We start from the raw sequence: 103,641 nt of genomic DNA, 5'->3' as shown, positions 1-103,641 counted from the left end.
CTTCTCACATCAACATTCTGCTTCTGATATCAACATTCGGCTTCTCACATCAACATTCGGCATCTCACAGCAACATTCTGCTTCTCACATCAACATTCTCCTTCTCACATCAACATTCTGCTTCTCACATCAACATTCTGCTTCTCACATCAACATTCTCCTTCTCACGTCAACATTCTGCTTCTCACATCAACATTCTGCTTCTCACATCAACATTCTGCTTCTCACATCGACATTCTGCTTCTGATATCAACATTCTGCTTCTCACATCAACATTCTCCTTCTCACATCAACATTCTGCTTCTCACATCAACATTCTCCTTCTCACATCAACATTCTGCTTCTCACATCAACATTCTGCTTCTCACATCAACATTCTGCTTCTCACAGCAACATTCTGCTTCTCACAGCAGCATTCTGCTTCTGATATCAACATTCTGCTTCTCACATCAACATTCTGCTTCTCACATCAACATTCTGCTTCTCACATCAACATTCTGCTTCTGATATCAACATTCTGCTTCTCACAGTAACATTCTGCTTCTCACAGCAACATTCTGCTTCTCAAAGCAACATTCTGCTTCTGATATCAACATTCTGCTTCTCACATCAACATTCTGGTTCTCACAGCAACATTCTGCTTCTCACATCAACATTCTGCTTCTGATATCAACATTCTGCTTCTCACATCAACATTCTGCTTCCCACAGCAACATTCTGCTTCTCACAGCAAAATTCTGCTTCTCACAGCAACATTCTGCTTCTGATATCAACATTCTGCTTCTCACATCAACATTCTGCTTCTCACAGCAACATTCTGCTTCTCACAGCAACATTCTGCTTCTGATATCAACATTCTACTTCTGATATCAACATTCTGCTTCTCACATCAACATTCTGCTTCTGATATCAACATTCGGCTTCTCACATCAACATTCGGCATCTCACAGCAACATTCTGCTTCTCACAGCAAAATTATGCTTCTGATATCAACATTCGGCTTCTCACATCAACATTCTGCTTCTCACATCAACAATCTGCTTCTCACATCAAGATTCTGCTTCTCACATCAACATTCTGCTTCTGATATCAACATTCTGCTTCTCACAGTAACATTCTGCTTCTCACAGCAACATTCTGCTTCTCACAGCAACATTCTGCTTCTGATATCAACATTCTGCTTCTCACATCAACATTCTGGTTCTCACAGCAACATTCTGCTTCTCACAGCAACATTCTGCTTCTGATATCAACATTCTACTTCTGATATCAACATTCTGCTTCTCACATCAACATTCTGCTTCTGATATCAACATTCAGCTTCTCACATCAACATTTGGCTTCTCACAGCAACATTCTGCTTCTCACAGCAAAATTCTGCTTCTGATATCAACATTCGGCTTCTCGCATCAACATTCTGCTTCTCACATCAACATTCTGCTTCTGATATCAACATTCTGCTTCTCACAGCAACATTCTGCTTCTGATATCCACATTTTGCTTCTCACATCAACATTCTGCTTCTCACAGCAACATTCTGCTTCTCACAGCAGCATTCTGCTTCTCACATCAACATTCTACTTCTGATTTCAACATTGTGCTTCTCACATGAACATTCTGCTTCTCACATCAAGATTATGCTTCTCACATCAACATTCTGCTTCTCACTGCAAAATTCTGCTTCTCACAGCAACATTCTGCTTCTCACAGCAGCATTCTGCTTCTGATATCAACATTCTGCTTCTCACATCAACATTCTGCTTCTGATATCAACATTCTGCTTCTCACGGTAACATTCTGCTTCTCACAGCAACATTCTGCTTCTCACAGCAACATTCTGCTTCTGATATCAACATTCTGCTTCTCACATCAACATTCTGGTTCTCACGGCAACATTCTGCTTCTGATATCAACATTCTACTTCTGATATCAACATGCTGCTTCTCACATCAACATTCTGCTTCTGATATCAAAATTCGGCTTCTCACACCAACATTCGGCTTCTCACAGCAACATTCTGCTTCTCACAGCAAAATTCTGCTTCTGATATCAACATTCGGCTTCTCACATCAACATTCTGCTTCTCACAGCAACATTCTGCTTCTCACAGCTACATTCAGCTTTTAACAGCAACATTCTGCTTCTCATAACAACATTCTGCTTCTCACATCAACATTCTGCTTCTGATTTCAACATTCTGCTTCTCACAGCAACATTCTGCTTCTGATATCCACATTTTGCTTCTCACATCAACATTCTACTTCTGATTTCAACATTCTGCTTCTCACATCAACATTCTGCTTCTCACAGCAACATTCTGCTTCTCACAGCAAAATTCTGCTTCTGATATCAACATTCGGCTTCTCACATCAACATTCTGCTTCTCACAGCAACATTCTGCTTCTCACAGCTACTTTCAGCTTTTAACAGCAACATTCTGCTTCTGATATCCACATTTTGCTTCTCACATCAACATTCTACTTCTGATTTCAACATTCTGCTTCTCACATCAACATTCTGCTTCTCACAGCAACATTCTGCTTCTCACAGCAACATTCTGCTTCTCATAACAACATTCTGCTTCTCACATCAACATTCTACTTCTGATTTCAACATTCTGCTTCTCACATGTACATTCTGCTTCTCACATCAACATTCTGCTTCTCACTGCAAAATTCTGCTTCTGATATCAACATTCGGCTTCTCACAGCAACATTTTGCTTCTGATTTCAACATTCTGCTTCTCACATCAACATTCTGCTTCTCACATTGACATTCTGCTTCTGATATCAACATTCTGCTTCTCACAGCAAAATTCTGCTTCTCACAAGAACATTCTGCTTCTCACAGCAACATTCTGCTTCTGATTTCAACATTCTGCTTCTCACAACAACATTCTGCTTCTCATATCAACATTCTGCTTCTCACATCAAAATTCTGTGTCTGATATCAACATTCTGCTTCTCGCAGCAACATTCTGCTTCTGATATCAACATTCTGCTTCTCACAACAACATTCTGCTTCTCACATCAACATTCTGCTTCTCACGTCAAAATTCTGCATCTGATATCAACATTCTGCTTCTCGCAGCAACATTCTGCTTCTGATATCAACATTCGGCTTCTCACATCAACATTCTGCTTCTCATATCAACATTTTGCTTCTGATATCAACATTCTGCTTCTCACATCAACTTTCTGCTTCTCACATCAAAATTCTGCTTCTGATATCAACATTCTGCTTCTCACATCAACATTCTGCTTCTGATATCAACATTCTGCTTCTCACATCAACATTCTGCTTCTCACATCAACATTCTGCTTCCCACATCAACATTCTGCTTCTCACAGCACCCGTCCCTGCTAGCAGACCACACTATACAGCCACCCTCTGACCTCTTATAACTCACACTTTATAACAGCTGTATGATCACTACAATATGACTGCCTGCGCCACAACCCCTTTGTCTGTAACCAACTTCTGTGTCACTAACATGCTTGGCACTAACCCGCCTCCCATTCTCTACCCCTACCCCTCCTTCCCTTTTCCCTTCTCTCTCCCCTGTTGCTCCCCTTCTCTCTTCCCTCTCGCTCTGTTTCTCTCCATCTCTGTCTCCCCCCTTTCTCTCTCTCTCCCTCTCTCTCCTTCTCTCTCTCTCTCCCTCGCTCCCTCTCTGACTCTCAGGCTTGTTGGTCGTTTCAGAATCTGACCCAATAGTGGCCATTGCTCGCTTCGACTACTCTGGACGGACCAACCGGGAGCTGTCGTTTAATAAGGGCGCGTCTCTCCTCCTTTTCCAGCGAGTCAGTGATGACTGGTGGGAGGGCCAACACAACGGAGTGGACGGACTAGTGCCTCACCAGTACATAGTGGTTCAGGACATGTAAGAAACCAGAAGACCAGTGTTTAGACAAGTACAAAGCTCGTCAGACCAGTGCCGTGCAGACCACCATAGACAAGATGAGAGAATGGTGTTCTAGTTGGCTTGGTTGTAGTGTAATTATGTGTGTGTGTTCCAGGACGGACGGGGCTGTAGTGTGTGTGTGTGTGTGTGTGTGTGTGTGTGTGTGTGTGTGCGTGCGTGCGTGCGTGCGTGTGTGCGTTTGTGTGTGTGTGTGTTCCAGGACGGACGGGGCTGTAGTGTGATTATGTGTGTGTATGTTGCAGGCAGGACGGGGGCAGAGGCAGTCCTAAGACTGAGGCGGAGTTGCAGGAGGAGAGAGTGTCCACTAGGGGCATCGCTGCCTCTCCCACTGGTGCTCATGTAGCTGACGTCTACCTGGCCAACCTCAACAAGTAAGAGACACACACAAGAACCAATCACAACGCATCATCTCCTCATTTACACCTTCACTGACCCAATTAGATCTCAGTCTGAATGACTATCGCCCCGTAGCACTCATGTCTGTAGCCATGAAATGCTTTGAAAGGCTGGTCATGGCTCACATCAACACCATCATCCCAAACACCATGGATCCACTACAATTCATATACTGCACCAACAGATTTTTTTTTACATTCCCCCCCCCAAAAAAATGTATACATCCAAATGACAACTTACAGACACATACAAACAACAACTACTATCTCCTCTGCCCAGACCCGCCTGCTCACACCCTATCCCTAGTGCCTGGTCACACCTCCATCCCTAGTGCCTGGTCACACCTCCGTCCCTAGTGCCTGGTCACACCTCCATCCCTAGTGCCTGGTCACACCTCCATCCCTAGTGCCTGGTCACACCCTATCCCTAGTGCCTGGTCACACCTCCATCCCTAGTGCCTGGTCACACCTCCATCCCTATCGAATGAACATCTTTTTATGACTCAAAACAAGATTACCTCAGTGGCGCAGTGGTTAAGGGCGCTGTACTGCAGCGCCAGCTGTGCCACCAGAGACCCTGGGTTCGCGCCCAGGCTCTGTCGCAACCGGCCGGTCCGTGGGACAACGCACAATTGGCCTAGCGTCGTCCGGTTTAGGGAGGGCTTGGCCGGTAGGGATATCCTTGTCTCATCGACTCCTGTGGCAGGCCGGGTGCAGTGCACGCTGACCAGGTCGCTAGGTGCATGGTGTTTCCTCTGACACATTGGTGCGGCTGGCTTCCAGGTTACGTGCTGTGTTAAGAAGCAGTAGTGTGATGTTGTGTGACTTTCAACTTTCAACTCTCCCGAGCCCTTACGGGAGTTGTAGCGATGAGACAAGATAGTAGTAGCTACTAAAACAATTGGATACCACAAAATTGGGGAGAAAAAGGGGTAAAAAAATACAAATAAAAAACAAGATTTACCTCGAAATTTCATTATAAGTTAGATAGTATTGGTCAGTCCAAAATTACTTTTTAATTCTGTCATGGAAATAAATATATTTTCTGTTATTTTACGGTTTACGGTTTTTGTGCCATGTGGGCCAATTTATCGATTAATTCTGAAAAGCTTTCCAAAGTGTCACGTAAGATGCGTACCAAGGTGCAGCGTGGTCAGCGTACATTTTATTTTATTGACATAAAATGTCGCCAACAAAACAAAGGAACGACCGTGAAGCTTAACACGGCTATAGTGCCACTAACAAAGTTAACTACCCACACAGAAAGGAGGGAAAAGTATGATTCCCAATCAGAGACAACGATAGACAGCTGTCCCTGATTGAGAACCATACCTGCCAAAACATAGAAATAAAGAAACATAAAAAACAAAACATTGAATGCCCACCCCAACTCACACCCTGACCAAACCAAAATAGAGACATAAAAAGGCTCTCTCAGGTCAGGGCGTGACAGTACCCCCCCCCCCCCCCCACCCCCCCCCCCCAAAGGTGCGGACTCCGGCCGCAAAACCTGAACCTATTGGGGAGGGTCCGGGTGGGCATCTATGTGTGGGACGTAGACCCCACTCCACCTCTGGCTCACCCCACTTTGGTGGCGCCTCTGGTGTGGGGACCCTCTCTGCAGGCCCTGGACTGGGGACCCTCTCTGCGGGCCCCAGACTGGGGACCATCGTTGCGGGCCCCGGACTGGGGACCCTCGTTGCGGGCCCCGGACTGTGCACCCTCACTGCGGGCCCCGGACTGGGCACCCTCACTGCGGGCCCCGGACTGGGCACCCTCACTGCGGGCCCCGGACTGGGCACCCTCGCTGCGGGCCCCGGACTGGGCACCCTCGCTGGAGGCCCCGGACTGGCCCATGGTGCAGGCTTCGGACTCACCAGGCTGGGGAGACCGACTGGAGGCCTGGTCCGTGGAGGAGGTACGGGATGAACCAGGCTGGGGAGACCTACTGGAGGCCTGATCCGTGGAGGAGGCATGGGATGAACCAGGGTGGGGGGACCTACTGGAGCCCTGGTCCGTGGAGGAGGCACAGGATGAACCAGACTGGGGAGACCTACTGGAGCCCTGGTCCGTGGAGGAGGCACAGGATGAACCAGGCTGGGGAGACCTACTGGAGGCCTGGTCCTTGGAGGAGGCACAGGATGAACCAGGCTGGGGAGACCTACTGGAGACCTGGTCTGTGGAGGAGGCACGGGATGAACCAGACTGGGGAGACCTACTGGAGGCCTGGTCCGTGGAGGAGGCACGGGATGAACCAGACTGGGGAGACCTACTGGAGGCCTGGTCCGTGGAGGAGGCACGGGATGAACCAGACTGGGGAGACCTACTGGAGACCTGGTCCGTGGAGGAGGCACCACTCTTCCAGGCTGAATGCCCACTTTAGCCCGGCACATCCAGAGCGCAGGCACAGGTCGAACCGGGCTATGGGGGAGCACTGGAGATCTGGTGCTTGGCACTTGCACCGCTCCTCTTGGCTGCATGCCCACTTTAGCCCGGCACTTGCAGAGAACTGGCATATAGCGCACCGGGCTATGAGAGTGAACTGGAGACACCGTTCGCTTTACCGCATAACACGCCGCTCTGCTTTAGCTGCCTCCAGTTCCTCCTTAGTACGGCGATACACCCCAGCCTCTGTGCCCAGGGTCCCTTGCCTTCCAATATCTCCTCCCATGTCCATTCCTCCAGATAGCGCTGCTCCTCCCGGCCACGCTGCTTGGTCCTTTGGTGGTGGGTAGTTCTGTCACGGGCGTCTTAAGAAGCGGACCAAGGTGCAGCGTGGTGAGCGTACATTTTCTTTTATTGATATAAAATGTTGCCAACAAAACACAGGAACGACCGTGAAGCTTAACACGGCTATAGTGCCACTAACAAAGTTAACTACCCACACAGAAAGGAGGGAAAAGGGCTACCTAAGTATGATTCCCTATCAGATACAACGATAGACAGCTGTCCCTGATTGAGAACCATACCCGGCCAAAACATAGAAATTAAGAAACATAGAAACATTGAATGCCCACCCCAACTCACACCCTGACCAAACCAAAATAGAGACATAAAAAGGCTCTCTCAGGTCAGGGCGTGACACAAGGATTATTCCATAAGGTTGTGTTTCTAGGGAGTGATATTGGTTCTTGTAAAATACGTTTCATTTTTCTTCGATATATTTATATTTATTTATTTACCCCTTTTCCTCCCCAATTTCTTGGTATCCAATTAGTAGTTACAGTCTTGTCCCATCGCTGCAACTCCCGTACAGACTCGGGAGAGGTGAAGGTCGAGAGCCATGCGTCCTCCGAAACACAACCCAACCAAGCCGCACTGCTTCTTGACACACTGCTCGCTTTAACCGGAAGCCAGCCACACCAATGTGTCGAAGGAAACACCGTACAACTGGCGACCGTGTCAGCGTGCACTGTGCCCAGCCCGTAACAGGAGTTGCTAGTGCGCGATGGGACAAGGATATCCCAACCGGCCAAACCCTCCCCTAACCCAGGCGACGCTGAGCCAATTGTGCACCGCCGCATGGGTCTCCTGGTTCCCGGCCGGCTGCAACACAGCCCGAGATTAAACACGGGTCTGTTTTGACGCGATGCATTGCCTTAGTTCTAGTGTTCTAAACTATGAAGTTGCTAATGTTTTTAACTTTATCCTTTGAAAATCGACATAAAAATATTCTAGGGATGAGCATGAACATCTTCAATGTTTTTTTTTTCATTGTTTTTTTTTCACCTTTATTTAACCAGGTAGGCAAGTTGAGAACAAGTTCTCATTTACAATTGCGACCTGGCCAAGATAAAGCAAAGCCATATGTACCCATTGTTCCTCTTTAGTGCATTTAACTACAGTACCAGTCAAAAGTTTGGACAAACCTACTCATTCCAGGGTTTTTCTTTATTTTTTACTATTTTCTTTATTGTAGAATAATAGTGAAGATTTCCAAACTATGAAATAACACATATGGAATCATTTAGTAACCAAAAAAATGTTAAACGAATCAAAATATATTTTATATTTTAGACTCTTCAAAGTAGCCACCCTTTGCCTTGATGACAGCTTTGCACACTTTCTCAACCAGCTTCACCTGGAAGGCTTTTCCAACAGTCTTGAAGGAGTTCCCACATATGCTTAGCCTTGGGTAACGAGTTGATACAATTCCATGTCTGGAAGGTTAAAACCACTCCAGACTTAGGAAGATGTAAAACTGTCCTTTTAATTTTATGAGTTTTATTTACCCATATAAAGTTTGTAATGACCCAGTATACTTTTTTAAAGAATGTCTTTGGTGGGGTAATTGGTATAACCAAAAATAGATATAAAACTTTGGCAGACATACCATTCTGAAGAGGTTGATTCTTGAAAATAAAGGAGAGCCGCACAATCTAAGAGCTCAGATGCAAAAATGTAATGTCCAACGTTTCGACAGGCAAGCTGTCTTCATCAGGGTATAATCACAAACACTGCAGGGTGACTTGTTTATATAGTGTCAAAAGACACACAGGTGTCTGTAATCATGGCCAAGTATGGCCTAATATCATTGGTTAATTCTCAAATATTAAAATGACATACAAAGAACATACAAAAAACGAATGTATAGCATACGATCATAGAATCAATTTAGACTACATGAGGTTTATTCTACCTGGAACATTTATCAGAATATTATTCCAATGAATGAAATCTGCTTTTATATCGTTGAGTAATGGAATAAAGTTATCTTTATATATTTGTTGTTCGTTGTCACTTATTAAGCATCCCAAGTATGTAATATTTGTGTGGTCCACTTAAAGGCTTGCTGTAGATCATGAGTTATTATTCATACTTTTCCACGTTCATTTTAAAGTTTGAGATTTCTGAGTATTCTGAAAATATTTTTTGCAAAGGGGCATTGAGTTTTGACAGAGATGACTCAGTCTCTATTACACTCCACACTGCCCTCTACCACTTGAATAAGCGGAACACCTATGTGAGAATGCTGTTCATTGACTATAGCTCAGCGTTCAACAATGTAGTACCCTCCAAGCTCATCACTACGCTCAGGACCCTGGGACTAAACACCTCCCTCTGCAACTGGATCCTGGACTTCCTGACGGACCAACCCCAGGTGGTGAGGGTAGGCAACAGCACATCCGCCACGCTGACCCCTCAGGGGTGTGTGCTTAGTCCCCTCCTGTTCTCCAATACCTTAATTAAGTTTGCTGATGACACGACAGTGGTAGGCCTGATCCCCAGTGATCAGACAGCCTACAGGGAGGAGGTCAGTGACCTGGCCGTGTGGTGCCTGGAACACAACCTTTCCCTCAATGTCAGTAAGAAAAATGATCTGATCGTGGACAACGGGAAACGGAGGGCGGAGCACACACCCATCCAGATCAACAGGGCTGTAGTGGAACAGGTCGAGAGCTTCAAGTTCCTCTGTGTCCACATCACTAAAAAATTAACATGGTCCACACACACCAACACAGTCATGAAGAAGGCACGACAACGCTTCTTCTCCCTCAGGAGGATGAAAAGATTTGTCATGGGCCTTCACATTCTCAAAAGTTGTACAGCTGCACCATTGAGAGCATCTTGACTGACTGCATCACTGATCGGTATGGCAACTGCTTGGCATCTGACTGCAAGGCACTACAGAGGGTAGTGCGTATGGCCCAGTATATCACTGGGGCCAAGCTTCCTGCCATCCAGGACCTCTATACCAGGCGGTGTCAGAGGAAGGCCCTAAAAATTGTAAAGACTTGAGCCACCCAGGTCATAGACTATTCTCTCAGCTACCACATTGTAAGTGGAACTGATGCACCAAGTCTGGAACCAACAGGACCCTGAACAGCTTCGACCCCCAAGTCATAAGATGCTACATAGTGAGTTAAATAGTTAACAACATAGGTATTGTCCCCCTTTGCACCAACTCTTTTGACTCATCACGTACGCTGCTGCTACTGTTTATTATCTGTCCTGTTGTCTCGTCACTTCATGCCTACCCATATGTACATATCTTCCTCAATTACCTCGTCGACGGTACTGGTACCCCATGTATGATTGTGGATTTATTCCTCGAGTTATTATCTTTGTATTATTTCACTGTTAGTCTACACTTGTTGTTTATGAAAAATTTTACGAATAAAATGTTTTTCATCTTCTCACTAACCAATCCCCCCTTCTCTCTCTCTCTCTCTAACCAATCTAATCCCCCTTCTCTCTCTCTCTCTCTCTCTCTCTCTCTCTCTAACCAATCCAATCCCCCCTTCTCTCTGTCTCTAACCAATCCAATACCCCCCTTCTCTCTCTCTTCCGCTCTCTGTCAGGATGAGGAAGAAGCCGGAGTTGGGGAGTATCCGTAGAACCTTCCGGGTGTCTGAGGGAGGACAGGGGGGTGACGTACCCCCAACGGGGGCGACTGGTGGGGGTGTGAGGACGGCCAGTCTGCCTGTGGGAGGGGCTCTGGTGAAAGAGGGCGGGGACAAACGACCAGTCAGCGCCCATAGTGTCCTCAACTCCTCCATTACACGCCACTCCTCTCTCAAGACCAAGGTAACTTTTTATGACTGCTGGGTAATATTATCTATCATTATTGTTTTGCTGATTGTAAGGAGTGTTATTTGTTGTGCAGGTGGAAAGCCCTCAGTTCCGCAAAGCGACCACAGCGGGGCGCTCTAAGAGCTTCAGCAACCACAGACCTCTGGACCCTGAGGTCATCACTCAGCTGGAGCCCACCTCACAGGTTCGCCCACCTCTGACCCCTGACAGCTCACATTTGACCCCTCACATCTCAGCCCTACCAAATGTGTGTGTGTGTGTGTTCTGATTTGTATCTCTGTCTGATATCTCCTTATCTGTTTCAGGATATCGAGGTGGCTATGAGCTCTGCTCTGAGAGAGCTGGAGAGGCAGAGCAGTGTCCAGCACACACACACCCCCGACGTGGTGCTGGACACTCTGGAGCAGCTGAAGGGTGTGTGTGGTGGGGGAGGAGGGGGCGCATCAGAGCCCTCCAGTCCCCTACACTCCCGTCTGCTGAGGGACAGCGACGGCGCAGGATCTCCACACTCACACCCCCTCCAACGCAGCGCTTCGTCCGCTAGCGACGTCCCCTCCTCCTTCCGCCCTTCCTATCCCAGGAGCCCCCTGCCCTCCTCTCTCGCCTCCTCAGCCCTCTCTTTCTCCACTCCCTCCTTCCGAGAGCCTCGTCCTCCAGCCACGCGACCCAAGCCGGTGGTCTTCCCCAAGGGAGGAGGAAGCAGCAGTCCGGCTATGGGGTCCCCAACCTCCACTGTCCCCCCTCCTCCCCCACCCCCACCCCAGCCCAACGACAAGTCCTGCCCCGCCTGAGGAGTGACATCACACACGCTCCCCTTCCATACACAAACCACTGCCCCATCTCCCCTCACCCAATGACAAGTGGGATAGCTCTCACCTAGGATCAGCTTACCCTCCCAAACGAAGCATTATGGGAGTTAGACTGACTCAAACAAGGGATCAAAACGAACATACAGCATGACAATAAAGAGACATGGAACCTGTGCTGTATATACTGGTGTGAGGTGTGTGTGTGTGAGAGCGTGTGTGAGCGTGCCTGTGTGAGGTGTGTGTGTGTGTGTGTGTGTGTGTGTGTGTGTGTGTGTATGTGTGTGTGTGTGTGAGGTGTGTGTGTGAGAGCGTGTGTGTGTGCCTGTGTGAGGTGTGTGTGAGCGTGCCTGTGTGAGGTGTGTGTGTGTGTGTGTGTGTGTGTGTGTGTGTGTGTGTGAGCGTGTGTGTGAGCGTGTTTGTGTGTGAGCGTGTTTGTGTGTGTGTGTGTGTGTGTGTGTGTGTGAGCGTGCCTGTGTGAGCGTGACTGTGTGAGGTGTGTGTGAGCGTGCCTGTGTGAGGTGTGTGTGTGTGTGTGTGTGTGTGTGTGTGAGCGTGTGTGTGAGCGTGTTTGTGTGTGAGCGTGTTTGTGTGTGTGTGTGTGTGTGTGTGTGAGCGTGCCTGTGTGAGCGTGACTGTGTGAGGTGTGTGAGAGCATGCCTGTGTGTGTGCCTGTGTGAGGTGAGTGTGCCTGTGTGTGTGTGTGAGGTGTGTGTGTGAGCGTGCCCGTGTGAGGCGTGTGTTTGTGAGCGTGCCTGTGTGAGGTGTGTGTGTGTGAGTGTGCCTGTGTGAGGCGTGTGTGTGTGAGCGTGCCTGTGTGAGGTGTGTGTGAGCGTGCCTGTGTGAGGTGTGTGTGTGTGTGAGCGTGCCTGTGTGAGGTGTGTGTGTGTGAGTGTGCCTGTGTGAGGTGAGTGTGTGTGTGTGAGGTGTGTGTGTGTGTGAGTGTGCCTGTGTGAGGTGCGTGTGAGCCATCCTGGACAGAAAGAGGCAGAGATGGACAGACAGATGGATGGATGGAGAGAGCAGTGGAATGCCTCTTTCTACGTGAAGAGAAGAGGACCAGGCTATGTCTCTGATCCTCCTGTGTGTAGGCAAGCTGAGTGTTGTGGTGACTCGTTCTAACAACAACGCTCACCAGTATAGCTGCTATACACCACACTCTTTTTTACTGTATTCTACTAGACTCCTATACTATTCATCAGGGCTATTCAATTAGCACCCCTCAGGGGCCAAAGGAATGCTGCTTTACTTTTCTAAGTGGAAGTTGTAATGTAATTGATTGGCCAGAGAGCCCAATCACCAATGTCCCAGGTGTGTATTGATGGGGCCCTGCAGGACAATAGTTAAAAGTCCTTCTCTACATTCTGTATTTACCCACATAATGCAACGCTTGTCTAGCTTTCCAACAGCACCTCCTGCTGGTGTTTATGTGCACGACATGGCTGTTCTCAATAACCAACCTTTCCTTAGCAATAAGAGTCTGACAGACTCATCAGCTTAGCAGCATGCCAGGCCTGCTGCTTCTCTCTCCCTTAGATTCCCAGCATTAATATACGCTATGTTACAGAAGTGGAATAGACACACACATACACATGTGTGTGACGTGTGTGTGTGTGTGTTCTGTGGCAGCTAAATGCCTTTCAGGTTCTCCTCGCATGCTGGGGCCACAGCAGTCGCAGTGCTGACTGACTGCATCTATTTTCAATACTACCAAACGCGCCTCTTACACCAGCTTCACACAAATTATTACTCCAGACAAAATCAGCAAAAAGGGTATTTTTATAGTTTATTAACCATGGTGATAACTGGACATGTGCAGATGAGGAATCTCAGTGAGGTGGAAGAGTTTGTTTAGATACAAGCACAAACAAACCTCGTCAAGCGCATTCATAAACATGACTTTATGCTTATTTTCTTCCACTTGTCAGTTTATCCTCAGAATATGTAATACTAAACTGTGTAGCCGTCTACGTGTGTGTGTGTGGGGTGTGTGTGTGTGTGTGCGTCAGTGACCCTTCACTTCACTTCAGAAGTCAGCGTTAACCACTCATCATTAAGGGAACCAACTAATGCCTGCTCTTTGGAGACATGGGGACCAACAGGATGGGACACAAAGACAGCAGAACCTGTGTCGCCAGTGCCACTCTGCTACCAGTATCACTGATCACTAGGCTTAATGTTTGTGTGACTGACTAGTTCTCAGTCCCAGCCGCTAAAGTCAGAGGACAACAGGAAGTGTCACACTGTCTCCTCTGTCGCTCCTCTTCCAATAGCATTGATGTGTGTCATGGCAGACCGGCATCCAATAACTGATTGGATTGATATAATCCAATGAAATGATATACAGGAACAGCCCTGAGGTCTGTTCTGTTGTGCTCGTCTTTAAGAGAACTTCTGCTGTGACTCCCTAACTGTCTGTTACATCATGTGGTCAATCTCCAACCGGTCCTGTCCTGTCTGTCACTGTGGTAGCATTTTCTGAAGTCTGAACTGTGATTCGTCAAGGGGAGGAGACAGAATGTTTTGATTGGTCAAGGTTAGTGGGAGGCGGCAGGATGCTTTAGTTATTGACAGCTTTAACACTGTCTGAGACCAGGATATTTAATGTCAGGATTTCGAGATCCCTGAGGCTAGAAAAGCAGCAGACACCTCTTCCTATCACCCTGCTCTCTCTGTACGTTTCTCCTCCTAGCATTCTGCCTCTCTTCCCACAGACACACTAATATCCCTCTGTGTGGTTCCTTCCTTATTCCTTCCTCCCCGCGATGCAGGTATATACTTGTATTATTGCATTCCCAAATGATCTGTAACAAGGGATTCATTCTAATTGTAATGTTTTATCTCTGTGTGTGTATTTTAAGATGTATTTTACATTGTGTTGCTCCCCTTACCTCATCTTAGCAACTGGAGCGATTGTGCGTGTGCGTGTGTGGGGTAGGGCGAATAGGCATTAACACACACGTCATATGAACATACACTCATGGGTAATGCTTTGCGGTTGGTGTCTGTGTTATCCTGGCTTTGTTGTATCGGAGCTAGGAGCCTCAGTCTCCACACCGTATTATCAGTTGAGCTCAAATCAATCATCATGCACTTAAAATGACATGGTGTGCTCCAGGACTGATTGAGTGAGGATGATTTTATTACGATTAACTATTGTTAAATATGCATTTCTTGTCCATTTGGAAACACAAGATCTAAAAAAGGACTGTAATGTCAAATATATGTATAGTTGCCTCTGTATTATGGAGAATCCTGTGTTAAGATGTACTTTGTATATACAATGTTGTACATTACAGAGGTACACTCTTTTTCTGGTACAATATTGTACAGTAATAGCAATAGTAGTTTAATCAAATAGTCCTTATATAATTCTATGTGTAGTTCTTGTAGTAGACTTTTTTTAAATAAACATTGCTTGCTATAAAGTTGTCTGCGTTGTTGTGGAGATTATGATGACAGTGATAATGGTGATGATGATGATGATGATGATGATGATGGTGGATTGCACGCATCTGGTTCTCTGACTCTCACTCACTCACACACACACACACACACACACACACACACATGGATGAGACTCTTGTCCCATTGACCACACTTGTGACTTCAGAGATCTGCTTCCACAGGGCTTTACTGACAGGGTTCTTTCTTGTCTCCTCCTCGATTCTTCTACAACAACAATCAGGATGTGGTTTGAGACATCCTACTAGAGACAAGGTTTGTTCTATTTGCCTATAATTGAAAAGGAAACCTTGAGGAACACCCCTTACAGTTATTTTTAATAGTCCAGGCCTGGAATTCATCAACAATGTGAATATTATTATCTGTGCTTCTCCAACCAAGATGATAAAACTGGAAGTATCCAATAAATGAAATTACATTGAGCGCTATGGGTGTAGTACATAATATAAGCCACTAGATATCGCCAGAGCTTAACTGTAAAGTAAACTGGTGCACAACTCGGAAGTTACAGCACTGAATCGAAACTTGCATAGAATGCACAGACTGTAGTTGCATTTCCGCCGAAATCTTCCAAGATTCAGTGACGGAGAATAGGTGAGGTTGCCATCTGTTTTTTCGGGAAACATCAGCGAAATGTAGCAGATTGTGGATGCAAAGAGTTCAAATTTGTCCCTGTGACGAAAAACGAGACAGGTAGGCTACCTTTTATTCAAGACATCGAACCTTGAACTTCAGTTTTGGCAAGTTTGTTCCCCTATCCGTTTTTAAACACACACATTGTCTTTAGTAATGTGTAGTAAATCTTCTTCTTTTTTATGACTAAACCCTGTCACAAAGCCCAGGGAGTGTACCTCACAACACCTAACTGGTCTCAGCTGTCCAGGACATTACAGTGTTAATCTTCGTTTTCAACAGATGTGTATCAACATCGACAGGCCCTACCATAGACCGTATGATTAGGGACAGTGGAATGTATCTACAGGTAGCCTGTTATCTATTCACTTCACATTTTGGGAACTTGAACTTCTTGGATCAGCTTTAGTATTGCAGATAGATTATTGCTTCCTTCAATGTAATTGTCTGTATTTCCAATCCCCCATATATTTTGGGGTTAAATATATCTATCGATATACATACATAAACATACCGATATATATATATACATATATCGGTATGAGGAATGGGCCAAAATTCACCCAACTTATTGTGGGACGCTTGTGGAAGGCTACCCGAAATGTTTGACCCAAGTTCTTCCACAAGCGTCACACACACATATCTACATAGGCATACAGAGGTGTTTTATAAGTAACCATCACTCCTGTGTTAAAATGGCACATTGTGTTAGCTAATCCAAGTTTATAATTTTCAAAGGCTAATTGACCATTAGTCAACCATTAGTACACTACCCTCCAAACTTTTGAACGGTAGTGTACATACATCCATATACAGTTGAAGTCGGAAGATTACATACCCCTTAGCCAAATACATTTAAACTCAGTTTTTCACAATTCCTGACATTTAATCCTAGTAATAATTTCTTGTCTTAGGTCAGTTAGGATCACCACTTTATTTTAAGAATGTGAAATGTCAGTATAATAGTAGAGAGAATTATTTATTTCAGCTTTTATTTTTTTTATCACATTCCCAGTTGGTCAGAAGTTTACATACACTCAATTAGTATTTGGTAGCATTGCCTTTTAATTGTTGAACTTGGGTCAAACATTTCAGGTAGCCTTCCGCAAGCTTCTCACAATAAATTGGGTGAATTTTGTCCCATTCCTCCTGACAGAGCTGGTGTAACTGAGTCAGGTTTGTAGGCCTCCTTGCTCGCACACGCTTTTTCAGTTCTGCCCACACGTTTTCTATAGGATTGCAGTCAGGGCTTTGTGATGGCCACTCCAATACCTTGACTTTGTTGTCCTTAAGCCATTTTGCCTCAACTTTAGAAGTATGCTTGGGGTCATTGTCCATTTAGAAGAACCATTTGCGACCAAGTATCTTCCTGAGTGATGTCATGAGATGTTGCTTCAGTATATCCACATAATTTTCCTCCCTCATGATGCCATCTATTTTGTGAAGTGCATCAGTCCCTCCTGCAGCAAAACACCCCCACAACATGATGCTGCCACCCCCGTGCTTCACAGTTGGGATGGTGTTCTTCGGCTTGCAAGCATCCTCCAAACATGACAATGGTCATTATGGCCAAACAGTTCAGTTCTGATTTTTGTGTCATCAGACCAGAGGACATTTCTCAAAAAGTACAATCTTTGTCCCCATTAGCAGTTGGGAACCGTAGTCAGGCTTTTTTATGACGATTTTGGAGCAGTGGCTTCTTCCTTGCTGAGCGGCCTTTCAGGTTATGTCGATATGGATATAGATACATTTGTACCGGTTTCCTCCAGCATCTTCACAAGGTCCTTTGCTGTTGTTCTGGGATTGATATGCACTTTTTGCACTAAGGTACATTCCTGAGCGGTATGACGGCTGCGTGGTCCCATGGTGTTTATACTTGCAAACTATTGTTTGTACAGATGAACGTGGTACCTTCAGGCGTTTGGAAATTGCTCCCAAGGATGAACCCGTCTTGTGGAGGTCTACAATTTTTTTTCTGAGATCTTGGCTGATTTCTTTTGATTTTCCCATGATGTCAAGGAAAGAGGCACTGACTTTTTTATTTTACCTTTATTTAACTAGGCAAGGCAGTTAAGAACAAATTCTTATTTTCAATGACGGGTTAACTGCCTGTTCAGGGGCAGAACAACAGATTTGTACCTTGTCAGCTCGGGGGTTTGAACTTGCAACCTTCTGGTTACTAGTCCAACGCTCTAACCACTAGGCTACCCTGCCGCCCCGTTGAAGGTAGGCCTTGAAGTACATCCACAGGTACACCTCCAATTGACTCAAATGACGTCAATTAGCCTGTCAGAAGCTTCTAAAGCCAAGACATCATTTTCTGGAATTTTCCAAGCTGTTTAAAGGCACAGTCAACTTAGTGTATGTAAACTTCTGACCCACTGGAATTGTGATACAGTGAATTATAAGTGAAATAATCTGTCTGTAAACAATTGTTGGAAAATGTACTTGTGTCGTGCACAAAGTAGATGTCCTAACCAACTTGCCAAAACTATAGTTTGTTAATTAACTAGACATTTGTGGAGTGGTTGAACAATGAGTTTTAATGACTCCAACATAAGTGTGTGTAAACTTCCAACTTCAACTGTATACACATACACACTTTTTTAATATACCTTCCTTTATTGTTCCCCAAACCCTACCACCCCTCCCCCAATTGCAGTCAACTCATAAACAATAACACTTAGGCTTCTGCTTCCAGCTTATACTTACAATGCACATTTTACAGACAATCTATTTAACAATAGTTATATTTTGTTTGTTTTTAGTCCTGGCCTCTATTTCTGATGTCCATCCAGTTTGATTTCTATTTGCCATATATTTATATCTGTGCTATTTCACAAAAGTTCTGAATCTATATTTGAGCTATAACTTGAACTTCTCCCCCCTTGTTGTTTACCTTTCTGACCAGAGAGAAGTCCACATTACCTCTGACTTTATATGAACCCCACCCCTTGACTCTCCATTCCACACCAACATCCTGTGAATAGTTTTTATTCTGAATAGAAGGTATGTTTCAGTTCTTGACTCATGGCCTTCTGTATATTCCCTACTGCAGCCAATCAGACTTCTCCCGGCTGTAGATGACAGAGAAGATGACTGCGAGCACAGCCAACTACCTGTGGTCTTTGGGAGATGTGCTTGGTCAGGGGGCCACAGCCAGTGTCTACAAGGCCCGCAACAAGGTAGGACTCTAAACTCACCCTTACAACAAAAAGATTGTTGTGAGCTAGGTGCAGTGGCAACGCTTCATTCAGGGCAGTTGGGGCCGAGCTGTTTAGCAAAAATAATTCAATAATCATAATTGGGTTATTAAAGCCACATATAATACATTTTTTGCTTTCTTGAGTAAGGCAACTCCAACATGCAGGTGTTTCACCGTAGCTCAGTGCTTTCTGTGGTGGTGGGGCAGCCAGCGGAAAATACGACGCGTAGGGTTTGGTAATGTTCTCTAGTTGTGCCATGATTGGCTCAGTGTTCTGTCACTCATGGGAACACTAGGTCACTGAAAATTATATGGGTAGAGCTTGAAAATTCAAGCCCCTTGGGTGCTGCCATAGACTTACATTAAAAGTGCCCATCCAGGGCCCCCTGAGTGGCTCAGTAGTCTAAGGCACTGCATCACAGTGTCAAATCAAATGTTATTTGTCACATACACATGGTTAGCAGATGTTAATGCGAGTGTAGTGAAATGCTTGTGCTTCTAGTTCCGACCAGGCAGTAATATCTAACAAGTAATCTAACAATTTCACAACAACTACCTTATACACACAAGTGTTTTTTATTTTTTTATTTCACCTTTATTTAACCAGGTAGGCCAGTTGAGAACAAGTTCTCATTTACAACTGTGACCTGGCCAAGATAAAGCAAAGCAGTGTGACACAGACAACAACACAGAGTTACACATGGAGTAAACAATAACACAATAAACAAATCAATGACACAGTAGAAAAAAAGAAAGTCTATATACAGTGTGTGCATGAGGCATGAGGAGGTAGGCAATAAATAGGCCATAGTAGCGAATAGTTACAATTTAGCAGATTAACACTGGAGTGATAAATGAGCAGATGATGACGTGCTTCTACACCTGTATTGCTTGCTGTTTGGGGTTTTAGGCTGGGTTTCTGTATAGCACTTTGAGATATCAGCTGATGTACGAAGGGCTATGTAAATAAATTTGATTTGATTTGATGATGTGCAGGTAGAGATACTGGTGTGCAAAAGAGCAGAAAAGTAAATAAAATAAAAACAGTATGGGGATGAGGTAGGTAAATAGGGTGGGCTATTTACAGATGGACTATGTACAGCTGCAGCGATCGGTTAGCTGCTCAGAGAGTTGATGTTTAAAGTTGGTGAGGGAAATAAAAGTCTCAAACTTCAGCGATTTTTGCAATTCATTCCAGTCACTGGCAGCAGAGAACTGGAAGGTAAGGCGGCCAAATGGGGTGTTGGCTTTGGGGATGATCAGTGAGATATATCTGCTGGAACGTGTGCTACGGGTGGGTGTTGTTATCGTGACCAGTGAACTGAGATAAGGCGGAGCTTTACCTAGCATAGACTTATAGATGACCTGGAGCCAGTGGGTCTGGCGACGAACAAATAGTTATATTGACTAAATCTGTCCTAACTCGCTCATTAATGTCTTAATCTAAATTACAGATTGCCTCTAATCCGCTTGTCGTCCCCTTATGCCATAGTTTGTACATCTTAATTGTCAGTAGAAACCACATTTGTTTAAGCAAGTCAGTCATATCAGCTATGTTTTTTAAAGGCAGTAAATGAGCCTGAATGAACTGTTTCGCTGCCAGACAAGGCTCTGCTGATAGCCAGGTGTAACAGTGGTAAAGATTCACTCCATGTTGCTGAAAGGAAAGCTCAGCTGTCAGGCCAAGCTAGACAAGCATTTGTGTAAGTTTATCGATAGCCTAGCATAGCATTTTGTCCAGCTAGCAGCAGGTAACTTGGTCACGGAAATCAGAAAAGCAATCAAATTAAATTGTTTACCTTTGATGAGCTTCGGATGTTTTCATGTTCCCTTTTTCCCAAAATATTATTTTTGTAGGCGAAATAGCACTGTTTGTTCTTCACGTTTGGCTGAGAAATCGCCCGGAAATTGCAGTCACGAAAACGGCGAAAAATATTCCAAATTAGCTTCATAATATCGACAGAAACATGGCAAACGTTGTTTATAATCAATCCTCAAGGTGTTTTTCAAATATCTATTCGATAATATATCCATCGGGACAATTAGTTTTTCAGTAGGACCGATTGGAGTAATGGCTACCTTTGTATTTTACGTGGGAATCTCTCTGGGAGCATCAGGTGACCACTTGCGCAATGTAGCTGCTTATGGGTATTCTTCAACATAAATGCGTAAAACTACGTCACAATGCTGTAGACACCTTGGGGAATACGGAGAAAAAGTAATCTGGTTGATAGCCCATTCACTGCTCAATAGGGACGCATTGGAACGCAGAGCTTTCAAAACATGGGGCACTTCCGGATTTTCTCAGGCTTTCGCCTGCAACATCAGTTCTGTTATACTCACAGACAATATTTTTTACAGTTTTGGAAACTTTTTAGAGTGTTTTCTATCCTAAGCTGTCAATTATATGCATATTCTAGCATCTTGTCCTGACAAAATATCCCGTTTACTACGGGAATGTTTTTTTTCCAAAAATGAAAATACTGCCCCCTAGTCACAAAAGGTTAAGTAAATCAATCATTCATTTATTAATGCAATTGCATACAGAAGTTGACAACAGGAACATATCACGCATGTTTCTGAGTAAGTTCTGCAAAATATGAAAGGGTCCCAGTTGTTTTATTATGCTTGCAGTCAATCCATAGTGATGTCACTGCCAATGTCATTACCGTCTACTCATGAGACCAGGCCCATGCCTACACAGCTATACAAACAAGAGTCTCTTATCTCTTTCACTCCCCTGCAGAGTTCTGTGTCTCTGCATCTCTTTTACCTTTGACACATCTCTCAGACTGTTTTTATAAGAAGCAGAGACTAGAAAAGTACTGTGGAACAATATTAAACTTTATAATGTATATATATTATTAACCTGTAGTCTAGAACCCTATAAATGTAAGGGGGTCTTATAACCCTTCCCCTTCTATTAATACAACATAAGCATAATCAATTATTATAATACATCAAACATTCGGTACAGCCCCTATCATGACCCAAAGGTGAACCCAACAACGCTATATACCATTATACGCGTCAGCACCTCCCCACAGACTACATTGTTACGCACATCAGCATACGCCCACACACACCAATTCAGTACATCAAAGAAAAATCTAACTAGATCAAAAACTTCAGAGTGAATGAGATGTCATCCCATCTCAACTTTGAGGTGTAGGCCACTTCTTACACGGAACATATCTTCACTGTGATAACCTAGCATGTCTATCATGGAGCCCAATGGTAACACTGTAAACTTATGACAACTACATAACAATGTCATATGACAAAAAAAGATGATAACTATAACTTTTTATAACTGTGTGTGTGTGTGTGTCTGTGTGTGTCCGTGTGTGTGTGTGTCCGTGTGTGTGTGTGTCCGTGTGTGTGTGTGTGTCCGTGTGTGTGTGTCCGTGCGTGTCCGTGTGTCCGTGTGTGTGTGTGTGTCCGTGTGTAGAGGACAGGGGAGCAGGTTGCGGTGAAGGTGTTTAACCCTTTGAGCTACAGCCGTCCGTACGAGGTTCAGATGAGAGAGTTTGAAATGCTCAGGAGACTCAACCACAACAACATCGTCAAGCTCTTCTCTGTGGAGGAGGTGAGGAGGAGACGAGTTAAGGACGGGAGAGGGGAGAGTTGGGGTGGGAAGGGGGAGGAGATAATGAGTGAGGAGAAGACTTATATTAGTCTGTATGTAGTCTGCCGTTTCAACTCTCCCTTGTATTTATGTATTAACTCTCTCTGTCTCTCTTTCTCTCTAGCTGAGCAATAAACAAAAGGTGTTGGTGATGGAGTATTGTTCAGGAGGCAGTCTGCTCAGTCTGCTGGAAGAGCCAGAGAACACCTTCGGTCTGCCTGAGACAGAGTTCCTCATAGTACTACAGTGTGTGGGTGTGTGAGGAGGGGTAGAGAGGTTAGGGGCCTGGGGATGAGGGGAGAAGTTAGTCATCGTCCCCCCCCAATTAATGGAATGAACCATTCCTCCTATTTCTTCTAGTGCAAGGGATGAACCATCTGCGTGAGAACGGGGTGGTGCACCGGGACATTAAGCCTGGGAACATCATGCGTCAGGTGGGAGAGGACGGGAGGTCTGTCTATAAGCTAACAGACTTCGGAGCGGCCAGAAAACTAGAGAATGAAGAGACGTTTGTCTCCATCTACGGAACAGAGGAATACCTGGTGAGAGAGAGGGATAGGAGAGGAGAGGTAGTGGAGGAGAGAAGACAAGGAGGGTATGGAGAGGGAGGGGAGATTTAATGTCTTCTGGGATGTATGAGCCTGCAGTGTTTCATGTGCCTCAGCAGATAACATAAGTTAGGGCAGGCTATGGTGTGTGTTATTGAGCTTCTCTCTCTCTCTGTGTGTGTGTGTGTGTGTGTGTAGCACCCAGACATGTATGAGCGTGCAGTACTGCGTAGGCCCCATCACAAAGCCTATGGTGTGTGTTATTGAGCTTCTCTCTCTCTCTGTGTGTGTGTGTAGCACCCAGACATGTATGAGCGTGCAGTACTGCGTAGGCCCCAGCACAAGGCCTATGGTGTGAGTGTTGACCTGTGGAGTATTGGAGTGACGTTTTACCACGCTGCCGCTGGTTCTTTACCCTTCACACCCTACGGAGGACCCCGCAGGAACAAACCCACCATGTAAGTCTCTGTGTGGTGTGTTTCATAGATTCAACAGTAGGTGTGCATGTCATTACTTTGTTGAAATGGTCTAATAATTGCTCTTTTATTTCCTTGGGATTAGTCTAAACAAACACAGCAACAGCTGAAATAGGAGTGTAAAATAAAGAGCTAGCGTCTTCTCCTCTCTCTGCTCCCCCTCTTCCCCTGTCTGTGACGTGCAGGTTTAAGATCACCAAAGAGAAGCCAGTAGGGGCCATTGCTGGAGTTCAGAAGGTCAACGACGGACTTATAGAGTGGAGCTACCAGCTACCAAACAGCTGCCTGCTCTCAAAGTCAGTACCTTTGTGTTAGGATCCCCATTAGCCAACGCCAATGGAGACAGCTAGTCTTACTGGGGCCCGACATATTACAGACAAAAGACTTTACAATTTACAAACATTTAAAAACATTAACATGTAGTGTGTGTGTATTTGAGGGGTGGCAGGTAGCCTAGTGGTTAGAGCGTTGGGCCAGTAACCGAAAGGTTACTGAGATCAAATCCCCAAGCTGCCAAGATAAAAATCTGTCATTCTGCCCCTGAACAAGGCAGACATCAGACCCCTACTCTACTACCACATATCTACAACACAAAATCCATATGTATGTGTGTAAAGCAGGGGGTGTATAGCAACTTGTTCCATTTCCACATGATTCATTACAAGATTTAGTAGAGGAATTTTAGTGAATGATTTGTCCCAAATACAATGCTTTTAGTTTTTTAAATATTTAGGACATCCTTGCCACCCACTGTTGCAGTCATTTCAGTCGCTGCAGTAGCTGACATGTATAGTGTTGAGTCATTCGCATACATTTGAAGTTGGAAGTTTACATACACTTAGGTTGGAGTCATTAAAACTAGTTTTTCAACCACTCCACAATTTTCTTGTTAACACACTATAGTTTTGGCAAGTCGGTTAGGACATCTACTTTGTGCACGACACAAGTAATTTTTCCAATAATTGTTTACAGACAGATTATTTCACTTATAATTCACTGTATCACAATTCCAGTCGTCAGAAGTTTACATACAATAAGTTGACTGTGCCTTTAAACAGCTTGGAAAATTCCAGAAAATGATGTCATGGCTTTAGAAGCTTCTGATAGGCTAATTGACATCATTTCAGTCAATTGGAGGTGTACCTGTGGATGTATTTCAAGGCCTACCTTCAAACTCAGTGCCTCTTTGCTTGACATCATGGGAAAATCAAAAGAAATCAGCCAAGACCTCAGAAAAAACATTGTAGACCTCCACAAGTCTGGTTCATCCTTGGGAGCAATTTCCAAATGCCTGAAGGTACGTTTGGTACATCTGTACAAATAATAGTATTCAAGTATAAACACCATGGGACCACGCAGCCGTCATACTGCTCAGGAAGAAGACGCGTTATGTCTAGAGATTAACGTACTTTGGTGCGAAAAGTTCAAATCAATCCCAGAACAGCAGCAAAGGACCTTGTGAAGATGCTGGAGGAAACAGGTACAAAAGTATCTTTATCCACAGTAAAACGAGTCCTATATCGACATAACCTGAAAGGCCGCTCAGCAAGGAAGAAGCCACTGCTCCAAAACCGCCATAAAAAAGCCAGACTATGTTTTGCAACTGCACATGGGGACAAAGATCGTACTTTTTTGAGAAATATCCTCTGGTCTGATGAAACAAAAATATAACTTTTTGGCCATAATGACCATCGTCATGTTTGGAGGAAAAAGGGGGAGGCTTGCAATCCGAAGAACACCATCCCAACTGTGAAGCACGGGGGTGGCAGCATCATGTGGGGGTGCTTTGCTGCAGGAGGGACTGGTGCTCTTCACAAAATAGATGGTGTCATGAGGGAGGAAAATTATGTGGATATATTGAAGCAACATCTCAAGACATCAGTCAGGAAGTTAAAGCTTGGTCGCAAATGGGTCTTCCAAATGGACAATGACCCCAAGCATACTTCTAAGTTGTGGCCAAATGGCTTAAGGACAGCAAAGTCAAAGTATTGGAGGGGCCATCCCAAGTCTTGACCTCAATCCTATAGAAAATGTGTGGGCAGAACTGAAAAAGCATGTGCGAGCAAGGAGGCCTACAAACCTGATTCATTTACACCAGCTCTGTTAGGAGGAATGGGACAAAATTTTGGGTAGCCTTGTGGAAGGCTCCCCGAAACATTTGACCCAAATTAAACAATTTATAGGCAATATTACCACATACTAATTGAGTGTATGTAAACTTCTGACCCACTGGGAATGTGATTAATTTTTTTTCACCTTTATTTAGCCAGCCAGGTAGGCTAGTTGAGAACAAGTTCTCATTTGCAACTGCGACCTGGCCAAGATAAAGCGTAGCAATTCGACACATACAACAACACAGAGTTACACATGGAATAAACAAAACCTAGTCAATAATACAGTAGAACAAAATAAAACAAAAAGTACAGTGAGTGCAAATGAGGTAAGTTAAGGAAATAAATAGGCCATGTGTCACGTATTAACAAGGTAGGTGGAATCAAGCGCAGAGAGCAGGTGCAGTGAGTCGATAGTTTATTCTCCGGAACAAACACTGAAAACCCGAAAACAGGGTGAAATAATCCAACACAGGATTAAGATATATCGGAGCAAATAGCACAATACGTAATCACTAAAATACATGAAACCAAAACAATCCCGCACGAAACAAGGGCGGGACAACCTACTATAAATAAGGACGTCAATAAACTAAAATACACACAGGTGAAACTAATAAGACAAAACCAACAGACAAACGAAAAAGGGATCGATGGTGGCTAGTAGGACGGTGACGACGACCGCCGAGCACCGCCCGAACAGGCAGGGGAGCCAACTTCGGCGGAAGTCGTGACACCATGGTGGCGAAGTAATTACAATATAGCAATTAAACACTGGAATGGTAGATCGGCAGAAGATGAATGTACTGGGGTGCAAAGGAGCTAAATAAATAAATACCAGTATGGGGATGAGATAGGTAGATATATGGGCTGTTTACAGATGGGCTATGTACATGTGCAGTGATCTGTAAGCTGCTCTGACAGCTGGTGCTTAAAGCTAGTGAGGGAGATGTGAGTCTCCAGCTTCATATATTTTTGCAATTCATTCCAGTCATGGGCAGCAGAGAACTGGAAGGAAAGATGACCAAAGGAGGAATTTGCTTTGCGGGTGACCAGTGAGATATACCTGCTGGAGCGCGTGCTACGAGTGGGTGCTGCTATGATGACCAGTGAGCTGAGATAAGGCGGGGCTTTACCTAGCAGAGACTTGTAGATAACCTGTAGCCACTGGGTTTGGCGACGAGTATGAAGCGAGTGCCAACCAACGAGAGCGTACAGGTCGCAGTGGTGGGTAGTGTATGGGGCTTTGGTGACAAAACGGATGGCACTGTGATAGACTGCATCCAGTTTGCTGGGTAGAGTGTTGGAGGCTATTTTATAGATGACATCACCGAAGTCGAGAATCGGTAGGATGGTCAGTTTTACGAGGGTATGTTTGGCAGCATGAGTGAAGGATGCTTTGTTACGATATAGGAAGCCGATTCTAGATTTAATTTTGGATTGGAGATGCTTAATGTGAGTCTGGAAGGAGAGTTTACAGGCTTACCAGACACCCAGGTATTTGTAGTTGTCCACGTATTCTAAGTCAGAGCCGTCCAGAGTAGTGATGCTGGAAGGGCGAGCAGGTGTGGGCAGTGATCGATTGAATAGCATGCATTTAGTTTTACTTGCGTTTTAAGAGCAGTTGGAGGCCACGGAAGGAGAGTTGTATGGCATTGAAGCTCGTCTGGAGGTTAGTTAACACAGTGTCCAAGGAGGGGCCAGAAGTATACAGAATGGTGTCGTCTGCGTAGAGGTGGATCAGAGAATCACCAGCAGCAAGAGCAACATCATTGATGTATACAGAAAAGAGAGTCGATCTGAGAATTGAACCCTGTGGCACACCCATAGAGACTGTCAGAGGTCCGGACAACGGGCCCTCCGATTTGACACACTGAACTCTATCAGAGAAGTAGTTGGTAAACCAGGCGAGGCAATCATTTGAGAAACCAAGGCTGTCGAGTCTGCCAATCAGAATGTTGTGATTGACAGAGTCGAAAACCTTGGCCAGGTCGATGACTACGGCTGCACAGTAATGTCTCTTATCGATGACGGTTATGATGTCGTTTAGAACTTTGAGCGTGACTGAGGTGCACCCATGACCAGCTCTGAAACCAGATTGCATAGCGGAGAAGGTATGGTGGGATTCAAAATGGTCAGTAATCTGTTTGTTAAATTGGCTTTCGAAGACCTTAGAAAGACAGGGGAGAATAGATATAGGTCTGTGGCAGTTTGGGTCTAGAGTGTCACCCCCTTTGAAGAGTGGGATGACCGTGGCAGCTTTCCAATCTTTGGGAATCTCAGACGATACGAAAGAGAGGTTGAACAGGCTAGTAATAGCGGTTGCAACAATTTCTGCAGATAAGTTTAGAAAGAGAGGGTCCAGATTGTCTAGCCCGGCTGATTTGTAGGGGTCCAGATTTTGCAGCTCTTTCAGAAAATCAGCTATCTGGATTTGGGTAAAGGAGAAATGGTGGGGGCTTTGGCGGGTTGCTGTGGAGGGTGCCGGGCAGTTAACCGGGGTAGGGGTAGCCATGTGGAAAGCATGGCCAGCTGTAGAGAAATGCTTATTGAAATTCTCAATTATAGTGGATTTATCGGTGGTGACAGTGTTTCCTAGCCTCAGAGCAGTGGGCAGCTGGGAGGAGGTGCTCTTATTCTCCATGGACTTTACAGTGTCCCAGAACTTTTTTGAGTTAGCACTACAGGATGCAAATTTCTGTTTGAAAAAGCTTGCCTTAGCTTTTCTAACTGCCTGTGTATATTTGTTCCTAACTTCCCTGAAAAGTTGCATATCACGGGGGCTATTCGATGCTAATGCAGAACGCCACAGGATGTTTTTGTGCTGGTCAAGGGCAGACAGGTCTGGAGTGAACCAATGACTATATCTATTCCTAGTTCAACATTTTTTGAGAGGGGCATGCTTATTTAAGATGGTGAGGAAGGCACTTTTAAAGAATAGCCAGGCATCATCTACTGACGGGATGAGGTCAATGTCATTCCAGGATACCCCGGCCAGGTCGATTAGAAAGGCCTGCTCGCAGAAGTGTTTCAGGGAGCGTTTGACAGTGATGAGGGGTGGTCGTTTGGTCGCAGACCCATTACGGATGCAGGCAATGAGGCAGTGATCGCTGAGATCTTGATTGAAAACAGCAGAGGTGTATTTGGAGGGCGAATTAGTTAGGATGACTATGACTATGAGGGTGCCCGTGTTTACTGATTTGGGGTTGTACCTGGTAGGTTCATTGATAATTTGTGTGAGATTGAGGGCATCAAGCTTTGTTTGTAGGATGGCCGGGGTGTTAAGCATGTCCCAGTTTAGGTCACCTAGTAGCACAAGCTCAGAAGATAGATGGGGTGCAATCAATTCATATATGGTATCGAGGGCACAGCTGGGGGCAGAGGGAGGTCTATAGCAAGCGGCAGCAGTGAAAGACTTGTTTCTGGAAAGGTGAATTTTTATAAGTAGAAGCTCAAATTGTTTGGGTACAGACTTAGCCTACAGAGTTCTGTATTACTATCTATCTTTGCAGTTGATTGCAACAACGCTCCCTTTGGCAGTTATATCTTGGCGGAAAAAGTTATAGTTAGCAATAGAGATTTCAGGGTTTTTGGTGGTTTTCCTAAGCCAGGATTCAGACGCGACTAAGACATCCGGGTTGGCAGAGTGTGCTAAAGCAGTGAGTAAAACAAACTTAGGGAGTAGGCTTCTAATGTTAACAGGAAATAAATAAAAGCTGAAATAAATCATTCTCTATACTATTATTCTGACATTTCACATTCCTAAAATAAAGTGGTGATCCTAACTGACCTAAGACAGGGATTTTCTACTAGGATTAAATGTCAGGAATTGTGAAAAACTGAGTTGAAATGTATTTGGCTAAGATGTATGTAAACTTCCGACTTCAACTGTACATAGACACACAGACTTTTCTCAAAGCCAGTGGCATGTCATTAGTAAAGATTGAAAAAAGTTAGGGCCCTAGACAGCTGCCCTGGGGAATTCCTGATTCTACCTGAATTATGTTGGAGAAGCTCCATTTAAGAACACCCTCTGTGTTCTGTTAGACAGGTAACTCTTTATCCACAATATAGCAGGGAGTGTAAAGCCATAAGACATACGTTTTTCCAGCAGCAGACTATAATTGATAATGTCCAAAGTCGCACTAAAGTCTAACAAAACAGCCCCCATCAATTTCTCGCAACCAATCCTCAGTCATTTGTGTAAGTGCTGTGCTTGTTAAATGTCCTTCCCTTTAAGCGTGCTGAAAGTCTGTTGTCAGTTTGTTTACTGTAAAATAGCATGTGCATCTATCAGTTACACATACATGTCAGTACCTACACACAACAAGTAGGTCACATGGGGAAGAGGCATGGTGCCGTGAGGTGCTGCTTGATTTGTTTTTTGAAACCAGGTTTGCTGTTCACTTGCGCTATATAAGATGGAAGGGAGTTCCATGCACTCATGGCTCTGTATCACAGTTTTATAGTGTGGCTCTGTATCACAGTTTTATAGTGTTACCTTGAATTTGTTCTGGACCTGCGGACTGTGAAAAGGCTCCTGGTGGCATGTCTGGTGGGGTAAGTGTGTGTGTCAATACTGTGTGTAAGTTGACTATGCAAACCATTTGGAATTTCCAACACATTGTTTCTTATTAAAACAAGGTGTCAGTCTTTCCTCAACTCTCAGCCAAGAGAGACTTGTCATAGCGCCTTTAATGAGTGTATCTGAAATTGCAGTTTAACTCTCTCTCTTTCACTCTCTTTTGTATAGGGGTCTGAGGTGTCAGCTAGTCCCAGTGTTAGCTGGGATACTGGAGGCAGACCAGGAGAAGTGTTGGACATTCGACCAGTTCTTTTCTGCCACCACAGAGATACTACAGAGAGTCTCGGTCTATCTGTTCTCCCTGCAACAGGCCACAGCTCACCGCTTATACATTCACCACTACAACACGTGAGTCAAACACGCACACACACATACACACACAAACTTGCCAGTCTATACTCACACACACACCTGTTTTGACCTACACCCACCCTGCCCCCTTCCCACCACCTCTCCCGTCTCGCTCACCAGGGCGGCCATCTTCTGTGAGGAAGTGGCGTCTCAGACAGGGGTGGGGCTGGAGCAACAGCACTTCCTGTTCCTGGGACATGACCTTTCCCTGAAGGGCTCTATGAAGGTGGTCAACTTCCCCTCCACCTCGCCCTCCCAGCCGCTACTTCTGCTTAGTCGCACTCCAGAGACACACGCTGGCCTCCCCTTCAGAGAACGTAAGACACACACACATAAACATTAAGAATACCTGCTCATTCCATGACACAGACTGACCAGGTGAATCCAGGTGAAATCTATGATCCCTTATTGATGTCACTTGTTAAATCCACTTCAATCAGTGTAGATGAAGGGGAGCAGACAGGAGGATTTTTAAGCCTTGAGACAATAGAGATATGGATTATGTGTGTGCCATTCAGAGAGGGAATGGTCAAGACAAAATATTTAAGTACCTTTGAAATCAAATTTTATTTGTCACATACACGTGTTTAGCAGATGTTATTGCGGGTGTAGTGAAATGCTTGTGCTTCTAGTTCCGACAGTGCAGCAAATCTAACAAGTAATATCTAACAATACACCACAAGTACCTAATACACACAAATCTAAGTAAAGGAATGGAATTAAGAATGTATAAATATATGGACGAGCAATGTCAGAGCGGCATAGACTGAGAAACAGTAGAATAGTATAGAATACAGTATATACATATAAGATGAGTAACGCAAGATATGTAAACATGATTAAAGTGGCATTATTAAAGTGACAAGTGATCAATTTATTAAAGTGGCCAATGATTTCAAGTCTGTATGTAGACAGTAGCCTCTGAGTTAGTGATGGCTGTTTAACAGTCTGAGGGCCTTGAGATAGAAGCTGTTTTTCAGTCTCTCGGTTCCAGCTTTCCTGATTCTACCTGAATTATGTTGGAGAAGCTCCATTTAAGAGCTCCATTTAAGAACCTGTACTGACCTCGCCTTCTGGATGATAGCAGGGTGAACAGGCAGTGGCTCAGGTGGTTGTTGTCCTTGATTATCTTTTTATCTACAGGAGGGGGCTGAGCACGCACCCTTGTGGGGCCCCAGTGTTGAGGATCAGCGAAGTGGAGGTGTTGTTTCCTACCTTCACGACCTGGGGGACAGCCCGTCAGGAAGTCCAGGACTCAATTGCACAGGGCAGGGTTCAGACCCAGGGTGTTGAATGCTCAGTTTTAGTCAATGAACAGCATTCGTACATAGGTATTCCTCTTGTCCAGATGGGATAGGGCAGTGTGCAGTGTGATGGTGGTTGCATCGTCTGTGGACCTATTGGGGCGGTAAACAAACTGAAGTGGGTCTAGGGTATCAGGTAGGGTGGAGGTGATATGATCCTTGACTAATCTCTTAAAGCACTTCATGATGACAGAAGTGGTGGCTACGGGGTGATAGTCATTTAGTTCAGTTACCTTAGCTTTCTTGAGAACAGGAACAATGGTGGCCATCTTTAAGCATGTGGGGACAGCAGACTGGGATAGGGAGAGATGGAATATGTCCGTAAACACACCTTGCGAGGGTTAACCCGTTTAAATGTCTTACTCACATCGGCCACGGAGAAGGAGAGCCCTCAGTCCTTGGTAGCGGGCCACGTCGGTGGCACTGTGTTATCCTCAAAGTGGACAAAGAACATGTTAAGCTTGTCTGGGAGCAAGATGTCGGCGTTGCTGGTTTTCTTTCTGTAGTCCATGATTGTCTGTAGACCCTGTCACATGTGTCTGAGCCATTGAATTGCGACTCCACTTTGTCTCTATACTGACGTTTTGCCTGTTTGATTGCCTTACGGAGGGAATGACCGCTCTGTTTGTATTCTGCCATATTCCCAGTCACCTTGCCATGGTTAAATGCGGTGGTTCGCACTTTCAGTTTAGCACGAATGCTGCTATCTAGCCACGGTTTCTGGTTAGGCTAGGTTTTAATAGACACAGTGGGTACAACATCTCCTATACACTTCCTGAAAAACTCAGTCACCATCTCGTTGTACACATCAGTATTATTCTCCGAAGCTACCCGGAACATATCCCAGTCCGCGTGATCAAAACAATCTTGAAGCATGGATTCCTTGAATAGTCCTTAGCACGGGTACTTCCTGTTTGAGTTTCTGCCTATAGGAAGGGGGGGAAATTGGAGTCATGGTCAGATTTGCCGAAAGGAGAGCGGGGGAGGGCCTTGTATGCATCCCGGAAGTTGGAGTAGTAATGGTTGAGGGTTTTTCTGGCGCGAGTGCTACAGTCTGATAGGATTTGGGAAGCCTTTTCCTCAAATTTGTTTTGTTGAAATTCCCAGCTACAATAAATGTGGCCTCAGGATATGTGGTTTCCAGTTTGCATAAAGTCCAGTGAAGTTCCTTGAGGGCCGTCGTGGTATTGGCTTGAGGGGGATATACATGGCTGTGACAATAACCAAAGATAATTATCTTGGGAGATAATACAGTCGACATTTGATTGTGAGGTATTCTAGTTCGGATGAACAAAAGAACTTGAGTTCCTGTTATTACAATTACATGGGGTATGGTAGCATCCCTGTGGAACGCTATTGGCACCTTGTAGACTATTCCCCAACGAATTGAGGCTGTTCTGAAGCTGTCCTTAATGTTATGTACACTCGGTGTCAATGGATATTGTTATTGATTTAATAAACTATAAATTATGTGTGTTTTGTCCTCTGTAGCTGAGATGCCCAACATCCCATCCCGGTTTGACATTATGGCAGACTATTCTTTCTCCAAGGTAAGTTAGTCATGACATGGGATCCAGCACTGTGTAACCCACTGGAAGAGACAGTTAAAACTCTCAGCTGAATGGTCTGTTGATGGTTGTGTTTTTCTATGTAGTGAATCAGTCTCTTTACTCACCCTCCTCTTTTCTTCCCTCTCTCCCATTCTCCTCTGTCTAGTTGATAGTAGGAGTGGTCTATCAGTACCTGAGGATAGTGCGTTCCTTACACACACACAGAGAACTGTTCCTACATGGATACTACAGCTACATGTGAGACCCACACACACACCGTGAGAACAAACCAGCAACATCCCTTCGATCTGCCATGACCCATGCTCTCCCCTCTCTGTCTACCCAGGGAGAAGGTGGGTAGGGAGTGTGGTGACTCGCTGCTGACTATCAGCATGGTCAACATGAGACTGCACTCCTGCCTCAGTTCTGAGCACAGACTACACACCCTGTGAGTGACCGACAAGACCACATACACACGCTAACATACAAAACACTTACAATCTCAGTCACTGTTACATTGTGAGCAGTGAATACCTAAACCAGTTGTATCTTTACTTTAATTCACCTCTCACCCTCCCTCCTGTCTTCCTCACCTCTCACCCTCCCTCCCTCATGTCCTTCTCTCACCCTCCCTCCCTCATGTCCTCCTCTCACCCTCCCTCCCTCATGTCCTCCTCTCACCCTCCCTCCCTCATGTCCTCCTCTCACCCTCCCTGCCTCCTGTCCACCTCTCACTCTCCCTCCTGTCCACCTCTCACCCTCCCTCCTGTCCACCTCTCACCCTCCCTCCCTCCTGTCCACCTCTCACCCTCCCTCCCTCTTGTCCACCTCTCACCCTCACTCATGTCCTCCTCTCACCCTCCCTCATGTCCACCTCTCACCCTCCCTCATGTCCTCCTCTCACCCTCCCTCCCTCCTGTTCACCTCTCACCCTCCCTCCCTCCTGTCCTCCTCTCACCCTCCCTCCTGTCCTCCTCTCACCCTCACTCATGTCCTCCTCTCACCCTCACTCATGTCCTCCTCTCACCCTCCCTCATGTCCTCCTCTCACCCGCCCTCATGTCCTCCTCTCACCCTCCCTCCCTCCTGTGCTCCTCTCACCCTCCCTCCTGTCCTCCTCTCACCCTCCCTCCTGTCCACCTCTCACCATCCCTCCTGTCTACCTCTCACCCTCCCTCCTCTCACCCTCCCTCCTGTCCACCTCTCACCCTCCCTCCTGTCCTCCTCTCACCCTCCCTCCCTCCTATCCTCCTCTCATCCTCTCACCCTCTCACCCTCATGTCCTTCTCCCTCCCTCATGTCCTCCTCTCACCCTCCCTCCCTCCTGTTCACCTCTCACCCTCCCTCCCTCATGTCCTCCTCTCACCCTCCCTCCCTCATGTCCTCCTCTCACCCTCCCTCCCTCATGTCCTCCTCTCACCCTCCCTCCCTCATGTCCTCCTCTCACCCTTCCTCCCTCATGTCCTCCTCTCACCCTCCCTCCCTCGTCCTCCTCTCACCCTCCCTCCCTTGTCCTCCTCTCACCCTTCCTCCCTCATGTCCTCCTCTCACCCTCCCTCCCTCATGTCCTGGTCTCGTCCTCTCCTCACACCCTCCCTCCCTCCCTCATGTCCTCCTCTCACCCTCCCTCCCTCATGTCCTCCTCTCACCCTCCCTCCCTCCCTCATGTCCTCCTCTCACCTTCCCTCCCTCCCTCGTCCTCCTCTCACCCTTCCTCCCTCGTCCTCCTCTCACCCTTCCTCCCTCGTCCTCCTCTCACCCATCCTCCCTCATGTCCTCCTCTCACCCTCCCTCCCTCCTGTCATCCTCATCCTCACCTCTCACCCTCCCTCCTGTCATCTTCACCTCTCACCCTCCCTCCCTCCTGTCATCCTCATCCTCATGTCCTCCTCTCATCCTCTCCTCACACCCTCCCTCCCTTATGTCCTCCTCTCACCCTCCCTCCCTTGTCCTCCTCTCACCCTTCCTTCCTCGTCCTCCTCTCACCCTCCCTCCCACTGTCCTCCTCATCCTCACCTCTCACCCTTCCTCCCTCGTCCTCCTCTCACCCTCCCTCCCACTGTCCTCCTCATCCTCACCTCTCACCCTCCCTCCTGTCATCCTCACCACCCTCCCTCCCCCTGTCCTCCTCATCCTCACCTCTCACCCTCCCCCTGTCCTCCTCATCCTCACCACTCACCCTCCCTCCTGTCATCCTCACCACCCTCCCTCCCCCTGTCCTCCTCATCCTCACCTCTCATCCTCCCCCCTGTCCTCCTCATCCTCACCTCTCACCCTCCCTCCTGTCCTCCTCTCATCCTCTCGTCTTGCAGAAGACAGTTCCCCCTGCAAGCCCCAGACTCCACTGACGACAGCAAGAAGCTGCGACTGGTGAGAGACATGCCGTTGAAACTGACTGGGGAAGGGTGTTGGGTGGGAGGGAGGATCCTTGACACTGGCTGTGGCTGTCTCTCTTGAGGTTTGGGCTGGTGTTGTTTGTCCTTGTTCACTCCATGTAGATCAGGGAGAACCTGCCAGTGTACGCCGGAGCGATCCGGGAATTCCAGACCCGTCTAGAACACATGCATGTAGAACTGGCCAAACACTCTGAGAATCTGGCTGAGGACAACAGGTGAGACTTTCTTCATCATGTTTACGCCTGTTCCATCTTTATTCACATCTCTACAAGGGCTCGGGCCCAAGGGGTTGCAGTGTGCAGAGTTGGGGTTAAAATGGCATCTGGTGTGAACTCTGACCCCTCACCTCTACAGCATCCAGAAGATGGAGTTCCTCCTGGAGAAGATCATGGCCATCCACCAACAGTACCGCAAGGACCGACTGACTGGAAGTGTGTGTGTGTGTGTGTGTGTGTGTGTGTGTGTGTGTGTGTGTGTGTGTGTGTGTGTGTGTGTGTGTGTGTGTGTGTGTGTGTGTGTGTGTGTGTGTGTGACGTGTGTAACGTGTGTAACGTGTGTAACGTGTGCCTCCTGTGTTTTGAGTGTTTAATAAATGTCTCCCTTGTGATTGTTCTAGAGCTTGCCTACAATGATGAGCAGATACACAAGTTTGAGAAGTGAGTATGTCAGCATTGTTTCTGAGATAAATGTGGTGTGTGTGTGTATCATATTCCTCTCTGTCTCGGCTAGGATCCACCTGTCGTCCCATATAAAGTGTGTGAAGGTTCTGTTTAGAGAGGAATGTCTACAGAAATATCGAGACCTGCTGGACTCCGCATCGACCTGGAGCAGGTTAGACACACACACATACACACACCTTTTAGTGATATCAACTCGCTCCTCACGCTGTTGTGTTGTCAGTGTTCTCTGTTTGTGTGTTGTCAGTGTTCTCTGTTTGTGTGTTGTCAGTGTTCTTTGTGTGTTGTCAGTGTTCTTTGTTTGTGTGTTGTTAGTGTTCTTTATGTGTGTGTTGTCAGTGTTCTTTATGTGTGTGTTGTCAGTGTTCTTTATGTGTGTGTTGTCAGTGTTCTTTATGTGTGTGTTGTCAGTGTTCTTTATGTGTGTGTTGTCAGTGTTCTTTATGTGTGTGTTGTCAGTGTTCTTTATGTGTGTGTTGTCAGTGTTCTTTATTTGTGTGTTGTCAGTGTTCTTTATGTGTGTGTTGTCAGTGTTCTTTATTTGTGTGTTTTCAGTGTTCTTTATGTGTGTGTTGTCAGTGTTCTTTATGTGTGTGTTGTCAGTGTTCTTTATGTGTGTGTTGTCAGTGTTCTTTATGTGTGTGTTGTCAGTGTTCTTTATGTGTGTGTTGTTAGTGTTCTTTATGTGTGTGTTGTCAGTGTTCTTTATGTGTGTGTTGTCAGTGTTCTTTATGTGTGTGTTGTCAGTGTTCTTTATTTGTGTGTTGTCAGTGTTCTTTATGTGTGTGTTGTCAGTGTTCTTTATTTGTGTGTTGTCAGTGTTCTTCATTTGTGTGTTGTCAGTGTTCTTCATTTGTGTGTTGTCAGTGTTCTTTATTTGTGTGTCAGTGTTATTCATTTGTGTGTTGTCAGTGTTCTTTATGTGTGTGTTGTCAGTGTTCTTTATGTGTGTGTTGTCAGTGTTCTTTATGTGTGTGTTGTCAGTGTTCTTTATGTGTGTGTTGTCAGTGTTCTTTATGTGTGTGTTGTCAGTGTTCTTTATGTGTGTGTTGTCAGTGTTCTTTATTTGTGTGTTGTCAGTGTTCCTTATTTGTGTGTTGTCAGTGTTCCTTATTTGTGTGTTGTCAGTGTTCTTTATTTGTGTGTTGTCAGTGTTCTTTATTTGTGTGTTAGTGTTCTTTATTTGTGTGTTGTCAGTGTTCTTTATTTGTGTGTTGTCAGTGTTCTTTATGTGTGTGTTGTCAGTGTTCTTTATTTGTGTGTTGTCAGTGTTCTTTATGTGTGTGTTGTCAGTGTTCTTCATTTGTGTGTTGTCAGTGTTCTTTATTTGTGTGTCAGTGTTATTCATTTGTGTGTTGTCAGTGTTCTTTATGTGTGTGTTGTCAGTGTTCTTTATTTGTGTGTTAGTGTTCTTTATGTGTGTGTTGTCAGTGTTCTTTATTTGTGTGTTGTCAGTGTTCTTTATTTGTGTGTTGTCAGTGTTCTTTATTTGTGTGTTGTCAGTGTTCTTTATGTGTGTGTTGTCAGTGTTCTTTATTTGTGTGTTAGTGTTCTTTATTTGTGTGTTGTCAGTGTTCTTTATGTGTGTGTTGTCAGTGTTCTTTATTTGTGTGTTGTCAGTGTTCTTTATGTGTGTGTTGTCAGTGTTCTTTATTTGTGTGTTGTCAGTGTTCTTTATGTGTGTGTTGTCAGTGTTCTTTATTTGTGTGTTAGTGTTCTTTATTTGTGTGTCAGTGTTATTCATTTGTGTGTTGTCAGTGTTCTTTATGTGTGTGTTGTCAGTGTTCTTTATGTGTGTGTTGTTAGTGTTCTTTATGTGTGTGTTGTCAGTGTTCTTTATGTGTGTGTTGTCAGTGTTCTTTATGTGTGTGTTGTCAGTGTTCTTTATGTGTGTGTTGTCAGTGTTCTTTATGTGTGTGTTGTCAGTGTTCTTTATGTGTGTGTTGTCAGTGTTCTTTATTTGTGTGTTAGTGTTCTTTATTTGTGTGTTGTCAGTGTTCTTTATTTGTGTGTTGTCAGTGTTCTTTATTTGTGTGTTGTCAGTGTTCTTTATTTGTGTGTTAGTGTTCTTTATGTGTGTGTTGTCAGTGTTCTTTATTTGTGTGTTAGTGTTCTTTATTTGTGTGTTAGTGTTATTCATTTGTGTGTTGTCAGTGTTCTTTATTTGTGTGTTGTCAGTGTTCTTTATGTGTGTGTTGTTAGTGTTCTTTATTTGTGTGTTGTCAGTGTTCTTTATGTGTGTGTTGTCAGTGTTCTTTATTTGTGTGTTGTCAGTGTTCTTTATGTGTGTGTTGTCAGTGTTCTTTATTTGTGTGTTGTCAGTGTTCTTTATTTGTGTGTTGTTAGTGTTCTTTATGTGTGTGTTGTCAGTGTTCTTTATGTGTGTGTTGTCAGTGTTCTTTATGTGTGTGTTGTCAGTGTTCTTTATTTGTGTGTTTTCAGTGTTCTTTATTTGTGTGTTTTCAGTGTTCTCCGTGAGATGCAGTGCAGGCTGTCAGACTTTGGCAATTTCTCCCGAGGGCTGATGGGGGACCTGGAGATGTGTGAGGAGCGCCAGAACAAGGTTTTCCCTGAACTATAACAATTGTTTAATAATAAATAAATACAAATATTAAAACAATATATTGATATAGAGAACTATAATAACTATATAATAATTAATAACTGACTATAATAATTGTTTAACAATATTTTTATATTTTATTAAAACAAGATATTGATTGAGGAGGAAAAAATGGTTAATCTTTGACCTCTAATCTCTAGCATCAACCCCACACCAAAAAGCAGCTTTAAAGATAACACTGACCATTGTCCTGCTGTGCTCTCCTCAGTTCCTGGACAGAGTCCTGCTCAGAGTCCAGCCAGGACAGACAGGCCCAGGGTGTCAGGAGGCCACACCCAGGGACAAGGACCACATGGTCCTCAGGTGTGTGTGTGTGTGTGTGTGTGTGTGTGTGTGTGTGTGTGTGTGTGTGTGTGTGTGTGTGTGTGTGTGTGTGTGTGTGTGTGTGTGTGAGATGTGCTTGGCTGCATGTGTGTGTAAACCCCTGTGTTTAATCGGTGTGTGTCCAGGATGCAACAGCTAAAGGAGGAGATGGAGATAGTGGTGAGAGAGTTGCAATCCAACAACAACATCATTGAGAGGTCAGTGGCATTAACCCCCTAACCTTATCCCATAACCCTAACCTTAGCCCCTAACCTCTAACCTCCTAACCTTAGTCCCTAACCTCTAACCTCCTAATCGTAGCCCCTAACCTTAACCTCAGCCCCTAACCCTAATTTCCTAACTTTAGCCCCTAACCTCCTAACTTTAGCCCCTAATCCTAACCTCTAATGTTAACCTCTAACCCCCTAACCTTAGCCCCTAACCTTAGCCCTTAACCTTAACCTCCTAACCTCTAGTCTCCTAACCCTAACCTCTAACCTTACTTTCCTAATCTCCAACCTCCTAAACTAATCTTAACCTCTGACCTTCTAGCCCTAACCTCCTAACCTCTAATCACCTAACCTTAAACTCTAACCCTTAATTCTAACTATAACGCTAACCTCCTATCCGTGCCAAATCTCACACAGTTGGCCCCTCAAGTGTTTCATCTGAAGGACAAACTGTAGCATTGATTATGTCCCAAAATATGTCTCAAATGGCAACCTATTCCCTATATAGTGCACTACTTTTGAAAGGGCCCAACCTTGTGAACTATAAAGGGAATAGGGTGCCCTTATGGGACACGCTTTATTAAGACCTGAATCTTTCTCTTCTGCAGTCTGGGAGCTGTAACCTCTGCAACTATGCTGGAGCCTGATCTACCCAGACCCATCGGACTGTGACCAGACAACCACACACACACACTCAGACAGACAGACAGATTAACAGACAGATTAACAGACAGACAGACAGACAGATGAACAGACAGACAGACGGACGGATGAACAGACAGACGGACGGATGAACAGACAGACAGACAGATGAACAGACAGACAGACAGACAGACAGATGAACAGACAGACAGACAGACAGACGGACGGATGAACAGACAGACAGACGGACGGACGAACGGATGAACAGACAGACAGACGGACGGATGAACAGACAGACGAACAGACAGACAGACAGATGAACAGACAGACGAACAGACAGACAGACAGATGAACAGACAGACAGATGAACAGACAGACGGACGGACAGACAGAAGAGAGAGGGGTAGATAGATTCCCTCATCTACCCAGTGCTCCTGCTGAAATGGGTCAAACGGAAGCTCAGGACCAAGCCAATATGGTCTCATTAGTATGTGTGTACCATGATTAAACCCATAAATGAACCACTGGACGTGTGAAATCATAATGCGATTTAAACATTGAAATGATTTCCCGGCTACAAAGTCACAAGGGAGAACATACAGTGGGTGACATCAGCTGCCTTCAGACATGAAACATGAGGAAATGACATGCAGAGAAACACTGGCAGAGCATACACACATACAGACAGACAGTAACCTGCCAATTGATTAGCTATTTAGCAGTCTTGTTTAGAAGTCTTATGGCTTGGGGGTAGAAGTTGCCGCTTGCCATGCGGTAGAGAGAGGCTGGAGTCTTTGACCATTTTTGGGGCCTTCCTCTGACACGGCCTGGTATAGAGGACCTGGGTGGCAGGGAGCTCGGCCCCAGTGATGTATGGCCATACGTACATATACCCTACCAAGCGGTGATGCAGCCAGTCAAGATGCTCTCGGTAACGTTTTGAGGATTTGAAGGCCCATGACAAATCTTTTCAGCCTCCGGACTTCACTGTGGAATTACTGACTATCTACAACCTCTCAATTTGACTCAGTGCCAACTGGTTTGAGAATGACCGATGAAGAGTAGACTGACAAACAGGAGGTTTTCCTGAGTAAACAAGAAACAACTAAACTCATCACAATGTAAACTAAAGACACTTTAATAATGTGAAAGTGAAAGGTATTTGTGTTTGAGCCTTATGTGTGCGTGGTTGGGTGTTTGTGAGAGGGGTGTTCTGCAAACCATTGGGGGAATTTCTGTCTCGTGGGGAACAAGCTCACTGCGTCATGTGGTTTCTTATAAAACAGATGATGTATTGTGACATGGACATTTTTCTACTTTTCCTAATCCTAACACAGCAGGCTAAATGGTTAGCATTTGTACTTCTTCATAAGCTATGTACGTGGATAGGTTCACTGATGTCTATCCCCATGTTTATAGGTTCAATGTACTGTATGCTAATGGAAACAGAACAAGTTCAGAAGTTCATGGATTTTTGTCTTTGGGCTCAGTCACCAAAAAATTATTCCATAATAATGATTGGAAAGAATGGTGAAAAACAACATATGTCTCATCATCTGTAGCAGTAGTAATATAGTGCAGTAGTAATATAGTACAGTAGTAATATAGTGCAGTAGTAATATAGTGCAGTAGTAATATAGTGCAGTAGTAATATAGTACAGTAGTAATATAGTGCAGTAGTAATAGCCTACAGTAGGCCCATATCGAATTGTATTTAGTGTAAACCTTACTGTTAACTGCTTACTTACAAGCCCTTAACCAACAATACAGTTCAAGAAATAGAGTTAAGAAAATATTTACTATATAAACTAAAGTAAAAAGCAACACAGGAAAATGACATAACAACAACAAGGCTATATCCAGGGAGTAACCTACCAAATTTTCAGGGGGTACAAGTGTTAGTCAAGGTCATTTATAAAGTGACTATGCATAGATAATAAACAGCGAGTAGCAGCAGAGTAAAAAAACAAAGGGGGGGGGGGGGGAGGAATGTAATAGTCCGGTGGCCATTTGATTAATTGTTCAGCAGTCTTATGGCTTTGGGGTAGAAGCTGTTAAGCAACCTTTTGGTCCTAGACTTGGTGCTGGATCTGGTGACCCATGCCAAATCTTTTCAGTCTCCTGAAGGGGAAAAGGTGTTGTCGTGCCCTCTTCACAACTGTCTTGGTATGTTTGGACCATGATAGTTTATTGGTGATGTGGACACCAAGGAACTTGAAACTCTTGACCTGCTCCACTACAGCCCCTGTAGTCCACGATCATCTCCTTTGTCTTGCTCACATCGAGGAAGAGGTTGTTGTCCTGGCACCACACTACCAGGTCTCTGCCCTCCCTATAGGTTCTCATCGTTGTCAGTGATCAGGCCTACCACTGTTGTATCATCAGCAAACTTAATGATGTTGTTGGAGTCGTAGTTGGCCATGCAGTCGTGGGTGAAAAGAGAGTACGGGGGGGGGACTAAGCCCGCACCCCTGAGGGGCCCCAGTGTTGAGGATCAGCGTGGCCAGGGGGCGGCCCGTCAGGAAGTCCAAGATCCAGTTGCAGAGGGAGGTGTTTAATCCCAGGGTCCTTAGTTTATTGATGTGCTTTGAGGGCACTATGGTGTTGAACACTGAGCTGTAGTCAAAGCATTCTCACATAGGTTTTCCTTTTGTCCAGGTGGGAAAGGGCAGTGTGGAATGCGGTTGAGATTGTGTCATCTGTGGATCTGTTGGGGCAGAGTGGGTCATGCTGGGTTTCCAGCATGATGATGTTGATGTGAGCCATGACCAGCCTTTCAGAGCTCTTCATGGCTATAAGTAATGTAGTAGTAGGCTACTGTAATAGTAGTACAAATAATAATAGTACTGTAGTATTAGTAGAAGTAACCTAGTAGTAGTTTAATCCCTGGTTAGTCTACACTGTCATGTAAAATCACTGAAAAATCCCTGGATTAAGCACACTGCCGCTTTAAGAGTGCTCGTCCCCCTGTGGCATTTAAACGCTTTCAGAATCGTCGTTGCAGATGTGTCACACTTCATGCCTGGCTCGCGCTTCAATTTAGTTTACATTCACCGCACACGCACCGATACACACACGTTATTAGGGCATTGAATTGGGAGCAGGGCAATGGCTTCAATGAGTGTGGTAGGACCAAGACAGCATCGTCCTAGCCCAGACCAGGAGTTTTTCTTTAAGGAAATAACGGCCACCGGGAAGAAGAAAATAACGTTACCGAGGAAATACTCCCTGGAGAATATGGTGACCAGGAAGATATCGGTGAAGCGGGAGTGCGGTTCGGTGTCGGTCTTATCAGCAGTCACAGCAACCCCGCTGACCCCGGCACACCAAAGAGCAGCAGCCGAGGTAGGAGGGGGGAATCCCGGGGTGAGAAGTGGGGCTCAGCCGGGGCTGGTGCCACGTAGCTTCGACAGAGAACGCGACAGCAGCAGGCCTGATTGTGGGCACACGGAGAGAGACACGACGGCGGCGAGGGAGGACACTGGTCAAAGCGGACGGAGGGCAAGCGGCAATGACTATGCCGATGACGGAGGGAGTTCACTGAAGACCGTCACAAATGTTCGGTCAAGCACATCGGCCAACGAACAGATAGCAGATGCCAAGTGTGACAGATCAAGCGCGCCCACAAACGGACACACTGGCGAACACTCACATCGGGACTGGCCAGTCAGGATGCGCGCATCCCACAGCTTCCCTGGTGAGACCACCGAGCCGGGTACCAAAGGGGACACCGGGGGGCCACCGATGGAGCGGTTGACTCAGGGAAGGACAGGGGTCGTTAAACTCGCGCGCACAGAACCACACCGGAAGGAGGCCTGGTCAATATTTGCCTCCCAGGAGCAGGAGGACCCGCGCGTGCGTGCGGAGACAGGGGAGGGCCACCTGTTCTGGACCAGAACAGTTACTCAGGACTGGTGCGACGTTTGTAACCAGCCAATCAACGCCCAGCAGGCGCTCAAGTGTAAAAGTAAGTAGTAGGCTAAACTATGACAGTAGAGAACACATTCATTTCCAGTTCTTCAGGAGGAAGGTGTAACTGTTGCTTTACTACAATATAATAGAGATGGTTTGTGCTTGATTGCTTTTCTTTCACTTGGTGTGATATGGGATGATAGTGCAGCATTGCTTTGAGGGATGTGCTGTGACATCATAGTTTGAAGATGAGGCTTGGATATTGACCTCATACCAAGGTGGATACTGCTGGCTGTTGTTGCGTCTGGCTTAAATGTGAAGCACACTATCAGGCCAGGACTAGACTAGCAATATACTCTTCAGAGAGTGAGAGAGCGTGACTTTGCCAAGCATTCAGAGCTGCAGCCAGCAACCTCCTATGGAAACCTCATTATCTTGTCCTCCCAGACTCGTCTCTCTGTCCCTCTATCCTCCTCCAGCCTCCCCTCCCTCTCAGTGTCACAGCATGATTTGCAAGCACAGCTTCAGGCATTAGCCTATGCAGAGAGACAGGAACGAGGGAGTGAGAGAGAGAGAGAGAGAGAGAGAGAGAGAAGGACAAAGTTAGTTTAGGAAGTCTAGAGTTATGCTTGTGTTCATGGAATATTAAGCTAGTGCATGTGTCAGTACCACTGTAGGTCATCTGCTATTGTCATATCTGTATGGGGGTATTTTGGTCCCAGTTATCTTCCCATGTGTGACTGCTCTGGAGGGTAAGGGAGTGGCATGTTTGTGTCTGTATGTGTTTAAACATGGCTCAGGTGTCATCTAGCCCACATTCAATCCTACTGGTTCTCTATCACCACAGTTCTCTGTCACCACAGTTCTCTGTCACTACTGTGCTCTCACACACAACATCACACTACTTTCTACAGTACACATAGTATCTTTCTGCTCTACTTCCAGTGTTAACAATGCAACAACAGTGAATCAGGCTTTCATGGACTCCTCCACTCTTTCTGTCCTATGTAGACTCTGTCAGGGTGCTCAGAGAGAACTAAAGTGGGGAGGGGAAGAGAAAATGGAAGAGAATGGTAGTGTAAGAGAGAGTGGAAAGAGAGAGTGTAAGAGAGAGTGGAAGAGAGAGTGGAAAGAGAGAGTGGAAAGAGCGGTATAAAGGAGAAGAAGAGTTGGCGATGAGGAGAAAGGAAACAAAGGGGAGAGAGAGGGCAGAGAGAGAGGGCAGAGGGAGAGGGCACAGGGAGAAGGGAGAGGGGAGAGGGAGAGGGGAGAGGGTAGAGGGAGAGAGCACAGGGAGAGGGTAGAGAGAGAGGGCACAGGTAGAGGGTAGAGGGAGAGGGTAGAGGGAGATGGTAGAGGGAGATAACAGGCCATCAGACTGTTATGGTCACCACTAGCCAGCCTCCGCTTAGTGCCCTGCCCTGAACTTACTCACTCTTACTATCTGGCTACCACCCGCTACTCCACCCTGTACCTTATAATGGAGCCAGAGGGGATGGCTGATGTTTTACGTGCTCCCAACCAACTGTGCTATTTTGTTAGGTTTTTCGAGTTGTTTGTAACTTATTTTTTCAACTTATTTAGTACATAAGAGACGGTAGCAGCAACATTACTCACCTCAAACTGGAAGAATATTTTTTCTTTAACGAGTCCGATGTGAAGGATATACTGCTTTCTCAGGAACAGGCCCAGATCCCCGTCATTTGTGTGAAGAAAAGACGGGAAAAAAGGGGGCGGAGGTCAGGCTGCCTTACGAGAATTCGTAGGCGATTGAGTAAACTTCCACTGCCATCTCTTCTATTGGCCAACGTGCAATCATTGTAAAATAAAATAGATGACCTACGATCAAGATTATACTACCAACGGGACATTAAAAATTGTAATATCTTATGTTTCACCAAGTCGTGGCTGAACGACGACACGGATAATATAGAGCTGGTGGGATTTTCCATGCACCGGCAGGACAGAGAAGCTACAGGGGCGGGGTGTGTGTGTCTATTTGTCAATAACACCTGGTGCGCGATGTCAAATATTAAAGAAGTCTCAAGGTATTGCTCGCCTGAGGTAGAGTACCTTATGATAAGCTGTAGACCACACTATTTACCAGGAGAGTTCTCATCTATATTATTCATAGCCGTCTATTTACCACCACAAACCGATGCTGGCACTAAGATCGCACTCAACCAGCTGTATAAGGCCATCAGCAAACAAGAAAATGCTCATCCAGAAGCGACACTCCTAGTAGCCAGGGACTTCACTGCAGGCAAACTTACATCCGTTTTACCTCATTTTTACCACCATGTCACATGTGCAACCAGAGGGAAAAAAACTCTAGACCACCTTTACTCCACACACAGAGATGCATACAAAGCTCTCCCCCGCCCTCCATTTGGCAAATCTGACCATAATTATATCCTCCTGATTCCTGCTTACAAGCAAAAACTAAGAAGAAAATACAAGTGACTCGCTCAATACGGAAGTGGTCAGATACAGGACTGTTTTGCTAGCACATATTGAAATGTGTTCCCGGATTCATCAAATGGCAGTATACCACCTCAGGCACCGGCTTCATCAATAAGTGCAGCGACAACGTCGTCCCCACAGTGACCGTACATACAGTGCCTTGCGAAAGTATTCGGCCCCCTTGAACTTTGCGACCTTTTGCCACATTTCAGGCTTCAAACATAAAGATATAAAACTGTATTTTTTTGTGAAGAATCAACAACAAGTGGGACACAATCATGAAGTGGAACAACATTTATTGGATATTTCAAACTTTTTTAACAAATCAAAAACTGAAAAATTGGGCGTGCAAAATTATTCAGCCCCTTTACTTTCAGTGCAGCAAACTCTCTCCAGAAGTTCAGTGAGGATCTCTGAATGATCCAATGTTGACCTAAATGACTAATGATGATAAATACAATCCACCTGTGTGTAATCAAGTCTCCGTATAAATGCACCTGCACTGTGATAGTCTCAGAGGTCCGTTAAAAGCGCAGAGAGCATCATGAAGAACAAGGAACACACCAGGCAGGTCCGAGATACTGTTGTGAAGAAGTTTAAAGCCGGATTTGGATACAAAAAGATTTCCCAAGCTTTAAACATCCCAAGGAGCACTGTGCAAGCGATAATATTGAAATGGAAGGAGTATCAGACCACTGCAAATCTACCAAAACATGGCCGTCCCTCTAAACTTTCAGCTCATACAAGGAGAAGACTGATCAGAGATGCAGCCAAGAGGCCCATGATCACTCTGGATGAACTGCAGAGATCTACAGCTGAGGTGGGAGACTCTGTCCATAGGACAACAATCAGTCGTATATTGCACAAATCTGACCTTTATGGAAGAGTGGCAAGAAGAAAGCCATTTCTTAAAGATATCCATAAAAAGTGTTGTTTAAAGTTTGCCACAAGCCACCTGGGAGACACACCAAACATGTGGAAGAAGGTGCTCTGGTCAGATGAAACCAAAATTGAACTTTTTGGCAACAATGCAAAACGTTATGTTTGGCGTAAAAGCAACACCCTGAACACACCATCCCCACTGTCAAACATGGTGGTGGCAGCATCATGGTTTGGGCCTGCTTTTCTTCAGCAGGGACAGGGAAGATGGTTAAAATTGATGGGAAGATGGATGGAGTCTGCAAAAGACCTGAGACTGGGACGGAGATTTGTCTTCCAACAAGACAATGATCCAAAACATAAAGCAAAATCTACAATGGAATGGTTCATATCCAGGTGTTAGAATGGCCAAGTCAAAGTCCAGACCTGAATCCAATCGAGAATCTGTGGAAAGAACTGAAAACTGCTGTTCACAAATGCTCTCCATCCAACCTCACTGAGCTCGAGCTGTTTTGCAAGGAGGAATTGGAAAAAATGTCAGTCTCTCGATGTGCAAAACTGATAGAGACATACCCCAAGCGACTTACAGCTGTAATTGCAGCAAAAGGTGGCGCTACAAAGTATTAACTTAAGGGAGCTGAATAATTTTGCACGCCCAATTTTTTCGTTTTTGATTTGTTAAAAAAGTTTGAAATATCCAATAAATGTCGTTCCACTTCATGATTGTGTCCCACTTGTTGTTGATTCTTCACAAAAAAATACAGTTTTATATCTTTATGTTTGAGGCCTGAAATGTGGCAAAAGGTCGCAAAGTTCAAGGGGGCCGAATACTTTCGCAAGGCACTGTACATATCTCAACCAGAAGCCATGGATTACAGGCAACATCCGCGTTGAGCTAAAGGCTAGAGCTGCCGCTTTCAAGGAGCGGGACACTAATCTGGACGCCTATAAGAAATCCCGCTATGCCCTCAGATGAACTATCAAACAAGCAAAGCGTCAATACAGGATTAAGATTGAATCCTACTACACCGGCTCTGACGCTTGTCAGATGTGGCAGGGCTTGAAAACTATTACGGACTACAAAGGGAAACCCAGCCGCGAGCTGCCCAGTGACGCGAGCCTACCAGACGAGCTAAATTCCTTCGCTTCGAGGCAAGCAACACTGAAACATGCATGAGAGCACCAGCTGTTCTTGACGACTGTGTAGCCGATGAGAGCAAGATCTTTAAACAGGTCAACATTCCCAAAGCCGCAGGGCAGACGGATTACCAGGACGTGTACTCAAAGAATGCGGGGACCAACTGGCAAGCGTCTTCACTGACATTTTCAACCTCTCCCTGACCGAGTCTGTAATACTTACATGTCCTGCCTAAATGATTACCGCCCCATAGCACTCGGTAGCAATGAAGTGCTTTGAAAGGCTGGCCATGGTTTACATCAACATCATTATACTGGAAACCCTAGACCCACTCCAATTCGCATACCGCCCAAACAGATCCGCAGATGACGCAATCTCAATCGCACTCCACACTGCCCTTTCCCACCTGGACAAAAGGAACACCTATGTGAGAATGCTTTGACTACAGCTCAGTGTTCAACACCATAGTGCCCTCAAAGCTCATCACTAAGCTAAGAACCCTGGGACTAAACACCTCCCTCTGCAACTGGATCCTGGACTTCCTGACGGGCCGCCCCCCCAGGTGGTAAGGGTAGGCAAAAACACGTCTACTACGCTGATCCTCAACACTGGGGCCCCTCAGGGGTGTGTGCTTAGTCCCCTCCTGTTCACCCACGACTGTGTGTCCAATCACGACTCCAAATCCATCATTAAGTTTACTGACGACACAACAGTGGTAGGCCTGATCACAATGATGAGATTTGGACCTATGAGATTTGGATTTGACCTATGGGGAGAAGGTCAAAGACCTGGCAGTGTGGTGCCAGGACAACCTCTCCCTCAATGTGAGCAAGACAAAGGAGCTGAACGTGGACTACAGGAAAAGGCGGGCCAAACAGGCCCCCGTTAACATCAACGGGGCTGTAGGGGAGAGTTTGTTCCTTGGTATCCACATCAGCAAGAAACTGTCATGGTCCAAACACACCAAGTAATTCGTGAAGAGGACATGACAACACCTTTTCCCCCTCAATAGAAAAATATTTGGCATGGTTCCCCAGATCCTCAATAAGTATGCTGCAGGGATAGAGGGAGGCTGCCTTAGAGGGAGGCTGCCTTACGAGAATTCGTAGGCGATTGAGTAAACTTCCACTGCCATCTCTTCTATTGGCCAACGTGCAATCATTGTAAAATAAAATAGATGACCTACGATCAAGATTATACTACCAACGGGACATTAAAAATTGTAATATCTTATGTTTCACCAAGTCGTGGCTGAACGACGACACGGATAATATAGAGCTGGTGGGATTTTCCATGCACCGGCAGGACAGAGAAGCTACAGGGGCGGGGTGTGTGTGTCTATTTGTCAATAACACCTGGTGCGCGATGTCAAATATTAAAGAAGTCTCAAGGTATTGCTCGCCTGAGGTAGAGTACCTTATGATAAGCTGTAGACCACACTATTTACCAGGAGAGTTCTCATCTATATTATTCATAGCCGTCTATTTACCACCACAAACCGATGCTGGCACTAAGATCGCACTCAACCAGCTGTATAAGGCCATCAGCAAACAAGAAAATGCTCATCCAGAAGCGACACTCCTAGTAGCCAGGGACTTCACTGCAGGCAAACTTACATCCGTTTTACCTCATTTTTACCACCATGTCACATGTGCAACCAGAGGGAAAAAAACTCTAGACCACCTTTACTCCACACACAGAGATGCATACAAAGCTCTCCCCCGCCCTCCATTTGGCAAATCTGACCATAATTATATCCTCCTGATTCCTGCTTACAAGCAAAAACTAAGAAGAAAATACAAGTGACTCGCTCAATACGGAAGTGGTCAGATACAGGACTGTTTTGCTAGCACATATTGAAATGTGTTCCCGGATTCATCAAATGGCAGTATACCACCTCAGGCACCGGCTTCATCAATAAGTGCAGCGACAACGTCGTCCCCACAGTGACCGTACATACAGTGCCTTGCGAAAGTATTCGGCCCCCTTGAACTTTGCGACCTTTTGCCACATTTCAGGCTTCAAACATAAAGATATAAAACTGTATTTTTTTGTGAAGAATCAACAACAAGTGGGACACAATCATGAAGTGGAACAACATTTATTGGATATTTCAAACTTTTTTAACAAATCAAAAACTGAAAAATTGGGCGTGCAAAATTATTCAGCCCCTTTACTTTCAGTGCAGCAAACTCTCTCCAGAAGTTCAGTGAGGATCTCTGAATGATCCAATGTTGACCTAAATGACTAATGATGATAAATACAATCCACCTGTGTGTAATCAAGTCTCCGTATAAATGCACCTGCACTGTGATAGTCTCAGAGGTCCGTTAAAAGCGCAGAGAGCATCATGAAGAACAAGGAACACACCAGGCAGGTCCGAGATACTGTTGTGAAGAAGTTTAAAGCCGGATTTGGATACAAAAAGATTTCCCAAGCTTTAAACATCCCAAGGAGCACTGTGCAAGCGATAATATTGAAATGGAAGGAGTATCAGACCACTGCAAATCTACCAAAACATGGCCGTCCCTCTAAACTTTCAGCTCATACAAGGAGAAGACTGATCAGAGATGCAGCCAAGAGGCCCATGATCACTCTGGATGAACTGCAGAGATCTACAGCTGAGGTGGGAGACTCTGTCCATAGGACAACAATCAGTCGTATATTGCACAAATCTGACCTTTATGGAAGAGTGGCAAGAAGAAAGCCATTTCTTAAAGATATCCATAAAAAGTGTTGTTTAAAGTTTGCCACAAGCCACCTGGGAGACACACCAAACATGTGGAAGAAGGTGCTCTGGTCAGATGAAACCAAAATTGAACTTTTTGGCAACAATGCAAAACGTTATGTTTGGCGTAAAAGCAACACCCTGAACACACCATCCCCACTGTCAAACATGGTGGTGGCAGCATCATGGTTTGGGCCTGCTTTTCTTCAGCAGGGACAGGGAAGATGGTTAAAATTGATGGGAAGATGGATGGAGTCTGCAAAAGACCTGAGACTGGGACGGAGATTTGTCTTCCAACAAGACAATGATCCAAAACATAAAGCAAAATCTACAATGGAATGGTTCATATCCAGGTGTTAGAATGGCCAAGTCAAAGTCCAGACCTGAATCCAATCGAGAATCTGTGGAAAGAACTGAAAACTGCTGTTCACAAATGCTCTCCATCCAACCTCACTGAGCTCGAGCTGTTTTGCAAGGAGGAATTGGAAAAAATGTCAGTCTCTCGATGTGCAAAACTGATAGAGACATACCCCAAGCGACTTACAGCTGTAATTGCAGCAAAAGGTGGCGCTACAAAGTATTAACTTAAGGGAGCTGAATAATTTTGCACGCCCAATTTTTTCGTTTTTGATTTGTTAAAAAAGTTTGAAATATCCAATAAATGTCGTTCCACTTCATGATTGTGTCCCACTTGTTGTTGATTCTTCACAAAAAAATACAGTTTTATATCTTTATGTTTGAGGCCTGAAATGTGGCAAAAGGTCGCAAAGTTCAAGGGGGCCGAATACTTTCGCAAGGCACTGTACATATCTCAACCAGAAGCCATGGATTACAGGCAACATCCGCGTTGAGCTAAAGGCTAGAGCTGCCGCTTTCAAGGAGCGGGACACTAATCTGGACGCCTATAAGAAATCCCGCTATGCCCTCAGATGAACTATCAAACAAGCAAAGCGTCAATACAGGATTAAGATTGAATCCTACTACACCGGCTCTGACGCTTGTCAGATGTGGCAGGGCTTGAAAACTATTACGGACTACAAAGGGAAACCCAGCCGCGAGCTGCCCAGTGACGCGAGCCTACCAGACGAGCTAAATTCCTTCGCTTCGAGGCAAGCAACACTGAAACATGCATGAGAGCACCAGCTGTTCTTGACGACTGTGTAGCCGATGAGAGCAAGATCTTTAAACAGGTCAACATTCCCAAAGCCGCAGGGCAGACGGATTACCAGGACGTGTACTCAAAGAATGCGGGGACCAACTGGCAAGCGTCTTCACTGACATTTTCAACCTCTCCCTGACCGAGTCTGTAATACTTACATGTCCTGCCTAAATGATTACCGCCCCATAGCACTCGGTAGCAATGAAGTGCTTTGAAAGGCTGGCCATGGTTTACATCAACATCATTATACTGGAAACCCTAGACCCACTCCAATTCGCATACCGCCCAAACAGATCCGCAGATGACGCAATCTCAATCGCACTCCACACTGCCCTTTCCCACCTGGACAAAAGGAACACCTATGTGAGAATGCTTTGACTACAGCTCAGTGTTCAACACCATAGTGCCCTCAAAGCTCATCACTAAGCTAAGAACCCTGGGACTAAACACCTCCCTCTGCAACTGGATCCTGGACTTCCTGACGGGCCGCCCCCCCAGGTGGTAAGGGTAGGCAAAAACACGTCTACTACGCTGATCCTCAACACTGGGGCCCCTCAGGGGTGTGTGCTTAGTCCCCTCCTGTTCACCCACGACTGTGTGTCCAATCACGACTCCAAATCCATCATTAAGTTTACTGACGACACAACAGTGGTAGGCCTGATCACAATGATGAGATTTGGACCTATGAGATTTGGATTTGACCTATGGGGAGAAGGTCAAAGACCTGGCAGTGTGGTGCCAGGACAACCTCTCCCTCAATGTGAGCAAGACAAAGGAGCTGAACGTGGACTACAGGAAAAGGCGGGCCAAACAGGCCCCCGTTAACATCAACGGGGCTGTAGGGGAGAGTTTGTTCCTTGGTATCCACATCAGCAAGAAACTGTCATGGTCCAAACACACCAAGTAATTCGTGAAGAGGACATGACAACACCTTTTCCCCCTCAATAGAAAAATATTTGGCATGGTTCCCCAGATCCTCAATAAGTATGCTGCAGGGATAGAGGGAGCTCAGTGCTGCAGGGAGAGAGGGAGCTCAGTGCTGCAGGGAGAGAGGGAGCTCAGTGCTGCAGGGAGAGAGGGAGCTCAGTGCTGCAGGGAGAGAGGGAGCTCAGTGCTGCAGGGAGAGAGGGAGCTCAGTGCTGCAGGGAGAGAGGGAGCTCAGTGCTGCAGGGAGAGAGGGAGCTCAGTGCTGCAGGGAGAGAGGGAGCTCAGTGCTGCAGGGAGAGCGGGAGCTCAGTGCTGCAGGGAGAGAGGGAGCTCAGTGCTGCAGGGAGAGAGGGAGCTCAGTGCTGCAGAGAGAGAGGGAGCTCAGTGCTGCAGGGCGAGAGGGAGCTCAGTGCTGCAGGGCGAGAGGGAGCTCAGTGCTGCAGGGCGAGAGGGAGCTCAGTGCTGCAGGGCGAGAGGGAGCTCAGTGCTGCAGGGAGAGAGGGAGCTCAGTGCTGCAGGGAGAGAGGGAGCTGAGTGCTGCAGAGAGAGGGGAGCTCAGTGCTGCAGGGAGAGAGGGAGCTCAGTGCTGCAGGGAGAGAGGGAGCTCAGTGCTGCAGGGAGAGAGGGAGCTCAGTGCTGCAGGGAGAGAGGGAGCTCAGTGCTGCAGGGAGAGAGGGAGCTCAGTGCTGCAGGGAGAGAGGGAGCTCAGTGCTGCAGGGAGAGCGGGGAGCTGAGTGCTGCAGGGAGAGAGGGAGCTCAGTGCTGCAGGGAGAGAGGGGAGCTGAGTGCTGCAGGGAGAGAGGGGAGCTGAGTGCTGCAGGGAGAGAGGGGAGCTGAGTGCTGCGGAGAGAGGGAGCTCAGTGCTGCAGGGAGAGAGGGAGCTCAGTGCTGCAGGGAGGGAGGGAGCTCAGTGCTGCAGGGAGAGAGGGAGCTCAGTGCTGCAGGGAGAGAGGGAGCTCAGTGCTGCAGGGAGAGAGGGAGCTCAGTGCTGCAGGGAGAGAGGGGAGCTGAGTGCTGCAGGGAGAGAGGGGAGCTGAGTGCTGCAGAGAGAGAGGGGAGCTAAGTGCTGCAGGGAGAGAGAGAGCTAAGTGCTGCAGGGAGAGAGGGAGCTCAGTGCTGCAGGGAGAGAGGGAGCTCAGTGCTGCAGGGAGAGAGGGGAGCTGAGTGCTGCAGGGAGAGAGGGGAGCTGAGTGCTGCAGAGAGAGAGGGGAGCTAAGTGCTGCAGGGAGAGAGAGAGCTAAGTGCTGCAGGGAGAGAGGGAGCTCAGTGCTGCAGGGAGAGAGGGAGCTCAGTGCTGCAGGGAGAGAGGGAGCTCAGTGCTGCAGGGAGAGAGGGAGCTCAGTGATAGTTACACTGTTTGTATTCGGTCATGTTTCCGGTCACCTTGCCCTGATTAAAAGCAGTGGTTCGGGCTTTCAGTTTCACGCGAATGCTGCCATCAATCCACGGTTTCTGGTTTGGGAATGTTTTAATCATTGCTATGGGAACGACATCCTCAACGCACGTTCTAATGAACTCGCTCACCGAATCAGCGTATTCGTCAATGTTGTTGTCTGACGCAATACGAAACATATCCCAGTCCACGTGATGGAAGCAGTCTTGGAGTGTGGAATCAGATTGGTCGGACCAGCGTTGAACAGACCTCAGCGCGGGAGCTTCTTGTTTTAGTTTCTGTCTGTAGGCAGGGATCAACAAAATGGAGTCGTGGTCAGCTTTTCCGAAAGGGGGGCGGGGCAGGGCCTTATATGCGTTGCGGAAGTTGGAATAGCAATGATCCAAGGTTTTTCCCGCCCTGGTTGCGCAATCGATATGCTGATAAAATTTAGGGAGTCTTGTTTTCAGATTAGCCTTGTTAAAATCCCCAGCTACAATGAATGCAGCCTCCGGATAAATGGATTCCAGTTTGCAAAGAGTCAAATAAAGTTCGTTCAGAGCCTTCGATGTGTCTGCTTGGGGGGGAATATATACGACTGTGATTATAATCGAAGAGAATTCCCTTGGTAGATAATGCGGTCGACATTTGATTGTGAGGAATTCTAAATCAGGTGAACAGAAGGACTTGAGTTCCTGTATGTTGTTATGGTCACACCACGTCACGTTAACCATGAAGCATACGCCCCCGCCCCTCTTCTTACCAGAAAGATGTTTGTTTCTGTCTGCGCGATGCGTGGAGAAACCAGCTGGCTGCACCGACTCCAATAGCATCTCTCCAGTGAGCCATGTTTCCGTGAAGCAAAGAACGTTACAGTCTCTGATGTCCCTCTGGAATGCTACCCTTGCTCGGATTTCATCAACCTTGTTGTCAAGAGACTGGACATTGGCGAGAAGAATGCTAGGGAGTGGTGCACGATGTGCCCATCTCCGGAGTCTGACCAGAAGACCGCTTCGTTTCCCTCTTTTACGAAGTTGTTTTTTTGGGTCGTCGGCTGGGATCCATTTCGTTGTCCTGGGTGAAAGGCAGAACACAGGATCCGCTTCGCGAAAGTCATATTCTTGGTCGTACTGATGGTGAGTTGACGCTGCTCTTATGTTTAGTAGTTCTTCTCGACTGTATGTAATGAAACCTAAGATGACCTGGGGTACCAATGTAAGAAATAACACGTAAAAAAAAAAAAAAAACTATGCCCTCCTGTTAGCTAATCCAAGTTTATCATTTTAAAAGGCTAATTGATCATTAGAAAAAGTGGATTTCTAAGTGACCACAAACTTTTGAACGGTAGTGTACATATATAGGATCCATTCTAGATCCATATAGTACATGTAATCTTAATAAAATGCAGGTTATAATCTCATAGAGCAGTTTGGACTAGAAGCACTAATACCTCTATATGTATTTATCGTGTGTGTGTGTTCCACATAGAGCTTCCACTCACTCCATCCACCACCACCACTTCCTAATGAACCTGATCGTGAGTGTTGCATTACAGCCATTTTGTGCCTGAGGGAAGCCCAATACTGTACAGTTTCTTACTTTACCCCTCCTTGGTCTAAAACTGCAACCTCACAAAATGATAGTGTTATCTTTTAATTAAAGGTCTCTAAAGTTGCTGTTGTAGAAACTCACACATAGATACACACCTACACACACTCTCTCCCACTCCTGTCCTCTCACTCCTGTCTTTTCTCTCTCCTGTTCTCTCTCTCTCCTGTTCTCTCTCTCTCTCTCCTGTTCTCTCTCCTGTTCTCTCTCCCTCTCTCCTGTTCTCTCTCTCTGCTGTTCTCTCTCGCTCTCCTGTTCTCTCGCTATCCTGTTCTCCTCCTCTCTCCTGTTCTCTCTCTCCTGTTCTCTCTCCTGTTCTCTCTCTCTCCTGTTCTCTCCTGTTCTCTCTCTCTCTCTCTCCTGTTCTCTCGCTCTCCAATTCAACAGGCTTTATTGGCATGGGAAACAGATGTTTACATAGCCAAAGCAAGTGAAATAGATAATAAACAAAAGTCTCTGTCTCTCTCTCCAGGCGTTGAGTCAGTCTTTGGTCACTGCTTCCACAGGAAAACATGGGGAGTGACACTGCCACTGATGACACACTAGGCAGGCAGACAGACTGGGGAAATTTTAGCAGAAACTGAAAGGATAAAGGGGGAGACCTTGTCAGTTGTCCAACTGAATCCATCCAACCGAAATGTGTCTTCTGCATTTAACACAACCTCTGAATCAGAGAGGTGCGTGGGGCTGCCTTAATCGACATCCATGTCTTTGGCGCCCGGGGAACAGTGGGTTAACTGCCTTGTTCAGGGGCAGAACGACAGATTTTTACCTTTTCAGCTCTGGGATTCAATCCAGCAACCTTTTGGTTACTGGCCCAACGCTTTAACCACTAGGCTACCTGCCTCTAACCACTAGGCTACCTGCCTCTAACCACTAGGCTACCTGCCTCTAACCACTAGGCTACCTGCCTCTAACCACTAGGCTACCTGCCTCTAACCACTAGGCTACCTGCCTCTAACCACTAGGCTACCTGCCTCTAACCACTAGGCTACCTGCCTCTAACCACTAGGCTACTTGCCTCTAACCACTAGGCTACCTGCCCCTAACCACTAGGCTACCTGCCTCTAACCACTAGGCTACCTGCCTCTAACCACTAGGCTACCTGCCTCTAACCACTAGGCTACTTGCCTCTAACCACTAGGCTACCTGCCCCTAACCACTAGGCTACCTGCCTCTAACCACTAGGCTACCTGCCTCTGACTTTTATCTCCCTCACCAACTTTAAACATCTGCTATCTGAGCAGCTGCAGCTGTACATAGTCCATCGGTAAATAGCCCACCCAATTTACCTACCTCATCCCCATACTGTTTATATTTATTTACTTTTCTGCTCTTTTGCACACCAGTATCTCTACCTGTACATGACCATCTGATAATTTATCACTCCAGTGTTAATCTGCTAAATTGTAATTATTCACCTAACTCCTCATGCCTTTTGCACACAATGTATATAGACTCTCTTTTTTTTCTTTTTTTTCTACTGTGTTATTGACTTGTTAATTGTTTACTCCATGTGTAACTCTGTGTTGTCTGTTCACACTGCTATGCTTTATCTTGGCCAGGTCGCAGTTGTAAATGAGAACTTGTTCTCAACAGACCTACCTGGTTAAATAAAGGTGAAATAAAAACCACTAGGCTACCATAGCAGAGAAAATAGGAGATCAACCCTCCTCCTCTTGCACTGAGCCTGTTTATTTTGTCTGGTTGTGATGTCACTGTTGCCTTAGGCCTAACGAAGCTCTCTTCATTGGTAGCTAGTATACTGGTAGTTTATGGAGATGCCCTCCCTAAAGTATAACCTGTCCCCTCCCTTAGCCCACATATACCCTGTGCCCTCCCTGTATCCTAAACCCTATGCCCTCCCTAAAGTATAACCTGTCCCCTCCCTTAGCCCACATATACCCTGTGCCCTCCCTGTATCCTAAACCCTATGCCCTCCCCCATCCCCTACACAGTGCTGGCCTTGTCTTCAGCAGCAACCATAGCAGTCTGACTGTGTGTTACTCTCAGAGCTCCTTTTGACTCCAGCAGAGGAAGCAGAGGGTGTTAATGGCTCTTAGCTTCCTGTACACACATACCACTGCTACACATGTTTAATAAACCACCAGCCTAGCATATCTACAAATGTCTAGCATGACCCCTTCTGACCATGCTAGTCTCGTCTGAGCACAGAGTTCAACATTGGGCCAGGCAGGCAGAAATGTTCAACGTTTGTGCAGGGATGTCAGTCATAGAGAGACATTAGAAACTTTACACCTCAATGCCTCCGAGCTTTCTATTCACCCCTTCATGAGGACTTTATGGCATGGTTAGGGTTATGGCTAGAGTTAGGGTAGAGCCAGGGTGTGCACATGGAGCTAGGGTTAGGGTAGAGCCAGGGTGTGCACATGGAGCTAGGGTTAGGGTAGAGCCAGGGTGTGGACATGGAGCTAGGGTTAGGTTTACATTTTTAAAAAAAATAAGAATAAGGAAATATGGTTTAAGATTTCAAATATTAGTTGAACTGTTATGGCTGCCATGGGATGAATACCAACGAGTGATGTTGTCTTCACATAAGAGACTATATCTCCTATATCTGTGTGTGTGTGTGAGAGAGAGAGAGAGAGCTGATGCAGTTCTCCTGTATGTGTGACAGATCTGTGGGGAGTTTTACTCAGGTTATATTTAGGGTGCACTTGGCAGGCCCTGGGACTGCTCTAAGGTGGCTTATGGAGACGGCAGTGTGTGTGTAACTGCCTCGTCTTAATGGGTGTTAGAGAAAGGAGGAGTGGGCACACAACAGGTGCTACACACACACAAAGAAGAAGACAGTAGTGTAAAACAGAATGTATTAAGTGGCATGGAGAGATGGTGCTATTGATGATATAACTGGTGTCATAATCATATCATCTATATTACTCATGCTGTTGCAGATGAGTAGGTAATATATGTATATATAGGTGTGTGTGTGTGATTTGATGAAGGCTGGTACATCCTGTGCGTCCAAACTCATCAGGCTCAGAAGTAGGGCAGGAAAAGTCCCAGCAGCCCTCTCGATGTCTTCTCCAGGGCATATTAATAGCCGATGGAGTGTGTATCATATATACCAAGATATGCACATACACACAGACACACACACATACAGACAGACACACACACACACATACACACACACACACACATACAGACACACACACACACATACACACACACACACACACACATACAGACACACATACACACAGACACACACACATACAGACAGACATACAGACACACACACATACAGACACACACACATACAGACACACACACACTCACACAGACTCACTCACACAGACTCACACATACAGACACACACACATACAGACACACACACACACATACAGACACACACACACACACATACAGAGAGCTGGTGAGATGTCACACAGTAAAAAGATTTACCACTGTTTCTGTGATGGTTTGTGGTGAATCATTTCACTTGCCAGGCTGTGATATTCACACAGGAGAGAGAGAGAGAATGGCGCAATTGGAGGAGAGAGGGCGCGATTGGAGGAGAACGAAGGAGAGAGGGCGCGATTGGAGGAGAACGAAGGAGAGAGGGCGCGATTGGAAGAGGGCAAGGAAGAGAGAGAGTGATGGAGAGAGAGAGAGAGAGAGATGGAGCAATTGGAGGAGAGAGAGAGAGAGAGAGAGAGAGATGGCGCAATTGGAGGAGAGCGAGGGAGAGGGAGAGATGGCGCAATTGGAGGAGAGCGAGGGAGAGACGGAAGGAAAGGAGGCAGTGGAAGTTGAGACAACATGTGGGAGACAGTATCCAACACTGCAGTGCTCTGCTCTAGCATGTTTACTGTGTTATTGGTGTGTGACCACGAAGATGTCCAGTGACCCTGGAGATGGACAAATATTTTGATAGACGAGGAGGACTAGAGAGGGGAAGCCAGTGATAGAGAGAGAGAGCGAGCAATGATGAGTTTGAGTGTTGGGGCTCTGTCTCTTTAAGCTGTCTGCTGCTGCAGAGTGTGTGGGTGCTGCAGCAGAGGCACAGAGAGCTGAGAGATAGAGAGAAAGAACAAGAGAACACAGAGTCCATCATCTACAAAACAAGTGAATGAGAGAGAGCGATACCAGCAGTGGGGTGAGGATAGGTTGAGGGTAGTGGTATGTGTGAGGAAACTTCACAGAGGATGAGGGAGAGAAGGAGGGAGGGGTGAGAGGCAAGCTGAGGTGTGAGGACTGTCAGGGCTAGAGGTGTGTGTGTGTGCACTGACTATCGGAAGGGTAAGGGAAGAAGAGGAGGCGGTGTGTCTGAGTGTGTGCGTGAGGTAAGAGCGAGGTGTGTGTGAGGTCTGTGTGTGTACGGGGTGGCAAAGCGAGAGGTGGACGGGGTGCTGGTTCGGAGCGTGGCACAGCTGGGTGAGTGGTGGCGCTGGGATGGCGGGCACTGGGGAGGCTGGCGAGCAGGCAGCCCTCGGACCGACAGGGAGTCCCTCAGCCGCAGGCAGGAAAGGGGCAGAGGGCATTCGCCGGAGGGAGCTGGCGGCCTGGGGTACAGGACGGTGCCAGCGAGGTGGTGCCACGCTCCCAGCCGGACACCGGTAGCAACGTTGATGGTGGGGTGGGGGGTAGAGGAGGGGGAGAGAGGTGAGGGTGTAAACCAGTTAAGAGTTTCTCAATCCTTGTCTCTGCATCTAAAGGCTGAGGTGGGGGGTGAGGGAGAGGGTGACTTGGGGGGTGAGGATGGCGATATGGGCAGTGCGTGTTTTGGTCAGGTGTCCAGGCGTTTGGGAAGGCTGTTACGGCGCCTGCCTAAGTCTCGTTCCTGGAGTGACGGACTACGGATGCTTCGCAGAACCAGTTCCCACGGATCACTCATCACCTCTTCCTCAGGTATGGAGAGGGGGAGAGAGAGGGATGGAGAGGGTGAGAGAGAGGGATGGAGAGAGGGATGGAGAGGGATGGAGAGGGAGAGAGAGGGATGGAGAGATGGAGCTCCTTCAACGGTTCTCGCAATGAATGCATCCATTTCTCAGGTCTAGAGGAGGAGGGAGATGGGAGGAAAGGATAGAGAGAGGAAGAAAGAAAGAGAAGGTGGAGGGTTGAGAGCAGTGTCAGAGAGTAAGATGGCAAGATATGGTAGATAGAGAACAGATAGCAGAAGATAAAAAGAAAGAGAGGAATGAGAGGAAGATAAAGATAGAGGTGCTGGGTAGGAGTATTGTTACATTATGTCAAGAAAAGAACATCTCTACAATGACCCTTTTAACTACTGTATACTGTAACTCAGAATCTCTCTCTCTGTCTTTTCCCCAGCTCCCCCATATTTCTCCTGATAGATGACCCTTTTAACTACTGTATACTGTAACTCAGAATCTATCTCTCTGTCTTTTCCCCAGCTCCCCCATATTTCTCCTGATAGATGACCCTTTTAACTACTGTATACTGTAACTCAGAATCTATCTCTCTGTCTTTTCCCCAGCTCCCCCATATTTCTCCCGATAGATGACCCTTTTAACTACTGTATACTGTAACTCAGAATCTATCTCTCTGTCTTTTCCCCAGCTCCCCCATATTTCTCCTGATAGATGACCCTTTTAACTACTGTATACTGTAACTCAGAATCTATCTCTCTGTCTTTTCCCCAGCTCCCCCATATTTCTCCTGATAGATGACCCTTTTAACTACTGTATACTGTAACTCAGAATCTATCTCTCTGTCTTTTCCCCAGCTCCCCCATATTTCTCCTGATAGATGACCCTTTTAACTACTGTATACTGTAACTCAGAATCTATCTCTCTGTCTTTTCCCCAGCTCCCCCATATTTCTCCCGATAGATGACCCTTTTAACTACTGTATACTGTAACTCAGAATCTATCTCTCTGTCTTTTCCCCAGCTCCCCCATATTTCTCCTGATAGATGACCCTTTTAACTACTGTATACTGTAACTCAGAATCTATCTCTCTGTCTTTTCCCCAGCTCCCCCATATTTCTCCTGATAGATGACCCTTTTAACTACTGTATACTGTAACTCAGAATCTATCTCTCTGTCTTTTCCCCAGCTCCCCCATATTTCTCCTGATAGATGACCCTTTTAACTACTGTATACTGTAACTCAGAATCTATCTCTCTGTCTTTTCCCCAGCTCCCCCATATTTCTCCTGATAGATGACCCTTTTAACTACTGTATACTGTAACTCAGAATCTATCTCTCTGTCTTTTCCCCAGCTCCCCCATATTTCTCCCGATAGATGACCCTTTTAACTACTGTATACTGTAACTCAGAATCTATCTCTCTGTCTTTTCCCCATCTCCCCCATATTTCTCCCGATAGATGACTCTGAACATCAAAATCATCCGATGATAAATGTGTTCTTATAAACCTTATTTGTATTCTGAGGGGACGATCCTATAAAACCAGATTCTAGATGTCTGCCTGTGGTCTGTACTGGGAATATGATATTAGAACTGACTGTTTAGGGGCCTGGAATGGAGTGTAGCATGGATCCTGGCGTTTCTGTACGCGGAGTGGGAAAGACTGACGCAGTTGTGTCCAGGGATAAGTACTGAGTGGCTATAGAGCGTAGTACAAGGAGAACATGCTGTCTGCACCTTGGTAGAACAAAGACGAGGCTCCAGAGACAGATTTATAGATTAACATAGTGAAATAAGAAATTGGACTGAAGTGTTAGCCTGTGTGCGTACATGCATCTGTGAGTGTGTGTACCATTTAAGTCAATGGTGTGTGCATTGTGTGTGTGTCTTATTCGAGAGCTGTCTGTGAAGGGCTGATAAGGTCCTGACCAAACATCAATCAGCTTATCAAAGGAACCAGAACATGTCACTACACCTGTATGATGTCACAGCCCTCCCTCCACCAATCAGCAGTGGACCAGCTAATCCCTCTAGAGCAGGGATGGCAACTTTGATGGGGGTGTGGGTCACAAAATATTCTTAACACATCGTGGAGGGGCTGCAGTGGCTCGCGGGTCTGTGTACACACATCCACACCCACACATCCACACCCACACATCCACACCCACACATCCACACCCACACATCCACACCCACACATGCAGTCAACTGTGCAGTTAATCTGTTTGTGCAGTTAAACTACTTAACTCTCTTAACTACAATAAAACACAGTATATATATATATATATATGTATATACATACAGTAGCAGTCAAAAGTTTGGACACACCTACTCAATGAAGGGTTTTTCTTTATTTTTACTATTTTCTACATTGTAGAATAATAGTGAAGACATCAAAACTATGAAATAACACATATGGAATCATGTAGTAACCAGAAAAGTGTTAAACAAATCAAAATATATTTTCTATTTGAGATTCTTCAAAGTAGCCTCCCTTTGCCTTGATGACAGCTCTGCACACTCTTGGCACCGTTTTGGTTCAGTTTATGGGTTAGGGCAGGGGTGTCAAAGTCAAATGGACGGAGGGCCAAATAAAAAAATCAGCTACAAGACGAGGGCCGGACTGTTCGAATGTTCATTGAAAAATTTTTAAATGACGCATATAGTCTAGTGAACCTAATTGAACCTACTGAAAACCTAACAAATATATTACAATATGATCAGATAAATAAAGCAATATTTTCTTATGGCTCTGTCAGTAATCTTTAATTTTCAACAGACACAAAAGACAAATTTCCTTTATATAAATATCCCCATAACATGAACATTAAATGAAAGAAACCGGTATTCAAGGCACCATCAGTAGACTATATTTTCTATTTTAGCAAAAGTGGGCTAAATTTACTTCAAAGAAAAAACAATAATAGCAATTTTCTATCATCCACTCAACTGAAATATTTTTAAAATATAATTGGATTGAAATACAAAAAAATAAAGTGCAAAAATCTATTAATCAAAAACAACACTTTGTTTAAGGAGAAGTAACATGCAGTGAAAACAAATATTAAATTTTAACTTTTAAACTTGAACTGAGTAAAAACTCTAAATATGTGATTGCACAGTAATGTTCACTTGTTTGAGGTTGAGGGTGATACTTGGTGGTGTCCCATCTTTTCCACAAGTTCATCAATGTTCGGGGTAAGGCTCTGAGCTGAAGAAATCCTCAGAATTGAGTGGAGGTGTTCAGCAGTAAGTCGACTTCTGTGTGATGTTTTGTTCAGGTTCATCAAAGAAAACAGTTCTTCACACAGGTATGTGCTGCCAAACATAGACAACGTTTGAGCAGCCTGGATGCGCAGCTGGGGCATTGTGCCGGGGAGGAAACGGGCGAACTCCGCAGCACCCACTGCCGCATATTTTGCCCTCAGTGCATCATTGCATTGGAGGTCAATCAACTCCATTTGGAGGTTTGGTGGTGAGCTTTCCACGTCAACAGCAAATGGGTTACCGAGCAGTTCCAACTTGCTTTTTTGTGCTTCAAAGTCAGCAAATCGGCGTCGAAAGTCAGCGGCAAGCATACCTATTTTATCAGCCAACTGTGTGCTCGGGAACGCACTGGTAGAGAGCTTCTCTTTCATGGTCTGGCAGCTGGGAAAGTGGCTCAAATTTTCTTTCCGCATCTGCGTCTCCCACAGAGTCAGTTTGGTTTTAAATGCCTTCACTGTACTGTACATATCAGAGATGACACGATCCCGACCCTGCAGCTGCAAGTTTATTGCATTCAGATGACTCGTAATGTCACACAGAAAAGCCATTTCACACAGAAACATTTCGTCTCGGAGTTGTGTTGTGTCTTTCCCTTTGCTGTCCAAGAACAGACAAATCTCCTCACGAAGCTCGAAACATCTTTGAAGCACCTTTCCCTGGCTTAGCCATCGCACCTCTGTGTGATAAGGCAAATCACCATGCTCCGTTTCTAACTCCGTCAGAAATGCCTTGAACTGGCGGTGATTCAAACCTTTGGCTCTGATAAAGTTAACTGTGCGCGTGATGATGCTCATTACATGCTCCATTTTCAAGGCTTTACCGCACAACGCTTCCTGGTGTATGATACAATGATAAGCTGTCAGCTCACCTGTCGCGTTTTCCTCTTGCATCTTTTCCCGTATCTTCGCCACCAGTCCGCTCCTGTGTCCACACATCGCAGGTGCTCCGTCGGTTGTCAAACCCACGAGTTTTTCCCAAGGCAGCTCCATCTCATTTACACATCTTGACACCTCTTCATACAAATCATGCCCCGTAGTTGTGCCATGCATAGGACGTAAAGCCAAAAACTCCTCTGTCACGCTTAGGTTGGAGTCCACTCCGCGGATGAAAATTGACAACTGGGCAATGTCAGAAATGTCGGTGCTCTCATCCACAGCCAAGGAATATGCAATAAAATCTTTTCCCTTTTTCACAAGCTGCTCTTTTAGATTGATGGACAACTGGTCTACTCTCTCGGCAATGGTGTTTCTGCTCAGACTCACATTTAAAAAGAGTTGCCTTTTTTCTGGGCAAACTTCGTCACAAACTTTAATCATGCAGTTTTTGATGAAATCCCCCTCCGTAAATGGCCGGGCTGATTTAGCGATCTCTTCTGCCAAAATAAAACTGGCCTTGACAGCAGCCTGGCCTTGTGATTTGGCTTTTTTGAACAGAGCCTGTCGAGATTTGAGGCCTCGTTTTAATTCCTCTGCCTTTTGTAGCCTTTGTTCCATGTCCATATTCTTGTTTTTGTCCGCGTGTTTCGTTTCATAATGTCGTCTCAGATTATACTCTTTCAGTACCGCCACACTTTCTCCACACAGAAGACACACAGGTTTTCCAGCTACCTTCGTGAACATATACTCCGACTCCCACCTTGTTTGAAACCCCCGGTTCTCAGTATCCACCTTCCGTTTTGCCATTTTTGATGGGTATCTGAAAGTTAATTTTACTGTGATGCTGACGACTGCTGTGCCAATAAATATTGAAATGAAGCAGCCTACTGCTCGGTGCGTCACCTTTGCATTGTGGGAAATGTAGTATTGGTGCGTGTAAAAGATCTGCGGGCTGCCGGCTTGCTGCGGGCCGGTTCTAATAATAAATCAAGATCATCCCAGGGGCCGTAAAAAACCTTCTTGCGGGCCGGATGTGGCCCGCGGGCCTTGACTCTGACATATGTGGGTTAGGGTTTGTTGGCTTTGGCTGGTGTAGGCTGGGTCAGTGGTCCATCCCTCCTCTAGAGAGTCATATCTATCAGGGCTAGTGGAGCAGTTGAAATATTTAGTATATGGCCATGTTCTGTTATAATCTCCACCCGGCACAGCCAGACGAGGACTGGCCACCCCACATAGCCTGGTTCCTCTCTAGGTTTCTTCCTAGGTTCCTGCCTTTCTAGGGAGTTTTTCCTAGTCACCGTGCTTCTACATCTGCATTGCTTGCTGTTTGGGGTTTTAGGCTGGGTTACCGTGTAACGCTTTGTGACATCAGCTGATGTAAAACGGGCTTTATAAATACATTTGATTGATATAACCTCACTTTAGGCCTTGAGCATAAAGAGCTTATTTAGATGAAACCGGTTCCTTTTCTTCATCATGTTAGATCATTGTATCAAAACATTTAATTAGCCTACCTAAAATGACTCTTTCCTACTGGCTGACTTCTCCTCTAGCCGTAATTGTCATGATTGTGTATACTACGGCTTCTGTGATGAACTAACTGACCAAGATGGCGGATGGAATCCCATCCTCTTCCAGCCCCAAAGTCCCCGCTGTCCACCACTCTGCCTTACCAATATAAATATGTTGATGTTCTGTTTCTGTTGTCTCTAGTGTCCTCCTGTCGAGGACCAGGAGTTTTATTATTTCAGGAAAACCTTATGACCTCCTATCTTTGAGTGTGTTAGCGTGTTTCTCTCCTTGGATTGCTACTTCCTCTACCCGGCCACGCTGGTTATATTTGGTGTGTGTGGGTGGCACAGGCCTGACAGAGCGACTGTGTGCGCGCGCCGTGTCATACCATGAATCCCGTCTGAAATAGGTTGTAGAGAGGCGTGTGATTATCACCTTCAGAAATGTGCCCTAGCAAAATCACCTCTCATCCATTATTTCAGACCTCTCACAGCATCTCTCTTTCATTGGCTAGCTCTAGTTCACTCAGAATCTCCCCACTCTGTGTGATTGACTAGCTTAGTGTTCAGGGTGTCACTCTGCTGTGTGTGGTGTCAGCTGTAGATATACACACAGATGTGTGTGACTATGTGATATGTGTGTGTGTTCTGTTAGATAATGTCCAGGCCTTCTCTCATCTGTTTCCTGGGAGACAGGGACAGTTCTGTGTTTTGATTTGGCCTTGTCTCTTCTGTTGCCTAGGAGACAGGGTAAGTTCTCTGTTTTGTTTTGGCCTAGTCCCTTCTGTTTCCTGGGAAACAGGGACAGTTCTGTATTTTTGTTTGGCCATGGAGACAGGGAAAGCTCTCAGTTTTGGTTCAGCCTTGTCTCTTCTCTTGCTTGAGAGACAGGTACAGTTCTGTGTTTTGGTTCGGCCTTGTCTCTTCTGTTGCCTGAGAGACAGGTACAGTTCTGTGTTTTGGTTCGGCCTTGTCTCTTCTGTTGCCTGAGAGACAGGTACAGTTCTGTGTTTTGGTTCGGCCTTGTCTCTTCTGTTGCCTGAGAGACAGGTACAGTTCTGTGTTTTGGTTCAGCCTTGTCTCTTCTGTTGCCTGAGAGACAGAGACAGTTCTGTGTTTTGGTTCAGCCTTGTCTCTTCTGTTGCCTGAGAGACAGGTACAGTTCTGTGTTTTGGTTCAGCCTTGTCTCTTCTGTTGCTTGAGAGACAGGGACAGTTCTGTGTTTTGGTTCAGCCTTGTCTCTTCTGTTGCCTGAGAGACAGGGACAGTTCTGTGTTTTGGTTCAGCCTTGTCTCTTCTGTTGCCTAAGAGTCAGGGACAGTTCTGTGTTTTGGTTCAGCCTTGTCTCTTCTGTTGCCTGAGAGACAGGTACAGTTCTGTGTTTTGGTTCAGCCTTGTGTCTTCTGTTGCCTAGGAGACAGGGAAAGTTCTCAGTTTTGGTTCAGCCTTGTCTCTTCTGTTGCCTGAGAGACAGGTACAGTTCTGTGTTTTGGTTCAGCCTTGTCTCTTCTGTTGCCTGAGAGACAGGTACAGTTCTGTGTTTTGGTTCAGCCTTGTCTCTTCTGTTGCCTGAGAGACAGGTACAGTTCTGTGTTTTGGTTCAGCCTCGTCTCCTCTGTTGCCTGAGAAACAGGTACAGTTCTGTGTTTTGGTTCAGCCTTGTCTCTTCTGTTGCCTGAGAGACAGGGACAGTTCTGTGTTTTGGTTCAGCCTTGTCTCTTCTGTTGCCTGAGAGACAGGGACAGTTCTGTGTTTTGGTTCAGCCTTGTCTCTCTTGTGTGAGCTGTAGCCTATAAGAAATGTAAAAGGAAGGAAGGATGGAAGGAGGGAGGGATAGGATGGGATAGGGAATGGACACACACACACACACATGGGGATAGCAGCCAGTTGTGGTTCAGCTTATGGGTTAGAGTTTGTTGGCTTTGGCTGGTATAGGCGGGGTCAGAGCACAAGCTGTTTATTCAGGCTGTATCTAGGCTGCGTGAGCGGCCGATGGCCACAGGATGTATGTGAGGGAGGAACGGTGAAGAGTCTGTGATGCAGGAGAGGTGTGGTGGAAGAGGTGTACATACAGTGTGAGCTGGGTTAGAGGCTGAAACTGTTTGTTTGTTCGCACGTGTGACTGCAGCAGTGCTTCGCAGAGGGACATGGCCGGTCTCAAGGTTATAAAGGTTACAGCCTCCGGCACCAGCTGCTCTAGAAAGCAGGAGAAAAGGCTGCCGACGCAGCTGATTCTGACAGAAAGGAGGGAGGGGAGAAAGAAAGGGGTGTCAGCATAAAATGTCCTGGTGATTGTCAGAGGAGAGGAGAGGAGAGGAGAGGAGAGGAGAGGAGAGGAGAGGAGAGGAGAGGAGAGGAGAGTGAGTGAGTATCTTTGATAGAGCCATCAGTGTTTCCCCTCATTTCTAAAAGCCCCCCTGAGTTCCCGGTACTGCAGGGGATTCTACAGCTCTGACCACAGCACGGCTCAAGGAAGTAACACACTGCACCATAGTGTTGTGTCTTTGTAGGGGAAGGGATTATTCAGAACCCAAGAGAAAGGAGAGAGAGGTTATATGAGTTGTGCTGTGAGAAGTCCAGTGTTCCAATCGTGTGACTGTAGGAGAAGTGAGATTCAGTACGGTAATGTTGCAGTGGTGAGGCTGTAAGGGAAGTGACTGCTTGTTTGACAAGGAGGAGATTCCCTCTGTTGACTGGGGGTGTTAAGAGCTCAGAGCCTCAGGGGGGACTGATTGTGTGGAGTGTGTGAGCTCTCAGGAATGCTCACTGCGTGTGCAATGCTCTTTAGGAATACAGATAGACAGACAGAGAGTGATCTGTGGCAATATGAACACAAGAAACATGAGCTGTATTCGAATACCTATACTAACCGCACTAACCATACTATTTGTGACATACATTGAGTATATAGTTTGCTTATTGGTTATAGTATGGATGTAGTTAGTATGCCAAAAGTTTACTGATGTCGTACTAAATTCACCAAAATACTAAGCATACAAGTAGTGGACACTATTTCAGTGCTTTTAGGCCCCATAATGCAATTCTTCAGAAAATAGCCGTGGCTTCACAATGTTTTTAACATTTGAAATGCAGCTGAAGTCCGACGAGAAACGGATACAAATGTATTGCTTTAACTAATTATGACAAATGTAATAAAATAAAGACTTTTCAAATAAGTTACGTTACACGTTATGTTGGCAGAAAATGTGTTAGCTACGCTGTCCTTATGAACCACATAGCATATCATTACAACAGTAATGTTGTCAGAAGATGTGTTAGCTACGCTGTCCTTATGAACCACATAGCATATTATTACAACAGTAATGTTGTCAGAAGATGTGTTAGCTACGCTGTCCTTATGAACCACATAGCATATCATTACAACAGTAATGTTGTCAGAAGATGTGTTAGCTACTCTGTCCTTATGAACCACATAGCATATCATTACAACAGTAATGTTAACAGAAGATGTGTTAGCTACGCTGTCCTTATGAACCACATAGCATATCATTACAACAGTAATGTTAACAGAAGATGTGTTAGCTACGCTGTCCTTACGAACCACATAGCATATCATTACAACAGTAATGTTGTCAGAAGATGTGTTAGCTACGCTGTCCTTATGAACCACATAGCATATCATTACAACAGTAATGTTGTCAGAAGATGTGTTAGCTACACTGTCCTTACGAACCACATAGCATATCATTACAACAGTAATGTTAACAGAAGATGTGTTAGCTACACTGTCCTTATGAACCACATAGCATATCATTACAACAGTAATGTTAACAGAAGATGTGTTAGCTACGCTGTCCTTATGAACCACATAGCATATCATTACAACAGTAATGTTAACAGAAGATGTGTTAGCTACGCTGTCCTTATGAACCACATAGCATATCATTACAACAGTAATGTTGTCAGAAGATGTGTTAGCTACACTGTCCTTACGAACCACATATCATTACAACAGTAATGTTAACAGAAGATGTGTTAGCTACGCTGTCCTTATGAACCACATTGCATATCATTACAACAGTAATGTTAACAGAAGATGTGTTAGCTACGCTGTCCTTACGAACCACATAGCATATCATTACAACAGTAATGTTGTCAGAAGATGTGTTAGCTACGCTGTCCTTACGAACCACATATCATTACAACAGTAATGTTAACAGAAGATGTGTTAGCTACGCTGTCCTTATGAACCACATAGCATATCATTACAACAGTAATGTTAACAGAAGATGTGTTAGCTACGCTGTCCTTATGAACCACATAGCATATCATTACAACAGTAATGTTGTCAGAAGATGTGTTAGCTACGCTGTCCTTATGAACCACATAGCATATCATTACAACAGTAATGTTAACAGAAGATGTGTTAGCTACACTGTCCTTACGAACCACATATCATTACAACAGTAATGTTAACAGAAGATGTGTTAGCTACGCTGTCCTTATGAACCACATAGCATATCATTACAACAGTAATGTTAACAGAAGATGTGTTAGCTACGCTGTCCTTACGAACCACATAGCATATCATTACAACAGTAATGCTGGCTACCTAATGTCAGTTGGCTACTAATACATCGAACTTGCCAGTATATTAACTATATGCTAACTAACTAACTACCCAACGTTTATTGACTTGATTATTCATGTCATTCTTAGCTTAGCTAAGTGGTATAGTCGTTGTGCATTCTCAATGGACATTGTTCATTTGGGTGCATTCGTAAATTCGCTCTGGCTATCTACTCTGATTTCAGAGCACTGTGTTCGTGCCTCTTTGGTCCCTTTGGTGTCTGTTGTCCCAACAGCTCTTAATACCAGTCATTTTCTGTCATGGAATGATTACCCTTCCATAGAAAAGGAAAAGGGGTGCTGACACCCCCTCTCTCTCTCTCTCTTTCTATTTCCCTCTTTCTCTCTCTCTCTCTCTCTCTTTCTATTTCCCTCTTTCTCTCTCTCTCTTCCTATTTCCCTCTTTCTCTCTCTCTCTCTCTCTCTCTCTCTCTCTCTCTCTCTCTTTCTATGTCCCTCTTTCTCTCTCTCTCTCTCTCTTTCTATTTCCCTCTCTCTCTCTCTCTTTCTATTTCCCTCTTTCTCTCTCTCTTTCTATTTCACTCTTTCTCTCTCTCTTTCTATTTCACTCTTTCTCTCTCTCTTTCCCCCCCTCCCCCTCTCTCTCTCTCTCTCTCTCTCTCTTTCCACCTCCCTCTCTCTTTCTTTCTCTCTCTCTCTCTCTCTCTCTCTCTCTCTCTCTCTCTCTCTATTTCCCTCTTTCTCTCTCTCTCTCTCTCTCTCTCTCTCTCTCTCTCTCTCTCTCTCTCTATTTCCCTCTCTCTCTCTCTCTCTCTCTCTATTTCCCTCTTTCTCTCTCTCTCTCTCTCTCTCTCTCTCTATTTCCCTCTCTCTCTCTCTCTCTCTCTCTCTCTCTCTATTTCCCTATTTCTCTCTCTCTCTTTCCACCTCCCTCTCTCTTTCTCTCTCTCTCTCGCTCTCTCTTTCTCTTTCTCTTTCTTTCTCTCTCTCTCTCTTTCTCCCTCTCTTTCTTTCTCTCTCTCTCTCTCTCACTTTCGCTCCCTCTCTCTATCTGTCTCTCCCTGTCCCTGTCGCTTTCTTTTCATCTTCTGTCATTCCAGTTTCCCTTATTTATTTTTCCTGAGGGGATTTCCAACTGTCCCTGTCCCTACTAAAGAGAGGGTTTGGAAATTTCAGCTCTGTCTGTTAGAGGTTTGATGTGTCTGTTAGATATGGGCTTTTTCAGGGAAATCCTGTGAGAAACATGGTCCTGTGTTCCCACTCAGGCTCCATCCTCACTGCAGATAGAGGATATTGACGACATCATCAGCTCTCTGTATCCGCTGCTGTCTCTCTCCCTTGTCCTCATCTCCCCCACATCTCTCTCCCTTGTCCTCATCTCCCCCACGACTCTCTCCCTCGTCCTCATCTCCCCCACGTCTCTCTCCCTTGTCCTCATCTCCCCCACGTCTCTCTCCCTTGTCCTCATCTCCCCCACGTCTCTCTCCCTCGTCCTCATCTCCCCCACGTCTCTTTCCCTCCCTTCCTCTCTCTCCTCTGCCATTCGTTTGTCCCTATGTCCAGTCAAGTGAGACAATGCTCAAGGAGCCAGACAAACTCAGCTCATCTCTGCGTCTGTCACCCGAGACGCCCTGTGTGTGTGTGACCAGTTTTGGACCAGGCGATACGGAGGGGAGGGGGGGGAGGAAGGCATGGGCGTGTTTGTGATGACCAAAGGAGTTTTATTCGGACCCCATTAGCTGCTGAAGAGACAGCAGCTGTTCTTCCCGGGATCAACACAAAACACAGAACAAAACACAGAATATGACCAAATGCAGAACACTAATGGACAACAACAGCAACACACATTTAAACTAAGAACACCAAAACCAAATAACAACACTACTACTTCAAAAAATAACAAGAAGAAGAAAACAAAGAAAAACAAACACATTTAAAATACTAAGAATAATTTGTGGGTGTGTGTAGTGTGTTTAGAATGTGTGTGGAGTGTGTCTCTCTCTCTTCACAGTCCACGTTGCTGCTTGAGGTGGTGTTCTCTCTGTGATTCTGCATTCTGTGCAGGAAGGCAGACAGACAGATGGACTGACGGACTGACAGACAGATGCTGGGCAATGGAGGGGGGGACATTGTAAAGGAGTGTGTAACTGGCTGCAGAGAAGTCAGGCTCAGGAGAGCAGAAATGGGTAACAACCAGAGTCCTTTATTGAGGCGAACAAAACACGGCACTCAGGAAACTAAACACACACGGGTTTAAAATAACTGGCGCAAACCAGCCTGGAGTACACATACATTTACATATAACATTTCCACACACAGACATGGGGGGAAACAGAGGGTTATATGCAAGATGAGTAATGAGGGAATGCAAACCAGGTGTGCGGGAAAACAAGACAAAGCAAATGGAAAATGAAAGGTGGATTGGCGATGGCTAGAAGACCGGTGACGTCGACTGCAGAACGCCGCCCAAACAAGGAGAGAGATCGACCTCGGCGGAAGTCGTGACAGACATACAATATGTTTACTGTTAAACTCTGTGTAAGGAAGGGAAAGGGAGATACCTAGTCAGTTGTCCAACTGAATGCATTCAACTAAAATGAGAGGTGCGGGGGGCTGCCATAATCGACATCCACGTCTTCGGCGCCCTTCGACGCCCAGGTTCAGGCTGTGTGCATCTGGGTTCAGGCTGTGTGCATCTGGGTTCAGGCTGTGTGCATCTGGGTTCAGGCTGTGTTCAGCCGGGTTCAGGCTGTGTTCAGCTGCATTCAGGCTGTGTTCAGGCTGCTTAGTTGAAGTTAGGCGTATGTCTTTATTCTCTTCTTACTGTGGCTTTCTCTGCACACCCAGCGGGTCACTTCAGGATGCAACAGTTTGCGTGTGTGAGTGTGTGTTTATGTGTGTGTACAGTATGTCTGTACAGTATATGTACAGTGTGTGTGAACGTTATGAGTGTGGGAATAAGGTGAACCCCAAGGTTGAACCTCAGGCCTGGGGCCTGTCTGTACTCCCCTGTTGACAGCAGTGAATCAGAAAATCTAATTAAAACAAACGTATTAGTCACATGCTTCATAAACAACAGGTGTAGACTAATGGTGAAATGCTTAGTTACGGGCCCTTCACAACCATGCAGAGTTAAAGATAAAGATACATTTTTGTATAAAAAATAGAAATAGTGACATCTTTCTACGCCTGTTACTTTAACAAACAGGCTTGAACTGATCCTTATTATAGGAAGACTAACCAATCAGTGCAGCACCTAGCTCGGACCTACCCTGGTGAATGGCGGACTGAGGTCCTGTCTGCCTGGTTGGAATGGAACGGAACAGGCTGATATAGGGTGTTACTAAACATGAGGGGTGAGATGTGAAAAGGAGGACAGGATGGGAGTCTCTCCTCCCAAAACGCATTTCCCTTCTCTGTGTTTGGATTGGCCTCTCTCTCTCTCTCTCTCCTCCCTCTCTCTCTCTCTCTGTCTCTGTCTCTGTTCTCCCTGTTCTTCCTGTTCTCCCTGTTCTCTCTCTCTGTCTCTCTCTGTCTCTCTCTGTCTCTCTCTCTCTCTCTCTCTCTCGCTCTCTCTCTCTCTCTCTCTGTTCTCCCTGTTCTCCCTGTTCTCTCTCTCTGTCTCTCTCTCTCTGTCTCTCTCTCTCTCTCTCTCTCTCTGTTCTCCCTGTTCTCCATGTTCTCTCTCTCTCTCTCTCTCTCTCTCTGTCTCTCTCTCTCTATCTCTCTCTCTCTCAATTCAATTCAATTTAAAGGGCTTTATTGGCATGGGAAACATATGTTAACATTGCCAAAGCAAGTGAACTAGATCGATTTCTTTCTCTCTCTCCTCTATATTTCCATCAACACGGAGTCTCCCTCTCTTTCTCAGACACCTCCCTCCTATCAGCAAGGCATCCGTCCCTTACACTCACTCATCGGTCAGGCTGTTACAGAGAGGATTCGTTACCTTAGTTACCGTGCTGCCCTGTAGCCTTCGCATTGTGTGTAGCCTCTGATTGTATGAGCTGGTGGGAGAACAGTGTCCCAATAGTGTTACATTGCCTCTTCTCCTTCCTTTATGACCTCAGATCTGAAAACACTCTGGAGTGGTAGTCTTTTCTATGTGTAGGCTGTGTTGCTCTGGAGTGGTAGGCTTTTCTATGTGTAGGCTGTGTTGCTCTGGAGTGGTAGGCTTTTCTATGTGTAGGATGTGTTGCTGTACTCTGACCTCGCTACCTGTGCGATGTTAGCTCTTTACCACCCTCTAGTGACATCTGTGAATTAATACAACAGATAGAGCATTCACTTCAGTGAGGAGAAACCTGTAAATCAACCAGTACAGTTATGTACAGAGAGCAGCCTCTAGGTGGAGCCACATGAACACAGCTCTCAGGCAGATCTCTCAATGAAATGTGAAGTCCACAACAGCAGGTTAGATTCTATCAGCCTGGAATATTGTGAAAATGCATATTGAAACTGTTGGGAGGTACCTGAATGATTTAATCTTAGTTTGGATTGGTGTGAGTCTTGTCATTGTTAGATTGATATCGTGTGTTATTGTAAAATGTATGTGTTGTTGAGGATCTTCTTGACCCTGACTCACTCCACTGCTCTGACAGAAAGACAGAGGTTTCAGCCTGCTGGCTACATGATTAGTATGTGAGACCTCAATAGACTCACATTACCCATTACCTGAAAAAGCCCATATCTAACAGACACATCAAACCTCTAACGGCCAAACACTGAGTTCCAAGGAAAATGCTTTATCATTGCTGTTCTCTAATTGGTGCCCTGTGTGTGGATCCAGTCATTGATTGGTCTGTTTGTGTGTCTGTCAGACTGCAGCTACACCTGTCACCTGGAGTGTGAGGGGCGGGTCCAGCTGGACTGCAACCAGAGAGACAGCAACCTACAGGAAACTCCATCTCCCAGAAGACACTGCTCCACACCTCCTCATTACAAGGTGAGACAGATCTAGAGCTAAGTGAATCAGGTGTATACTTGTCATCAGGTGTACTGTGTAGTGAGGGTTGTTGTCGGTCACAAGCTGTTTGACAGGATGCTGCTGGTCATGTTGGCTGTGAAGCACTTGATGTGCAGGCACACAGAAAGTCAATGCAGCAGAGTAGGACACACACACACACACACACACACTCAGGAGACAAAGACATAACATCCACTCAATCACTATCGATTTTCCACTATTGATCCACTATTGTGAGCGTAAAGCAATGCTCTGTAGGGTCAGGAGATGGCCCTCTGTTCCTTTAGCCTTCATCATCCCTACTGTATATCTGGCTGTCGTTCTGGCTGTTCCTCTCTCAGTGATGGTGTGTGTGTTGGTATTTGGGATGTGATTTTCAGTGGATTCATTTTGTTGAGTCTGAGGTTGTTATTTAACTAATAGGTGATCCTCCTGAAGCAATGTTTTCCTTTTCACACTTTCAGAACCCCACTCTCCTGTCTCTCTATCTCTCTCCCTCACACATTTGGAGTCAAAATGTTCTCTGAGCACATATTTCATGCCCCTCACATCTGTAACTCATAGTGCCCATCCTCTCCTGTTCTCTCCACCTCTGCTGTCGACTCCAGTCAGTCCTCATCTCCTCAGACCCGTCCCTCTGCCTAGGGGGGCATATGCTCAGTCATTAGCATAGCCGTAGCCTTACCCCAGCCTATCTGGGTGCGTTGTCTCTGAGTCTGGGAGAAGAGCAGAGCATGGGGAGGGTGGGGGAGACAGCCCTGCAGAGAGCTAAACTCTTCCTCACCCCCCCAGAGCTACTTCAAACATTCCCCGGCCTTCTGTCTGACTTGTCACAGAATTTATCTGCTGTGTGTGTGCATGTTGCTGTGCCCTCTGTCAGTCTCTCAGGGTGTGTATGCTCTTTGTGTTTATATAACCTCTCTTTTGAGGACGAACACTGTGCTTTAGATAACTATGTGTGTGTTATAGTGGCCCTACAGGGTTGTGAGTACAGGAAGCCTTGTTGGTCACATGATGAGGGCCATACTCTTGGTAAAGTAGTTGGTTTCTGTGAGCACAGATATATTAGCTGCCTGTCTGCGTTCACGGACTTCCTCTACCTGTAGCATAGTCTACTACACATACGCACCCGAACACAGAAACCAGAAAATGGCTTTCTCACTTCCTGCTTTCGTGTTAGCACACTCAAATCTTGTTGATTAGGTTTCGAGGTCATAAATATTTGCAGGTGTTCGCACACACACACGCAAACGCACGTACACACACGAACAGTCACACTCATGCACATATTCTGTATGAAGTAGAACTGTCTCCCTCTCAAATGAATATCTAGCCTTCTCTGAGTTGAGTGTGTTTGTATGAGCATGTGAAGAGTTTAATTTACATTGGACATGTTAGTCATTTAGCTGATGCTCTTATCCAGAGCGACTTACAATCAGTGCATTTATCTTAAGATAGCTAGGTGAGACAACCACATATCACAGTCAAATATACAGGACACAAACATTCAATTCCAGCTTAACAATGTGTGTGTATATATAACCATATTTTACAAATTTTTAAAATCTGTGAATAAAAAAATCTGAGAACAGTAATATTTTACACACACGAAGCAATCATTTCTGATGAAAAAACACATGTGAAATATTGGTGGATGTAGTGTTTTTGAAAGAAAGTCTTCATGTGTAAATCAGTGTCTGTGTTTCTGTTGTGATTCACTATGTTCTCAAAACACACTCTGACACTGCATAGAGTGGGCTGGATAGCACACACACACACAACACAAACACACGCACACAACACAAACACACAACACACGCACACAACACACAACACAAACACACAACACAAACACACACACACAACACAAACACACACACACAACACAAACACACACACACAACACAAACACAAACACAAACACACGCACACAACACAAACACACAACACACGCACACAACACACAACACAAACACACAACACAAACACACACACACAACACAAACACACGCACACAACACAAACACACAACACACGCACACAACACACAACACACAACACACAACACACAACACAAAACGCACACACAAACACAAACACACGCACACATCACAAACACAAACACACGCATACAACACAAACACACAACACACACACACAACACACAACACACACACACAACACAAACACACAACACAAACACACAACACACGCACACAACACAAACACACAACACACGCACACAACACACAACACACACACACAACACAAACACACAACACACGCACACAACACACAACACACACACACAACACAAACACACAACACAAACACACGCACACAACACACAACACACGCACACAACACAAACACACAACACACGCACACAACACAAACACACAACACAAACACACAACACAAACACACACACACAACACAAACATACGCACACAACACAAACACACAACACACGCACACAACACACAACACAAACACACAACACAAACACACACACACACAACACACAACACAAACACACGCACACAACACAAACACACGCACACAACACAAACACACGCACACAACACAAACACAGGCACACACACATCTCCCTCATTGTTTTTAGCGAGTGAGATAACCCAGCACGCCTCCAGTAAGGAGCTGGAAACTGTAGCCATGCCAAATACCACACAGTTTAGGCCTGCAGTGGAGGGACAGTTGATTATCTCTGTAGCCTGGAGTCATGTTAAACTCTGGTGTGTGTAGGCTGCCCAGTGTTTTGACCATCCAGACCAGTGGCTGTATTGTGCATTTGAGCTGGAGGAGTACACTATTATTGTACCATAGAGATGACAGCTTCTTCCTCTTCTACTCTCTACTCTCTCTCTTCTCCTCTCTCTCTCTTCTCCTCTGTCTCTCTCTCTTCTCCTCTCTCTCTCTCTTCTCCTCTCTCTCTCTTCTCCTCTGTCTCTCTCTCTTCTTCTCTCTCTTTCTCTTCTCATCTGTCTCTCTCTTCTCCTCTCTCTCTCTTCTCCTCTCTCTCTCTTCTCCTCTGTCTCTCTCTCTTCTCCTCTGCCTCTCTCTTCTCTCCCTCTTTGTCTTTCTTTCTCTCTTTCTTTGGTGCTTCCACAAGCAGAGATCAATCCCCTTTTCGTCAATACCTCCACAGAGTCATTGCGTCTCATTGAGTGAGACTGGAGCCTAATTCACTGGGCTTTGTGGACTCTGGCCTGGCAGGGGGGCTGAAATAGAATGGTGAGGGCCTGGTCTGTCAATGAGCTCCTCTTATTTCCCCCTACCACCCACTGTCCCCTCTGTCTCCCTCCACAGTAATGGTGTTGAATCTGACATCAGCTGATACTGACCTAACCCTAACCCTAACCTTGACCATTAACCCCTAACCCTAATTCTAACCCTAACCCTAATTCTAACCCTAACCCTAACCTTGACCATTAACCCCTAACCCTAATTCTAACCCTAACCCTAATTCTAACCCTAATTCTAACTCTAACCTTGATCATTAACCCCTAACCCTAATTCTAACCCTAACCCTAACCCTAATTCTAACCCTAACCCTAATTCTAACCCTAACCCTAACCCTAACCTTGACCATTAACCCCTAACCCTAATTCTAACCCTAACCCTAATTCTAACCCTAACCCTAATTCTAACCCTAACCCTAACCTTGACCATTAACCCCTAACCCTAATTCTAACCCTAACCCTAAATGAATTAATAAATGCTTACAATTCCTCTTTATGGAATTAGACCTAAAATTAATTTCTCTGAGATTAATTTCTTCATCATTACTGTGTGTGTGTGCTTGCGTGCAATGCATGCATCTATCTGTGTGTTTTTTTTAGCATGCTTATAAGAGTGTATAATGCCTTTCTAATGCAGTAGTAAACAGAAGGGTTATTATACATGTGGAGGTTTATCTCATACAGCTGCAGCACTAAGGCAGAGCACAGCAGACATATTACTGTGGCTTCCTGCTCATGCATGTCAGGTGTTATGAGCTATGAGACCACATCTCTCTCTCTCACTCTCTCCCTGCCTGTCTCTCTCACTCTCTTCCTGTTTCTCTCACTCTCTCCCTGTCTCTCTCTCTCTCCCTGTCTCTCTCTCTCTCTCCCTGTCTCTCTCTCTCTCTCCCGGTCTCTCTCTCTCTCTCCCTGTCTCTCTCTCTCTCTCCCTGTCTCTCTCTCTCTCTCCCGGTCTCTCTCTCTCTCTCCCTGTCTCTCTCTCTCTCTCTCCCTGTCTCTCTCTCTCTCTCTCTCTCTCTCTCTCTCTCTCTCTCTCTCTCTCTCTCTCTCTCTCTCTCTCTCTCCCTCCCTGTCTCTCTCACTCTCTCACTGTCTCTCTCACTCTCTCTCTTCCTGTCTCTCTCACTCTCTCTCTTCCTGTCTCTCTCACTCTCTCCCTGTCTCTCTCTCTCTCTCTCTCCCTGTCTCTCTCACACTCTCTCCCTGTCTCTCTCACTCTCTCCCTGTCTTTTTCACTCTCTCCACAGAATCTGTGCAGAAGATCTAGGTGCTGCTGTAGGACCTCCTTGGTTGGTGACTGAAGCACCAGATCATCAGCAAACAGTAGACATTTAACTTCGGATTTTAGTAGGGTGAGGCTGGGTGCTGCAGACTTTTCTAGTGCCCGCGCCAATTCGTTGACATATATATGTTGAAGAGGGTGTCTCGAAGAGGGTGTCTCTCTCACTCTCTCCCTGTCTCTCTCACTCTCTCCCTGTCTCTCTCACTCTCTCTCCCTGTCTCTCACTCTCTTCCTGTCTCTCTCACTCTCTTCCTGTCTCTCTCACTCTCTCTCTTCCTGTCTCTCTCTCTCTCTCTTCCTGTCTCTCTCACTCTCTCTCTTCCTGTCTCTCTCACTATCTCTCTTCCTGTCTCTCTCACTATCTCTCTTCCTGTCTCTCTCACTCTCTCTCTTCCTGTCTCACTCTCTCGCTCTCTCTCTCTCACTCTCTCGCTCTCTCTCACTCTCTCGCTCTCTCTCTCACTCTCTCCCTGCCTGTCTCTCTCACTCTCTTCCTGTTTCTCTCACTCTCTCCCTGTCTCTCTCTCTCTCCCTGTCTCTCTCTCTCTCTCTCACTCTCTCTCTTCCTGTCTCTCTCACTCTCTCTCTTCCTGTTTCTCTCACTCTCTCCCTGTCTCTCTCTCTCTCTCTCTCTCTCTCCCTGTCTCTCTTTCTCTCACTCTCTCTCTTCCTGTCTCTCTCACTCTCTCTCTTCCTGTCTCTCTCACTCACTCCCTGTCTCACTCTCTCTCTCTCACTCTCTCGCTCTCTCTCTCTCGCTCTCTCTCACTCTCTCTCTCTCTCTCGCTCTCTCTCTCTCACTCTCTCGCTCTCTCGCTCTCTCTCTCTCGCTCTCTCTCTCGCACTCTCTCGCTCTCTCTCTCGCACTCTCTCCCTGTCTGTCTCTCTCACTCTCTTCCTGTTTCTCTCACTCTCTCCCTGTCTCTCTCACTGTCTCTCTCCCTGTGTCTCTCACTCTCTCTCTCCCTGTGTCTCTCACTCTCTCTCTCCCTGTGTCTCTCACTCTCTCTCTCCCTGTGTCTCTCTCTCCCTCTCTCCCTGTCTCTCTCCCTGTCTCTCTGTCTCTCTCACTCTCTCCCTGTCTCTCTCCCTGTCTCTCTCACTCTATCTCTCTCTCTCTGTCTCTCTCTCTCTCTCTCTCTCCCTGTCTCTCTCACTCTCTCTCTCCCTGTCTCTCTCACTCTCTCTCTCCATGTCTCTCTCACTCTCTCTCTCCCTGTGTCTCTCACTCTCTCTCTCCCTGTGTCTCTCACTCTCTCTCTCCCTGTGTCTCTCACTCTCTCTCTCCCTGTGTCTCTCTCTCTCTCTCTCCCTGTCTCTCTTTCTCTCACTCTCTCTCTTCCTGTCTCTCTCACTCTCTCTCTTCCTGTCTCTCTCACTCACTCCCTGTCTCACTCTCTCTCTCTCACTCTCTCGCTCTCTCTCTCTCGCTCTCTCTCACTCTCTCTCTCTCTCTCGCTCTCTCTCTCTCACTCTCTCGCTCTCTCACTCTCTCTCTCTCACTCTCTCGCTCGCTCTCTCTCACTCTCTCTCTCTCTCTCGCTCTCTCTCTCGCACTCTCTCGCTCTCTCTCTCGCACTCTCTCCCTGTCTGTCTCTCTCACTCTCTTCCTGTTTCTCTCACTCTCTCCCTGTCTCTCTCACTGTCTCTCTCCCTGTGTCTCTCACTCTCTCTCTCCCTGTGTCTCTCACTCTCTCTCTCCCTGTGTCTCTCACTCTCTCTCTCCCTGTGTCTCTCTCTCCCTCTCTCCCTGTCTCTCTCCCTGTCTCTCTGTCTCTCTCACTCTCTCCCTGTCTCTCTCCCTGTCTCTCTCACTCTATCTCTCTCTCTCTGTCTCTCTGTCTCTCTCTCCCTGTCTCTCTCACTCTCTCTCTCCCTGTCTCTCTCACTCTCTCTCTCCCTGTCTCTCTCACTCTCTCTCTCCATGTGTCTCTCACTCTCTCTCTCCCTGTGTCTCTCACTCTCTCTCTCCCTGTGTCTCTCACTCTCTCTCTCCCTGTGTCTCTCACTCTCTCTCTCCCTGTGTCTCTCACTCTCTCTCTCCCTGTGTCTCTCACTCTCTCTCTCCCTGTGTCTCTCACTCTCTCTCTCCCTGTGTCTCTCACTCTCTCTCTCCCTGTGTCTCTCACTCTCTCTCTCTCCCTGTCTCTCTCCCTCTCTCCCTGTCTCTCTAAAGTACAAAAGGGAAAAGTACAAAAGGGAAAATAAATAAACATAAATATAGATGGAATTTACAATGGTGTCTCTCTCTATTAGAGGAAGTGGCTGGGCTGAGCAGGGTGCCGTTGCTTGCAGAATGAATAGAGGAGGGGATGAGAGGAAAGGGTGTTTGTGTAGCTCGGCAGAGAGAGAGAGAGATCTACAGCTTTTCTGCCTGTCTCTGTGAAACAGAGAGGAGAAGAGTAAGGTCTTCTTGTTCACAAGCTTATCTGTGTGTGGCTGCAGATGAACTTGCAAACGTCAGATGCCTGCAGCCACCAAGGTTTCTTCCCAAGAACCAGGGACACTGCAGCACATGGACACTGCAGCACAGGGACACTGCAGCACAGGGACACTGCAGCACAGGGACACTGCAGCAGAGGGACACTGCAGCACAGGGACACTGCAGCCTGCCCTGGAGCCACTGACCTGAACTACAGCTACCGGAGTGTGTTTGTGTGTGTGAGAGAGAGCCTGTCAGAGTAATTGATGTGTGAGCGTGTGCCTGTATGGCTAAGCAGCAGTAGCCTGCTAGAGTAATTTGTGTGTGTGCACCCTTTCACGGCTCTTATCAGCTGTTCAGTACACACGGCGGTAGGGTAGGAGGGGGTTGAGGAAGAAGTGTGTGTGTGTGTGTGTGTCTGTGAGGCATTCTCAGGTGAGCAGTGCTGTAATTAGAGGCTAAGCTTTGATACTCTGACTCTGTGACACCGGCATGTGTGTGTGATACCGGTGTCAGAGCACACATGACAGGAGGAAGTGACACAGCTCTACTTGCGCTCTCCGATTTCCTGAAGCCTCTCTGGTGGAACGCTGTACGGACCCAAATCTAAGCCGACCTCCCCTCTCCTCACCTCCCCTCTCTCTTCACCCCTGATCCTGTAGTCCAAGCCTATCTGGATAGCTACAGACACAGGACTGTGAACGACCGGCAGTGGATGCTTGTATTGAGAGAACTGAGCAATACTTGGACTGTGAGCTTTAGTGGTGTGTGTCCGTATATTGAGCTACCAAGGGACTGGCTGTGGATATAGAGTGGAAGTGAAGAGCTCTAGGACTGAGCATTGTGAACAGTGTGTGTTACTGAATGCCTCTACAAACAGAGAATCCCCTCCTTGGGAACAATCAGAATTCCTCCTGCGGCTCTGCTGGGTGTCTATAGGCAGCCGAGGGCTCGTATTTAACTCCTAAATGACTGGCAGCAACAGCGTGAGCAGCGGCTACTGCAGTCTGGACGAGGAGGGCGAAGACTTCACCTTCTTCACCGCAAAGACCACCTTCTTCCGCCAGCCCCCAAAGCTGGTTAAGGTACGACACAGATAAAGAGATGGAGGGAGGGGTTGTGTCAGTTTTGATGTCAACAATATTCAGCTGAAAAAGGAGAAGCGTTGAGCTAAGAGGAAGTAGGCACTAGAGTTCTTCACAGGTCCAAAAAGTTCAAAATGAGCCTGGGGCTTTGCATAAATATTTTTGGGAAATATAGAGACCCGTTCTGAACGGACCTGAGGACAACTAGCGAGGTTATTTATCATCAAATATGATTACGTAGTACCTGTCTTGACTACATCAAATGTTAGCTAGCTAGGCTAACTGAGGTTGCAGTGCATGTGCTTTCTATCCTACAGTTACAAACCACAACAACTCCATTCAGAATATGTAGCAGCCTACCTGTTGGCTCTTGGTCGTTGTAGTCTATCCTTTAACTTTAATTCCATCTTTTTTAATTGCATCTTCCATTGATTAGATATGTCCTATCTTTTGCCACACAAGGAACAAGGCAATATGGCTGTAGCCTATTGCCGCTTTGATGATTGGCCAACAACAACAACAAGCTCCACTCTCGTGAAAAGCAAGAGCAGTAGTATAAATGATAAGCTGTCTACTGCAGCAGTCATGTTCGGATCTGTACGGTCCCTTCCAGATAAGTCAGTTAAAATTTAACATACCCGAGACAATCATATCAGATCCAACTCAGACATTATTTAGAATTCTGGATCCAGACCCACTCGGGTCCCGGATCGTGTCTCGGTATTCGGGTGGACCCTTGAAGACACACCTCACGCCTGTTTTACTGTGTGTGTGTGTGTGTGTGTGTGTGTGTGTGTACATGCATGCTTGCATATGTGTAACAGTATTGCTGCCATCCATCTCCTTGCCCCTACCTGGGCTCGAACCAGGGGCCTTCTGTACACATCAACAACTATCTCCCACGAAGCTTCGTTACCTATCGCTCCACAAAAGCCACGGCCCTCTGCAAGGGCAACAACTACTTCACGGTCTCAGAGCGAGTGACGTCACCGATTGAAACGCTACGAGCGTGCACCCCGCTAACTAGCTAGCCATTTCACACCGGTTACATATGTGATAGAGATTCTTCTGCCATATAATCATTCAGCTATCCATGCAGCCTTGTAGGAGCGAGACCTTCTAGGACAGTTTTTCATGACTTAGATCTGAAAGGGCTGTGTAGGAGCAATATGTTAATGGTTCCATCAGCTGTTGTCGTTGTTTCCTTAGTAACAGGATAGTTAGTTACATAGTCACACACCTGTCCTTGATTGTGAGATTTTCTTAAGGGCTCTCTCTCTCTCTCTCTCTCTCTTTCCCTTTCTTTTCCCTTAGAATAGTTCAGCTGGACAAGGTAACCGTAGCAACAGCGGATCTCACTGATTCTGCTTTGAGTTAGAACTCCACACGACACACATATACACACTTTAATTTTTACACAGCGGCGGTGCCGTCTTCTGCCAGAGAGGGGAATGTTTGAGGCTTGTTTGTTTGTTGATATGAATAGTAATCAGTAGTATAACATAGGACTGTAACTGTGTAGCTGCAGATTTACAGAATAGTAGGTACTACCAGAGCCATGGCTTTAAATAAATGGCACTGGGTTCAACATGTTAGTGCAGAAAACGCCTCCACACTCTACTCTCACACACCCACTGGGAGACTGTTCTCAAGGCTTTTAATGGACTGCATTTCCTTCTCTCTCATACTGTACACACTCGTACATGCACACACACACACATACACCTACACACACACATATTGCAGCGTATGGAGGAAAGTGTTGCTAATTAGAACAGAGGGCATAGAGATTCTGTTGTTTTAGAATCAATCATACAGTTACACAGACATTTACACAGACACTTACACAGAGACTTACACAGACATTTACACAGACACTTACACAGACACTTACACAGACATTTACACAGACACTTACACAGACATTTACACAGACACTTACACAGACACTTACACAGACACTTACACAGACACTTACACAGACACTTACACAGACACTTACACAGACATTTACACAGACATTTACACAGACACTTACACAGACACTTACACAGACACCTACACAGAGGCCTTTGTCAGTGTTATCTTAATACCTGCGGTGCCTCTGCTCTCTGGTTTGGAAAGATCACAGTCACAAAATAATTCAGACCCGGCCCGTGTTTGTCTGTTTGTGTAGTTTGGGTTGCCAGGGTGGAGACAAAGGACCCAGTCTTAAACTATGACTGAAAGGTACCAATTCCCCATATACTGCAAGAATGATTGTCATGCTCTAGTACTTCTGTAGAAGCAGTCGCCCTGTACAGGAAAACCACCCTGTCACCCACTAGCGATTGAAAATGAAAAACAGGCACGCAAATATATACGAAAACCACAGTCTTCCTGTACTCTCTGACATAATCCACTAATGTTTGTGTTGCAGGGGCGGACTGGGACTGAAAATCATCCCTGGCATTTTTAACACACCAGGCCCCCGTTATTAGCCAGCTAAGGATAATTTTGCGCTAAAAGCCCAAGTTAGACAGGCCCACTGGGCTAAAAATTGACATTCCCATCTGACATTTGCCCGAAATGCCAGATGGGCAGTCCTCCCCTGTGTGTGTCACTTTACTCTTCCTGTTGTCTACAATGGCGCCACATACCTGGAATCAGCTATCCAAACCCTGACCATAAATTGGGAAACCCTACGTCAGGATCTAGGGCCGTTTTCCTCCTACTCCCAGTCCTACTGTTATTCCTCAGACATTAGATTATTTTTAAACATATATACACTAGGGTTCAAATGTCCTTGTTTTTTTAAAGAAAATCCATTTTTTGGTCCATTAAATAACATCAAATTGATCAGAAATACAGTGTTGACATTGTTAATGTTGTAAATGACTATTGTAGCTGGAAACAGCAGATTTATTATGGGTTATCTACATAGGCGTACAGAGGCCCATTATCAGCAACCATCACTCCTGTGTTCCAAGGGCACGTTGTGTTAGCTAATCCAAGTTTATCATTTTAAAAGGCTAATTGATCATTAGAAAACCCTTTTGCAATTATATTAGCACAGCTGAAAACTGTTGTTCTGATTAAAGAAGCAATAAAACTGGCCTTCTTTAGACTAGTTGAGTATCTGGAGCATCAGCATTTGTGGGTTTGATTACAGGCTCAAAATGGCCAGAAAAACACCAGTCTTAACGTCAACAGTGAAGAGGCGACTCCGGGATGCTGGCCTTCTAGGCAGAGTTCCTCTGTCCAGTGTCTGTGTTCTTTTGCCCATCTTAATCTTTTATTTTTATTGGTCAGTCTGGGATATGGCTTTTTCTTTACAACTCTGCCTAGAAGGCCAGCATCCCGGAGTCGCCTCTTCACTGTTGACGTTGAGACTGGTGTTTTGCGGGTACTATTTAATTAAGCTGCCAGTCGAGGACTTGTGGGGCGTCTGTTTGGGTGTAAAGCAAGGAGAGACACAGAGAGAGAGACTGTGTGTGTGTATATTTGTGCCTGGCGCTTTCTAATCACAGGAGAAGAGAGTGGGATGAGGGTGCAGATATGACACTGGATGAAAGTATGAAACCAGAAGCATGCACCACGAAATACAAACACACACACACAAAAACCACGTTCTATGGTATCTGCCTTCTGGAAAAGAGGAAATGAGGCATGGGTTATAGCTTCCACACGGAGTTGTGCCTGTCTCTTCACACCACTCTCATCTCCCAATCTTTCTCCATCCATCCCTCCCTCCCTCCCTCTCTAATGTAATCTTCACTGCTCATTGTTATCTCAGCTGTGACAGCTCATCTACAGTAGTTAATTTGGCTATCAGTGAGATGGGGAGCTAAGTGTGTCTCCTCTCCTGTGTGCTTCCTCTACCGCAGCAGTCTGCACAGGGATCAATGGTTTGGTAAACCGCCATCATACCGCAAGAGGAATTTGTTGTTGCTACGGTAAAGATGACTTGTCGAACTGACGTTTCTGAGACGCAGTCTGAGAAGAAAGTGCAGCTCGGGTTAGAGTTAGGTAGTCAAGTATCGTGACACGTGCTCACAGATACTTAAAGGTCTGTCTATTTCAGAATGTTCTCTTTTCTGATGCCCTTCTATGACCCTGAAGTGCTGGAACTTTCTGTATCACTTCACTTACATTATTACGGTTGTGGGGAAAGTTGAGAAAAGGTTGAATGTGTGTGGTGCAGAGGCTACAGTTAGAGGCCTGAATCTGTTCGTGGTGTTTCTGGGGCGACACTGCAGCCTCAGATGACACTAGAATGTTCCCTAGCTGTGTGAAGTGTAATCTACTGGTCTGTGCTGTGTCTGGAAGTATGTGTTTAGAGGTCTCCTCTGTACCTCTTGTAAAGCTAAACCACCATCCGGCTCAGACAGTTAAGGTCAGACAGTTGTCCAGGCAAAACAGGACAGGCCATGGAGTGTGTGTGTGTGTGTGTGTGTGTGTGTGTGTGTGTGTGTGTGTGTGTGTGTGTGTGTGTGTGTGTGTGTGTGTGTGTGTGTGTGTGTGTGTGTACTCCTGTGTCAGTGTGTTTCTGAGTTAGCATCCTCTGCTGTTTAGAGTGATAGCAGCCGAATGAGGGGAAACATCATGAAACCATCCGAGAGGAAGTCAAGGTGTCCTCGGGTCTAAGTCAAAATTACTGTTCTTTTTCTCAACTTAGTTGAGAAACGTCCACTTGCGTGTGTGTCAAAGGCTGAGAGCATCTGCTCCTCCGCCCGCTGTGACATCCCCCTGAGTGATCACATGACCTTCCCTGTCTGATCCTGTCAATGTGAGAACAACAGCAACATCTCATGTGTGAGCCATGTCATGTGCACTGTGGATGTTCCTGGGAGCCCTGTGGGTCTGGTTGTGGGTCTCCTCTCCTGGTTCCCTTTCTCTGTCCCTGAGCTCTGTGTGGGTGTGGTGGGCCTTGGACCGGCAAGGGTGAAGGGTCAGTATTATTCTACTACTCCATTGTCACTCTCTATTCTATAGGAATACACAAAGGGGAGGGAGGGCACTATATTTAGCTGCTAGCAAACATTAAGACACAAACACAGGAATTCCTGAGAGATTTGATTGTTTTCCAGAACTAAGAAGTAGTGAAGGAGGATTTTTCAATGGTGACCCTTGAATCCACCACACACATTCCTCCAAGCACATCTGTATTCAGACAGATATAGGCCTATGTGTGAGGCAGGTGTGCGTCTTCAACGTGCTTCTCTATGCCAAATAGCAAGCTATAGGAATATGCACACTATCTGCAGACATTGTGTTGCACATAATACAGTAATAATGCTGTGCCAATCCTCTAGCTTCTGTGTCACAGGGATTTTCATGCTGTTTCAAGGTATTTGGGGGCACCAGGTAGTCTAGCGGTTTAAGAACATTGGACTAGTAATTGAAGGGTTGCTGGTTTGAGTCCCCGACCTGAATAGGTTAAAGATCTGTTGACGTGTCATTGAGCAAGGCTCCTGTAAGTCACTCTGGATAACAGCGTCTGCTAAATGACTCAACTGTAAACTGTCTTTGTGTTAAAGTGGTGTTTAGTCTCGTGGTCCTTTAGAAAGAATCAGTTTCTGACATTTAGACCAGTTTGCCCAAACTCCCTCTGCATTCTCACTTCATTAACTCTAACTCTTATGTCAAGATGAACACACACACATTAGACCCTGCCATGGAAAGGTGCCGCACACACACTGAACACACAACAAACATAACTCTTCACCCAAGAAGATGTCCTTATTCATATTCATGGAGGAGAGGAGCAGAGTGAAGAAATGAGAGACAACATCCTGTTCAGACTGATCCTGCTCCCTGTCTCTGCTTATGCAAGCAAAGATATGCTGCACACACACAATGGACAAGACGACTGTACTGAATGAAGCAGACACACTCCCCTCACGCCCTGAGGACTCCCATACATAAATGTATCATTCTCGATCCATCTCTTTTTCTCTCGGTCTTCCCCCCTTTTCTCTCTCTCTCTCTCACTCACTCACTCACTCACTCACTCACTCACTCACTCACTCACTCACTCACTCACTCACACACACACAACCGAAGTCCCAGAAGAATAGAGTGAAAAGGAGGAGAAGAAGCCAAACAGCATCAGAGGATGCATCTAGAAATAACCCAGTCAAACTCTGTGTTGCTCAGCAACCATGCCTCCACTCTTCCCTCCTCATCTCTCCTTCTCTCCCCCATTCTCCCTTCTCTCCCCCAACCTCATGAGCGAGTCTCAAGATGAGTCCTACAGTCACACTGCATGGGGGAGGTGGAGGTTTGTGCTTTTCTGTGGCTCTAGCAGTGGGAGAGATTGGAGATTGGATGGGTGGAGGGAGGAGAAGAGGAGAGGATGGGTGGAGGAAGGAAAAGAGGAGAGGATGGGCGGATGGAAGGGAGGAGGAGGATGGGGGAAGGGAGAACAAATGGAGGAGAAGGGGGAGGGGAGGGAGGGAGGGAGGGAGGACAGGTGTAGGGAAGGGGGAGGGAGGATGAATGGATGGGTGGAGAAGAATGGAGGAGAAGGGGGAGGGGAGGGAGGGAGGGAGGGAGGGAGGACAGGTGTAGGGAAGGGGGAGGGAGGATGAATGGATGGGTGGAGAATAATGGAGGAGAAGGGGGAGGGGAGGGAGGGAGGGAGGGAGGGAGGACAGGTGTAGGGAAGGGGGAGGGAGGATGAATGGATGGGTGGAGAAGAATGGAGGAGAAGGGGGAGGGGAGGGAGGGAGGGAGGACAGGTGTAGGGAAGGGGGAGGGAGGATGAATGGATGGGTGGAGAAGAATGGAGGAGAAGGGGGAGGGGAGGGGGGGAGGGAGGGAGGGAGGGAGGGAGGGAGGGAGGGAGGGAGGGAGGGAGGACAGGTGTAGGGAAGGGGGAGGGAGGATGAATGGATGGGTGGAGAAGAATGGAGGAGAAGGGGGAGGGGAGGGAGAGGAGGAGGAGGGATGGAGGACAGGTTGTGGGGAGGGAGGATGAGGAGGGGAGGAAGAGGATGGCTTGGGGGAGGAGGGCAGGAGGATGTGAGGAAAGAGGAGTAGGGCAAGGAAGAGAATGGGAGGGAGGAGGGGAGAGGGAGACAAAAATGAAGAGTCACGCAACATTCTATAAATGTTATAGCCCAATAGGCAATGTCCAGAAGCCAGTTGTGTGTGTGTGTGTGTGTGTGTGTGTGTGTGTGTGTGTGTGTGTGTGTGTGTGTGTGTGTGTGTGTGTGTGTGTGTGTGCTTGAGAGTGAGTGGAAACTCCTGTGTCAGTGTGTTTCTGAAAGTTAGCACCCTCTGCTGTTTAGAGTGATAGCAGCCGAATGAGGGGAATCGTCATGAAACCATCCGAGAGGAAGTCAAGGTGTCCTCGGGTCTAAGTCAAAATGACTGCTCTCTTTCTCAACTTCCCCCTGTACTGCAGTTCCTGTTTCTCACACAGCCGTTTGTCTGTCTCTCTCTGTGTGTTTCAGCAGAATGAGGTCAAAGAGGAACAGGAGGGAGGACCCAAGGCTCTCTCAGAGAAAGAGGTGCGTGCCAGGATAGAGGACTACAACTCTAACGTCTCAGAGAATGGCATGAAACTGGTGAGTGCTACAACACGTTACATATACACATGGGTACTAGTGGGAAGTATTCAATCTGATTTTACCAAAATTGACACACAGGCATCTTACTCTCTCTTACTCTCTCTCGCACTCAGGCTGCTGATGGTTTGTACACTGGCTTCATTAAGGTCCACCTCAGGCTGAGTCGGCCAGTCACGGTGCTTGCTGTGGAGGGTGCGGGATTAGAGGAACTGTCAGGCAAGCCAGACAGACGCGGTCGACCAATGACGGTGTCAGAGGGCCAGGAGGGAGAGGGAGCGGGGTTGAGTGACAAGCGGACGTCGTTCTACCTTCCCAGTGACTGTGTGAAGCAACTCCACATCAGTAGTACTACCACAGTCAGGGAGGTCATACAGGGCCTGCTGAAGAAGTTTATGGTGCTGGATAACCCACGCAAGTTTGCCCTGTACAGACAGACATACCGCGATGGACAGGGTGAGTTATATACACATATACTTTCTGGTCCTACTGAGTGTAGGTCTGAAGATATCTGATAATATGCTAATAGCCTGGACGTGGAACCTGATGTGTCTTTCCTTTGCTGTGTGTCTAAGCAGATCTGTTCCAGAAACTTCCTCTTGTGGAGTGTCCTCTCTGTCTGAGACTGGTGGCAGGGCCAGACCCTGAGCTGCTCAGCTTTGTCCTCAAGGAGAATGAGACCGGAGAGGTGGAGGTAAGACAAACACACACACACACACACACATACACATATGCACACATACTGTGTGTCCTAAAAGCATTCTCTTTAATATCACTAATACATCTCTCTCTCTCTCTCTCTTTCTCTCTCTCTCTCTCTCTCTCTCTCTCTCTATTTCTCTCTCTCTCTTCCTCAGTGGCATGCGTTTTCAGTTCCTGAGCTGCAGAACTTCCTGGTGATTCTGGAGAAGGAGGAGACTGAGCGTGTGCGATTGGTGGAGCAGAGATTCACAGCTTACCGACAGAGATTGCAGAAGGCACTATGCGAGCATAAACCCTGATCCCTCACCCTTGATCCCTCATCCCTAATCTCTCACCCTGACCCTTCACCCCTCACCCTTCTGTTGACCCAGGGAGAGACAGGAGACCACTGAAGCTCACAGACTACTATTCTCCCCTCATTACACGGTCAGCCCCCCTCCATCCCTCCTCCTCACCCCCCTTGAGAAGAGAGGAGGGCTTGAGAAAGCATGGAAAGGGAAAAGGGGACTGATTAAAGGGCGAGTGGGCAGGATTCTGGAACATAATCAGTGTTTCCCTGGGAGGTGAAAGACACGATGAACTGACGGACCCTCTGGGCTCAGATATCTCATTTTGGTCTGACAATGTGACCTGATGGGTCTCCTAATGTTACATTGAATCTCAGTTTGGTCTGATTATGTTTTTAAGATTATACTGCTGCTGCTGCAAGTGTTACTTATTTACTTACTTATGTATTTACTAAGGCATGAGTCTCACCCTGCTCTATCTGCCCCAGCACCCCTGCATAAAGATTCAGAGGGACTAGAACAGACATTACCATTCAAAACAACGCTCCATGGTGGATGGATCATTTGGAATGTTCCATTACTTGATGTTTACGATATCAACTCTCAGGTTGTCCCTGCATGCCTTCTGTCCAGGGTCGAGGGTAGGTTAGAAGGGTAGGAGACGGGTGGGTATGCTTGGGTTGGGAAGTAGGGTTGAGATGCTGGGGTAAAGCTATGTTCGTCTTCATCTTCAGACTCCTCTCATATCAGTCCCAGGGATGTACACCAGTGTTTCTCATAGAACTGCTCTGCTGAGCTAAGGAAGCAACAGAAGAAGACCTGAGCTCTCTATCCTAATTTATTTATCCAGCGCTGAAATAACCCCTCTATCTCAGGCGGCTAACTTTCACTTAATCCTGCATCTCCATCTACCTGGGTAACCATGCTAGTGTGGGAGGTGTGCAGATAGACGTATATACAATAGATAATCTCCATCTACCTGGGTAACCATGCTAGTGTGGGAGGTGTTGTGCAGATATATGTGTATATCATAAATAGATGCTATTCCCATAGACACTAGTCTCTTCAGATAGCCATTGAGTACCCTGACTACATTCACATAAACAGAGACATATGTCTTCTGTACCTGTTATTCATTCACCCATCCTACAGAAGCATACCGTATGTAAACAATCAGTAGATTCCTTCATTGCATGAATCATCTGCAGGAGTTTAAAGCAATTACAAACAGTTGATGTTTTGACTCTTCATATACTCTTCACCCTTCCCTCATCAATAACCTCTGACCTTTATCTCCTGACCCCTAACCTGGAAATGTACATTTCTCCTGACGGGAGACTGGTTTTCTGCTGTTCCCAGTGTCTGTGGAGAAGGTATGCAGCTGTAGCTACTGTTGTTAGAGGCCTGTTAGAGCCAGCCACTCTGTGCTGCTGTGACGGGCCCCTGAAGCCCTGCTACTGAGCCGACTGTTACAGGACCGAGTGATTGAGGAACTGATGCTCAAACACTGATTGAGGGTCAAAATGTCATCTGCCAGTAGTTGTTCCTGGTCAGTTCATGTAGTTAGGAAAAACTCCTGTTCCTATAGTTCATTGAGCTGAGAAACCCCATTCTGGTGATCACACCAAAGTTAAGAGGGACAGTGGCCGTGTTATATGCCTGACTGAAAAGATGACGTATTGTAGGAAAAAACTTTTTTGCACACTAATTCTGCCCACAGATTGGTCTGCCAGTCTGTATAGTATCCAAGAGAAGGAGCATGAAATTTGTGCTTTTTTCATTCATTTTTTAAGGGAAATTGATCATACAATTAATGTTTATCTGAGTGTGATGCATATGTATATATGTAAACATTGGAGGACAAATTATTATTATTGATTATAACTATTGTTAGTTGAATTGGTGTGTGCGTCTGGGCTGAAGATAAAGGTATAAATGTTATATGATAGTTCATATCTATGTATTCCAGTCAGTCTCTCTCATCGTCCAAAAGCACATGCCTTCCTGATGCTGAGTCCCTTCATCAAGCCTGTTTTATTCCTGCCCTCACAGGGCTTATAGAAGCCACACAAACAGATCTGAGACCAGACTACATGTCAACGATGGAAACCATAAGATTGTGTGTGTGTGTGTTATTTATTTTATGGTTCACCCCCTTCGGCTTGGTGTTAAGTGTCAGAGGATGTGGGCAATCAATGCTTTCCAATAATCTCTTAGTTTGGTTTATCTGAAGAATCAGATGTGTATATAGATATCTGTAAAGAAAATGAAGAATTAAATAAATGTCATCCTTTAATGAGTCTCCCTCGTCTCCTTAAAGAGTTCATTCTCACTGTTTTCTGTCCCCTGGGTACACTCATATCATATCTCATGTGTGCTGTTCACTCTGAGCTGCTGGCTTATGTCCCTGTTTATGTAGTCGCCAGGCCAGCTTCCTCTCTGTCGGAGGTGGTTCTGCAACTCCCCAGAGTTCAACCAGCTCCTTCTAAAGGCCTCTTTTAGTTTCCTTTCCATGAATTAAGAGTCCCAAATGGTTTTCTGTGTGCTCCAGAGGTGTGCTCATTCAAAAGCAGAGTTGGAGAGAAAGTCAACTGTATTATTTATACTATAGATAAGTATATATTTTTTGTGTGTTCGCGGTAACAGAAGAAGTGCGCTTTGCGCCTCAAATATTTTTTTATGGAATGTTTTGTGTATGGAATGTTTTGTGTATGGAATGTTTTGTGTATGGAATGTTTTGTGTATGGAATGTTTTGTGTATGGAATGTTTTGTGTATGGAATGTTTTGTGTATGGAATGTTTTGTGTATGGAATGTTTTGTGTATGGAATGTTTTGTGTATGGAATGTTTTGGGTATGGAATGTTTTGGGTATGGAATGTTTTGCGTATGGAATGTTTTGCGTATGGAATGTTTTGGGTATGGAATGTTTTGTATATGGAATGTTTTGGGTATGGAATGTTTTGTATATGGAATGTTTTGTGTATGGAATGTTTTGTATATGGAATGTTTTGGGTATGGAATGTTTTGTATATGGAATGTTTTGCGTATGGAATGTTTTGGGTATGGAATGTTTTGTATATGGAATGTTTTGTGTATGGAATGTTTTGCGTATGGAATGTTTTGCGTATGGAATGTTTTGTGTATGGAATGTTTTGGGTATGGAATGTTTTGGGTATGGAATGTTTTGTATATGGAATGTTTTGTGTATGGAATGTTTTGCGTATGGAATGTTTTGCGTATGGAATGTTTTGTATATGGAATGTTTTGTGTATGGAATGTTTTGTGTATGGAATGTTTTGTGTATGGAATGTTTTGTGTATGGAATGTTTTGTGTATGGAATGTTTTGTGTATGGAATGTTTTGTGTATGGAATGTTTTGTGTATGGAATGTTTTGTGTATGGAATGTTTTGTGTATGGAATGTTTTGGGTATGGAATGTTTTGGGTATGGAATGTTTTGCGTATGGAATGTTTTGCGTATGGAATGTTTTGGGTATGGAATGTTTTGTATATGGAATGTTTTGGGTATGGAATGTTTTGTATATGGAATGTTTTGTGTATGGAATGTTTTGTATATGGAATGTTTTGGGTATGGAATGTTTTGTATATGGAATGTTTTGCGTATGGAATGTTTTGGGTATGGAATGTTTTGTATATGGAATGTTTTGTGTATGGAATGTTTTGCGTATGGAATGTTTTGCGTATGGAATGTTTTGTGTATGGAATGTTTTGGGTATGGAATGTTTTGGGTATGGAATGTTTTGTATATGGAATGTTTTGTGTATGGAATGTTTTGCGTATGGAATGTTTTGCGTATGGAATGTTTTGTATATGGAATGTTTTGTGTATGGAATGTTTTGTGTATGGAATGTTTTGTGTATGGAATGTTTTGTGTATGGAATGTTTTGTGTATGGAATGTTTTGCGTATGGAATGTTTTGTATATGGAATGTTTTGTGTATGGAATGTTTTGTGTATGGAATGTTTTGGGTATGGAATGTTTTGGGTATGGAATGTTTTGTGTATGGAATGTTTTGGGTATGGAATGTTTTGGGTATGGAATGTTTTGGGTATGGAATGTTTTGGGTATGGAATGTTTTGGGTATGGAATGTTTTGGGTATGGAATGTTTTGCGTATGGAATGTTTTGGGTATGGAATGTTTTGCGTATGGAATGTTTTGTATATGGAATGTTTTGTGTATGGATTTTTATAGCAGGGCGCCTCTTAAAGAGGTTATCTCTTGGGTTGCCATGAAGTGGATGCAGATGATATACCTGAAGAAGGAGGTGAAGTGATTAGTGAACGTTGACTGACCTGTATAGTGGATGGAGTAAGGAAACCCACTTCGTCCATAGTATTGTTTTTTGATGAGTCAGGCTTTATGAGATAACCTGTAAGAGCTTTTGTGCATGAGAATATCGTATGCCAGTTGAGGTTATATGCTGCAACTGTGGTGGTGAGCATGCGCCTGAGTCCCTGGATTGCCTTGTTAGTGTGAAGGAGACAGAGGTTGTTTGGAGCTGGTGAGAAGAGTGGAAGAAGCGAGTGACGTTGAAGGTGCAATGGTAATTGAGACTGCACCAATGATTGTTTTTTTTCCTCAGCAATGAGGATCCTGATATATTTAATGATGGTATTTATGAATAGACATCAATCACGTGACACCATTCATTCCTATGTGAAAACTTAATAGCACATTGAAGCCAAATTAAGTCAGTTAAGATGGCGTCTCATGGAGAAATAACATGCGCAGTTTGAGCTACTCCAGGAAGTGATGTTCCAGGCTAGCTCTGTGCTGCCTCCTCTCATTGAGAAATGTTGCTTTCAAGACAACTGGGAACTCAAAAAAGGCCGGAAAGTCTGAGATCTAGAAAGATGCCAGCGTTTCCGACTTGGAATTCAGAGTTTTTTCCCCACTCAGAGCTAGTTTTTTTTTCCAAGTTCCCAGTTGCCTTGAACACACTGATGACGGAAGTTTCCGATTTCAGAGTTTCCAGTCGTTTTGAACATGGCATACATAACTCAAGTTGAAGGCCGTCCGGGGTGATGCAGGCTGCCATTAGCAACTAAATTATCCTTATAACTTCTTCTGTGTGCAATTCTAAAATAATCGGTTCAAAGACATACATCGGGTGTATAACTGGTACCACGAGTGTCCTCTAAACATTTTTTCCATTCACTATTTTGGGCGAACCTGTTTTCTGCTAACAATGCATGCAGTACCACGGTCGGCCTTGAACTTCCGTGACTTCAATGAGAGAGGGTAGTCGTTCTCCCCTGGATATATTACACGTGAAAAGGGTAGGTAGACTTTGTAACATGTATTGCAATGTTCATAAACTGCACAGCACATAAGAAGAAACAATCGGAGAAAATTTGCAGCAGAACGCTTTTTGGGTTGAGCCTGTGTAGGGATGTCTTGAATTGGAATGTGACTGAAGGAGTGGAATGTTTATGAATGTCTCTATTTTTGTATTTTGGGTGATGTCGTTTTTTCGCCCCTTTCATACAATGGGTATGTTTTCTATAGTTTACCACCCGTACAGTAGGTGGCAGAATGCACCTCTAACACTTATTTCCAGACCCCTTAATACCATAGAAGAAGAATTGAATGCACACTTTACGATTAGCTTGAAAAACTCGGGGATATTATTACAAATATTGCCGCGTAAGAACGTCGGCATATTGAGTTGTCATGTTCGTGAGGAAGACATCCATATGTTTTTTAGTGGTTACTGGAGGTTGATCTGAAGAATGAGTAAGTTAAGGTGTTAGCTAGCTAACATGGGCGAAATGGCGACTGCTGACTGTAGTAGCTAGATTGTCCGCTGTTGTTGTTGACATTTAGCCAACACATTAGACCTACTGACCCGTCGTCAGCATTGCTCCGTCTTCTCGCTCATGCACGATCTAGTGTTGCAGGTACGGCTTTGTGGAGTTCGATGACACGCGTGACGCCGACGGAGAACGAGTCATAATTGAGCACGCTCGTGGTCCACGCAGGGGCCGTGGTGGTGGGGGTTATAGTGGCGGAGCTGGAGGTAGTAAGAGTACTCCATCACATTAGACTTTTTTTCTCAGGTATGATGACGGGGAGTTCCAGCAGGGGGCAGTAAAGTCATGACCACAACACTTCGATAGCTCTTCCAATGATACTAGATTATTCTCTGTGGCTTGCAATTTGGAGGCCCACTGAAAAAATACCTCTAGTCTTATATTAAATTTGAATCAAGCACAACATTGTTTCAAGTTGTATTAGTCGTATGTACGGGTACGCATGTTATCCATCCATCCAACAAAATGCTTACTTGCAGCTTCATTAAATATTAGAAAGTGTTTTGTATGTATGCAGTGTCTTGTTTGCTGAAATTTCCTCTCAAGCCATTGCTGATCTTTTATCCTGTGAAAAACACAATTTGATGCTGTTGTTGAACACATACGGTTTGGGTTGGGGGTGTTAGATGTGGTGTTTACATTTCAGCTATGTTGCTTTGCTTTATGGCATTGTAAACAGCCCAGCTATGATGTAAACTAAAGGATATATGACGATGCAATATGTTCAGTATATCATTTGATTTCAACATTAACAAAGTCCTTCATGTTTCAATTTGAAAGAGGCTACTGCGGGCATGAGTTTGTATCCCTTGAGGCTAAGATGACTGCCTGTCCCGTTTTGCCTTGGCTTTCACCTTAATGTGTGTGTGACCTTTGACGTATGACCTCTTGGTTGACCTTACCGGAAGCCATGATGACGGCAGCCTTTTGCCAATAGACAAAGGTGATGGTGAGGAATCCCATTGGTTTTTCTGTTTAAAAAAGAAATATCACAAAAGGTTAAAGCCAAAAAAACATGTTGGCTTATGTTAGCTGATTGTTAAACAAGAGAGCTGTTTGCATCCATTGTAAGTCATAGGATATCTGTACAGTGTTAGATTTCTGTCAGCTTATATGGTATCAGTTGGTAGTCGTAGATACCCCCCTTTTTTAGTATTGTTGTTTGGTTGATGTGATGTTTACTTTTTTTGTATTTTATACAGCTAAATAAATGTTAAATTGAGGTTGAATCAAGGAAATAGGCATTTCTCTTCTTGAGCTTGTATGCATTGAGCAGGAATGCTGTCCATTCCCTGTGACTGCTTTGATGCTCAGATGGACATTGGCTGAATGTGTTACTACCTCTACCAAGGCAATGTTAGACCACATCACTCATTAGTACAATCGTGTTGGGGAGCTAGTGGCCTGTTGTCCGGACCTCTGGCAGTCTCTATGGGGGTACCACAGGGTTCAATTCTCGGGCCGACTCTTTTCTCTGTATATATCAACGATGTCCCTCTTGCTGCGGGTGATTCTCTGATCCACCTCTACGCAGACGACACCATTCTGTATACTTCTGGCCCTTCTTTGGACACTGTGTTAACTAACCTCCAAACGAACTTGCCATACAACACTCCTTCCGTGGCCTCCAACTGCTCTTAAACACTAGTAAAACTAAATGCATGCTCTTCAACCAATCACTGCCCGCACCCGCCCGCCCGACTAGCATCACTACTCTGGATGGTTCTGACTTAGAATATGTGGACAACTACAAATACCTAGGTGTCTGGCTAGACTGTAAACTCTCCTTCCAGACTCAAATTAAGCATCTCCAATCCAAAATTAAATGTAGAATTGGCTTCCTATTTCGCAACAAAGCCTCCTTCACTCACGCCGCCAAACATACCCTCGTAAAACTGACTATCCTACTGATCCTCGACTTCGGCGATGTCATTTACAACTGAGCCTCCAACACTCTACTCAGACTGCATCCAGTTTGCTATGTTTTGTCACCAAAGCCCCATATACCACCCACCACTGCGACCTGTACACTCGTCGGCTGGCCCTCGCTACATATTCGTCGCCAGACCCACTGGCTCTAGGTCATCTTTTGGTCTATGCTATGTAAAGCTCCGCCTTATCTCAGCTCACTGGTCACCATAACAACACCCACCCGTAGCACACGCTCCAGCAGGTATATCTCACTGGTCATCCCCAAAGCTAACACCTACTTTAGCCACCTTTCCTTCCAGTTTTCTGCTGCCAATGACTGAAACGAATTGCAAAAATCGCTGAAGCTGGAGACTTATATTTCTCTCACTAACTTTAAACATCAGCTATCTGAGCAGCTAACCGATCACTGCAGCTGTACATAGTCCATCTGTAAATAGCCCACCCAATCTACCTACCTCATCCCCATATTGTTTTTATTTACTTTTCAGCACACCAGTATTTCTACTTGCACACCATCATCTGTTCATCTATCACTCCAGTGTTAATTTGCTAAATTGTAATGGTCTATTTATTGCCTTACCTCCTCACGCCATTTGCACACACTGTATATAGACTTTCTTTTTTTCTATTGTGTTATTGACTGTACACTTGTTTAGTCCATGTGTAACTCTGTGTTGTTGTTTCTGTCACAGTGCTTTGCTTTATCTTGGCCAGTTCACAGTTGTAAATGAGAACTTGTTCTCAACTGACGTACCTGATTAAATAAAGGTGAAATAAAATAAATCGGTCCACATAGGAATAAAAGTCCAAGGACCAGTAGACCCCATGAGTTTTCACCCCCACTGTGCCATACTGACTGACGGTCTTGTCCGTGTTCTTTTAAAGACGGTAGTGGTTACAGCAGCCGAAGCCCCACTGGCTGGGATACATATTGGACAGCCTCTCCAGTCGCTGCAGCTGGCAGGACCTAAAGGTGAGCACTGTGTGTCAAGTCTCCATCTTTCTCTGAAAACGGGTCAGAACAAGTTATTTGTTTCAAGCACCATTTTTTTTTGCCTGTTATTAATTTATACAATATATTTTTGATTGACAGGACTTCATGCGCCAGGCTGGTTGAGGTGACATATGCCGACGCTCATAAGGAGCGGCCCAACGAGGGGGTGATTGAGTTCTGCTCCCGCTCGGACATGAGGGCCCTGGACATGCTGGATGGCACCAAAATCGACGGGAGGAAGATCTGCCTGGTGGAGGACGAGCCTTGCCACCGACGCTCCTACTCTGGCAGCTGCTCCTGGTCAGGATAGTCCTGGGCCTACCACATAAGGCAGCCGTTGGGTCCTTATGGCCCTCCTGTGGAAGGGGTGATATGTTTAATTTGCTGTTTTTCTAGTACCAAAGCTGATTAGTTATCCAGGCTTACAATGTGTTTGATCTCCCAGGTCTCATAGCAGACGTCACTCTCGCAGCAGGAGCAGAAGTTTTGGCAGCCACTCCAGGTCTCGCTTACGGTAAGAAAACTCCACTTCACATGGCTGGAGTATCTACATAGATTAATACTTAGTTTATCCCAGAGAGGAAATGTCATTGTAACACAATTAGTTTTAATTTGTGTGTTTGTTCTCCACAGGTCACACTCTCGTAGTACACACCGCTCTCGCTCCAGGTCCAACCAGAAATCCCATTCTAGATCCGGGAAGTCCCCCCTCTCCAAGTCACTCAAATCCCATTCCAAGTCCCGCTCACGTTCTCGCACCAGGAAGTCCTGTTCTCACTCCGACGCCCCTATGTCTCGCTCCAAGAGCTAGTCTAAAGTCTGGTCTGAGCAGGAATCCAGAAGCCACTCCAAAGAGAAGTCTGTCAGCAAGAAGTCCCAGAGTCGCTCCCCGACCCCCACAGAGAATGGAAACAGAGCGTGCCATGTCTGCCTCCAAGTCTCCCTCCCCACAAGAAGACAATCACAAATCGAAGTACCCCGCCATGCACTCAGTCTCTCGCTCCCCCTCATGCTCTAAATCCTTCTCCTGCTCCCGATCCAGGTTGACTTCCAAAAATGTAATTGCACTTGTTTTAGTAGGAAGTATGGAAGATGGTTTTAAAATAATTTACAAATCGAATGCAGTGTTTCAATTTGCCCCACTATGAGCATTTAGTTTTATTGAAGTTGGGATTGTAGTGCTTTTTAACATTGTTTTTAACTTTGCATGAAAACTAGGATGAAAGATTGTAGATTACTGTGGAACGCATTGTAGAGGAATTGTTCTCAATTTCCTTATCTGTATGAGATTGCTTATGCTTCATGTTATAGTTACTGGTTGATGTTTGTTTCAAGAGGAAATTATTGATTCTTATTTGTAATCTCTTCCTCACCATCTTCTGCATTGCTTTGAATCTCTGGTAGTCCGGCATTAAGTCATAATTCATGATTGGTTATAGCTAGATGGCAAGGCATTATGTTATGACAATCTTCACAAATCAAAAATAGAGGGAAATGAAGATCAACAGTGAAGATGAAGATCAACATGTTTTGTTACTTTCCTTCCTTCATGTTTTGATTATTAATATGCATATTCATTTGGCAGATTTCTTGGTTTCTTTGATGCTGTCTGTATAGAGTCTAAACCGTTGTGATTGAGTATTGACTAATCATACAGCTTTAGTATAATGTATTACTACACTA

The 103,641-nt window shown here is 45.6% G+C and overlaps 3 protein-coding genes and 1 pseudogene across 6 annotated transcripts in view; all 4 read left to right on the top strand.

The window, feature by feature from the left end:
* The window catches only part of LOC139371302 (SLIT-ROBO Rho GTPase-activating protein 2-like), a 157,553-nt gene extending 145,492 nt beyond the window's left edge, over positions 1-12,061 (top strand). Inside the window, exons 20-25 of the mRNA XM_071111613.1 lie at positions 3,703-3,883; positions 4,168-4,296; positions 10,623-10,848; positions 10,928-11,038; positions 11,160-11,859; positions 11,958-12,061. Of these exons, the coding sequence (XP_070967714.1) occupies positions 3,703-3,883; positions 4,168-4,296; positions 10,623-10,848; positions 10,928-11,038; positions 11,160-11,645 (1,133 nt within the window). The 3' untranslated portion in view covers positions 11,646-11,859; positions 11,958-12,061. The remainder of the gene's footprint in view (positions 1-3,702; positions 3,884-4,167; positions 4,297-10,622; positions 10,849-10,927; positions 11,039-11,159; positions 11,860-11,957) is intronic.
* Positions 12,062-15,637: 3,576 nt separating this feature from the next.
* Positions 15,638-41,843, top strand: LOC139371300 (inhibitor of nuclear factor kappa B kinase subunit epsilon). Of its 2 annotated transcripts, XR_011627219.1 has the most exons (22): positions 15,698-15,818; positions 18,817-18,943; positions 22,415-22,552; positions 22,716-22,845; positions 22,952-23,133; positions 23,437-23,597; positions 23,801-23,911; positions 30,480-30,659; positions 30,783-30,979; positions 33,458-33,516; positions 33,683-33,774; positions 33,863-33,964; positions 35,828-35,885; positions 36,014-36,126; positions 36,266-36,342; positions 36,528-36,567; positions 36,641-36,742; positions 39,055-39,151; positions 39,420-39,514; positions 39,661-39,732; positions 40,353-40,467; positions 40,544-40,560. XR_011627219.1 is itself a non-coding variant. In XM_071111609.1 (21 exons), exons 2-21 carry the CDS (start codon positions 18,842-18,844, stop codon positions 40,414-40,416), a joined length of 2,172 nt encoding a protein of 723 aa, XP_070967710.1. In that variant the 5' UTR covers positions 15,638-15,818; positions 18,817-18,841; the 3' UTR covers positions 40,417-41,843. The 2 variants fall into 2 exon arrangements, 1 of the variants encoding a protein (XP_070967710.1); XM_071111609.1 differs by having other exon boundaries at positions 15,638-15,818; positions 40,353-41,843.
* Positions 41,844-43,364: 1,521 nt separating this feature from the next.
* LOC139371301 (ras association domain-containing protein 5-like) lies at positions 43,365-95,501 on the top strand. Of its 3 annotated transcripts, XR_011627220.1 has the most exons (7): positions 43,375-44,353; positions 76,455-76,579; positions 92,095-92,208; positions 92,325-92,664; positions 92,787-92,902; positions 93,066-94,134; positions 94,202-95,501. XR_011627220.1 is itself a non-coding variant. In XM_071111612.1 (6 exons), exons 1-6 carry the CDS (start codon positions 43,495-43,497, stop codon positions 93,207-93,209), a joined length of 1,695 nt encoding a protein of 564 aa, XP_070967713.1. In that variant the 5' UTR covers positions 43,365-43,494; the 3' UTR covers positions 93,210-95,493. The 3 variants fall into 3 exon arrangements, 2 of the variants coding, with proteins under 2 accessions (XP_070967713.1, XP_070967711.1); XM_071111612.1 differs by having other exon boundaries at positions 43,365-44,353; positions 92,098-92,208; positions 93,066-95,493; XM_071111610.1 differs by having other exon boundaries at positions 43,456-44,353; positions 93,066-95,490.
* Positions 95,502-97,447: 1,946 nt separating this feature from the next.
* LOC139369489 (serine/arginine-rich splicing factor 6-like) lies at positions 97,448-103,285 on the top strand (annotated as a pseudogene).
* Positions 103,286-103,641: the final 356 nt, after the last annotated feature.

This window comes from Oncorhynchus clarkii, chromosome 17, assembly GCF_045791955.1.
Source record: "Oncorhynchus clarkii lewisi isolate Uvic-CL-2024 chromosome 17, UVic_Ocla_1.0, whole genome shotgun sequence".
NCBI lineage: Eukaryota > Metazoa > Chordata > Actinopteri > Salmoniformes > Salmonidae > Oncorhynchus > Oncorhynchus clarkii.
The sequence above is the reverse complement of the archived record's forward strand: the minus strand, read 5'-3'. Positions and strand labels throughout refer to the sequence as shown.

What these genes read in the sequence shown, in the direction of transcription:
- LOC139371300 (XM_071111609.1), top strand. Translation starts at nt 18,842, where the DNA reads ATGACAGAGAAGATGACTGCGAGCACAGCCAACTACCTGTGGTCTTTG. An exon ending in CGCAGGAACAAACCCACCAT is followed by an intron (nt 23,598 to 23,800) that starts GTAAGTCTCTGT and finishes TGTGACGTGCAG; the next exon opens with GTTTAAGATCACCAAAGAGA. An exon ending in ACAGCAAGAAGCTGCGACTG is followed by an intron (nt 35,886 to 36,013) that starts GTGAGAGACATG and finishes CACTCCATGTAG; the next exon opens with ATCAGGGAGAACCTGCCAGT.
- LOC139371301 (XM_071111610.1), top strand. Translation starts at nt 43,495, where the DNA reads ATGGCTTCAATGAGTGTGGTAGGACCAAGACAGCATCGTCCTAGCCCA. An exon ending in GCAGGCGCTCAAGTGTAAAA is followed by an intron (nt 44,354 to 76,454) that starts GTAAGTAGTAGG and finishes TGTGTCTGTCAG; the next exon opens with ACTGCAGCTACACCTGTCAC. An exon ending in GACATACCGCGATGGACAGG is followed by an intron (nt 92,665 to 92,786) that starts GTGAGTTATATA and finishes GTGTCTAAGCAG; the next exon opens with ATCTGTTCCAGAAACTTCCT.